The 130,300-nt window shown below is 53.2% G+C and overlaps 5 protein-coding genes across 13 annotated transcripts; 3 read left to right on the top strand and 2 right to left on the bottom strand.

The window, feature by feature from the left end:
• Window positions 1–49,857: 49,857 nt before the first annotated feature.
• On the top strand, window positions 49,858–61,184 carry Lsm14b (LSM family member 14B). 5 transcript variants are annotated; one of them, XM_063248070.1, is made up of 10 exons: window positions 49,862–50,238; window positions 51,994–52,157; window positions 53,464–53,599; window positions 54,344–54,460; window positions 56,261–56,428; window positions 56,696–56,773; window positions 56,976–57,137; window positions 57,414–57,564; window positions 59,302–59,475; window positions 60,043–61,184. In XM_063248070.1, exons 1-9 carry the CDS (start codon window positions 49,893–49,895, stop codon window positions 59,471–59,473), a joined length of 1,494 nt encoding a protein of 497 aa, XP_063104140.1. In that variant the 5' UTR covers window positions 49,862–49,892; the 3' UTR covers window positions 59,474–59,475; window positions 60,043–61,184. The 5 variants fall into 5 exon arrangements, with proteins under 5 accessions (XP_063104143.1, XP_063104140.1, XP_063104141.1 ...); XM_063248069.1 differs by having other exon boundaries at window positions 49,866–50,238; window positions 59,302–59,488; XM_063248071.1 differs by lacking the exon at window positions 56,696–56,773 and having other exon boundaries at window positions 59,302–59,488.
• Window positions 61,185–62,185: 1,001 nt separating this feature from the next.
• On the bottom strand, window positions 62,186–67,303 carry Psma7 (proteasome 20S subunit alpha 7). The gene is made up of 7 exons (XM_003462821.5): window positions 67,101–67,303; window positions 65,403–65,529; window positions 64,482–64,606; window positions 63,782–63,904; window positions 63,244–63,363; window positions 62,798–62,860; window positions 62,186–62,386 (listed from the first exon to the last, which is right to left on the bottom strand). Exons 1-7 carry the CDS (start codon window positions 67,194–67,196, stop codon window positions 62,294–62,296), a joined length of 747 nt encoding a protein of 248 aa, XP_003462869.2. The 5' UTR covers window positions 67,197–67,303; the 3' UTR covers window positions 62,186–62,293.
• Window positions 67,304–67,485: 182 nt separating this feature from the next.
• Ss18l1 (SS18L1 subunit of BAF chromatin remodeling complex) lies at window positions 67,486–103,326 on the top strand. 2 transcript variants are annotated; one of them, XM_063248074.1, is made up of 11 exons: window positions 67,486–67,751; window positions 83,682–83,758; window positions 84,529–84,613; window positions 85,960–86,104; window positions 86,707–86,904; window positions 87,799–87,963; window positions 88,364–88,465; window positions 89,520–89,706; window positions 94,712–94,831; window positions 97,495–97,622; window positions 100,105–103,326. In XM_063248074.1, the coding sequence occupies exons 1-10, from the start codon at window positions 67,683–67,685 to the stop codon at window positions 97,616–97,618; spliced, it is 1,272 nt and encodes a 423-aa protein (XP_063104144.1). In that variant the 5' UTR covers window positions 67,486–67,682; the 3' UTR covers window positions 97,619–97,622; window positions 100,105–103,326. The 2 variants fall into 2 exon arrangements, with proteins under 2 accessions (XP_063104144.1, XP_063104145.1); XM_063248075.1 differs by having other exon boundaries at window positions 67,494–67,751; window positions 89,520–89,612.
• Window positions 103,327–103,406: 80 nt separating this feature from the next.
• Mtg2 (mitochondrial ribosome associated GTPase 2) lies at window positions 103,407–116,645 on the top strand. Of its 3 annotated transcripts, none has more exons than XM_003462820.4 (7): window positions 103,407–103,505; window positions 109,730–109,938; window positions 111,756–111,903; window positions 112,912–113,027; window positions 113,344–113,562; window positions 113,676–113,814; window positions 114,537–116,645. In XM_003462820.4, exons 2-7 carry the CDS (start codon window positions 109,735–109,737, stop codon window positions 114,929–114,931), a joined length of 1,221 nt encoding a protein of 406 aa, XP_003462868.1. In that variant the 5' UTR covers window positions 103,407–103,505; window positions 109,730–109,734; the 3' UTR covers window positions 114,932–116,645. The 3 variants fall into 3 exon arrangements, with proteins under 3 accessions (XP_003462868.1, XP_005000453.1, XP_005000452.1); XM_005000395.4 differs by lacking the exon at window positions 103,407–103,505 and adding an exon at window positions 103,579–104,190; XM_005000396.3 differs by lacking the exon at window positions 113,344–113,562.
• An 8,479-nt stretch (window positions 116,646–125,124) lies between these two features.
• Window positions 125,125–130,051, bottom strand: Hrh3 (histamine receptor H3). 2 transcript variants are annotated; one of them, XM_063247900.1, is made up of 3 exons: window positions 129,474–130,051; window positions 128,332–128,498; window positions 125,125–127,043 (listed from the first exon to the last, which is right to left on the bottom strand). In XM_063247900.1, the coding sequence occupies exon 3, from the start codon at window positions 126,993–126,995 to the stop codon at window positions 126,126–126,128; it is 870 nt and encodes a 289-aa protein (XP_063103970.1). In that variant the 5' UTR covers window positions 126,996–127,043; window positions 128,332–128,498; window positions 129,474–130,051; the 3' UTR covers window positions 125,125–126,125.
• Window positions 130,052–130,300: the final 249 nt, after the last annotated feature.

Raw genomic sequence — 130,300 nt, 5'->3', positions numbered from 1 at the left:
AGTTATAGAGCTGGTTCCCCCCAGATGCATAGGGAGGGACAGTGGACACTCGGAGCCTGTCGTTTTCCTTCAGTAGCCCTATGCTGTACCGCTCAGATTTAACACCTCAAAACCAGAAAGTAAAACAGTATCTCCTGTGGTTCTACATGCAGGCAATTAGGACTTGTGGTTTGACATAAAGTAAAAATTATCTAGCATAAAAAAGGGGGGAGTAGATGTAAATTATTACCACCACGATTAAACATTAAGGAATTTGTGATTAGTAACAGTGCCAAACCCAAAACAGCGTGTCCTTGCTGCCCCACGCTGCAGTTAAGCAGGGCAGTGGCAGAGAACCAGGTCCTTCTAGGCTAGCAGTTCTGTGGGCCTTTTAAATTTATCAAGCAGTGTATTATCTTTTCCAATACAAGTAGAGCATCAGACACACTCACTGAGATACAAGAATAAATAACTGTGCCAGGCACGGTGGTGCACACCTGTAGTCCCAGCACTTAAGACGCTGAGGCAGGAGGATCCCCATGAGCGTAAGGCCAGCCTAGGCTACATAAGTGAATTCGAGGCCAGCCTGCACTACACCGACCTTGTCCTTAAAAAATAAATAAATAAACATTTAAAAAGAAATACTGAAATGCCAGGCACAGTGGTGCACACCTGTAATCCTAGTTCTCAGAGCTGAGGCAGGAGGATTGCTGCAAGTTGGAAGCCTGAGCTACAGAGTGAGTTCAAAGCCTGCCTGAATGACAGCAAGACTCTGTCTGGAACAAAAATAAACCACTGAAATAAACTGATTTCCATGTTGCACCAGCTGTGAACTATATGCAGGGCTAGTTTTGTCGTCTATGCTCTTGTCTACACGAAATCCTTCTCCAAAGGACAGAAGGAAAGAAAAGGGCAGCCACATGGCAGCTGGGGCCTCGGATAGCTACCAGAGCCCCATTTCCTAGGTGACCTCACCAGCCACTGGCAGCCTTCCCTAGCTGTGCACACAGTCAGAATGGACCCGCACGCTTCCAGCTCCTGAGCACACAGCTGCTGTGTAGATGGGACCTGCACACATTTCTTAAGGCCACCATAACCAATTGTCATAAACCTATATTCTAAAACCAACAGTTATGTATTCTCTTATGGTCCCAAAAGCCTGGAACCCAAGGTGTGGGCAGCATAGACACCGCAGCAGCGGGTCCTTCCTTGCCACCTCAGCTGGCAGCCGTGGGTAACTCTTGGCATTAGCATCACTCCACGCAAAACTGCCCCTCGTGGCCAGGAAGCAAATGAGGCCAAAGGACTGGGGTCCTATAGGCCTCTTGGAGGGGACACTTGCCCGTGCGCTTCTCCAGGGTGCACTGCCTCTCCGTGGGGCCAACCAGCCATGGACTAAACCGTGCAAATCTGTGAGACACAATAAATCTTTCCTCTGTAAGTTAACTGTCTCAGGTATTTTGTCATACACCAAACCAGCACTTCCACCATGCTGAAAACATTTTCACGGAAGGTGCTCCAAGCCACAGGTCTTGTCATTGGTAAAGTTGTTTTAGTTTTAGCTGTTAGGATAAGATTTATAAAGCTGTTAGATGCAGACCACCACTGTCAACAAAAATGTGTAGAAGAAAACTTAAAACCTCTTTTCCCCTGGTATTAGGGATTGAACTCAAGGCCTCCACACTGAATCGATTCCCCATCCCTATTTACTTATTTTTAGATGTTGACACAGGGACTCACCAGGTTGCTTACACTGGGCTCAAACATGCCATCCTCAGACCTCAGCCTTCCAGAGTGCTGAGATCACAGGCATATACCACCACACCTGGCTTAAAACAAAACCCATCCTTTACAAGGTGTGAGGATATAGCTGGGCGGCACAAGCGCCTGCCTGGCAAGTGCAAGGTCCCGAGTTCAAATCCCAATATCAAAAAGAAGTATGAAAAGCCTGTGGCTATGGCCAGCTGGGCGGCCCAGGGAGTCACCACAGCAGCTCACCTATCCCAATCCAGTGTCTTTAGAGCCACCTTGACCACTGTGGAAGACAGCGAAGAACCCCATGTGCCCTGCCTTTCCTCTCACTGAAGGAGCTCAAATTTGGAAGTAGCAAAATGTCGCTGAAGGGGTGGAACCCGTTGTCCTTTGGAGCTGGGACGTGGAGTGCTCCATGGGCACTGTTTCTGCGGGGGACTGAGTGTGGATCAAGCTAGAAACAAAAAGGAGGTGGTGGTGTGGTCCAGGAGAACTCAATCAGTCCTTCCGGGCCTGCTGCAGGGCCTGTGGGTGAGGCAGAGCGTTTGCCACCTCTGCCTGCAGGGCTGGGTGGTCCCGGAAGTTGGCGAATGCATGGCAAAGGCTTTCTGAGTGTGGCCGCTCACAGCCCTGGAGGATCTTGCTGTCAAGTGCCTGGCAAAGGCTCCAACGCTCCAGGGGACCACACTTTCACAGAAAATGGTGGCTCTGTGGGCCTTAGGGACAGATCAGAGGCATGGTTTAGCATTTTGTCAACTTAATTTTCAGGAATTCTCTACAGTTAAGGTAAATTATTAAAGATGGTCTTTCCTTAGAAGTCCTGTAAAAAAGGAAAGACATGGAAATCAAATGATCTTTATAATTTACCTATCACTGTACAAAAGGCTACAGAGCAAGTTCCATTCACACAAATGTTTTTTGTTTGTTCGTTTGAGACATGGTCTCACTGTGTAGTTCGTGCTGGCCTCACACTCTTGGCGGTCCTCCTGCCTCAGCCTCCTGAGTACTGGGATGACAGGTGCGCACCTCCGTGCCCAGCTCCACAGGAGAACTTTTTGTATGCTTAGGATTGATCAGATAAAAAGAGAGTGTTCGGACCAGGGATTTAGTTCAGTAGCATGAGCACCTGCCTTGCATGCGTGAGGTCTCCCCAGTACAAAAAAAGTGTTACAGTAACAAAGTACAGTTTAAAACCCAACTCATGCTCATTTTGTTCCTGATTTTTATTTTTGGCAAGAAGAGGGGAGGTTCCTTGACATCTTTATTGGATATATTGGGAATTTTAATTTGGACAAGTGAACGGGGTAAATAAAATTTAACTTTCAGGCAGATGAGATTTTGGTTGTTTGTGATGTTATTCTCTGTCTCATCAAGAAAATATCAATTGGTATTCATCTCACTGCGAAACCATTGTGTATTAAAGGACAGGTGTTTTCTAGTTCAGGAAAGATGATGTTGTGTGTTTTAGGCAAAATATTAATAGAGGGAAAATGTTTATGTGTAATATTAGATCAAATAGTTTACCGCATTGCCTTAATAAATGGCTTACTGTGTTTCACTTCTATATATACAGCTTTAAACTTAAACTAAATTTGGCTCATATTGAACCAAATACATTAATATGAAAACTGAAAAATACAAGGCCTACAGTCAAAAACTAAAACATGACTTAGAAAAATAAATACGCTAGCTGGGTGTGGTGCACACACCTGTGATCCCAGCGCGCGGGAGGCTGAGGCAGCAGGGTGGCTGCAAATTCAAAACCAGCCTGAACTGGTTTATTTGAAACACCAAATAAATAAATACATTGAGGTAAAGAAGTGCTGATGTTGAAAGAAAAAAATTACATGTATGTATATGTGTGTGTGTGTATATATAATATCACTCAAATAGAATGTGTACATTCAATATACAATGAATGCTTTTAGTGAGTTAGGGTCTAGCTGTGCAGTTCAGGCTGGCCTTGAATTATGTAGCCCTGGGCTGGCCTTGAGCTCTTGGCAATCCTGCCTCAGCCTCCTGAATGCTGAGATGACAAGCATGTGCCACCACACTTGGCCCCAGAAGGAAGTTTTAAATCCTAACTTGTCATTGTCATTCACGGAAGCTGGGCTTGGGAGTTCTGTAAAGATGGAACCAGCCCTCCCCACCTTGAACTCTAGGCGGAGTATAAGCCAGCCTGTAGTCAGTGGAGGTGAGCATGGGCACATCCCAGAGGGGGGTCCACGCCAGGGGACAGGCAAGCCTCTGGCCAGGGTCCAGGCCATGCTGGGCCAATCAGATTCCCATAAACACCTCAAGTCCTAATGGCCTGAGGAGCTGGAAGATGGAGCTGACAAGCTCTGCAAAGCGAGAAGTGCCCCCAGAAAGGAGAGACCTAGGGGGACAGATCCAAGCAGCACGGATAACTTCGCCCAAACCCGCAGCTGACTTCCAAATCACATGGGTGAGGCAGGGTCCAAGCAGCCTACAAGGAAAACAGCTGAACTGAGGCTGCAGCTGCCGCCCTGGGGCTTTGAGTCCCCCAGGTGGACTGCTCACCACCACGATCAGCACTTCAAACTTACTACCAACTGTCAGGGGCCGGATACAGCCAAAAGTAATCTAAAAGGTATAGCGTCCATTCTTAAAAAAAAGGCATGGAATTGACCCTGGTAGGACCCAGATACGGAATTAATAAAAATTTTAAAGCAAGTGTTAAACCTGTAATCATTGATAGCAAAGGGAAAAGTTGCCTTTAATAAGTGAAAAGATGTATAAAAACATATTTTTAAATGGAAATTTGGGGACCAAGAGCTAAAATACCTTAAAGTTAACTGGGAATAGCAGAGTGAAGATAACAGAGGGAAAAGTGAGTATCTGCAAATCAGCAGATCTTGATCCAGTCTGAAAAAGGGAAGGGTATGGAGGAGCCCAAGCCTGCGAGACAACGCCAGCATGCATATATGTGCAAAGTGAAATAGGAGAGGGGAGCCTGACAGTGATGGTTCGTTCTTGTAATCCAGCTGTTCAGCAGAATTGCACATCCATGCCTAGCCTGGCATCACGGTGCGCCCCTGTCTCAGTGTGTTAAAATGTTGAGCTGGGGAATGGGCTCAGTGCGAAGGCTCCAGTGCCATAAAAAGAATGAGAAAGAGAAGCAAAAGAGCAATAAGAAAAAGTAATGGCTGAAACTTTCTGTATTTGGTGAAAGACATAAACATTACATATTTAAGAAGTTCCATGACCACACACTGGGATAAACTCAAAACCATATAAATGCGTTGTGGTCAAGTTGCTAGAAAGCAAATATTAAAAGGGAAATCTTCACGATTCACCGTGGGGTGGGGAGCACTTTGCATGTAAGGGACACTGAGTCCAAGGTGCCGACTTCTCGTCAGAAACCAGGAGACAGTGGGAGAGCTGGAAGAAAGCCTGTCAGCCAGTTTGTAGAATGTCCACTTGTCCTTCAAGAATGAGGGTAATTAAAAAACAAGTGAGGGTAGAAAACAGAAACTCATGGAACTCAGCCGCAGCAGATTGTACTCTGAGTACCAAAGGAAGTTGTTCAGACTGAAAATGATTCCAGGTAGAAATGTGATCATCAGGGTAGAATAAAGAGCCCCACAAATGATAAATAAGAGTACATGTAAAAGGCCATTTTCCTCCTAATCTCTTTAAAATACATGTACTTTTTATTGTAAAGCAGAATTATAGAGACATGCCTGTAATGCACCCTGGAGGCTGAGACAGGAAGAGGCTGAGAGAGAGACCAGCCACACAGCAAAGCAAGAACCTAAGCCAAAGAAATAAGCAAAAATCGTAAGGTCACATTGCAGGGTTTTGCCATGTGTAGATGCTGTACACACAATATAACAAGTGGACCGTGAGGTGGATGGGTTTCTTCATCTTCTATGAAGTGCTACAGTATCACAGACCTAAAAGGCAAGGATTTATACTGTAATTCCTAAAGAATTCCACTAGAAAAATAATACAAAGACACTAACCTAAAAATCTAACAGATACACTAGGATGCAAAAATATTTCAAATAACCCAAAAGAAAGTAAGAAAATAAATTTTAGAAGAAATAAGATAGAAAAATAGAGCTAAGTCCCACTAGTTAGTCATTATATTAAAAATGCATTATGAGCCTAGTGTGGTAACTTATGCCTGTAATCCCAGCACTCGGGAGGCTGAGGCAGGATCGTCCCAAGTTCAAGACTAGCCTAGGCTACAAAGTGAGCTCAAGGCTAGCCTGAACTGCATAGTAAGACCTCGTCTCAAAAATATGCATTACAAATACCAAGTAAACACACAGAATGGCAAGATCCTACTGTTTTCAGTAGAAAAACTAAAAACCTGGGGGCCACATGAGCAGCAGGGCTGAGCAGGTGGGAGTGGCCATGTCAACACAAGGATCAGAGACAGGGAATCGCCACCTCATGATAAAACAGTGAACCCCTAAGAAGACAGAAATCGCATCACTGTGTGCCTCAAAACAGTTCAAATACATGAACAAAAACTAATAATTACAAAGAGAAATAGAGAATTTGGCTTTGGCTGGTGTGTGGGTTACTTTTCTCTCCTTGCTGGGACAAAATACCGGACATCCGAAATGAAGGAAGGAAGGTTCATTTAGCCCACTGTTTGTGGAGGGGTCAGTCCCTAATCAGCTGGCTCCAAGGCGGGGTGGCTCCTGGCACAGGGGCAGCAGTTCATGGCAGCAGAAAACAGCACAACTTGGGGCTGGGGAGTTAGCTAAGTGGCTTAAGTGCCTGCCTGGCAAGTGTGAGGTCATGAGTTCAAGTCCTGGCACCAAAAAAAAAAAAAAAAAAAAAACAGCACAAGCCACATGAGCGAAAGGGGAGGAGTGTGTGAGGAGATGCTTTCTGCCCCTCATGTTGTAGGCAGGGTGTGTGCACCCATCATCCCAGCACTGGAGCACCGGTCAGTTACACACTCCCCTGACCACACCAGGCTTTGGGAGGCATCCAGACTGGAGCCCTAACAGCTGAGGAGCCCTGACATCCATCGGTCAGGCACGAAGGGCAGGGCGGGGCCAGACCCCAGCGAGGCTGCCGAGGGCCTCAGTGAAGAGAGCCGGCTGCCCCCGGGCCGCTCACCAAACACCGTGCTCATCACATTCTTCGCTACTGTGTATGCAGCCAGATCCAAATCCCAGACCTTAAACAAGACCCAGCAAATCCAGATCAGACAAAATATGTTCTTTAATCACACAGGAATTAAAATTGACAGTAACAAGATAACCAGGAAAACCACAACTGTTTGGAAATAACCATAACCAATAATCCATGGGCCAAAGAGGTCACGAGATATAAAATAAAAAACAACTGGACTTACGAAACATTGGGAAACTCAGTGAAGGCATACATAGAGGGCAACTTTAAAATGCTTCTCCTCAGCCTCCAAAAACTGCCAAAATGGGGCCCAAGAGCCAAGTTTCTGAGTTCTCAGCCAGCCCTCTCCTCTCCTCTCCTCTCCTCTCCTCTCCTCTCCTCTCCTCTCCTGTTCTCTTCCTTCTCTTCTCTTCTTTTCCTTTTGTCTTTTTTATTTTTTGTGATTTGAAGGGAAAAAACCGAAAAAAAAAAAAAACATAAAATGGACCCAGGGTGTACAGCTGAGCGGTGTTAAGCGTGTTCACGGTGTGGGACAGAGCTGCAGAACTTTTCCGCCCCGCAGTGCAGCAATGCAGCGCCGGCTGGCACCAGCTCCTCCTGCCCCTCCTCTGTGCTGCCAACCGATGCTCTCCCTTCTGTTTGCAAACTCCGCCTCGTCAATGACTCCACCAGTGGCCTCCCACAGTGCAGGTCTCTGGGTGCTTTCACCAGTGCAGTATACACGGAGCTCCTCTGTGCAGGGAGTCCGGGTGAATCCCTCTCTCCCTTCAGGCTGTTTTCTGCTGGATGTGCCGAGCACACAGAGCGTGTCGTGTGGACGGCTCCGGCCTCGAGGCTGTCGCCGGTGACTGCAGGTGTAACCTGGGTGTGCAGCGTCTGTACCCTCTCCTCTTGGTGTCCTTGCATAAAGACCCAAAAGTGGTCTCTCCAGGCACGGTGGCACACAACTGTAATCCCAGCACTTAGGATGCTGAGGCCGGAGGGTCGTCGTGAGTTGGAGACCAGCTACAAAGTGAGGTCAAGGCCATTTTGAACTGCATGATGAGACCCTGTCTCAAAACAATTTTAAAAAGTGATCTCATCCATGCTTGTATTTCAACATGAGGAAGCTGAAGGTTGTTGAGTGTGGCTTAGGTTTAATCACCATTCTTCTTGGGGCAGCAGGGGCTCGGATTCCCTGCTTGTGCTGGTTTCCTGGGTGTGAGCGTGGCCTCCACGGCTGATCTCATACTGACCATGCAAAGCCATTGAATGGGAAGTCGGCAAGAGACGCACACACCTGGCTCCTGTAGGCCGGATGCAGTGTGCTCCACTAAACTTAGCACTTTGTCTCCAGGTGCTTGACTGGGAGTGCAGGCCCAGGAGGACACCTAGAGAGAGGTGGCTTCCTCCCATCATCGCTCCACACCCGGCTATCCAGGGGGTAGAAGCCAACCTGAACTACGCAGTGAGACCCTGTCTCAAAAACAAAAACAAAAAATGCTACAGAGAGAAAAAAGTCAAATGTTTGCACACCGTTGGGGAAATGTAAATTAGTTCAGCCATTTGAAAACTAGTAGGCACATTTTTCTCACTGCTGAGACAAAATACCTGACACCCACAGTTAAAGGAGAAAAGGTTCATTTGGCTCACAGCTCACAGAGGCTCAGTTCGTGGTTGCCAGGCAGAGGGGCACTGCAGAGCAGGCGGGCAGAAGGCAGCGAGCAGCCAGGCCTCTTCCTGCCTCAGTTTATCCAGGCTGCCCACCCTTAATTCTCCCCTGCTCCGTGAACCCTGCTTTAGTCCCAGGGTCACAGCCTCAGTCCCAGAATTGGACACCTTGCATCCAGCTACCTGTGAAAAGCCCCAGCTATGACCACATGAGGCTTGGGGGATCACCTAGTCACAGCCATGACAGGAATAGGCCTCGCACACGGATGGCCGCTGCCCCCCATTCACAACAGCCAAGATACAGGAGCAGCCTGAGCATGTGTCGTGGGCGTGCAGGTGTTAAAAATGTGATGCGTTTGTACACACGGGGTCCTCAGCCTCACAGAAGAATCTGGGCATTGGTGACAAGCGATGGGCCTGGGAGACATCACGTTGGGTAAAATAAGCCAGACACAGAAAGACAGCGACTGTGTGGCCTCTCCTAAGCATGCAGTCACACAGGTAGGAAGCAGAGCGATTTGCCAGGCATCAGCGTGCAGGACCAAATGAGGAAGGGAAGTGCTGGTCCAGATCCGAGCCCCCTCAGGCAGGAGGGACGAGCCCAGTGGCTTGCGCACTGCACATCTCAGAGCTGCCGAAGGGTGGACCCCAAATGCTCTCACCATCAAGACGCAGTGACCGCATGAGGTGACTGCACAAGGGTGTGTGATAAGGTGCCCGTTCATTTTGGCACAATTATTAAAATACATACTGAGTGCTGCAGCAAATTAAGACAGTCATAAAATGACAAACACTGTGTGATTCCACCTTCACAGCAGTTAAATTTACAGAAAGTAAATTTACCAGGAACGACGGGAAGGAGAAATGAGTTATTTTTAATGGGTGTATAGTTTCAGGGTTACAAGATTATATAATAAATATATTTATGTGCATATATTTACATATTTTTATATCTGCAAGTCCTACCTGTGAACACAACCTTATAGGCCCTAATCCAGCAGTGGGCGTCCTTATGGGGAAGGAGAAAAAACCTTGACAGAGAGACAAGAGGGAACCCACTGAAGACAGGGAGGGACCACAGATTCTCTCCGAGAACCTCCAAAAGAGTCAACACCTTGACTTCAGGCTCCTGGTCTCCGTGACCCTAAGGTTTTCTGGGCTGTTGGTGCTGTTATTTTGATTCTGGGGATGAACCCAGGACCTTCACACTGAGCTACTTCCCCTTTTTTTTTTTTTTTTTTAATGTTGAGACAGGGTCTTGCTGAGTTGCTGAATCCCCAGGCGGGGCTCAAACTTGCAATCTTCTTGCCTCAGCCTCCCAGAGAACAGCATCACTGTGCCTGGCTAAAATTCTTTTTCATTAGCGTTGACATTTTTATTACCAAATACCTAAGTACGATGAATGCATAAGCGTGTAAGTAAATGTCGTCTGCTCGCTGGGTATTTCCTGTGTGTCTCTTGGAAGCTCCTTGGCCACACCCTTGACTGCATTCAATGTCTGCCCACTCCATGTCCACGCTGTACCGCCGCAGCCTCGAGGCCCTGCACCCTCCACTCTCTGCCCTGTGATGCTCACACCGCCCACCCTGAGACCAGAAGGGACACAGTGCCCCGTAGGGGTAACCAGAATTCTTGGCAGTGGGAGCTGGGAGACGAAGAATGATGCTCCAGTCTGACCTCATCCTATAAGGTCCTCTCCGTGGCCCTGACACGTGGCACACTCCATGGTACATGCTAGTTACTGTGGGTGACCTGGCAAGCCCCTGGCCTCAGCTCTGCATCCCTCCCTGGTTCACTCCACCCCGCTTCACTAGCCAAGCCCCAGGCAAGTGTCTTGCTTGTAAACCCGGGCCGTGCTTTCCAAGGCGCCCAGGCTGATACAGCACAGAAAGCAATGATCATGACGGATCTGCTGCTCTAAAATATTTCAAAACATAGGCACGAGGTCAGTACATTAGTCAGACTCGGGCTCCCATCCCCGGTACAAAAACAAATAACACAGACAACACAGCACGCTGCCCCCGGGGACAGTGGAGAAGAAAACAACGCAAGATTAAATCAAGCACGAGAGAAACGGAATAGGAGTCACGGGCCACTGAATGGCAGGACCATACTCTCCGGTAATTCTGTCACATGTGACTCTCACAGCATGGACTGACACAAACCTGGAGGGCCTATCTGAAGACACACTGAGGCTGTTAATAATGATAAAGGCAGGGCACGGTAGCACACCTCCATAATCCCAGCCATCTGGGAGGCTGAGGCAGGAAGATTCCAGGTTTGAGGTCAACCTGCACAATTTGAAGACTTAGTGAAGACCTGCCTCAAAATTTTAAATTTTGAAAGGGCTGGAGATGCAGCTCAGAGCAAAAATCCTAGCTTCAGTCCCTGCTACTGCAAAACACACATGCACACACACACAGGCACACTACAGCACGCTGTCCGAGGGCAATGCTGAGCAGAACAACTCGAGATTAAATCAAGGACAACAGAACCGATGCAATCAAGAGAAGCGAGAAACACGAGGTGTGTAGAGCAGCCGCTGGCGCGGCACCGCACACTGTTCACAGTAAACCTCCAGGGAGCGGAGGGAGGCAGCCTACAGTGAAAATGTGTGCAGTCAACGCGGAAACTGCCGTGCTGCACACGGCACCCTAACCCTAACTTTATGAACTGATCTGTGGCACCATGGCGCGGCAGCCACCCCAGCGTGGAGCGCATCGTCCCGCCCTCACGAGGAGTGCGTCACCCAGTGCTGCTGCAGTGGCACAAAGTCACCAGGTGGTAGCGATCCTCAGCCCCACTGCACTCTTAGCTCGGGCCCTCCACGTCCAGCACATGGTGTGTGACACATGGCCACACACACGTGGGGAGCTGGTGGGCACAGTCACGGAGGCCGAGCCCCAGGGGCTGCCATCTGCAAGCAAGAAATGGGAGCACTGGGGTTCCACCTGAACCCCAGAGGCTGAGGCCTGAAGACAGGACCACCCATGCTCTAGTTCACTGTTCCAGGGCGGGGAAAGCTGAGATGAGATGAACTGGTTCAAGGGTTGAGATGGAAGAAAGGGGGGAATAACAGCTGTGTCTTCAGCCCCCCACTTTGTGGTGCTTTGTTACTGCAGCCCCAGACGCTGCCTCGGCCTCCTCACTGAGGCACCCAAAGACTTCTAGGTGGCCGCTGCAGATCCAAAGTAGAGCATGGCCCTGAGAAGCACAGGTCCTGGTGGACACAGGGCTCTGCCTGTGGGGCTGCAGACGGCATGGTCTCGGGCCAGAGTTGATCTCTGAAATGTTTAGGACTTCCGGGCATGAGAGCAGGTTCAAAGCACACAGGACAACTGTTTCAGGCTGATACGAGGAACCCCTGCAAGACACCCTGGCCAGATTGGGGGCCTCAGGCTGCGGAGGAGAGGGAGGAGACCGCTGCTGTCCCCAGCTAGTTTTTTGGTAACGCTTTTCAAGATGTGTTCCACTAGTTTCACTCCTTAGAGCGCCCAGTTTCAGCGGCAGGCCCCCGGAAGGCTGTCCTTTGCGTGCTGGCTGCATGGGCGTGGACAGCAGAAAGGCTCTGCAGTTTAAGATCAAGCAATGGCTGTTTCAAGTTGCCCCTCCAACCTCCTGCAGCAAACCCTGTCTCTGCACCCTTGGCTTTGACCCCACTTGTCTGAGAAGGAAGAGACTGTCAGATGGTACCTCCCACCTTGATGGGAGAGTCCATGTCCACTTTGTTCCTGTCTTTTTCTGCCTATCAGAAGGGAGGAGGTGGCCTTCTGGCCCCCCAAGATAAAGTCACACAAGACTGAGGTCATACAGGATTATTTTTGTCCCTGGCTCTTCTCCATTTCTTGGCTACCATTGGCTGAACACTTTTGCCCAGCTACACCCTTCCATACACAAAGCCTGAGGTTACAGAGGCAGGAGTCACCTGAGGTCAGGGATCACACAGAGCCTGGAATCTCATGGAGGCAGGGCAGGCTTCTGGGGAGCAGAAACTATGATTGCCACTGCATGCCCTATTTGCATCCTTGACCCACAGTAACAGGAGGAAGCAGTGGCTGTCCCCCGCTTGTTGGAGCTGGGGGGTTCTGTCATAGTCAGTAGGCGCCTCATGGTCACACACGTTCTGTGTGCCCTCTGCAGCCCTTGGGGCAAATCTGGGCCGCTCAATGTCAAGCACCCTCCACCAGGCACAGCAGCTTCTGGAAGTGAGTCTCTTGGGTTCCTGGGTAGCAAGGCTTTGTGAGACCTCAGGGACCATCCAGCATAGCCCGTAGGGTGAGGCACATGCCCAGCAGAGACTCGAGGTGGGTCTTCCTAGCAAAACTGCATGGGTGGGCAGGCACAGAGGAAAGGGTGTGGAGCCAAGGAGGTTTATTCTTTAAGCCTTAGTGTCTCGTGGAATTTTCTTCGCTAGGTTTTGGGCTTCTTTGGGGCCCACTGCCCTGTCTTCTTTACAGTCTCCCCCTTTCGTGATGGAAATGTCTACTCCATATCTGCTTCACCATTGCATTTTACAAGCATACAGCTTGTTTTATTTCACAGGTTCACCACTGGAAAGGAATCTGCCTTAGACTGAATTGTGTGTGAATGCCCACAACCCACAACTAAAGACGGACAGGTTCATTTTGGCTCAAGGTTTCAAAGGATTTATTCCGTGATAGGCTGGCTGCAAAGCAGAGCCTGACGAAGGAAAGTTGTTCAGTTTATGGCAACCAGGAGTCAGGGAAAGAACGAAAAAGGGGAGCGATAATAACATGCCTTCCAGGTCAAGATTCCAGTGTCCCGCCTCTCCCAGCCAACCCCACCTCCTAATAAAATATTCAGCCATCAAGTCATCAATGGATGCAATAACGAAAGCCCCACCTCTGAACACGTGAGACTTCTAGGGACCATTTTGGGTCTAAAATATAAAATTCTTCCCCAGGACCCCAGAAGGCTTGTGCGCATCTCATCATGCAAAATGCCTTTAGTCCAACTCTAAGCATTTCCAGTAATTTCACAGGTCCAGCATTACTCAAAAGTCCAAGTCCAGAGTTTCCCTGACAAGGTGGACTAAAGGTGTGAGACCCTGAAAAAGATCAAAAGGAAACGTAAATACTTCTAATATATACTGATGCAGGGTAAATGTTTCCAGTTCCAAAGACAGGGCTAGGGTAATAGTAAGGAACTGGACCAGGGCAAGGCCAAATCCCAGCATAGCAAATATTAAATCCTATAGCTCCATATCCAGCACCCAGGACAGTTCACACCAAAGCCCTACCCCTATGGCTTTGCTGGCTGCACACTTGACCTCTCTCTCAGGCTGGATCTCCTCAGTACCTGTGGCTTTCCCCAGTAGACAGTTGATATTCCTGGCACCTCTATTGTTCTGAAAACTCCAGGATAGCCTTTTTCACATGTGGCTCTCTTGGGGTACGCTGTCTGATCTCCCAGATCTTCCTCTGAAATTTGGGTGGAAGCCTCTATGACCCCCTCAACTGTTACATTCAGCATGCCTGAAAAACCAGAACATGTGGGTGAGCCTGAACAGCTCCATCAGCCTGAACAAAAGCTGGACCCCCTTGTATCATGGCTGCAACAGCCTCTCAGCACCCTCATGGCTTCTCTAGGTGGCCCTGAGTGAGCAAGTTACCTTGGGGCTCACTTCTCAAAGCAAATTTTTTTTAACCATTTACTCTTTCATATCCTGAGCCTGGGATAGTTGGGGCCTGGATAGTTCTAGAGATGTCCTCAAGGGGTGCTTTTTATTGTCCTCAGTGCACACTACTTGACTTCTTTTCAATGTTGCTAATTTTTTCAGAAACTACACTCTCTTTGGTCCCAACTTTACACATCTTTATTTTTTGGCAAAACTATAAAATGTTCAAATCTTTCCTCCTCGGGGGCTGGGGATTTAGCTCAGCGGCATAAGCGCCTGCCTTGCAAGCAGGCAGTCGTGAGTTCGATCCCTGGTACCGATAAAAATGAAAAAGACAAAAAAAAAATCTTTCCTCCTCATATTCACTATAGACCTAGATTAAAGCTCATAGGAGTATACATATCACAACTTGAATGTTGAGCTGCTTTGAAATTTCCTCTGCCAAATCAATTAGTTTCCCAACTTTAAATTCAGTGTCACACAAAGTCTTAGGACATGGGCAAAATATACTCAAATTCTTTGATTTAACACAAATCTCCTCCAGCCCAATTTCCAATAGAGTCTGCATTCCAATCTGAAACCTCCTATTTTTCCTTTACTGTCCACATTTCTATCACCATTTTGGTCTTGGAATTGTCAATCAAGCTCTGTGTACAGCACTCTAGGACTTCTCTGGCCCCCATCTTCAAACCTTTCCAAACTCCTCCCATAAACATGTTTAGAGGCCCCATGTTCAGGTACAGTCACAGCAATGTAGTCCAGGCTAGTCTTGAACTTGAAGCAATTCTCCTGCCTCAGGCTCCTGAGAGCTGGGATTACAGCCATGTGCTCCTATACTTGGTTAACAACCCTATTCCTGATACCAATTGTCTATACTGGTCATTGTTATGGTTTAGATCTAAAATGTCCCCACACGTCTCATGTGTTTGGAGGTGGGGCTTAATCAGAAAAGGCAGATCACTAGAGCATGACCTGGAAGGTTGTATTTTTGTCCCTGGCTCTTCTCTATTTCTTGGCTACCATTGGCTGAATAGTTTTCCCCAGCCACACCCTTCCAGCATCCCAGTTCTGCTTTTGAGCCAGCCAACCACAGACAGAGCCCACGGAAAACTGTGAGCCAAATTGATCTCTCTTCCTCCAACTCATAGGTATGGAGTATTCAATGCAATTGAACAAAATACCCAGCACCCCCAACTGAAAGGACAGTTTTATTCTGCCCCAGTTTTGGAAGTTGAGTGCACAGTAAGCTGACTTCAAGGCAGAAATGGCTTGGTGAAAATGCATGATGGAGGAAAGATGCTTGCCCATGCCAACCAGGGAGCAGAGACAGAGGGACCAGAGGGGAATGAGAATACAAGCACCGTGGGGGACAAGAACACACCTCTCCAGACCACCCCCCAGTAACCCACCTCATCCAACCAGGCCCCCCCTCCTAGAAGCACATTTAGCTGTGAACTCAACCAGGAATGTATTCACCCACGAGTACAGTGCCCTCACGATCCAATCAGCTTCCAAAAGGTCCACCTCTGAACACATGAGACTTTGGGGATATTTTAGATCTAAAATAAAATGAGGCCTCTAGGAGGTGACTGTGAGGGTAGAGTCATCATGAATGGGACTGGTACTCAGAAAGGCCACACTCCACTTTGCATCCCCTGGGAAAACCAGGCGTGTGCCACCAGAGGAGCGCCCTCACCAGAACCTCACCACACTGGCACCTTGGCCTCCAAGTTCTACCCTCCACAACTGAGAGAAACACATTTCTACTGTTTTTAAGATGCTTAATCTATGGTACTACATCACAGAAGCCCAAGTGGGCCAAGACAAAAATGAACGAGGTAAAGGTCTCTCCATCAAAGGGAAGCCACTGAAGAAGGTTTCCAAGGGTCAGAAGGGTTGGTCCAATCCTGTTTCTTAGGTTGGATATTGAGAACATGCGTGCTCAGTTTCTTACATTTTAAAAGATGTATGTGTGACGTATTCTCATTGACATGCATGACAAATTTAATGTTAGAAAGTAAAAACAATCACACGCAGACTCCCACATGTGTGTGTAGCTGTGCAGGTCTGCACTCAGCTTTGCTCTGGGACTTCCACCAGCCTCCTGCCACCCGAGAAGATCATCCAGCACTTCGAATGCCCACTGAGGTTCCAACTCACAAGGTACCTGTGTTCTAAATCTTTCCCCCAGGTTTCCAACTCTAGCGGAAGCTATGGTGGTGAGCACAGCTGCCTTCGAAAGCAGGGGAAGGGTCAGAATGAGTCCTTCACACCATCTTGAGAAGCCCAAGTGAGCAGCTCTGCAGCAGGAGGTAAAGGTCATGAACAAGCACTGGGCTGCACCCCTGGGGAGGTTAGAACTTCCCCAGATCCAAGCCAACGGGCATTGTTCCCATCAAGACGCACCATGTGGATCAAAAAGTTTTCAAGATGACCATCCCGTTTGAAGAGCCTGTGTGTTATTCTTTAAGGTTAGAAAGCAGCAGGGCAGCCAGGCTCCAGAATCCAAGTCTTCTGGCAGAAGCCAGCATTCGCTGACCTCTGTCCTGGACTTAGCACCATGAGAAAGGGCAAATGCACACACCGGAAACGCGCCACAGACAGCAACAGGACTTCAAAGGCTGCTGCCTCAGGCTCAGAGCCCTGGTCAGCAGGATGAAGTGGCCTTCACGCAGCAGAGGTGGCCAAGCCTTCCTCGTTCCCAATGCTTAGTCTGCCTCCCTACACCCCAGCTGCCCAGTGCTGGCCCCACTCCTGCTTCTCCAAGAACTCCAGACACAGGCCAGGATGGTGAGAGGGGAATGTCAAGTCGGCATGGGTGTGGGCTTTCCGTTCTCCTTTTGCAGTTTCCAAATTATCTTCAGTAAATATGTTATCTCTTTACAATTAAAGAAAGATGCTGGGTCTGGGGATATAGCTCAGCAGCAGAAACGCCTGCCTGGCAAGCGCAAGATCCTGAGTTTCATTACAAAAGAAAGAAAGAAAGAAAGAAAGAAAGAAGGAAGGAAGGAAGGAAGGAAGGAAGGAAGGAAGGAAGGAAAGAAGGAAAGAAAGAAAGAAAGAAAGAAAGAAAGAAAGAAAGAAAGAAAGAAAAAGATAGATAGATGTTAGGTATGGTGGCATATGCCTATAATCTCAGCACTTAGGAGGCTGAGGCAGGAATATCACCATGAGTTTGAGGCCAACTTGGGCTCCATGGTGAGTTCAAGGCCAGGCTGAACTGCATAGTGAGACCCTGCCTCAAAAAATTTTTCTTGGGACGGGGAGAACATGGCGGACAGACAACAGCAACTACTGAACGCTCTCTAAAGGCTCGGCTCAGAGGCCAGGAATGATGCGGACTAAGGAGATACGAACCAGTAGAGATATGCTCTGCTGACTCAGGAACGAACTGGGCTGAGAGAATCCAACTTGGAATACAGTCCTGGCGCTAAAATAGGAACAGAAAAATCTCGGTGTGGAGGCTCGACTCCGCGCCATTGGAAACCGCGGTTTGGATTTCCCGCCGCCCGGCGGCCGGCTGCCTCCATAGCGGCTCGGCAAGGAGAGACACGCAGAGGCTTGGAAACGGGAGTCTGCGAATGGAGTCGGAAACGCGACGGACAGGGAGGAAGGCTGACTGGTGGCGAGGTGAGCGAGGAACTGACTCCCTACCGCAGGTTGACTCCAGCGGAGGTTTTTCTGGGCGCGGGCAGTCCTGTAAGAGCAGGGCGCGGTGGCAACTGCAGCCGCACGTTTCCCTCTCGGACGGGATTGGTGAAAGGTGCCTGACCGGAGGGACGCTGCTGGCGGACTCCCTAGGCTGGCCTAACCCAGATCCCAGAGCCTGACGGTGGCCCGGAGGAGCGACCGACTCCCGCGTAGGCTGCCTCCTCCGCAACTCCCTGGGGCGCAGCAGTGAGCGGGAACAACTAGCCAGCGCAATTTGATCAAGCTGTGGCTGACAGGCAGGGAAGCCGGGCCTCCTGTGTAAGATTACATTTTATAAGGAACAGAAAATATGGGGAAGGGAAGCAACAAAAAAGGCTCCTCGACCCCCAATCCTGAGAATCAGGCAGTGGACACTGCACCAATATACATTAAGCGCCATTTAGAGAGCCTCATAGACCAATTCAGGAATGAAGTTATCAATGACCTGAAGCTAGAAGTATGCAGAATAGTTAGAGAAATGCTAAGCACCACCCAGGAAAAAGCAGATGGTGGAATGGAAGAACAGAAAAAGAGGGGAGAATTGCTTGATGGAGAAAACAGAGAAAGCATTGAGTATGTGAAGCAGGTGCAAAGGGACTATCAAGAAATTAAGAAGTCTACCCAAGACTGGCATAACAGCTTGAAAGAAACTAAGGACAGACTATCTGAATTGGAGGGCAGACTTGAAACATGGGAGAATGAAATGAAAAACTTCTTAAAAATAACAAAGAAACACACAGCAATAATACAAAGACAAGAAGATGATAAGAGGAGCCATAACTTAAGGATTAAGAACATAAAAGAAGAAGTAGGGACACAAACAAGTGAACTACAAAAGCTACTCACAGAAATAATCCAGGAGAATTTTCCTAATTTAGCAAAAGGTAAAGATACTCAAATGTATGAGGCATACAGGACCCCAGCTACCTACAACCCTAACAGAGAAACACCCAGGCATATAATAATAAAAATTCCAGAAATTCAATACAAGAACAGAATATTAAAAGCTGTAAGAGACAAGAAACAGATCACTTACAAGGGAAGACCCATCAGAATTACAGCAGATTTCTCTTCACAAACCATCAAATCACGAAGAGCATGGGGAGAAATAATTCAAGCTTTGAAAGATAATAATCTACAGCCAAGATTGAGATATCCTGCACAACTGTCCCTGGAAATTGATGGAAAAACGAGGTGCTTCCAGGATAAAGAGGAACTGGGGGAATTTGCAACCACCAATTCAACCCTACAGAAAGTATTGCAGGATATTCTAAAAAAAGAAAAATACAAAGAACCCAGAAATAGGGGCGGGGAGGCCACAACGAATGGAGCAGAGAACAAAATGAAGAAGACAAACTGACAGCTACTGACAGAAAAAGAGCTCAACAGAAATGAGGCAGAGAAGATTGGATGATAGGAACAGCTTTTTTGGAGAAAATGACATCTTAATAGGTAATGCTGATTTAGTACCATCTTGTTTTGAAGTCTCATCTAGCTTTTGTTCTTCTGTCTCCAATGGTCTAAACAGGTTGTATCTTATTGGATTTTGTTAAGTACGATAGTATAAGAAAAAACCTTTTAAAGACAAGGAGATTATACAGAGACCATTGTTCATTTTCTGTTAGTCGATTCTAAATACTCTATAATGCTGTCATTCTCTTAAATGGATTTACATTGTTTTGATATACTTAATGCTACAGTATATGAAGTTGTACTCAAGGACTTCAGGGAGGGAGTCAATATGGTAACTATTTTTGGGTCAGGATTATCTGGTGGTGAAACACTATTCTGCTTAAATGGTTATGTTTTGATCTGCCCTGTTTCGCTGTTATGCCCTCTTTTTTCTCAATCTCCACTCCATTATTTACTTTTTTATTTTTATCCATTTAATTAAAGGGAAAAATATAGCAGGATATAATATAGTAACCCACTTTGACTTTCTATTATCTCGATTTGAAGCCCTGTGTTACTCTCACCATCTTGTTTTTGACTGAGGTTCCTCTATTCTGTTTTGCTGGATAGTATCAGGTTCGAAAGTTTAGGCATCAGCTGAGAAGATAATGAGATTCATTATAACGCCCATTCTCGTTGACTTTTATCTACTTTTGAAGACCTACAATATCTCCAATGTTTTGGTTTTGTCGGTTTTATTCTTTACGGTTTTGTTCAATTGTATTACAACTAATGATATAGGCAATTCTATTAGAAATAGCGGGAGGCATTATGGTAACCATTGTTGATCACCTTGTATTATGTTTTTATATTATCTATTATGTCCACCCTTTTGACTTGACTGATTCTGTTCTGTTATGTCACATTTGGTTTTACTCTCTTCCAAAAAAGCAACAAGAACCGTGGGAGCAATGAAACCCAAAATGTGTAATAGTCACTGTACAAAAGAGAGGAAAAGAAAGTGCTCTAAACTATATAATTGCATGTATATTTAAATGTGTAAGATAGAAAATGATATCACAGAGTTTTATTGGATCATTGAACAGAACTGTCTGCAGTATCATTGTTGGAATGTCCACTCTACAAGCTTTAATTTTGTGACTTGAACAATTATTTCTAAGATGGCAATATGTAATCCATTAACTAGTGATTTCCTACTGCGCATTTTTTTATTCTGTAAATCTGTATAACTTGTACCCCTTCACTGTTTTTTTTTCTTTCTTTTCTTTTCTCCTTAAATAAAAATTAAAAAAAAATTTTTTTTTCTTACAGAGAAACATTGCTTGTGATTCATTAAGTGATTCATTAAGCAAAATGCATGTGCTGAGAAATACATCAACTAAGTGTACAGCTCTGTGAATTTCCAAAAACTAAATCCATCTGATGGCCGGACCAGATGAAGAAACAGAATGTGCCCAGCCCCCAGGAACCTTGGTACCCTCCGCATCACTGCCCTGGGGTAATCACCACCCTGATTTCTGACAGCGGAGATCCTGCTGCCAGGCGTTCAGTGGAATGATGCAGATCCGACTCTGTCTCTGTCTCTCTATTTCTCTCTCTCTTTTTCCAGTGATTTATTTTTCACATAGGGTTAATTTTTTAAATTGTAGTAAAATTCATGCAACAAGAATCCCCCCTTCACTATTGTCATGAGTGTAATTTAGTGCATGAGGAAGTCGCCAGTTGTACAACCACCGCCCGCTCTAGTTGCGGAACGTTTTAGCCCCCCAGGAGAGGGCGCGGGGCTCTCTGGCTGGCGTGGGTCCTCAGCCACACCTCAAATGGGAATCAGCACGGGCTCGTCCAGCCGTGGCTAGCGCGGAAGCGCAGATGCGTGGCCACTTGTCATCTGTGAGGCAAGTCTGCGGTGACTGTCGCCGCTGTAACCCTCCTCCTCAGACCCCTGTAAAGGCGGGGGATCCCATGGAGGCTCTGGGTCCTCTGAGGGTTCCTTTGCTCACTTTGTACAGGAATCACAGGCAACACGTAGCTCTCCCGGCACTGAGATCCGGAGTTCCGAAGGCCAGCAGCCACCGACTCCTAGGCTGGAGTTCTCCTAGTTCTTGGAACCGCCTGCTGCCAGCGGCCTCTGAAGCTCTCCCGCCTCTCAGTCTCCAGCGGTCTCCGGCCGCCGGCCTCCTTCGGTGTTACCGATGCTGGCTGCTTTCAGCACCAGCAGCCTGGGGTGTCCAGCTCAGCATGGGTTACTCAAGAGAGAAATCACAAGCAGGCCAACATGTGCGACCGGAAGAGTCCTCTGTAGGACTTGTGGTGAGAGGCGGTGAGGCACGGTGCACAGCCGCAGCAGCTGTTTATACCCCCGACAGCTCCCTGGGCTTCACCATCACTGACACCGGGGAATGGTACACAGACCGACCCGCCCAGGACGCACGGAATGCTGTTATATAGAAGGAAGGGGGCTTGCACATGGGTAGTGTCAGGCGTTCTGTTTAGACACGGGCAGAATGGGGGTGGCTGCAACCAAAGCAAGCTACACCCACCTTGGGGTGCTCGTGGGGTGCTCAGTACAATTGAGGCTGGCTGCAAGGCATTCAGGGCTGCAGAAGAGAAAAGACACAAAGGCACCTCAGGGAGCGGCAGCCCCTTCTCTGCTGTCGCCTGCAACCCTGCTCCTCCAGCCCCAGTGACCACTGACCACCTCTGTCCCCAGACAGCAGCTATCCATTCCATTCGGGGTCCTGAGAGGGGGACATGCCCACGTGTGGAGTGGCCTACGAGGAACCTCCTCTCCCTGTGAGGGGTGATACCAGGAAAGGTGGGAGGGTGGATTCCCCAGCAGGGGCTGATTGTGCTGGGCTGCAGCTGGGGCCACATGGAGTGGGGGCCCTCAGCGTGCTGGCCAGCACAAGGGAAAGCAGCAACCTGGACATCCTGACGTGAACACATCCAAAGTGAATGCTGGCATCTTAAAAGCCCGGCTTTGTGCTTCAGCGCCGTCCTCCGTGGGACCCTAGGATGGGATGTGGGCTTTGGGTGGAGCTGTGAGGACAGTTGTGCAGACCTCCAGGTGGCAGCCCAGCAGTGGCCTGTCACCCTGCAGCCCCCAGCCTTTGTACTCTGGCCGGAAGAGCACAAGGCTCCATGCGAAGGTGAGCTTGGACCCGGGGTGTCAGGGTGGTACTGGGCCGGGTCTGCCCGGAGGTCAGCTGTTGCCCAGTCTTGGGGTGTCCCACACTCTTTCCCTCCAGGAACTGAAAGGGGCAGAAGAGCCACAGGTGGGCCCCACGCCCTGGTGATTCCCACAGCGAGTGAAGCCCCAGCACCACACAGCGCACCTCCAGGAGCCGCAGAGGTGGTAGTGAAGGATTTCTCCACCAAGAATGGAGACGGGACAGAACCCAGTCAGGGCCAGGCTCTGAGCAGATGGCTTTGTCCACAGCCAGCACACTTTCTCCGGAAACGACCGACAGCAGTGTCCTGGTGGAGGGGATTCTCCTGGGCTGGACTCCGACCCCAGCACTCCCAGCCCAGGGAGAATTGTGAGGACTTTTCCCAGGTCACACCCAGCCTTCCAGGATCTAGCAGCCCAATGGAGGAGGCCCGAGGGACAGCCAGGACACCATCTGAGCCTGGGCTGTCTGATACCCAGCAGCCCATCAGGTGTCTGACAGCCCGCTGGCCTCTCTGCCAGCTGCCCACAGGCTGCTGTCCACTCTGTGCACTCCTCTGTCTTCCTCAAGCTCTCCCCTTTGCCCGGCCGTCCTCACCTCCCTTCAGATTCTCCTGGCTCCTCACACACCCTGCACAGTACCAGCTCACGTGTGTGCCCCCCCCCCCGCCACTTCCTCTGCACACACCCGGCACTGGGGCAGCTGCAGCTCCCGCTGGACCACAGCTTACAGCTAAAGCCTGTGAAGGCCCCACACCAGGCCAACCCAGGCCAGTTAAACCGGACTCCTGAAGGTGGCCTCTGGTCTCCCAGCTCCTGCGCCAAACCCCAGCTCCCCTCTGCTTCTCCCTTAGGGAAAGGTTCTGGGACACCTTCCTGCCTCAGGGGCTCCCTGGGAAACCCACTGGGCACAGCTGGCTGAGGCCTTGGAAGGGTGCCTGCTGGCACCTGTGTCCTGTGGCCACCTCCTCAGGTCACAGCCTGCTCTGGAAGCTTCGAGCCTTTGTGCCTCTGCTTTGGAGTTTCAGGGGACTGCACCGGAGCTGGACCTGTCGTCCCTTCAGCCTGGAGCCTGCGTCATTGTTTAAAGCTGTTTCTGGTGATCACTAGCTGGACAGCGTCCTCTGTGCCTCCTGGACTCACACTGCCTGCGGCTCACACCTCCCGGGCTGAGGCCTGAGCTTAGGGTTCCCTACCGCTTTTCACCTTGCTGCTCCTCCTGCATGAGAAATTTAACTTCAAGCCAGCGTTTCGTTTCTGCTATCTTCATTTATTTTTTAATTTCCTAGATCTCTTTCTTATTCTTTGTTCTTCTTCTAGACAATCTGTTCCTCTGCTGGGGATGTGATATTGTCTCTCCAAGGGTTCCCCGGATAGGGTTTCTACGTATGTGTATACACACGCACTATGTAGAGTGCGCCTCGGGGCCTGTTCCCCACCCCACCCCCACGCCTGTTGCAGCAGCCACAGGATCTATCTTGGCCTGAGATGTTTCTTCCGCAGGAGTCTGGTGACCTTGAGGCCCATACACCTTCCCAAGAGGCTCAGCTTGCAGATGCAAGGTGGCAGAGGTAGCTGGACAGTGTGGCTGGCTGCAGGGGCCTGTGACGCCACATGACCAGTCCCACCCGAAGCTCGAGGTGCCCCCGCGTCATGCGCCCTAGCCCCTCAGCCTCCTCAGATGCAGCATGAGTGGCTCCTGGCGAGGGCCAGCTCACAGCCTTGTCTTCTAGGTGTGACACCGGCCTTCTATATCAGAGCCTCCCGCAGCCCTGGGGACCCCGACCCCGGGTGTTGAGAGGCCAGGGAGGAAATGCCCACTGTCCCTCCTTGCAGGACCCACCCACAGCGAGCAGTCAGCCCTTCGTCTGGGGTCTGTGGCAGGAGCCCTTCAGGAGGGAGCTCCTGGACAAAGCAGCGGGGCTTCAGCTCTGTCTTGGTTACTTTTCTCCTGGCTGAGACCAAACACCCGACAAAGGTCCCTGCGACTCATGGGTTGTGGAGGTTTGGTCCATCCCTGGTTGGCTCCTGGGCAGGGCAGTGTGGCCAATGGGCACCACAGAGATTTTATGGCAGAAGTCACAAGTCGCCGGTCCAGGTGGCAGCAGCAGCTTCTTTCTGACCCTTTTAGCCTCTATGTAGGCAAATGGGACTCGGGGGTACCAACCAGTCAGTGGACTGACTTAGTAATCACCCTCCCTTAGTCCCAGTATCTCACACTTTGGATCCAGCCCCCTCTGAAAAAGCTCCTCCTGTGACTTAGGACCTCGTGAGGCTTTGGGGGACCCCTAGACACAAGCCATGGCATAGTCTCATTCCTTTCGCTCTGTGATAAGAAAGTTCACTTTTAATTTTTAAAGTGTCCCAAGGCAGCAATTGCCCCCACTGGGCAGGGTCCCTACTCTCCAAACTTGCAGACTGCAGGCTGCCACCCAGTAGTGAGGGCTGAGCCTGGGGCTCGCCTTCCCCAGGTGACAGCTCAGGTCACTCAGCAGGTCCCACAGCTGCACAAGCCACACTTCCCTAGAGCAGCTATGCCAGGGAAGGACAAAGGCGGGGTGGGGGTGCTCTGCCTGTGACAAGGGGCTGGCTCTCTGAGAAGGTGACCATGGGAGGGGCAGCCAGGCCCAAGGGTCTGGAGAGGGAGTGCCCAAGTGGCAAGACGGATGCAGGCAGGAGCAGGGACCAGAGCAGCCGAGCTCAGAACACGGGGACGGGGCAGAGCCAAGGCCCTATCCCCACCATGACCTGGATCTAGGGACAGGACCGTCAAGGGCCAGGTCAGAGGCTCCACCAGGGACACAGCAAAGGTGAGGCTTGGGCCAGGTGGCTGCGGGGCAGGCCTAGGTGGTCAGATTCTGTTGATAGGAAGAAAGTCAGCATGGCCCAGGGATCAGAGCCTGTGCTGAGGGTGCCCAAGGGCCTGGGTTCACCCTCAGCTCCAGAGAAGGGGGGAGGGCAATAGGAAGGGGGAGGGGAAAGGGGAGGGGAGGGGAAAAGGCAAGGAACTGGGGCCCTTGGCTTTTCAGCCTCCGGTGACTGGGAGCTGCGGGTATGGCCACCCCAGGGAGAAGCCCTCACACTGTGAGATCCCTCAGGCTAGAGTCACAGGGTCAGGTTGTGCTGGCCCTGCAGGGCTGCCAGTGCTCAGGCTCCCCAGGGAGGGTGGTGTGGCTGTTAACACCCTGAGGTCCCTGAGGACCTTGGCCACTGTGACAGCTGCCCTGTGACAGCCTGCGGGGCTGAGTGGAGCTGGACTGGTGAGGACTGGGAGAGAGGAGGGGACAGGAGGAGGGAGAGGACAGAGGCCGATGGGGAGGCAGAGCTCAGCCTCAGACAGTGCGGCAGACACAGCTATTCCCATCCTGCCTGGATCCAAACCCTTTGGAACAAAGCCAAAGCCACTGAACATGGAGAAGTCACCACTGCATGTGAGGGGGAGGGCAGGACCGGCATCCCCACAGAGCTCCCGAGACACACGGGCCACTGCGGGTGCCAGTCAGGGAGGGCTTCCTGGAAGAGGGGCCAAAGCAGCCCCGAGGGAGGAGTACAGGACATGGGCAGAGCTCAGGCCACCGGTGAGGAGCGGAGCAGCAGGCAGGCCAGCTGTGGGGGGACTTGGGTCTGCGGGTGGCCTGTGGGAGCTGCATTAAGGGCCCAGCTCCCTTAACGCAGGTGTGTTTCATCAGGCCCAGCGCTTGCAGGAAGAAGGGGGCCACTGACCATGCCCCCACGGGCTGAGTAAGTAGGACAAAGAGAACCCCAAAGACCTGCTGCTGCCTCTACAGGGCCCCCCACAGTTGTGGTACCCACAGGTGAGCACTGGGTCAGTTCAAACCGAGAGGTGCTTAGGGCCCACTCGTCAGCCCCTCGGACCTGCGGGTCAGACATTTGCCCTTCTCTCCTGCACTCTCTCTGGGCCTCCGCTGGACCAAAGGCAGGCTGCGGTCTAGAAGCTTCTGCAGGCTCCCCTCACTCATGTGCTGGGTGACTGGCCGTCAACGGGGAGGCCCCTCTGTGCCAGGATGGGCCCCTTGCTGCATGATGCCAGCTTCCCAAGGGTGAGTGTCCCCAGAGAGAGGCCGTCACCCCGCTCCTTCCTCAGGAAGCCGGGCTCACCTTTCCAGATGGTACACGGCCCCAGCCCACATCCACCATCAGCCCACATCCACCATCAGCCTTCAAGCAAGTGTCCCTCTCCTGCAGGTGCCGTCCAACTCTGCCACCCGCCGTGTGGACTCCACGAGCCACAGCCCCACCACGTCCTCCTCACTGTCGTACCCCAGCACCCAGCACCGTGCCTGGAACACAGCAGGCATGCAGCAGACCCCTGAATTCAGAGCAGAGGCATGAACACACATGAGTGAATGGCCGTGTGGGTGAATGGATGAGTGAGAGAATGGACAGATGGAGAGAACGGATGTCTAGATCAGGGACGAGGTGGGAGGATGAATGGGCGCACAGACAGATGGGCAGATGGAGGGGTAAATGACTGGGCAGGTGGGCGGGTGGGTGCTGGGATGCCCGGAGAGCAGGTGGGCAGACATCAGCTAGACCTTCTTTCCTAGGACACACTGTCTCCCACATTCCAAAAACTGTCTGTGTCTCCTCTTGTATTATTTTCTTCTTTCTCTTTGTCCTTAAGAAAGTTTTGTCTTTATTTTAGGTTGAATTTACAAGTAACCCTCTATTACTACTTAAATTCCTCACGTGTAAGCAGCGAGCTTGCAAGCGGCCCACTTCAGAGCGGGGACCCACTGCCCAAGGGCTCTGTGGTCCTCGCACTGCATCCCGATGGCCATGCAAGGTTGTTTGGCCCTCTGGACTATCAGGGTGGCCTGGTGCACTGACACAAACCGTCCCTGGATCCGGCCTTTACAGCTCAGGGGCCCAGCCTAGACGCCTTTAATGCTTCGCCCCTCCGCGGGTTTGCTTTGGCGTCTTGCAGTTCAGCCCCAGCCAAGAGCCCCAGCCTCCCCTGAATGCTCTGCTGCTCCCCGGCCAGCCCGGACTCGCTGGCCTCTCTTAGTTCTCTTGCAGGCCCCCTCCATGCAGTTCCGTGTCATCACCTGGTCAATCTCGGCAGACCCAACAGCTCGGGGCTCCAGGCCCTTCCCACTCAGGGCAGCCCCGATACTCGTTCACCGCCTTCTGTGTTCTCTCGCCTCACCCCTTGAGGGTCATCTGGTCCCCTCCTTCCCTCTCTGGAAGCTCATGAGGGCAGCGCCTTGATTGCCTTCACCACGTACTTTCCAGGGTTGGACAGGGCTTGCAGGGCCCTGAGAAGGGACTCCTGAGACGGCAGAAACGTGCAGGACTGGACCCTGCTGCTGTCTGACTGACCGCCTGGACTCAGGGCCAGGTGAGCTTCTGGCCCTTACTTGGCTGTCAGGGAGACAGTGCTCAGGCCTGGCCGCAGAACTGACCAGTACTGCAGAGACTCATGTCTTCAGAGCAACACCCGAGGGTGCTGTCACCTGTCTAGTGGTGTCATCGGTGACTGGGGACCTACCCTGCTGTGCGCACACAAGTGAGGGCCAGCCTCCACCACCGCAAGGCCATCGAAGTCAGGAAGGCTCCAAAGAGTCCTGCTGGGGAAGACAGAAACACTTACAGGCTTTCCTGTGGATGCCGCAGCATCCTGGGTCTTCCCATCCCCATGGCACGCTGAGCCGCAGGGCTGCAGAGTGAGGCTCAGGAGGGACAGCAGGAAGCCTCTGGTGGGAAAGGTAGCAGTGAGGGATGCCAGGCTGGCTGCACCCCGCGGGGCTCCGACTCCGGTCCGAATGCTGGTCTTCAAATGTACAATAGGCAAGTCGCCTTTGTGCTCTGAGCCCCACCCACAAAGAGAGCGGGAGCTGCCCGATGCGGGGTAGAGTCTGTAATCTCAGATTCTCAGGAGACTGAGGCAGGAGGACTGCATGTTTCAGGCCAGTCAGCAGTTTAGCAAGATCTTGTCTCAAAATAAAATTTAAGGAGGGCTGAGGATGTAGTTCAGTAGTAGGCCATCTGCCTACCTTGTGTGACCTCCCCGAGTAATTCCTGGTACCAACAGAAGAAGAGGGGAGAGAAGAGAAGTAAAACTATATTTGCAGATGACATGATCTCATGCATGATAAATCCTAAGATAATCGCTGAACAACTATTAGAATTAGTAAGAAAATGCAGCAAGTTTGCAAGATACAAGACCAAACGAAAATCAATTTTGCTTCTATACAGTTACAATGAACAAATCAAAACTGAAATTTAGGGAATTTCATAAAGTACTTAGATGTTGAGTGTGAAGGTCCTGGGTTTAATCTTCAGTACCACAAAAAGAAAAAAGAAGGAATGAACATATAGATTTATACAACAGAACAGAGATCCCGGAAAGAAACCTTTACATTCACAGTCAACTGATTTTTTTTCTTTTTCTTTTTCTTTTCTTTTCTTTTCTTTTTTTTTTTTTTTTTTTTTTTTGAGACAGGGTCTCACCGTAAGGTCCAGGCTGGCCTTGAACAAACACAAAGTCCAGGCCGGTCTCAGACTCATGGCAATCTTGTCTCAGCCTCCCAAGTACTGGGATTATCTTGGCATCATGTTAAGCGTAAATTTTTTTTTAACCTGCTGATGTCCAATTTATCTATTTTAGCTTTTCCTGCTTCTGCTTTGTTGTCATATTAGAAAAAGCATCACCTAACTGAACATCTATACCTATTTTTCTTCTAACAGCTTTACAGTTTTTGCTCTTAAGTCTAGATTTTTGTTTTTTGGGACCAGGAATCAAACTCCAGACCTTGTGCTTGCTGAGCAGCTGTGTGAGACACTGAGCTGTGTCCTGGGCCACATCTGGATTTTTATCAGTATAGTGTGAGGTAGGGTCTAAATCCATTCTTTTCTACATAGATATTTTAGTTTTGTCTCAGGACAAGTTTTTCCAAAGAATCTCCTTTTCCCATTGAATACTTTGATACCCATGTCAATAACAATTTGATCAGAAGCCAGGCGTGGTGGTGCATGCCTGTAATCCCAGCACTCGGGAGGCTGAGGTAGGAAGATCGTTGTAAGTTCAAGACCAGCTTGGGCTAAAAAGTGAGTTTTAGACCAGTCTGAATGGCATAGCAAGATCCTGTCTCAAAAAAAAAAAAAAAAAAAAAAAAACAGGGGCTGGGGATTTAGCTCAGTGGCATAAGCGCCTGCCTTGCAAGCACGTGGTCATGAGTTCGATCCCTGGTACCAAAAAAAAATCTGCTGATCAGGCAGTTCCCCTGAACCACACAGTGAGACCCATCATGTCAATTTGAGAAGCCTAGAAGCTTTATAGGTAACTTAGCACTTCTGCATCGTGGGGCGTAGAGGATATGGAGCATAGAGGATCTGCCTTTAGGACTCTAGGATGTTTGTTGTGTTAACCTGAGAAGTTCAGAAGTTTAACTAAGTGACCCAGCAGGTGGCCTAGGTCCTCACTAAGCCTGTACCACAGATGCCACGGAGATGTGTGAGTGCTACACCCACCCTAGGGCAGGTAGCCTGCTTACAATATGAGAGAGAAAGGGTCTTGCTTCTGCTCTGTGTCGCTCTTGCTGCTTTGCTGTCTTCTGATCTGCTGCCCTCACCAGGCCACCCTGCCTTGGAGCCAGCTGATTATGGACTGAAACCTCCACAAAGTGGGAGCTAAATAAACCTTTCCTCATTGATTTTGGGTATCAAGTATTTTGTTTCAGCAATGAGAAAACGTAACTAAGATAGAGATGCTGTCTAATAAATAATTAAAGAAAGAAAGAACAATATCAAGACAGTGAAAGGAGCCAGGCATGGTGGTGCATGCCTGTAATCTCAGTCCCTTGGAGTTTGAGGCAGGAGGATTGCTGTGAGCCCAAGGACTACACGGTGAGTGCAAGACTAGACAGGGCTAACGGGAAGACCCTATGTCAAAGAAAAAAGGAAAACCTATAAAACAGGAGAAAATATTCCTAAAGTTGATAATTCTTTTCAGAATATATGAAGAACTCTAATGACTCTAAAGCAACATGACAGGAGCTGGGTGCGGTGGCACACACTTGTAATCCCAGCACTGGGGAGGCTGCCACAGGAGGATTGCTATGAGTTCAAGGCCAGACTGGGCTATATATTGAATTCAAGATCAGGCTGAACTGCGTAGTGAGATCCGGTCTCAAGAAACCTAAATAAATAAATACATAAGAAATAAACTGGGCATGGTGCTGCACATCTGTAATCCCAGCACTCAGGAGGCTGAGGCAGGAGGATCCTTGCAAGTTTGAGACCAGCGTGGGCTACAAAGTGAGTTCAAGGCCAGCCTGAACTGCATAGCGAGACCCTGTCTCAAAAGACAAATAAAATAAAATGAAATATAGTAATATGACAATTTAAAAGTAAGCAAAAGGACTTCGGGAAGATGGCAGAGCGGTAAGCAGCAGAGAAAACAGTCTTTCTGAGAGATACCAGCCAGATACCGGAACACAGCATTGTAAGGAAGGCAGCCCAAATCGACACAACTATTCTTTTTTTTGGTACCGGGGACTGAACTCACAACCTTGTGCTCACCAAGCAAGCGCTTGAACCGTTGAGCTAAATCCCCAGCCCTGACATAATTGTTCTAAACAGCTTTTGATCCTGGTATTCCATGACTGAGACTGAATCACAGAAAACACAGTGGCACAGTGCGTAGAACTAGGGACCAGGCCAAACAAGCATCAGCTTCTCATCTCCAGCCAACTGAAGAGGTAAGATCTTCCAACAGACTCAAAACCCAAAAACCAGCTATACCTGGAAGATACCTCAGAGAAGCAATCATCACTTAAGGGTCCTAAATACAAGCAATAAAGCAACCCACGCTAGGCAACTTACAAGCATCACCCCACGAATTAAACTAAAAAAAGAAAGAAAAGAAAATGAGAAGATACCTAAGCAAAATGCAACCCCAGCATCCAGTTCACCAGAGGCAAACCCAGGGGGCAATGAGGAGGACAATCCAAGAGCACCCACCAGGTCTTTCTGAAGTGGAAACAACAAGCCAGTTGAATGAGGCTCTGGGAAACATGAAATCGGAAGTAATCTCTCAGATAACTACAGAAATTAGCAAAACACACCATGCTTAGCGATGACAAAAAACCTGATAAACTTAAGAACATTATGGAAGGTCAGCATAGGAAAGAAATGGAATCTGTAAAGCAGATTCAAGCAGATATCCCAGAGAATAAAATCTCCATTCAAAGTATACAAAACAGACTAAGCCACTGTGAGGACAGGATCTCAAATATTGAAGACAGGCTTGCAGTTAGTGACCAGGAAAAGAAAGATTTCTCAAAAGTATCAAGGGACCATGAGAAATCAATCCAGCTGCTAGATGAGACAAATAATAATAAATTAAGATTATTTGGAGTCAATGAACAAGCAAGAGATACCACAAATGACAGTAAAAAAAATGTTAACACCCTGGTATCAAAGAAATAAAATATTTACAGACATCGCGATAGAAAACTTTCCTGGTAGAGAAAAAAGAATTTGACATGCAGAAAAACAGATAGAACTCCAATTAGAAATGATTTTAAAAAAAAGCTACAAGGGATTTAGCTCAATGGTATAAGCACGTGCCTGGCAAGCATGAGGTCAGGAATTTGATCCCCAGTACCAAAAACCAACCAAACAAACAAACAAAATAAACTTACAGCCAGGCATATCATAGTCAAGATTCCAGAAATTCAGCACAAGAATACAATCCTAAAAGCTGTTACGAGAAAAGAAGCAAATCATCTATAAAAGAAAGCACATCAGAACTACAGCTGACTTCTCAGCACAAACTGTCAAGTCAAGGAGAACTTGAAGTACTCCAAATTCTAAAGGAAAACAACTTTCAACATACACTGATGTACCCCACAAAAGAATCTTTTATTTTAATCAGTTCCAGGGATGGAATTCACGACCACTTGCTTGTAAGGCAGGTGCTTATGCCACTGAGCTAAATCCTCAGTCCCTCCACAAAAGTATCTTTTACAATTGATGGAGCAATAAGATAAGTCCATGACAAGAACATCTGAGGGAATTTGTGACCACCAAATCAGCACTCCAAAATGTTCTGAAGGATACTCTACTCCATGAACCCCAACAGAAGGAATCCACCAGGGAAGGCAAACAGAGGAAGCCGGAAAAAAAGGGAAGGAGAACATACAACAGGAAAATCATATGACAAGGGTAAGTCAATACATTTCACTTATAATAACAGTGTTAATGGTCTTAATTCACCAGTCAAAAGACACAGACTGGCAGAATGAATCAAGAAGCAAGATGCAACAATATGCTGCATATAAGAAACACAGTTAATTCAAAAATAAATTCATGGACTGAAAGTCATAGGATGGAAAACAATACTTCATGTGACAGGAACTCAGGAAAAAGCAAGGGTAGCTATTCTATTTACAGACAAAGTGAACTGCAAGCCAAGACTCATTAAGAGAGATAAAAAAAAGTCACTACATCATCGTAAAGGGAACAATCCAAGAGGAAGGGATAACCATCATAAATACACATGCAACAAATACTAGTGTACCCAACTATATAAAATAATTACTAATGGACATAAAAAATGAAATAAGCCCTAATACAATTGTACTGGGAGACCTCAATGTCTCACTGTCACAAAAAGACAGATCAACTAGACAAACAAATGAAATATTAGAACTAAATCAAACTTTTGAACAAACAAACTTAGTAAATGTCTATAGAGTGTTCCACTCCACAACATCAGAATACACATTCTTCTCAGCAGCACACAGGACATTCCCCAAAACAGACCATATATTGGCTCATAAAACATGCTTAAGTAAATGCAAAAGAATTGATGTTACCCCATGCACACTGTCAGACCACAGTGCAATGCCAAAGAAACCACAAGAACTTCATAAACACATGGAAATTAAACAGAACTCTACTGAACAGCCAATGGGTCACAGATGAGATTAAAGAAGAAATTAGACTGTATTTACAGTTAAATGATAACAGCAATACAACATACCAGAACTCATGAGACACAGTGAAAGCAGACTTGAAAGAGAAATGTATAGCAGTAAATACCCATATCAGGAAAACAGAGCACGCACATATAAACAACTTAATGTTGAACCTCAGACTTCTAGAAAAAGAAAAGCAGGCTAAGTCAAATCTCATACAAGGGAGGAAATTATAAATATTGGAGAAATGAACACACTGGAGACTAAAAAATACAAAACATCAATGAATCAGAGTTGTTTCTTTGAAAGATTTAATAAAATTAACAAACTCTCAACCAACCTTATCAAAAAAAGGAAAGAAAAGACTCAAATCCATGCAGTTAAGAATGAAAAAGATGAAATCACAACACACTGCAAAATCCAGAAAATCATCTCTACCTACTTTGAAAACTTGTATTCTAATAAGATGGAAAATACAGAAGAAATGGACAGATTCCTAGGCATATATGAATTATCAAAGCTGAATCAAGAAAATATAAAAATCCTAAATAATAACCCAGTATCAATAAATGAAATTGAAGATGTAATTAAAAATCTATCAACACAGAAAAGCCCAGGCCCTAGTGTACCCACTGCTGAATTCTTTTTTTTTTTTTTTTCTTTCTCCTTTTTATCGGTACCGGGGATCGAATTCACGACTGCCTGCTTGCAAGGCTGGCGCCTATGCCGCTGAGCTAAATCCCCAGCCCCCCCACTGCTGAAGTCTACAAGAAATTTAGAGAAGACCTAATACTACTACTTCTCAGACTCTTTAACAAAATTGAAAGGGAAGCAATACTTCCAAATTCATTTCTGGAAGCAAGCATTACCCTGATACCAAAACCAGAGAAGGACCCAACTAAGAAAGAGAATTACAGGCCAATTTCCCTAATGAACATTGATACAAAAATCCTCAATAAGACACTGGCAAACAGAATGCAGCAAATCATCAAGAAGATTGTACACCATGATCAAGTGGAATTCATCCCAGGGATGCAGGGATGCTCAACATATATTAATCCATAAATGTAATATACCATATTAACAGTCAAGGACAAAAATCATATGATCATCTCAATAGATGCATAAAAAACTTTTGACAAAGTCCAGCACCCATTCATGATAAAAAAAAAACCCTACAGAAAATTGGAATAGATGGTCTTTATCTCAATCTGATAAAAACCACCTACAACAAACTAGCATCCAACATCATACTAAATGGACAAGAACTAAAAGTTTTCTCTCTAAAATCAGGAACAAGACAAGGATGTCCACTGTCTCTACTCTTATTCAACATAGTCCTGGAAACTTCACCTGGAGAAATTAGACAAGAGAGAGAAATAAAAGGAATAAAGATAGAAAAGGAAAAAGTTAAATTACTGATATTTGCAGATGGAATGATACCCTACTTAGAAGACCCCAAAAACTCCACCAAAGGACTATATTTAATAAGCAAATTCAGTAATGTAGCTCTTTACAAAGTTAGTACTCAAAAATCAATAGCCTTCCTGTACACAAATAACCAACTCACTGAGAGAGAAATCAGAGAAACAATACCTTTTACAATAGCGTCCAAAAAAATGAAATACCTAGGAATCACTCTAACAGAGGATGTAAAATACCTCTACATTGAAAACTTCAGTATTCTGAAAAAGGAGATTGAAGAGAATATTAGAAAATAGAGGGATATCCCACACTTTTGGGTAGGAAGAACCAATATAGTGAAAATGACCATATTTCCAAAACTGCTACATAGAGTTGATACAATCCCAATCAAAACTCCAAATGATTGATACATTGTGTCAATTTGAGAAGTTTAACTGAGAGGCTCAGCAGGGAGCCAGGATCCTTACTTTGTAAATATCCTCATCCTGTGCAAGAAGAGGGCACCCGGGGAGATTTTGTGAGAGCTACACCCACCATCCACCAGGGGTAGGGAGGAGCCTGTGTACAATATAAAGGAGGAAAAGAGGATTGTTCTTGCTCCTGCCTTTTGCTCTGGCTGCTGCCTTAAAGTGTTGTACCAGTGCCACACCACCCTGCCTTGCAGCCAGCTGATTATGGACTAAAACCTTCAAAAACTGTGTGCTAAATAAACCTTTTCTTCCCTAACTTTAGGCATCAGGTATTTTGTCTCAGCAAGGAGAGAAAAGTAACCAAGACAGAATTTGGTACCAGGAGTGGGGTCATTGCTATGATTCCACCTGACCATGTGGTTCAAGAGCCTTTGGGAATGGCTTGTGGGGAGAGTTTGGAAAGGTTTGGAGATGTCACCTGAATCTATAGAGCTGGAACACCTTAGGATGTTCTGCATGGGAGATTCTGGTCACAGCTCAGAAGACTAGAAGCTGATAGAAATCCTGCCAGTAGAAACCAGACTCAAGAGGTTTCTTTTAAAAAGGATTGCATTGATTTTTGGACTCCAAATGATGTGTTATGGCTTGACAGAAAGTTTGTATGCATTTTGCTTATGTCCAGAGACTTTGCCTGAGACTAAGATTAAGGGCAGCTGATTATTCTGGCAGAAGAAATCTCAAAGCATTCAAATGTCAAGGCAGTGGCATGGCTTTGTTGGGGGCTTTTAGCTAGATTTATGTTGTGAATCAAGAGCAAAGAGCCCAGCAGGATGGTTTAAAACATTGTGAGATGGGCCAGAAAGCTGTGAACTGGAAAGATAGAGCTGAGACCTCAATTTCTGAGAAGAAACAGAAAAATAAAAGAGATGGCTTAGGGGTATCATGGGCAGTAGCAGATCCCCCATGCTTTGCAGCCCCAAAACTGCAAAAATAAAAGAACGTTCTTGAGGGGCTGGGGATTTAGCTCAGCGGCATAAGCACCTGCCTTGCAAGCAGGCGATCATGAGTTCAATCCCTGGTACCAATAAAAATTTTAAAATTTTAAAAAAATAGTAAAAAAAAAAATAATGTTCTTGGAGGAGGAAGCCACAGAGCACCATGTTCTAGGATGGTGGTGGAGGCCACACAAAGCTCTAGAATAGCTCATAGAAAATTTGTTCCTTACAATCAAATTCAGTGTGTCCAGCAATCCAGGCACTCGACCCCTACAAGAGAGAGGAAAGCCTGGCTACTGCTCTAGCTGGAAGCAGAGCTTGACAGCATCCATGTAGCACTGGTTTTAAGGATGCGGAGAATGCACAAGTTTGGAGGTTATAAAGGCTTCCACCCTGATTTCAAAAGGCCTAGGTGGCCTGGGAGCGCCATGAGTGGGGAGTGTGTGAAGCTGTGAGTGTGAAGCCAAAGGTGCAGTGGAAACTGCAGAAGTTTGGAAACACCAGGAACATGGATCACCTAAGGAAACTCGAAAGTGGGGAGCAAAGCCAGCCCAAGAGAGAAGCCTTGGGATCGGTAACCACGAGAAGTACCATAGGGGTGGAGTTATACAAGCCCTTTGGTACTCACAATTTGCCACTGATGGCTTCAGATTGCTGGTTATGCAACTACAGGATTTCACATTTGCCCTGCTGGATTTTGGACATGTTTTGGTCCCAATCCTTTGTATCCCTCTATTTGTAACTTCTGGAATGGGACTGTCTGTCTTGTGCCATTGCATGTTGGAAGTGTTTAACTTTGTTTTCATTTGTACAGAGATATGCAGTTAACAGCTTGCCTTCCATCTCAGAAGACTTGGGTCTTGAACTTTTCAGCAGTGCTGAAACTGTTAGAACTTTGGCAACTCTTGCACATGGACTGAATGCCTTTTGCATAAAGAGATGTGTGTGAGTCTGTGGGGGTTCAAGAACAAAATGTTATGTTTCTAATGTAATCTAATGTTGATAGTGCTTGTTCTTAAGGATTATTAAGCTGTGTTATAATGCTTGAACTGCAAAGTGTTAAGAATAAGCATTTCTTTGTATCTGGAGGCTGACTTAAGGAAATATGTCTGGCTGACAAGTGGTAGATTGTTATGGTTGATACATTGTGTCAACTTGAGAAGTTTAAAAGTTTAACTAAGAGGCCTTGCAGGGAGCCAGGATCCTTTATAAATATCCTTATCCTGTGCAAGAGGAGGCCACAGAGATTTAGTGAATGATATACCCACCTTGGGGGTGGGTGGCCTGTGTACAATATAAAGGAGGAAAGAGGATTTCTCTTGCCATTGCTTTTTGCTCTGGCTGCTGCCTTGAAGCGTTGCCCTAGTGCTGTGCCACCCTGCCTTGAAGCCAGATGATTAGGGACTGAAACCTCCAAAAATTGTAAGCTAAATAAACCTTTTATTCCCCAACTTTGGGCATGAAGTATTTTGTCTCAGCAAGGAGAGAAAAGTAATCAAGACATAGAATTAGAGAAAACAATCCTAAAATTCATCTGGCCCAGAAGAGACCTAAAACAGCAAAGGCAAACCTGGGCAACAAAGGCAAGGCAGGGGGCATCACAATCTCTGACTTGAAATTATACTATAAAGCTACTGTGATAAAAACAGTTTGATGCTGGCAAAAAAAAAAACAGACCTGAAGATCAATGGAACAGATTAGAAGATGCAGAAACAACTCCAGACACATTAAACCATCTTATCTTTGACAAAGGTGCCAAACACATTCAGTGGAAGAGAGGTAGCCTCTTATTTAATGGTGCTGGAAAAACTGGCTCTGTACATGCCGACCCACATCTTTTACCATGTACCAAGCTAAAATCAGAATGGATCAAAGATGTTAATATTAAAACAGAAACATTACATCTGCTGGAAGATAGAGTACGTAAAACTCTTGAAGACATTGGTTTAGGTAAACAAAACCCAACTGCACAGGAACTATCACAAAGAATCAACAACTGAGATCTCACCCTATTGAAAGCTTTACACAGCAAAAGAAACCACCAACAAAAATGAAGAAACAACCCATAAAGTGGGAGAAAATGTTTACCAGATGTACTTTAGACAAAGGATTACTATCAAGAACATACAAAAAACTGAAAAACATCAGTCCTTCCAGATTTAAAGATCCAATCCAAAAATGGGCATCTGAGATGAATAAACACTTCTCAGAGGAAGAACTACAAACAGCAAATAAATATGTGAAAAAATGTTCAGCCTCACTGGTTATTTGAGAGATGCAAATTAAAACAACCCTGAGAGTCCATCTCCCCCTAGAAAGAATGGCTACTGTCAAGAAATCAACCACTAAAAAATGCCAAAGAGGCTGAGGGGGAAAAAGGAACCCTTCTCCACTGTTGGTGGGAGTGTAGACTGGGCAAGCACTGTGGAAATCAGTGTTCAGATTCCTCAAAAACTAGGACTAGGGGTCCCATTTGACCCAGCTATTCCCCTTCTGGGCATCTTCCCAAAAGAATTAAAACATCACACCACAGAGATATATGTGCACTCATGATTATAGCAGCAGAATTTGTCATAACCAGATCTTGGAAACAACCCAAGTTTCCATCACCTGAGGAATGGATAAAAAAGATGTGGTATTTTTAAACAAAGGAGTACTACTCAGCCTTAAAAAAGATAAACTGGAGACCTCTACAGATAACTGGATGCACCTGGAGACCACACTCATTAGTGAAGTAAGTCACACTCCGGTGTGCATATCACATCATCTCATTAGTGTGAGAAGCCGAGACAACGCATATTAAGATAGTTAAACTACTGATTTCTCTGCGCCCCCTGAAGACAAAGATCTGTGCTGGGATTGTTGGGACAACTGAATGCAGCTGTCCTGTGCTCTGGGTGAATGATTTGGGGGTGACAAAGCATAATGTATTGTTGTCCCCTGCTTGACGTGTTTTGCAATTTTATTTTTTCCCTTCTTTTTCTTTTCTCCTTGAAACAAAATAGATTTGGAAGAAAATAAATCATTGTGAGCAAAGGCTCTGGAATAGCCATTTCTCAAACAATAAATGCGAATGGCAGTGAGGGTTAAAAGCGCTCAGCATCACTAGGCAGCAGGAAACACAAACTGAAAGCACAAGTTAACTTCTCGCACCTGCAGCCTGGCTGTAGACTAAGCAGGTGTTGGTGAGGATTCAGACGAACGGAGCCTCCTGCACCCCTGGCGGGACTGTAAGATGGGGCAGCACTGCCCCCTGCGGTGGTACACCCCTGTGATCCCAGCACTCTGGAGGCTGAGGCAGGAGGATCATCATGAGTTTGAGGCCAACCTGGGCTACATCGTGAGTTCAAGGCTGTGCTGTGTAGTGAGACCGTGTCTCAAAAACAAAACAAAATAGAAAACCCCAAAAACGAAGGAGCAGCTCTTCGGGTCCGTGGTCCTCCCCTCCTCCGGCTGAGCTGCATGTGGGGGTACAGCAGCGGCCTTGTGGAAGGCAGGGAGGGTGCTGGCCCTTCACAAGGCTGAAGTCGCCATTCAGCCCCACAGTTCCACACCAGGCAGAAACCCGGGAGACAGGGAAACTTTTCCACACGAAAACGTTCCAAGTCCATAACAGCACTCTCCTTCACAGCTAATCCATGAAAACGTCCCGGGAGTCCATCAGCTGGAGGACCAAGACACACAGATTGTGTGCTGTGCTGCAATAACAAGGGATGAGTCTCTGTTATGTTAGAACACGGAGGCAGGTTTACTAGAGAAACAGATACAACACAAGGCATAAAAATACATAAGAAGTTAAGGGGCCGGGCCATAGCTCAGTGGTACACGCACCCGGACAGTGCAAGGACACGGGTTTGATCCCCACAGAGTCGGATGAGAGAGCAGATGGTGTCTGCATGCCAGAGGCTGAAGGACCATCCAAGGCCTGGAGCTCCCGCAGGGTCCCCTGACAGTCCACACCACCAGGCCCAGGGGCCTGCGCCAGAAGGCTGAAGAGTCTGTGCCGGAAGCCAGGAGGGGACGTTCACGCTGAAGACGAGGACTGGAGCTCATCTGGAGAATGGAACCTGCCCATCCTCCTCCTTCCCTTTTATAGAGTGTGGATTGCCAAGCTGATTTAGTTAAGCTTCTAAATGTCTCAAGTTGACGCAGTCAATCAACCACTACGGGGAGTAATCCTGAGAACAGTACGCTAAAGAGAGGAACCCAGGCCCCAGGACCCTGTGGACCCACGGTGTGTGATTCCACTCAGGGTAAATAAATCCAGAGGGGGCAAGGCCAGAAGAGGCAGGAAGTGGGTGAGCGGTCGCCTGGACTGTGCTGATGGTTTCACAACTTTACCAATATGGTAAAATCTACTGAATGTATGTTTTAAATAGATAAATTGTAGGCTATTTGAATTAAATGCCAATAAAGTTGTTATTTTCAAAACATGAAGAGCCAGCATTGGTCTTTAAGGGGATGCTGCTTACTGGGGGGCAGAAGTGGGCCAGTGGGGCTCCTCTTTCAGGTTCCAGAAGGCAGCGGCTGTGTGCAACTTGCCCATCACATCCCCAGAGCCAGCAGATCATCCATCGGGCCTGCCAGACAGCTATGCAGACTCTCATGGAGGTGTGCCATGGGACAGGCATGCCTGGGAAATGCAAATTTCCTGTCCTGGCAGCATTCTGGGCTGCAGGTGACCCTGGATGTGACGAGGGGTTGAAGGGCTTGAGGAGGTATCTCCAAACCGGAGGCACTGGCTCCTCCAGGCTGCTGGCCCTGGGGCTGGGCAGGGTCCTTGGAATAACCCTTGATTTAAACATGGCAGGGGCCACAGAGAATGTCCCCTGAGCCTCTTCAATGGCAACCTGTGGCAGAATTCAACCCAGGTCACCCGCTCTCTCCACTGGCCCCTGTGAATAGCATGCAACAAAGGCAAGGCTGGACAGGGCCGTCCAAATCGCTCCCGGAGATCTGTTGCTGTCCACTTGGTGGCTACATCCAGGCAGGACCTTCCCCCGCCCCAGCTGCACATGCCCAGGGGAGGACAGCAGCTGCATCCCAGCAGGGCACCGAATCCCAGGCACCTTCCCATTGGCCAGGCTGATGGCTGGAACTCGTTCTTTCCAGAATTGGAAGTGGGGGGAAGCAGGACGGAGTGTGCTGTCCCTTCACCATCCCCAGACAGGTGACAGAGACTATGGCCAAATTCCCGGGGCTGGGACAAGGAGGATGGTGATGCTGCAGGGAAACGCGGTCTCTCCTGTGTGGTCTTTGTTGCGGATGGAGAGTTAAGCCTCACCTCCACGGCCTCTTGAGCCAACTCCCAAGGGAGATTTGTCACAAGGTCCCAAATTCCCCTTGCAGCCCACTCCAGGCCGACAGCTGGCCACCAGTGGGGCTCCCTGGAGCTGGTGTCCACAACGCCCGTCCATCTCTCCTAGAGCTGCACCTTGAGAGAAACCCGCCTGCCCCTCTCCACTTCGGGGCACTCATGAGACTCTAACAGCGCCATCCAGGTGCTCTTCTGAGAGGCCTGTCCTGCCAGTCACAACACTCCGGGCCTCAAAACCCAAATTCCCAGATGACAGCTCATTGCCCCAGCCTAGGAAGCGGTTGCTGGTCAGGTGACCATCATGTCCAATCGGTGGCAACTGAGGGACCCATCTATGGGAGCCTTTTTCAGCAGGGGTGTTCTGCGCCCCTCCAAAGGAGGTCAGTGCTACCCACAAATTCCATGCAGTGATTCATGGAGGGCTCCCCAAAAGGTGGCAGATACAAAAAGGTGCTGCTTAGAGCCCCTCTGGAGGTCTGCTGCCTAGCTACTCGGAGTGGGCTGAGCCCGCAGCCCCAGCAGTCTTCAAGCCACGTCGGGCTCCTCTGAGGAGACCCTGGCCCCTGCAGAGCAAACCAGGGCCAGTGTGGCCCTTCTCACGCAGGCAGTCTGCTCTGAGCTCTGCACGGGTCTACACCACATCCCTGCTCATCCTGCTTCTTCCCTCTTTCTCTCAAACGTGTGAGAAGGTTCCTCCTTCCCAAGAAATCTTGGGCCATGTCCACACTGCTTTCAGCAGGGCCCGGTGAGCTGGGACTAGAGACGGAGCCATCCAAGAGAATATGCAGTGGGGCTGGGCGGCAAGCCCCCTGAGTCACCACCTCTTGGGGCACAGGTGCCTGGCCCTGGCCTGGCTGTTGGCGCTGTCGTTGGGGAAAGCCTGGGAGAACAGCCGGCTCAGGGGAAGGAGCTTACAGGAGGGGGTGGGGGGAGGCAGGGACCCGCTCCACTCCTGTGATGGGGCCCCCATGATGGCCCTGAGGGCTGGGGTTGTTAACCAAGTTGCATTGACTTGGAGATGGTTAAGGAGAAGCTGGGGGCAATTAGCAAACAATTGAAACCTGAGTATAGGAGGCAGCCAGCTTGTGCAGCTTCCTAAATCCTTTTGGGCAGGAAGGGGAGAAGCTCAAGTTCAAGCCCAGAACTGACAGCCAGATGGTTGGACCTGCAGCTGAGACTGTTGTTAGGTCAAAGTCAGGACGCCCCTATGGGGAAAGGAAGGGGCCTGCTTGTGAGACAAGGGTCCTGTGAGTGTGCACGTCCCTAGGAAACCGAAGGTCCCTCTGGGGCACCCCTTACATGGTCGTTTCTGGGAATAGAGCATGGTGTCCCCTACCCCAGCCCCAGGAGGCACAGCAGCCAGAGCCGAGATTGCACAGCCCTGAGCGTCAGCACCAGCAGAGGTGAAAGCTGAGGTGGGGCTGGGGACTGGAGAGCTCCAGGAACGGGCTACACCCCAGGCCCTTCAACGGCTGAGACAGCTGCATCCCTGGGACTCCTCTGCTTCCCTCCCTCCACCCTCAAGACTCAGAAGGGGGCTGGAGCTGGGGGAGCTGCCCTGAGCACACAGGGCAGAAGGGCTGCCAGGTGTTCCTTCCAAAAGGAATCCCAGCACTTGGGAGGCTGATGCAGGAGGATCGCCATACCTGAACTACATGAAGAGACTCTCTCTTAAAAAATAACCAAAGAACCAAGGATTGTAGGGGCTGCCAGTTGATGATCTCACATACTCTCATGACAGGCTGTAGCAAAAGGGAGCCCACTTCAGCAGCAGCACTGGCATGGCTCACTCCACGAAGACACTGCAAGTCCTGTCTGTTACCAAAAAAGCCTCCCTCTGCCTCGCTTGTCTGCACCCCTCGGGATCTCAGGGAGAGATGCATGGTTCTGAGTGTGGGAGAGCAGAGGCGCCACCTTGCAGTGGAGGAACAGCCCCTCTGTGGCGTGAATACCCTGTGCCCTGCCATCAGCCGGTGTTGTACAGAGCAAGGACTCCAGTCTCCCCACTGCTGCTGCCAGGGTGCTTAGTTCTCCCCAGGGAGCTGAGGCCGCGCTGGGGTGAAGCCCTCACTTCACCCCACAACCACTACTGCGTCCACAGCCCACGCTATGGCCTCGGTCTCCAAGCTCAACTGCACCTGCACCTGCATCCCATGGTGAGGGAGGGAAGATAAGAGCGACACCCTCCGTTAAAGCGCCGGCACCAGGGTCGAACCTCTTGTCTCGGCTCATCTGCGAAGACCCTGGTCCATGGCAGCACCGGCAGCCACGGCCACGGAGAGGCTGGCGGCCCCCATACAGGGCCAGCCTCCGCCTCCACCACTGTCCCAGGCCTCCTGAGGCAAGGAAGCGAAGCAAAGACAGAAGAGTCTGAGGAGTTTTTACTAAACATCATTTGTAACATGCTCAATAAAAAGTGAAGGGAGAAGCCCGCCTCACACAGCTGGTGGGAAGAAACCGCTCTGCCGTTTCTCCTGTTACACACACAGGCGGCAGCGCACACTGTAGGCCCAACCAATTAGGGGCTGAGGCAGCAAGGTCACAAGTTCAAAGCCAGCCAGGGCCACCTGCTGAGACCCTGTTTTAAAATCAGGTAAGTCTGGGGTGTACCCCGGGGGCAGAGCCTAGGTTTGAGTCCCAATACCGTTCTACCCCCCCACACACACACACCCCAAAACCTAGAATTACCATAAGAGCCAGGAACTATACACCTGGGTATGTACGCAGGATAATCGAAAACATACGTCCACACAAAAACTTGTGTACCAAGCTCACAGCAGCAGCGCTCATAACAAATAAAGAGAAATAACCCAAATGTCTATCGGCTGGTGGGCAGGTGAGCACATTACGGCTGCAATGCTACCCAGCTACAAAAGGGCATGAGGGGCCAACACAGGCAAGCCTTGAAGACAAACAAACTCGCTCAGTGAACGAAGCCATCACAAAAAGCCTTCTACTGTGTGACTCCACTGATACAAAATGTCCCCAAAAGACAAATACGTGAAGGCTGAAAGTGTTGGGGTACTCAGTGCTGGGGGCGGGGGACAGCAGGAAAACACTGCTGATGGGCGGGGGCTTTTGGAATGAGCTGGGATGGCTTCACGGTCCTGTGACGGCCGTGCCATCACTCAACTGTCTACTTTAACTGGGGGAGCACCATAGGATGTGGCTCAGTAAACCTCCAGAGAAATAAGGAAGGAGCTCAGATCTAAGCCAGCAGGCCAAGGAGCCAGACTCAAGCGTGCTGCCTGAGGCTCTTTGATGCTGCTGACTGCCACCTGATCCCTGCCTCTGGGAGACTGAGGCAAGACGATCACAAGTTCAAGCTCAGCCTGGGGAACTTAGTGATTTCACAAGAACTTATAAAGAGACTGGGGATTTAGCTCAGCAGCACAAGCACCTTCCCGCTAAGTGCAAGGTCATGAGTTCGACCCCTGGTACCGGGGGAGGGGAAAAAAAAAAAAAACTTATAAAGAGCTGGGGATGTAGGTTAGTATGAAGGCTCAGGTTCAAAGCCCAATACAGAAAGAAGAAGAGAAAGAAGGGGGAGAGAGAAGAGAGGAAAGAAGGAAGGGACAGAAGGACAGGAGCAGGGAGGGAGGGAGAAACCGAGCCGGCAGAACTCTCAAGGCAAATGGGGCTTCAGGTGTTGGTGCTTGGAAAAGACAAATACACCAGCGATTGCCGGTCTCACAGAATGAGCCCTGGGACTGTGTGTGAGGTGCCAGCCCGCTCAGGCTGGGACCGCCTGAGACAGCGGGGAGCAGCCCTGGGGTGCGAAACTGTCTCTGTCGGCCCTTTTCTCCTTCTGCTGTCGTCCCAGCCAGCCCTGTTGGGGCCTCGAAGCCAGAGTTTCTGCTGTGGGCTGAGGGGACTCCTGGAGTCCCTGACACCTGGAGCCTTAATGTAGCCTTTGCTCTCCCAGCGGTGAAGGCAGAGACAGAAGGAAAGCTTATGGCGCTGACCAGTTGGACCTGCACAACAGTAAAAACAACCATGCCGCTGGCAGAACCTTTCCAGTCCCCAGCACGCTGGCCTCAAACCAGCACCACGTCCTCCACTGGCTCAGAGGACTGCAGGGCGAGGACAGGCTTTGGGAGGCCTGGGCCGGCTTGTTATTTTCATGACCTCATTCTTGGGCCAGTGGCTCTGCCCAGCAGATGCCAAGACACCATCAAGCACGTGCGAAGAGAAGTGCCCTGCCTGGACAGATGCTCCTGGGGTAGGCTTGAGTGCCATGGCAACTCCCTAGGGCACATCCTGCTTCACTGCACCCAGTCAAGACAGTGAAATGCAGAGGAGACATCCTCGGAGAATAACTCCTTCCCCACTGCCCTGCCACAGCCTCAAGGCCGGCCTCCCTCTAGGCATCTGCAGAGCTTGAGATCCTCAAGTGCAGAAACACCTGGTTTCTGTTCCCCGGGGGTGAGGACAGAAGATCACAGAGCAAAATGTGCAGGGCTGGGAATGAAGGCCCAGCATCAGGCAGACTTCCATTGGGGCCACCCTGTCACTCCCAGGCTGTGTCCCCCCACCCAGGCTGAAAGCCTGGTTTCCCCATCTCTGAAAGCGAAGTGTCACACCTAGAGGAGGATACTATGCCACCAGGCTGGGCACCCGGTCGGCTAGCAGCAGGTTCTGTAAACAATGGCATTGTGAAATGGCTCAGAATCACCCTTATATTGCTTACTGTCTTGGTTACTTTTTTCTCTTTGCTGGGACAAAATACTCAACACCCAAAATTAAGGAAGGAAAAGTTTATTTAGCTCTCAGTTTGTGGAGGTTTCAGTCAGTAATCAGCTGGTTTCAAGGCACAGTGGCACAACACAGGGGCAACCGTTCAAGGATGCAAAAACAGCAAGAGCAGCCAGCAGAAAGAACAAGGCTCTTTTCCTCCTTTCTATCAGAGGCAGGCTTCTTGCCCTCACCAGCTGGGCCACCTCCCCTTGCACAGGCTCAGGATGTTTACAAAGTGAAGACCCTGGCCCCTGCTGAGTTGCCTAGTTGAACCTGTAAACTTCTCAAGTTGGCACAATGTATCAATCATTACCTGTACCTTTTGTTCCAGAATTTGCACCCACCCCAGCTATTCCTGAGCTCCCCAATATTCTCCAACCATTTCTTCTCTGTATTTCTGAGAGGGCAGCACCAAGGCTGGTCCATTCAGGTCTAACATTTAGGGATCCATTGTCTAGGTCTGCCCACACTCCACCCAGCAGCACCTGGAAAGAGGGCCAGGGCAGCTTATTTGGGTGTGCAGTTTTTACATCTCTGGCTTCCTGCAGTGCATGTTCGTCCATGCATCACTCATGGCATCAGAAGCCTTAGCTGTCAGGATGGCTGAGAAGGGAAAAACGAAAAGGGGCACAGAGGAGGGCAAGCAGGAGAGAAGGGTGGGCAGGAGGGGGTGATGACGAAAGGAACGATGGCAGGGAAGAGGAGAGGGAGACAGGGAGCAGGAAGAGAGGAGAGGAAAGGAGCACAGGTCCAAGAATATGGGAGCTTCAGCCCGCTGTTGCTTACACCTGAAAACAGCCCTGCGGAGCTCAGTGCAGAAAGGAATGGTTCCCAGCAGGCTGCGGAGAGAACAGGTGAGGCCTGGAGGAGGGCTTGCAGTTGTATGGGTCTGACTCTGTCATCTCTCCTCCTCCCTGTCCAGCCACGTAAGTGTCACTGTGCCCTGGACACAGCCCTTGGGCCTCCCTGCCACCTCTTCGGCCTGTTACAAAGCCAAGGTTGAGCCCACTAGCTTACTTTCTCCTGGCCGGCTGTGGTGGGAGGGCTCTTTCCAGGCAGGGCGATCACCTATGGGTCTGCCCTCAGCTCCTCCTCCGTACCAGATTCTGTCCCAGGGAAGCAAAGTGGGTAGACAAGGTCCCCTCTTCCTGGCAGGTTCCTCCACTTCAAGCCACCGGATTGCTTTTTACTTTACCTGTGGCCCATGAACCTAACCACGTTCTCTGATTCTGCTCCTGCTCTGTGTCCCTCCCACTGAGCAGTGATAACCGTGAGAGCAAGGGTCATTAGATTTCAGGTGGACATTTGACTCACAGGCTCTCACCTGCGGCAGGACCCTCGTCTCCCTGTGGCCACCTGTCCTTACCGGGAACTGCTTTACTCTCACATAGCAGGTGTCTTCATCATCAACTTGCATTACCACAGAAACCTGCCTCCCCAGTCTTTGTGAGCCTCAGGGGTGGGAGCCAGCCAACCTGGAAACCATTCACAACCACTATCTTCTGGTGGGGTGACCTGCAGCACCCCAGTGAGATGGGCAGGGTAGCTATAATCTCCACTTGGCAAGCAGGGAAACTGAGGCAGGAGCTCATCTCTACATCCCTTGGCTCACTGGTCATGATAGCCGAGTGGGTGGGGCCTCCAGACCTGCACACACAGGAAAAGGTGCCACAGCCGAGATACTGAACTAGACCAGTGGCCCAGCCTGGAAACACCCTGCTCATGCTCTTCTAGGTCGGGTTGCAATCCGGCACAATGAGCACCTTCTCAGGCAGGTGCTGGGCAGGAGACCAGGAGTGAAGGCAGGGCCTACATTCCTGAACCTGGACACTGCATATATTTTTAGCCACTAGCCCATTTGCACCTTGGCTGTTACCCTCAGGGAACCACCCCGCTGCATGCCCAGGCGCCTGGCAGGTGTTCGGAGGTTTCTGCTTGCTGTACTTCCTGTCTTGGGACCTGGGATTCAGGGTGCAGTTCTATCCTGCAACACAGAATCAGCTCCTGTCTGTGAAGAAGCCATCTGCACCCTCAACACACAAACCCCTGCCTCAGAAACCTGGAAAATGAGGTAAAAACAAACAAACAAAACCCTGCAGCTGGAATCTTAAGTTGAAAAGTGGGAGGAAAGAACCACCTCGCCCACAGCAGGTCACCGGGAGGCCACCGAGGTGCTTGCCAGGGGCATGATTGTACACTCGAGTGGGTCTACCAAGGTTGTGCTGCCCTAACGTAGAAGCTGACAGCAGGGATGCCCCAGACCTCTCTGCTCCAAGCAAGGCACAGGTCTGTGGGAAGGTATCACCATTCTCCTGAGCACAGAAGCCAGGAAGCAGTTTTGGTAATCACTGCAGATTAAACTGTAAGACTTTCTGGCCTTTTCTTCTGCTTTTTCAGTGGGTCCTTTTATGGCTCCGGAGCCAGATGTTGCTGGGCTGGGTGAGAGTGGGTGGATCTCACAGAGGGCAGGAGGCAGCAGAGAGGGTGGTGCATGGTCCCACTGGGGAGCTCTACGGCCACCTACCGCTTAACCTGCCTGCTGGGCCTGTTTCCTGCTTAGTGAACCAGTCACAGCGCTTATCTGGCATCGTGCTAAATTATTAGCACATTAAGACATACATTTTAGGGGCTGGGGATTTAGCTCAGCAGCATTAAGCACCTGCCTTGGAAGCAGGCAGTCATGAGTTCAATCCCCGGTACCGATTAAAAAAAAAAAAAAAAGACATACGTTTTATGTCCTGACCAAGTCCACACTTAAGTGAAACGCTTCGCAAAACTGCATCTATTTTCATTATGCGGGATGCGCAATTACTTTGTCTCATTCTATTCCACATTTTTGTACTGGGATTCAAACTCAGGACCTTGTACTTTCCAGGCAGGGAATATCCCTGGCTCCATGTCACTTTTATAAAATGCTGGTCACTACGTGTTGAGTATTTCCTAGGACCCGACGTGAGACCTTGATCTGACAATGATCACGGTAAAGAGACAAAACACATGTGCGTAATTACTCATCTTGCTGTGCACAACCGAAGAACAGATGTGGGGCGCTTTCCTCCACGACGGAGGGAGCAGCAAGGGCCCCGGGGCCACGGGCCTTGGAGAGCAAGCCAGGGTTTATTTTAAGCACGCGGAACTCACTGCGGATAGGGAGGGGGCAGGACCCCAGCAGGCCGCTCGGCTCGCTCTATTTACGGGTCGACTCTGCAGAAGAGCTGCCTGATCTTCGGCGCCGTCCCGCACACCCGCCCCTTGCCGGAGCGTCCAAGCCCCGCCTCCGCAGGAGGGGAAACCGCGGGCGCCAGCGCTCGGGAGCTCGAGAAGGCAAGACTGGCACGCGCGCAGGGAGAGGCTTGGCGCTCCTCCAGAGCCCGCCCCGGCCCCGCCCACGCCCACGAGTTTCTAAACGGGGCCCGCCCCCCCTGCGCACGCGCGCTCCGCCCAGTCGGTTAGGTGTTAGGCATCCAGCCGCTCGCGAGGTGCGCCGGGAGTGGGCTACGGAGGGGGCCTGGAAATACCCTATGCGCAGGCGCGGCGTGCGGGCCCGCCCCCTCCCTCCGGCGGCAGCACGGCCATATTTAAAGGGAGGCGGGTGCACCGAGCCAATGGGCAGCGAGCGTGCGGGGGCGGCGCGTGGCGGCTTTAGGTCCCGGATGTGGCTGCGGCGCTGCTCCTCCCCGATTCTCTCAGCCCGGCCGGCCGCGCGCCCCCGCTGCACTCCCTCGCTCGTAGCCCGAAGGCCCCTCGGGCGCGTCGGGAGGCGCCCCGGCGGCGCAGAGCGGCGCAGGAGCGGGTGGCCCGGCGGCCGCGCGGTGGCGGAGCGGGCGGGGCCCGGCGCTCGTCCTCCGACCCGGCGCGCCCCGGCCGCCGCCATGAGCGGCTCTTCGGGTACCCCGTATCTGGGCAGCAAGATCAGCCTCATTTCCAAGGCGCAGATCCGCTACGAGGGCATCCTCTACACCATCGACACCGACAACTCCACCGTGGCGCTCGCCAAAGGTAGCGACCTGCTGCCGCCGCCGCGCGCCCAACCGCCGACCACAGTCCCGTTCCGCCCCCGCCCCCACCCGAGGCCCCGGGCCTGGCCCCCACCCCCGGACGCCCCCAGGCCTGGCACCGGGACCCCTGCCCCCACCCTGGAAAACTCCGCCTCCCAAAACCTCGCCCCTAACCAGTGCTACCGCTAGACCGACTCGCGAGCTAGGCACCGAGACCCCCGCCCCCACCCCGGGGCGTCCCCCCCAGCCCGGCGACGCCGCAGATGGTCGGCTGGGCTGCGGCGGCGGGGAAACGCGCGGGAGCCCGCCTGGGACGCGCAGGAGGGCGGTCTGAACCCCGCCGCGCCGATCTCCTCGGAGCTGCCCACCCTGTAGGTGCTGGGGGCGGGGCAGCTCTAGAGAGCCGCGGTTCCTCCACCTGCGGGCGGTGTCCTTGCGGGGGCCAGAGTGGGAGTCCCCTGGCCTCCCCAGAAGGCAGAGTGGGGGCGGGGCAAAAAAATGGAAATCCTGTGCGTACTCCTGGAACCCATTAGGCAGCTGGGGCCCACCGTTTCGGGCGGAGCCTCTTTCCAAGCTGCACTGTCGATTGGAAGACAGACGGGTATCCTGGGTCTGACTATCTGGTGTCGACGGCCCTAATGCCCTGCTCTTTTGTGACAGTCATCAGTGAGCGCTGGCGGGCATCAGGGGATCCGTTTGTGACTGGAGAAGTCCAGAAGCAGTGATCTTGTGCAGGCAGCGCAGGGCCCCAGACCCCCTTTGTCTTCATTCTCAAGAAGATGCGGGGAGCGTGTTCCCGTCTTGTGCGAAGGCAGCAGCCAGCTTTGCAGCACCCCTGGTTGTGCCCTAGGGCCTCACGGGTCCTTGCCTGAAGCACCCCTAGATCTGAGCTGGCTCCACGGTTCAGTCCTGCCAAGCCCTCGAAATAGCTCCTTTTGAAGCTTCCTGTGCAAACTAAACAGACAGACTAGTACTGTAGGAGCTAGCTCAGCGTTCCAGGATTTTGCGATCACTTGAACTCTGGGTACTGCAGGATACTACTTTTGACATGCGACTCCGTCGATGGGGTGAGATCCAGACTAGGCCTGGGTCTTCAGTAGAAGTTGTGTTGCTGTTAGTTGGAGCCAAGTCCAGCGTGGCCTTGGAACCCTGTTTCGGTAGGGCTCTCTAGGCCTTTGCAGGTTGGAGACGCATAGCCTAAAGAGGTCCCTGAGACTCAGGATTTCCTTATCATCCGCAAGCTGGTTTTGGGGGGCCAAGTTCTGAGACCCCCTTTTCCCTTGGTTATTTGCGTAACTCTGCAAACTGGTTGTGTGAAGAAGGGTGAGAGTAACACAACTTGCTGGTTTCTTGCCTAAGAAAGCTGCCTCCTTAGCCGCAGGATGTGGTGCGGCTTCAGGCATAAAACCACTGATTCTTTCATCTGCAAAGTCACACGTGAACTGGGAGATTCTGCAAAGTAAGCTTTGTTTTGTCGGTGTTTGGCACTGGAGGATGTGGGGCTTCATGAGGCTTGCAGTCTGAAATTTTCCATCATCTTTATGACCAAAAATCTTTTTAGAGTGTCAGCCACTGATCCCTTGTGGATTTTTGTCCCCTGAAAAGGTGTCGGGGAGTGAATGCCTTTTGAATTGTAGACTTGGGCGAAGAGTTGGGACTGTGCTCAGGAACCCAGCAGCACTAGCATCAGAGGATGAATGGCATAGACATGCAATGGGTGGCAACAACTTAACCATTCTTTTTCTCAACCCCTAAGTGAGGTCCTTTGGTACTGAAGACCGCCCCACAGATAGGCCTGCTCCCCCCAGAGAGGAGATCTATGAGTACATCATCTTTCGGGGAAGCGATATCAAAGATATTACTGTATGTGAACCTCCAAAAGCTCAGCACACACTTCCTCAGGATCCTGCTATTGTTCAGGTAAATGTATTGATTTTTTCTCTGTGGGCATTTTTTTTTTGTTTTCGTTTTGTTTTGTTGAGACAGCATTTCAGTATGTAGCCCACGCTGGCCTTTACCTCTTGGAGATGCTGGTGCCTCAGCATCCCAAATGCCGGGATTACAGTCAAGTGCCACTATGCCCCTTGTGGGCATTGTTTCTAAGAAAGGTTGGTTTCTATGTGGAACTTGGTATCATTTGTTTACAAGGGATAATCCTTTAGTGAACAGTGGTAAAGTTTTCATCTAGTCCAGTGATGTTCTTTGGGCGATAACTCATGCACCATATAGGAGGAGGGAGTGTGTGTGGCAGGGCATAGCCCTTGGGTGGGTGCATGGGTGTGGGTGAAGGAGGGCTGCTTCTAATCTTGCCTGGATTTAGTGTGTCTAGAGTATAATATTTGGACAGGTCCAACCCTGAGAGAAGCCTGAAGTGCTTGGAGAGACAGAGGGGCTTGCTGTCTTCATATAGTATGCTTGTTAAATTCTAGTGTGCTAGGACACTAAATTTGCAAGTCTTAATAAGCCATATATTGTTTGCAGGATTGTATCACTGGATTACCAGTAGGTCCATATTAGTATGTTCTTAACTTATGAATTTAAATTTTGTAGGCTTCTCTGAGGTTCAGATTGTACCAAATTCTGAGATAGGGCTACAGAAGGAAGGTAGGAGCAGACAGGCTGGGCTTTAGGAGTACTTGGAGGAGTGTAAGCCAAACTTGAGAAAGCTTGGATCCAGGTCCTTAGGGGACTTCAAAGGAAGAAAGCTGAGGGGCACAGAGGAAGTAGCCGGGGAAGAACATGAGGAAAAGTCGGTTCCCAGACAGCTGCGGTGCTTTTGGAGGCTTGTGTAGCCCTATCTCAGAATTTGGTACAATCTGAACCTCAGAGGAGCCTACAAAATTCAAAGAGAGAAGATGAATAATGGGGTGTGTGTGTTGTTCGTTGGCCACACAGCTGTACGTCTGAAGGCAGGTCTGTCTCCAGCTGAGGGTGACATTTTCTATGGTAGAAGCTGACGATGTTGGTGGCAGAGGGGAGCTATTAGTTTCATGTTAGGAAGAATTCGTATTAGAGTTACATGAATCGGTGCAGCTGGGGTTAAAATGTTGGAGAAAAGACAGTTTGACCATACTGGAAATTTCCCTAGGACTGCTCAGTACATCAGCAGTAAAGGCTGACAGAGTGAGGACCAGCTTCCATCTGAGCAGATGTTCTTTCTGTGTGTGGACTTGGAAGGTGATGGGATGGCCCTGCACTGTTCTCACCCATGTGTCTCATTGTCTAGTCTTCCTTGGGCTCTGCCTCTGCCTCGCCCTTCCAGCCACATGTGCCTTATAGCCCCTTCAGAGGGATGCCGCCCTACGGCCAGCTGGCGGCCAGCTCCCTGCTCAGCCAGCAGTACGCTGCTTCCTTAGGTCTAGGTGAGTAACCTGTTTCTGTCTACACAGCTACACTTTCAAGAAGTGCAGTAATAAACCGCAAGGGAAGGGACATAGCTCCTACGCTATGTTGTATGGCATGTTTGATAGAGCTACTTTCCAGTGGTTAGTGTGTTTAGTAACTGTTGAGAGTAAGAAGCAGCAGCCTGAGTTTTGGCACTAAATGATCCAAATCAAAATCCATTTGCAATGTCAGCCTGGTATACTTGCCTCAGAGAAGAAACACTGGCATGTGTACTGAAACTCACCTTCGAGTTTTAGCTGTCTGCACATCTGTGAGCTGGTCAGCGTACCATTCTAACTTACTGATTATTCTGCTGGCAAGTACCTTAATCAAAAATGTTGTCAACCGAGGTTGACAAGCCCCAGAGTAGGAGTCGGTATTGAGAGTGAGCATAGCCTTGGCCTTGATGTAGCTCTGCAGCTGTTTGCAGAATGCGGGGGTTGGCCAGTGGGGCCACCTCGCCTGGCCTAGCCTAGCTTGGCCTGGCCTGGACTCCAGCCTAAGAGAGCTGGGGCAGGGCGAGAGTTGGGCTCTGAACAGTAGCGTGGGTCCCATGTTTGCCATGGTTGCTGTCCTGGTGTGCTGGGTGGGTTCTTAGCGTGACTCAGTGTTTCTAAACTGTGTTGATGCTTGGCTCTTCCCAAGCTCTCCAGACAGGAGTCCAGTATGTCCTGACTCACTTGTGTGCTTTCTCTGCTCTTTTCTCCTTTCTCCTCCTTTAGAGAAGTTGGTAAGCCCTCCAGCCTCAGCCGCTGCTTCCAGTCCTAGCTCTTCTCCATCTCCACAGCCCGTGTCAGAGCTTGACATGTCCTCAGAGCCACCTCAGCTTACTTCCAAGGGTAACAGCAGTTGGGAGGATAACTGCATGCGGTCTTGCAGACCAGTCTGAGAGAAGGGGTGAACAGCCAGGACAGGAACCGTAGCAGACTATTGGCCAGGCCCAGGGACTGCTGATGTGCTTCTGCTGGCTTAGCACACAGTTCTAAAGTTTTAAAGAAGGGGCTGGAGGGCTGGATGTGACTCGGTGGCACAGTGCCTGCTTGGTAAGTTTGAGGTCCTGAGTTTGATTCCCAGTATGAAGAAAAAAAAAAAGGACTGAAAAGAATCAGCAGAGTGCTCAGAGTTGTTTGTTCACTCCGCCTGATCCCAGGGTCTGTTTGGACCGTCAGCAGCCACCACCAGTGTGTGTCACTTTTGACACAGAGCCAATTCCCTGAGGGCTTGCTAGGTTTTTAGCTTGGCATAGTGGGACTTCACTGAGCAGTCGCACAACACATGGGCAACTGGTTCAAAACTGGGAGACAGGGCAATGATCCCCATCTGTTGGCCAGGTGAACTAGTCCTGCGGACTGGTTGTCAGTGCCAGTGTCATTCACCTGTCTGTTGAGATGGTGGCACCAGGCGTCTGACGTTGTCCTTTGCCCTGAGGTTAACGCTGATGCTTTTCCTGTGCATCTTACCTGTGGCACCTTGCTTGTTGCAGGCAGCAGCCTTCATTACCCGTGTCCCGCGGGCTGCCGGGCACGCTCAGTGTGTTTGCAGGTGTTGCTTTCTAAGTCCTGAGTAGACTCCAGTCCATCTGCCTTGGAGTGATCATGCTTGTTTCCATTTAAACCTGACACTCAGTACCTTCATTGTTCTTAGGACCATTTATGTAAAACTGCCCATAGGGCAAGATTGTTTGAACTGGTATAGTTTTATCAAAAGCAGATAAAGCTGTTCGTCTCTCGTGGGTGGTCGTGCTAAGTGAGATGATGGGCCCAGCAGTGTGCTCTGTGTTATCTGTTAGGAAAGCCCCTGCCACATACCTGCACTGTGAATGCTTCTGATGACAGGAAGTTTTCCACAGTGATCTCTAGTTTCTGTGCAGGGTACAAAAGCAGGTTGCGTCCACTCTTCATCTGCGTTGAGCTGCTTCTTTGGGGATAGTTACCCCGAGATTAGGGCTCCTGTTTCTGTCTCAGCCTCCACCAGCGCCCAAGCACCTGCTTTCACACACACACACACACACAGACCCTGGCCCTGGGAGAGGTGTGAGCAAGGCTCAGGACTGCCTCCGCCTGGGCTGCCCTGGCTTGGTTTGGTGGGTGTGTCTTAGTACCGTGTGCACAGCCCCATTCGAGGCCACCTGAGAGCACCTTTGTGCTCCACAGAGGTGCTTTGCTCTTAAGAGGCTGGGGCTGTTTTCTTCACTGTAGTCACCTGTTACTGCCTCACCCTGTTAATGCTGTAAGCAAAAGTGACTGTTTTAGGATTTGAAGTGACCAGTGCACGTTACAGATCTTCAGCGTGGACCAGAATGAAATACTCAGGCCCTGAACTCGTCGTCTTGTTGTAGAGCGCCTTTGGAGTGAGAGCAGGTCGGAGTCTGGGGCGATGCCTGTTTGTAGGCACGGATTCCCTGACTCATTTCTGGGCCCAAGTAGCCCAGCAGTGAGTGGCCTTTGTCCTGCCCTGTGACTTGACCTTTGTTCACAGGCTAACTGCAGAGGGAATGGCCCAGCTGGGGTTCTTGGCCGGGATTTAGACCCTCTCTAGACAGTTGCACTCTCCTACCTGATGTGCCAGCCAGAAGAGAAGTGGCAGGTGTAAGGCACTCTGCTCTGTATTTCTAACCCTTCCTCCCCTCCTCAATTCAGGAGCTGGTTTTCCATCTGCCCCAGTTGGCAAGAGCCCCATGGTGGAACAGGCTGTCCAGACTGGTTCTGTTGATAACCTGAATGCCAAAAAGCTGTTACCTGGCAAGGGCACCTCAGGGACACAGCTCAACGGTCGCCAGGCCCAGCCAAGCAGCAAGACCGCTGGTGGTACTTGAACACTTACTCCCTTGCAGTTTGCTTTCTGTTCTAAAAATGGCACGCAACTTACTCGGTTATTTTTCAAACATTACTCCAGCCCGTGTGCTTTGCAGGGCAGGTCGGTGTGGCAGCCTCCCTCCCCCAAGGCCCCGGGTGGTGGTGCAGGTGGTGGAGGTGGTGGAGGAGGTGGAGGAGGTGGAGGTGCCGGTGCCTGCTTCGGTGGCTGGGTTCAGGCTTCTGCAGCAGCTTTGCCTCACTCTTCCCTTTGCGCCTTAGATGTAGTCCAGCCAGCAGCTGCGCACACTCAAGGGCAGGTGAATGACGAGAACAGAAGACCTCAGAGGAGGCGGTCAGGTAACACCTGTTGCCACTTGAGTCCTGGGCGCTGTGAGCAGCAGGCTGTGCTTGGCTTGTAAGGGTGCCGGGACTAAGGTGCTACATCTGTGAGCTGTGCCCCCATGTTGCCTGTGGGGTGCCTGTAAGCTGCTTTTGAAGTCAGGCTTGGAACACAGGTTTGATGGCTGACATTAGTGGTGGCTGCTGCCTCTCCTCATAGGGAACCGGCGAACAAGGAATCGTTCCAGAGGGCAGAACCGTCCTACTAACGTCAAGGAAAACACAATCAAGTTTGAAGGAGACTTTGATTTTGAGAGTGCAAATGCCCAGTTCAACCGAGAGGAGCTTGACAAAGAATTCAAGAAGAAACTGAATTTTAAAGGTCTGTTTCCTGTGGCAGTGCATATCCCAGGGGTTTTCCTAGAGTATGCTAAGATGACTAGGGTGGAAGGGAAGCCCACAGGGTGCTCTCCAGTCTGGAGCATGGAAGTCAGTGGAGAGGTAGGTGAGGCACTGGGGGTTGGCTGGTCCTTGGTGTGGGACAGTCGTGACCATTAGTGAGAAGAGGTTGCTGCATAGCATGAGACACTCAGGCATTGTCTGGGCTGGGGAGGGCACAGTGTGGGGTGCAGTGTGCGGTATTTGTTTCTCTCTGTAGAGGACAAGGTTGAGAAAGGGGAAGAGAAGGACCAGGCTGTGGTCACTCAGAGTGATGAAGCTCCTGCTGAGGAAGACCTCCTGGGCCCCAACTGCTATTATGACAAATCCAAGTCATTCTTTGACAACATCTCTTCTGAACTCAAGACCAGGTGAGAGTCCTCACGGACTTGGGAAGGATGAGACTGAGACTTGAGCCTTTAAGTTCAAGATTTGTGGTTTAGAATCTTACCTTTTTCTGGTACCAAACTCAGGGCTTTGTGCTTTTTTTCTTTTGAGATAGGGTCTTGCTCTGTAGTCCAGATTGGCCTGAACTCAATTATGTAGCCCAGGCTGGCCTCAAACTCACCTGAGTTTGGTCTCCTGAGTGCTGAGATTCTAGGTGTGTGCCACCAGGTCCGTCAGATTTTGCATTCTGCACAGTAGATAAGAGTCCTGATTGCACCTACCTAGGTCTGCTTGGATGTGGTCCGGACAAGGGAGACTCGTTGAAGTCACGCCCCTGCAGGCCCTGCCAGACTCCATACCCACATTCAGTGTTCTTTCTCCTTGGCTTGCCATCCGGGAGGCCCTCTGCCCTGGACAGGCTGAGGACCTTGCTACCCAAAGGAGCTGGTAGAGCGTTCTGCCCAGTATGTTCCTTCCCTGGAATCCTGGCAGCCAGCAAGTGTGTCATGTTCAGAACCTGGACTGTGTGGAAGCCAGCAGGAGGGCATGGTGTGGGAGCGAGCTTGGGGCTGCACACAGTGAAGCAGTCATAGAAGTGTGTGCAGAGCATGAGTAGGGGAGGCCCAGCTGCAGAGGATGGGAGGGGGTGTAGTGAGCTGTGCAGGTGGGTGCAGGGCTGCCTCGGCACCACCAAAGCCTGTGTGTTGGGGCAGGCGGGAAAGGCCGGGATGGGAGGGGTTTGTGGAGCGTTTCGGGGTGCAGTATTGATGTTGGGTTTGTTCTGACCCTGTGGGCAGCCATGAGAAATAACTCACTGGGGCTGTTTCACCTCGGGAGAGGGGCTGTTTCACCTCGGGAGAGGGGCTGCAGGTGTGGCGGCTGGTCAGCACAGGTTATTTTAGAGGGGGCATTGGTATGGTTGCAGGAAGGGCTGGGTTTGAGTGTTCTGAAGAGGCGTTGGCAGGGGGTTGACAGGTTGTGGGACTCCAGAGTGACTCCAGGTAGCTTGGTTTGGACTGTTAAAGTACAAAGTCATTCTTTCCTCTCCAGGCCTCTGGGTACAGCGGGTATCAGGCTGAAAGGCAAGCACTGGATGGCTGCCTGAGGGCACCCTGGGGTCCGTGTTCCTTCTGCTCTGGGCTCAGGTCTGCACCAGGCCCAGGCTGCCTAGCACTCCTCCCGTGTGCAGCGCATTTTTTGTCATCTTTTGGTGTTACTTTCTCATACTTTCGCTTCCCAGGGATAAGGGCGCTTGTTTTGTTGTGTTTTGTTTTGTCTGAGACAAGGTCTTGGGCATGTAGTTCAGGTGGGCCTCAAACTCATGGCAGTCTTCCTGCTTCAGCCTCTGCGTGCTAGGATTACAGTTGTGTCCCACTACCTGCAGCTTTATTTTATCTTTTTTGGTACCAGGGATTGAACTTTCCACCTCACGCTCGCCACCAGGTGCTTATGTAACTGAGCTAAATCCTAGGCCCCTACCCCAGCTCTATAGGTGCGTCTTAAGCAGCCCAGTGCACAAGGAGAAACAGCCCTGATCTGAAATGTGTCTGGAAAGGCAGCAGTGTTAACAGTTTCCAGCTCCAGGCCTTCCTGGCGCCCCTGCCTCGGTGATGGCCACAGGAGCAGCCCATCCTTCCTATTCCTGGCCTTTCTGAGGGCGAGACCTGGCTTAGAAACTTCAGCTGGTGCCCACTGCACTTAGAACCTACCTCATCTTTCAGTTCTAGGCGGACAACATGGGCTGAAGAGAGGAAGCTGAATACGGAGACCTTTGGGGTATCAGGGAGGTTCCTTCGAGGCCGCACTGCCCGAGGTGGATTCCGAGGGGGCAGGGGCAACGGAGCCGCTCGGCGTAACCCGACTTCGCACAGAGCGGGGACTGGCAGGGTGTAAAGGTGCAGCCTCTGAGTGAGTGTGGGCCCTTCTGGTCCTTGGGAGGGAGGCCCCGGGACACGTGAACCCAGGCAGAGCTGGGGCCAGGGAGCAGGCTGCGTGTCTGGCATCCCCGAGAAGGGAAGCCGTCACACTCAGAATCTACTTTGTGTGCCCTTAGGAGTGGCGAGAGCCAGGCAAAGCCAGGCCAGCTCCATCAAGGCCTCTTAAGGGGGACCCTGGCCACTGCCTCAGCCGAGAGAGGTTCTGGGAGTGGGAAGGCAAGGGCTGAGTAGTGCTTGCTGTTGAGTAGTTGACGAGTGAGTTTGCCCAGCATGGCTCTGCACTGCCAGTGCCAGTGTGGGCAAGGGCAGGTGATTTGTGCACTCCTGGGCCTGGGCAGGAGGACCCTGTGCAGAGCCTGTTCCTGACCCGTCCTCAGTGTGGCTGATAACAGGAAGCCCAGCTTTGACTGGGGAGAGAGGTGGGGCAGTTGAGGGGTCTGGTCTTCATCAGACAGCAAGGGCTGGTGATACTAGGCTGCTGATTACAAAACATATGGACCGCTCACTTCCTGTCCTGTTTTCCAGGTTCCCACTGAAGTGGTCCAGGTGGTGCTACGTAGAGGAGGACACAGGAAACGCTGCACGCACGGGAAGTGGGTGGCATTGTTTACTGCGTTGGGCAGACTCCCACATTGCTACTTATGTTTGGACTTAATTGAACTTGGACACGGTCTGAGTTAGAACCACTTGTTTTGGGGAAAGTATTCATGGGTAACCTCTTTGAGGTATGTTGACCTATGTTCCTTTTTGGTTGTGCATAGCCTAACTGTAAGGTTTTGGTATTTTGCAAAAATGTTTATAGCAAAGGCTTGATCCTCACTTTGTGACTGTTTCTTTTCTATGACAGCTTTGACTTTTAAAACAGAACCAAATCTCATTGGCACATGTGGCAGCCAAGTGCATCTCTAACCCATCTGGTCCCTGGTGCTGCTGGCCTGGCACCCTCATTACCAAGGGTGGGATCTCAGGAGCCAGGCAAGGGCAGCACAGGATGAGCTGGGTGTGTGGGGTGGGTGGGCAGAGGGCAGGGAAGGAGGGTGTTCCCATGGATCATGTTGTGTAAGGGACATAAGGGTGAGGGCTGGCAGAGGGTGGGTGCACTGGGGAAGGGACCCCTGAGCAGTAGCTACTAAGTGTTATGTGGAGCCTGGCTCCTGTAGGCACCGAAGCTGTGGGTGAGCCCATGCTGTGCCCCCTGCTCTCCTGTCCCTGCCAAGCCTCTGGCCCAAGTCACTCAGCTGGACTCTGCCCGAGTGCTTCAGTGTTCTCATCCACTTGGAAATGAGCTAGCCTGGGGTTGCAGGGGGGCTGGGGTGGCAGCATGGTCAGTTGACCTTATTTCCTCTTGATTGTAAATAGTTCTTGTGTTTTTGTTTTAAAGTGAGTGGAGGGAGGGTGGGGAATATAAATTCGTTGCATGTAAATGGGTCAGACTTTGAAGTACAAGCATGCATCCTCTGACAGGGCATTTTGTTTAAAATAAGCACCTTGGTAACTAAATTCCTTTAATAGCTAAAAGCGCTTTGGTTCTGTACTGATTAAGTTACTGTAAAAGCTTGGGTTTATTTTTGTAGGCCTTCTGGGCTGAGAACTAGAACATTAGCATTGGGGTTGCTCTGTTGGAGAAGTGTAAATTATAACTATAAATAAATATGCAAACCTTTCAACTGTTGTCTCTGCTGCCCAGATCACCTCTGTCATGTTCAGGGTCCAGTCAGGAGCAGGTGCTGCTAAGACCTGACACACACTTGGGCTGGTAGGATTTGAGGGACTGGTTCACGGTGTCCACAGGAGAGACCCAGTAGCTGTGGGTGGAGGAGGAGACAGCTCTGGACTCACTGTGGGCAGTCTTCTGGGGAGTGGCTCTGCTGCCTGGAATCTGGCCACAAGCAGGCTACAGGCAGCCCCCTCTCCTCAGCACAGAAGGCGCCAGTCAGCTCGATGGGCTTCCCTTCAGTACTGGGCTGTGAGCAAGCAGCCTCCCATGGGGGAGGGTACCGGCAGTGCCCACAACCAAGGGAAAACCTTCCTCCGCATGAGCATCCTAGGCAGGTGGCCACAGCACTGATTCTAAACACAGGGACCTGACAGTGGAATAGGTATTTATTCCTCTGCTAGAATCCAGTTTACCACTTGTGACAAGCCTTGGTGTTAAAATTTCAAGCTTACAGTCATGTTGACAGTTGGTGTATGCTGAGCTCAAACTACATGGGTCTCTGCTTTTCAAAGATGTTGCCTGCTTGTATGACAAGAACCAGGGCATAGGGATCTGAGCCAAGTGGCAAGGTAGGTGTAAGGCTTAAGAGCACAAAGGCCAAGACCTGACAACACAACTGTGGAGTGCAAGCAAGAGGCAGAGAAAGAGAATTGAAGACACCGGCCCGAAAGCAGCTAACAGGAGCGCTATCATAAGAGCAGTTAAAACCAGAACTACAAGCCCGAGGCCTCCACAGCGCTGTCTGCGCTGTCCTCCCTCTTCCATGCTCCCTAAGACCCCATGTGTGAGGTGCCAGGTGCTCTGCGGAGACCCCAACTCACAACTGGCCAATGTAACAGCTTGGTAACAAGGGCCATGTTAACAAATGCCTGCAGTCATTTGAAAAATGAAGGGAGATTCGCATTTTTTAGTTACACCTAAAAGATAACATGTTCTCTTTACAAGGAAAGGTTAAAAAATACGGAAGTTTATTGTTCCCTCAGTGTGACAGATGGAAAACCATCACTGAGACTCATCCATGATTGAGTTTAAAGTAAAACCACTCCAAGAAAGTTTCCTTCACGATGCTTTCTTTTGCTTTTTCTTTTCATTTTCTTCTTTTTCTTTTTCAATTTCAGCAACGTATTTCTCAATTTCTTCAGGATTTAGGATCTTAAAAAAAAAGACATGTTTATAGTGAACCCCCTGCTACGTAATGTGCAAAACACCGGAGTGAATTTTGCACAGCAGCAGCTCCTCCAGCAGCCACTTGGAAAAAGACCTCGTGGGAAATAAGGCAGGTTGGCCTGATCTCGTTCACAGCCAGTGCCACAGCAGAGCTGCAGCTGACATCTCCCGGCATGCCAAGAACACCCCAGCCACACCCTGAGCCACGGGAAGCAAAGTGGAAACATGACAGCAGCAAGGGGCCCTGGATGGGCATGGAGCTGGGGCCGCAGTGGACCGGCACGAGGGACACTACCCCTTCAGAAGGAGAGGGCAGGGTCACTCTAGGGTTTCAGCACAAGGGGGAGCGTCTTTTTCAAGGCTCCCACACAGAGGTGACACACATCCAGCAGTTACCTTGAGGGGCTGATCTCGCCGCATAACAGCAAGTTCAATGTTTTTGCCGCCCGACTGGACCACCTTCAAGGGGAAGACAGAAGTGTACAGCATTGCCCAAGGGGAGGCCCAAACATACTTGCTGTGTGTGAGGCCTGCTCAGGATGCCTGCACCCCGTCCTGGCCCTCCCTGGCCAGGCACCGGTGGCCACTCCTGACCTTGTAGCTACCCCTTTGGCTTTACCCACTTCCATCTTCGAGGTGCTAATAAAGGAGAGGCCAGCCACCAGCCCTGTTTCCTCCTAGTTCCCTGCAGTGGCCAGTGCCTGAAAGGTTGAGTCCACATCCGACCTCTTTCTCATGCTCTGTGTCCCTGGCTAGGCATCAAGTACCCTGGCTATCCCCGGCAGCAAGGGAGCACAGCCAGTACATCTCTGCCACCCCGCCCAAGTTCTCCCCAAGCTCACTTCCAGGAGTGCCTTGATCACCAGCTTGATAGTCAGATCGTCGGTCTCAATGGCCTCATCGGTGTAATTCTTCTCCAGGAACTCGCGAACCGACTTGGCGCCCCTGCCTATGGCGTTGGCCTGAGAATGACAAGCGAGTGTTTGTGTGGCCAACAGCATGACAGCCCAGATACAGCCTGTGGAGGCCACGGCCTTCCCCCAAGGTCACACTCTGCTCTCCAGTGTGTGAGGTGACAGCCCCAGCCGCAGCCTGTGTGTCCCCTACCCCCTTCTTAGTAACAGGCTGGGCATCCTGCTGATTCTTACCAAGAGTGAAATCAGACTTCTGACTTTATGCCAGACAGTAATGCTGAATGAATCTTTTGCTCTCCAACCAGTAACTGCCATGGAACAAACAGGCTGTTCACGTAGGACTAAGACAACTTATGCTGTCATCTGTTCCTAAAGGAGACCTCAAGCAAGTGGCTCAGCCCCTGCATATGGCCTGGCCCTAGAGCCTCCCAGCAGCTAAGGTACCTTGGTCCTGTCACAGACTCACCTTCCAGGCGTGGTATGTGCCAGAGGGGTCGGTCTGATAGAGCCGGGGGGTGCCATCGAAGTCGAACCCCACAATAAGGGCAGAGATGCCAAACGGCCTGCGCCCATTGCTCTGTGTGTAACGCTGGAGGGGAAAAAGGTCAATCACATCAAGCCTAAAAAAAATCCATGTAACATCAAAACAACTGCACTTAGTAAAGAATGAACATCTTTACGCCTCTCCCAGATTACCCACAATGCAACGATAAACTAGCTAATAAGCTTCCAGCACCCTCCTTTCCTCTGTGCACTTTAATTCTTGGACTCTGCTAGGACAAGGACTGCAGTGCTGTGACACTGAGGCGATGGAAAATATTCTGACAGGCACACTTCCTAGCTCTGCACTAGTTTTAAAGATAAACATCTCCTCATAGTGTAGATATTCAGTCCTCTCCAAACTAACTGGCAAGTGGTCCTTTAGCATGGCAAGATGAAATTTCATCCCCTTTCATGGAGAACATGAATCTGGAGTGTTTCAACTGTGCTACGCAAGGAAATGACATCAGAACAGTGTCACTAATGGGAGAAGGCAGATTAGACCAACATGCCCACTCCTAAGAAGAGATGGGGATAAGGCCAGGGACTAAATTCATACACACAAGCTGTGGAAAGTACTGAGACCCGCCTGGGAGAGCAGTGCCGGGCCCAGCACCAGGGCCCACCTGCTTCAGACTGGCAATGTAGCGGGTGATGTACTCCACAGTGACCGGGTCCTCCACCGTCAGCCGGTGGCTCTGGCACTCCACCCGGGCCCTGTTGATGACGATCCTCGCGTCAGCAGTGAGCCCTGCAGAGAGAACAGAGGTGTCTGTCATAGCCATGCCTCAGTACTCCACTGAGGACAGGAATTACACAGGTGGGACAGCAGATTCCCACATGCTGAGGTGGCTGGAAGTGACCCAGTCGGCCTCCGGAAACTTGTATGTGAAACACTTTGTCAGACCCATTAAACATGCTGAGTCCTCCTGGAACCTTTTTCTGTGGCACTGGATGTAACCCAGGGTGACAAATCCCAGGCAAGTACTATACCGAGCTGTTTCTCCAGCCCAGCCTTGAACACATAGTCCTCTTTCCTCAGCCTCTCAAGTAGCTGGGGTTACAGGTGTGTGCCCAGCTCTCCTGGGGGCACCTTGGAGTTCAGTCAACTCCTGATTTTGTGTACACGATTTGTTTGAGATGCTCTTAAATTTGATCTGCTACGGGAAGACATGGATAAAACCGGGGGATACCAAGGCCAGCATTTCACACATGCTCCCCAAGGCAAAGCACTGTCCCACTCTACACCACAGGCGCAGGCCTGGTGCCCAGCTGGCAATCACTGAAACAGGGATAATGGCGCAGATGAAACACAGCAGCAGCTTCCACTGGAAGTGTTTGCATTCACTTAGCCCGTGTGTTTCCCACACTGGCGGGGAGCAGCCCAAGGAAACTGGGGCTACCCTTTCCTCAAAGTCAAATGCACTGCTTTTAAATCACTTTCCATTGCTGGTTTATACATGGCACAACCACCCACCCACCAACTGATCTCTACAGCGCTGTTCCTCACCAAGACTCAAGGCAGGGCCCTGACCACAGACTTGTACCTGCAAAGGCCATGCAGACGTTGTCATCCAAAGCACAGATCTTCCGTACTGTTCTTTCATCTTGTAGTTTAGCCACTGACTTTTTCTCCACACCAAGAACAACAATGTCCCTTCCTCGAACCCCAACCTGCAATAAAAATCCACAAGCCACATGCGGGTGACATAACAGCACAGGCACAGGCCACGAGAACAGAGGTTAACATGGATCCTGGCGAGACAGGGCAGCAGTCCACTGGAAAGTGAAAGTATGCTCACCCATGCTCTCCCTTCACTCCGCCACACCCTGCAACCCAGGGAATAAATTCGCCCTTTGTGGAGCCAGTGCAGGTATCGTTTCGCAGGTGCCCAACCTCATGTTTCCAAAATACTGACAGGTAGTTTACTTGTATTTCATTGCCACCCCATTCTGGGGCCATGAAGTCTTTATTTAAGGACCACTTCACCACCCCTATATTGTCATTCGTGTGCACAGCAGTGGGCCTGGTTTGCAACAGGGGAACAACTACCTGCTGTAACTTATGCATCACTCCTTGGTTATGGCTGGCACTGTGAAGGAGACCATGTTGCCACTGTTCACACATGGAAAAATCACTGACCCTCCTCTGGTCAAGACATGTGCAGAAACACCATCACCCAGCCAAACTGCCTGCCCAGTATAAAGGCACTGGAGCAGGTGTTAGCACCTCAGTTCTCCACAGGTGTACCTCTGCAAAGTTCTGGACGACAGCTAGGTTCTGCACAGGCACTCAACAGATCACAGTGTGGGAGCTTTCTCCCGCTGACTCACATAACCCACGTGACCCTCGAGCCCAGAGCACCCAGCCGGATGCAGCAAGCAGCTGGCTGCAGGAAGCACTGGATGCTGGGGCGGGTATCCGGAGCCGCCTCTTCCAGAGCTCTTTGGGCCGAGTTAGGGCATCAGACAGACCTGGGGCATTCCTTTACTTCAAAATCGTAAAGACTCAGAAATGAAAACACTTCGAATTTCAAAACCCCCCACGCTGGCTTCCTCTGCCCAGGTGATGAAAGGGGAGCGGTCCTCTGGTTTGACAAGTCACAGGAGTCATGAAGACGTCAGGACTTCACCTGTACAACAGCTTCCGCTAGGTCCCCAACACAAGCCCTGGCGGCAGAAGCGAGCAGGGATCAGACCCCAGCACCGGCGGAGCCGCCACACCCGGAAGCAGCTTGTCACCAGCGCAAGCCGACGAGGTGCCCTTTGTTCTCGACGCCCACCTGGGCCTCGCCTGTGCGGTCCCGCGCTCTTGCTGCCGGCGGGCGCCCTAGCCGGCCCTCGAGCCGCAGGCGCGCACCTGCAGCCTCCGCTGGGGCGCCATGAAGCGGGACAAGATGGCTCCGGCCCGCCAGTCGGAGGCGGCCGGCCGCGCGATCTCGGGGCCGAGCAAGTAGCATCCCGCAAAGCCGCCAGTGCCAGGGCGCCTGTCCTGGGAAGGGGCCACGAACGGCGGCGTGACAGCCCCGGAACACGGCGCCAGCGCCGCCTTGCAATGCCCGCGATCCACAGGGTGGGAGCGCGACGGCGGCCCGGCTCCCTCCCCGGCGCCTGCTCCAGGCCCCGCAGCGCGCCGTTCCCCACCGCAAAGCAGCGCGCTCCGCCGGGAAGACCCGGCCCGCGCCCTGGACAGACCCCGCGCGCTCCCCCCACGCCTCGGTCCGCGCAGGCCCGGGCCGGCTCACCGCGGTCGAGCCCTTCTTGACGGCTTCCTGCGCGTACTCCACTTGGAAGAGGTGGCCGTCGGGCGAGAAGACGGTGATGGCGCGGTCGTAGCTCATGCCGGCGACACGGCCGGGCCCTGAGCTCTCGTCGCCGCCACCGCCGCTCAAAAGCGCTCACTCACCGCCGCCGAGCCGACGCCCCGCCCGCGCGCGGCCACGCTGCCGGCGTCGCGGCGTCAGGCGTCAGGCGTCAGGTGGACGTGCGGGCGCCGGGGCGGGGCGCCGGGCCAGCGGGGGCGGGGCGGGGCGGGCGGAACCACCAGCGGCGGACCCGGGGGGCGGCGCAGCGCCGGCGGGCGGGCGTGTGCGGGGAGCTTGGCGGGCGCCCAGGTGCCTCGCGCGGGCTCGGCCCGGGGCGGCGGGGGCGCGCGTGGCGGCGGCGCGGCGGGCACGGGCGCTTGACAACGGCGGCGGGGCGGGCGAGCCCACCGCGCGTCGCCCCCCGCCCCCACCCCCGTGCTGCGGAGAATGGGCACCCGGAGCTGTCGGGCGCAACCGGAGAATAAACCCCGATGATCACGGGCTGAGCCCCGCGCCGCCACCATGTCTGTGGCCTTCGCGTCCGCGCGGCCGAGAGGCAAAGGGGAGGTCACGCAGCAGACCATTCAGAAGGTAGGCCGGGCGCGGGGTCGGCCAGTGCGAGGGGGCAGGCGTGGGGCCCGGCGCGAACAAAGCCGGGCGCAGTCTCGCGGCCGCGAACCCCCACGACGACCCCCCCCCCCACTGCCCGCGACGGCGCAGCGGCGGGCCGCGCGGGCCTGGGAGCGCTCCCCGGAGAGCCTGCGCCAACTTTGTTGCGGGCGCGCGTGCCTTCGGCGAGGTGGCGGGCCGGTCCCCGAGCGCGCCTCCCTGGGGTGCGCAGAGCGCGCAGCCGGGAGCAGACGCAGCCGTGCGGAGCTCCCCGGGGCCCGCCTCCCCTCGGGGCTGGCCGGAGGCTCGTCGCGCTCCGCTGACAGCTGTGGGGACGAAGGAGGCAGCGCTCCAGGCTGGCCGCCTACTCTGGAGCGCAACTTGACGAGTAGTCGGGGGAGTCCGGGGGCCTCGGGGCGCGTGGCGGAGGGTCGGCTAGCAGCCGGGCACAAAAGGATGCGTCCTTAATTGAGTGCCGTTGAGCGGCCTGCAGCCGTGTACCGAACGTGCAGCACGGAATGGACCGGCATCCCTCCCGCCCAACCCACCCGAAACGACCCTGTCGTTCGCAGCTTTCCTGTCACTTGGTTAGTTTGTCCATGGTTCTCTAGAGGTGGGGTTTTCATGGGTTGGGGACACCTTAACAAAAGCTTTAAGTTTTTACATGGAGACTAATTTCTACTGTTTTGTCTTAGAAGACCAGTGTAGAGGAAAAGCGATGTTAAGCCCTGCCTATTTCTGGACATCTATATCTACGTTGGTTTCTTTTCTCAACTCTGACTCCTCTGAAGCGGTGGCATTCCTGGATTTCTATGAGCCTGTCAGGTCTCCAGGGAGTTCCCTTTGATGACCATAACTCTTTACATAAGGACCTGCCAGTCTGTCCTAGGAACTGTGTTTAGTGCAGGACCTGCCAGTCTGTCCTAGGAACTGTCTTTAGTGCAGTACGATTCTCACTGTTGCTGTCTTAGAAAAGTAACAGTTTTAAAGAAATGAGGAAGCTCTGCCAGCTCAGAGTAGGAAAAAGTTTCAAGAAGAGTAGAAATACAAGCTTGCAAGCGTGGTGATTCTGTTTACCTCTAAGAGCTGGCACCTTGCCTAGATGGAGCTCCAGGTTGCTCCCTAACTGCAAGGTGGCTGGGTAGGGGGTCAGGTACCAGGTTCAGAGACCCACAGCAGCATTCCCAGGGGTCTCCTGGGGCCCTGGATTTGGAGCTGAAAGGTCACTCGTTCTGAAGCCAGGTTTGCTGAGTAGTTTGTGTTTCACACCCACTCCCCACAGAAGCTTCCCACAGTCTTCAGGCAAAAGTGTGCACTGAGGGCTTATTGGAACCTCAGTTGAGGAAGAGGAAACCTGCTGACTGCAAGCCTGTGCTGGTGACGGACCCTCAGCTGGGGGTCTTGTGTTGAGGGTGTAAACTGAGGTGACCTAGTACAGTCAGGAACTCCTCATGGGCCTTGGTGATTTGATGGTGTGTGTGTGTGTGTGTGTACATGGGAACTTTTTACTGTAGGTTTTCCACTGTGGTTTGGAAAGGGTATGAGAGGTATGTGTCCTACACTAAGTGCCCCACTGTGTGTGCTAATAGGCTCATGCTGACAGCCCTGGGAAAAGCCCAGGGCTCCTTAGAAGCCAGCTTGGTTCAGGAGGAAAGGGAAGCAGCTGTCTGTACTTAGAGCATACCTTCAGGTAGAACTCTGCCAGACCAAGTCCCATGCACACTTCACAGCCCACTGGGCTGCCCTGCCTCCTATTTCCTTGGCAGTCTTGTGGCCACAGTAGTCTGTTGAGCCACTGGTTGGCTCCAGAGTCCGGCTTACCCCTTGCTGATCCCTTGACAAGGGCCAGGGCACAGTTCATGCTCAGTGTATTCTGCAGGATCTTTGTCACTGGTTCACCCATGGATGTTTTGGAATCAGCAAACCCATTAGTGACCTGTATTCACTACAGTGCTCAAGGTGTCAAGGCCCCCTGAGATGCTGATGGGGAATCTGTTTCACGCTCTCCTCTTAGACAGTGGCCTTGTGTGTTCTTTGGTTTGTAGTTGGATCACTCCAGTCTCTGTGTTTCTGTGTTCCGATCTCCTGCTTCTTAGGAGAACACTGTGTATGACCTTGTCTTAACTTGACTACGTTTGCGAGTGTTGTGACCTGTTTCCCAGCTCAACCCACCACAGTGCAGTCTGGCCTATGGGGTAGGGTGGGAGGGTTGCATGCATGTGTGAAGTTTCAGAGAAGATCAGCCAGGAGTCAGAGGAAGGAGACTTGCAAGCTTGAAAGAGTCCTCCGTGGGCCCACATAAGGCTCACATGGAGTAGATACCTGGGGCCCAGGGAGGAAGGGCTAGATAGCCAGCCTGACCAGGGGAGGCTGAGCTTGTGGTGAGTGAGCAAATGCATGAATAAAATGCAAAACTGGCCAGATTCCAGAGGCCCAGGAGCAGCCCAACTCTCATGGCCAGGACCATGGTGTCCCTAAAGTCCAGCACTGTGCCCCTGTCAGTGCTGGCAACTGTGAGGTACAGTGGCTGCCATGGCAGTGTGGCTAGATAGGGTACATCTTAGGGACCATCTGGGTGCCCCTTGCTATGTGGCATGCAGTAATTGCTCAATAAATGGAAGAGCTGTCTTACTTCCTGTCTGTTTTGTTCTCCTTATTTGTGTCTGTGGCTGGAGAAGGAGGGGGCAGAGGGAAACAGCCCTGTGGGAGCAGGCCAGAGCCGATCGGGTAGATCTGCCAGGGTGGGTATAGTATGAGAAGACAGGCCAGCAAGGGCAGTGCCTTGCCCAGGGTCCAAGAGCCAGGGAGTGGTCAAGGCCAGACAGCCCAGCCCTGGGGTGGCGGAGGCCGGGTGCAAGGGTAAAGGGGGCATGGGGAAGAGGTGGCTCTCTGCGTAGGGGATGCGTGCCTTGAAGAGCCTGGCTCTCCTCAGCCCAAGAACTGCTGTCTCAGAGAACACTGGCAGATGCAGCTGGGGAAGAAGACTGGCCACCGTAAAGTTAAGAGCTGTCCCCACAGCTGTAAATGGCTTGGACATGTGAGCCTGCCATGGTGAAATGACGTTTAGGCAGCTGTTACTAGTGGCACTTTCTACCACGTGGGCAGAGGTTCCCCACCCTCAGGAACCCCGAGAAGCCCTTTGGTTTCCTTGCCATCCCACCTGGGCTGGGTTAGTCATTCTGCAAGGCCCCGGACCTGAGTGCTCTGACCGCCTAGGGTGGCAACGAGGCAGGAAAGTGCTTTTCTCCATGAAACAGCAGTCACAGCCAGAGCTGTCCCTCTGCCTCCTGCTGGGTGCCCCAAAGGTAACTCTGGGGCTACTGCCCAGCCTCCGAGAACCCCTTGGCTGGGTGGGTGACACTGCATTTAGGTAGAGACACAGCACCGCCTGGCTTCCTGTGCCTCTCCTTTCTACACTGGATGAGCCAGGCTTGTTGAGGTAGGGACAGCAGGTGTGGGCAGCTGCTGCTCCTGGCTCACTCTGTGGTAGCCCTTGGTGCCCCCTTGATGTGGCAGCTCCGGCCTGCTGTCCCTAGGCCTGGGCCCCTGCCTCTGTTGGGAGTCACAGGTCAGCCTCCCTGGCATCCCCAGGCTGCAGGCGATGTACCTGCCGTGCTCCCCTCCAGTAGGTGCAGGGATAAAGGGTGGATGCCACCACCGAGGACCAGGCTGCAAGGCAGGTAGGGCCAGGTGGATGCTGAGGTCTTGTAAGTCCTGGGGAGCCGAGGGGAGGCAGAGCTGGCCTGCAGTGCCTCGTCCCTGGCCTGTGAGCAGGAGGGACCCAGAAGGGTTAGGAAGAAGCTGCCGTGGGTGTGCATGGGAAGAGGGCTCCTATGATGCGCTTCCTGTACAGAACTTCACTTTGCACGTCGGGAGAGGCGTGGGAGGCAGTAGACCTCTAGTGTTAAGGGTTGCAGGGGGGTACACTTCCCAGTACGGGGGTACCTTCCCGGCCTCAGCTGCCTCCTGCTTAGAATGAAGCTGATGTTGTGACCCTGTTCTAAGCCGTCTTCGTAGTTAAGGTGATGACCTGGCATGTGCTGGAATTGATTATCTTTGCCCTTTTGATCCAGCGCTTGATCAGTAGGCAACAGACCAGAACGTAACAGCAGCGTTTAGTATGGGAAGTGAGGACTCCTCGCAAACCACAAGAAACCATCGCCAGTCTAGGGTCTTGTAAAAAAGACATAGCTCCTGGCATATGGGTGGGACAAGCCAACCACCATATGCTTTTAATGCAGCACGCTCGTCTTCTCTAGCATGGAGGTGGATGCAGGGGGCGTGGTTGGTGCAGTAAGCATGGAGCAGCCTAAGACAGGGAGCCACTCCTGTGTAGTGAGAGGCAGGTAGAAATACGTCTGCTGTTATGTGCCTGTGGTGTCATCTGCCCTGTTCTTAGGCTCACCGGAAACTGTATGTGTGTCAGACACGTGGTACCTGGCACCATGGAGGACGAGCCCTTCATTGCCTTGCAGGGTGTCAGTTTGGGGCTGTTTTGAAGCCCACACACCTAACTCACATCTTGAGCAGTTGGGTAAATGTTCAGTAGAACTGCAGAACTCTCCTTGGGTTGGTTAGGTCATTGTTTGTGAGACGTGTCCTCAGGATGGGGCATTGTCATTGCCCAAGAAATGGGGGAAGGGTAAAGGGGATGAAAAAATGGTATGTCCAGGAGGAGTATAATCCTTGCGTATTGCAAACAGGAACTAATGGGAATTGAAAAGGAAACAGAGTGTCAGGTGGGTCATCACTCGCCTGAAGGTCTCTTAGGTCAGTGCTGCTCTAGAACACTCCACAGGGTGAGGTCCTCTCTCCAGAAGTCTGCTCAGCTCAGGCTGTCGCTGCGTCAGTGGTGTACAGCACTCAGGCTTAGGGTACCTCTCGTCAGAAATCCCTCCTCTTGGTGTCTCCCAGTTGGGTCATTGTTTCTCCAGGTGTGTCTGAAAGTTTCGGGTAAGACTGTGTGTCTCTTGAAGTCTCCTCAGACCCGGATCACGGCTGTTCCTAGAGGTCTCCTCAGGTTAGGTAATCTTCTAGAGGTCTCTTCTGGGTGCTCTTTTGGAAGTCTCCTCCATTAGGTCATGAACGCTCCAGCGTCTCCCTCATGTTTGTTCACATCAATGCTCCTCCAGAAGTCTTGTCAGGGTTAAGTGATGGCTTCTCTAGGAGTCTCCCCGGGATGAGGTCATTCCTACTGCGTAGCTCATCACCCCTCTGGAAACTTCCCCCCAGAAGCTCTCAGGGTAGGTTTATCTGTTCTCTAGAAGTGTTTGTAAATCATTGCTCCTTTGGAAGGCTCAGCACTCCAGAAGGCTCCACCCTTGGAAAGACTCCCTCAGGATGAGGCTCTTTCCTTCCAGAGTTAATTTACTCCTTGGAGTCTTCGGGTAGATCAGCGTACCTCCAAATGTCTCCTGGGCTAGCTCAGTCCTTGGCTTTGGAATGAAGTGTAGTCCTCCAGAAGTCTTCCTCAGGCTAGGTCATTGACCCTTCAGAACTCTCAGCCGTAGGTCTTCACGTCTCTGAAATTCTCCTCAGGAGTAGATTTTCACTTTTCCAGAAGTTCCTCGGGGTTCAGTCATTGTACCTCCATACTCTCCTAGATTCAGTCAGTCTTCCCAATCATCAGGATTGGGTCATAATTTCTCTGGAAGTCATTTTAAGTCGTCATTCCTCCAGAAAGTCTCATTCAGGATTGGTCATTGTTTCTTCCTGCGTTTCCTCAGAGTTAAATCATAACTTCTCTGTCAGTTTTAGCTCATGGATCCTCCGGAAGTCTCTTAAGTTTCATTATTGATCCTTCAGAAGTTCCCCCAGAGTTTAGTTACTGCTCCTCTAGAACTCTCTTTGGGATGAGGTTTTGTTCCTCTCAAGTCTCAGCCTTCGATGGTTGATCCTGGCAGATTCTCCTCTGCTTCGTTCTTCCCCCTCAGGAAGACTCCTTAGGAGTAGGTGGTCGCTGCTCTCCGGTTTCCTCAGGGTTCAGTCCCTGCTGTTTGGAAGTCTTCTCTGGGATAGGTCACTGTCCCATCAAAAGTCTCATGAATTCGATCGTCACTCTTCTGAAGTTCCCTCAAGGTTAAGTCATTGCTTCTCCTGACATCTCCCCAGCGTTAGGTCACTACTCTTCCTGAGGTCTCCCCAGGGTGTGTCATAATTCCTCAAGAAATTTCCAGATGGGGATCATTACTTCTCTAGAAGTATCTTCTGGGTTAGGCCGTTAATCCTCTTATCTCTCCATAGGTAAATTCTCTTCCGGAATTTCTTCACGTTTCATCATTGCCCCCTGAAATTCTCCAGGTTAGGTCAGCCCCGAAGTCTCCTCATGATTAAGTTTACCACTTCTCCTGAGGCCTCAGGGTCAGGTCCTGGCTTCCCTGGAAGTCTCCCCAGTTAGGCATCAACCTTCTGGAAGTCTCTTCAGGGTTAGATCATTGATATTCTAGGAGTCTGCTTGGGGTGAGGCCCTTCCAGGAGTCTCCGCAGTGAGGTCATGGGTTTTAGAGAAGTTGCAGGTTGTACTGTATGGACATGGTAGGGGAGATGCCTTGACCACGAAGCTGGTTTTTCCAGGGCCAGGCTTATCCATTGCACTCAGGTTATTGTTCTTCTAGAAGTGTCCCTCCTGGTCAAGTCACTGCTCTTTAGGAAGTCTCCTGAAGATTAGGTCATTGCTTCTTCAAAAGCTTCAAAAGCTGGGCATCATGCATGCCTGTACCCAGCACTGGGGAGCCTGAGGCAGGAGGATTGCCAGGAGTTTAATGCCAGCTGGGGCCACACAGTGAGTTCATGGCAGCCTGAATTGTACAGCGAGGCACTGTCTCCATAAGTGAATGAATAAACAAACAAACTACCATTGCTAAACTGAGTGTTTTACATGCCTGTAATCCCATCACCTGGGAGGCTGAGGCAGGAGAGCTGTTGCAAGTTTGAGGCCAGCTAAGACCACATAGCAAGACCCTGTTTCAAAACAAAACAAAGTCTCCCTCAGGGTTGTGTCATCTGTTCTCTAGAAGCTTCCTCAGAGTTTGGTCATCATCTCGCCAAGCGTCTTCTCAGATCATTGTTTCTCCAAAAGTCTCTTTAGTTAAGTCATCATCTCTATGGAAGTCTCTGGGTTGGATTCATCATGACCGAAAGTCTCATTGCACTGGGGTGCCATTCTCTCCCCAACTTTGGCTGGTTGGGTTTGCTCTGTAGTTAGTCCAGGGTGGCCTTGAACTCAGTAACCCGGGCAGGCCTCCAGCACTCAGTGATTCTCCTGCCTCAGCCTCCCAGGTGCTAGGACTACATGCGTGCGCCACCACTGCTGGCTAGGGCACTGTCTCTACAAAAGTCTGCCAGTGTATCCTGCAGAGGTCCCCTCAGGTGTAGGTCCTAACTCCTCTGGAAGTCTCCAGGTTGAATCATTGCCCCTGCAGAGATCTCAGTGTGAGGTCATTGCTTCCAGAAGGTTGCCCAGCTGAGTCCTGGCTCTTCCAGAACTCTCCCTTGGGGAGATTCCCCGAAGACTCCAGGTCCTCCCTCTCTGGAAAGCTCCTGGGGGTCAGTCATCAGTCCTGCACTCTCCTCAGGGCTGAGGACATCTCCTGGGGCACCCCTTCTCCAGGGGCTTCCTCAGGTCCAGGCTGGCGCAGCCCCCAGCACCCCCAGACCCTGCTCCCGTGGGAAGCCAGGCGCCATCACCTTCCCTCCGGAAAACCTGGCTGCTCTCTCCCGGCCTTTTGAGTGTTTCCTCCAGGGCTCTAGGCCGGGCCATTGTCCTGCTGGGAAACGTGGCCTTGGGCGCCGACACCTTTGGTTTTGGGTCTCTTCTCTGGGTGCTGTATCTGCTGTGCTGGAGGGTTGATTGCTGTGCACTTGGATCACGTTTTAAGTTTCGTTGTCGTGTCTGCTCTCGGACTGCCTCCCTTTCTACTTCCAGGAGTCTCCCTCAGCTTCACGCTCTAGTCTACCCTTGTGTGCAGATTTTGCATCTTTGTTTTATAGATTTAATTTCCAAGAGCACTTTTTCTGCTTCTCCTGTTGTTCTTACATAGTGTCCCATTCTTTCCGTGGCTGAAGCTGTTGCTTTCTCTCTCTGTGGTTTGTATATTAATCATTATTTTTGCTTGTTCGTCGCTTCCTTCTTTAACTTTGGCCTCCAGGTGTTGGCCAGTGGCAGAGTCACTCTGGGGACCGGCCCTGCGCAGCCACCATTCCTGTTGGGGCTGGAGCTGGGGCTCGGGTGCGGGGTGCTGCGCATCCTTGAGGCTTGCAGTTGTGGGGTTCCCTGTGAGGTGCTGGCGCTGCTTCTCTCCGGGACAACCCGCCCCCCCCCCAGCCCCGGCCGCTGTACCCGCATCCCTCCAGCAAGGCCCAGGTGTCCCGGGTGTGTGCCCCTGGGGCTCCCCTGGCTCAGCAGGATTTCCGTGCAGCAGCAGCCCGGCATCTGCCGCTCAGTTCTTCGCACCCTGTGCTGCTGTTCCCCGCCGTCTGTCTGCAGGGCTGTGGAGGTCAGCCTATGCTGTCCTGGTCCCACGAAGGCGTTTAATTTAAATCAGCCGGCACTGCACGTGCCGCTTTCCCGTCAGACGTGGTAAGAGCCAGCCTGTCCTTGTTCTCCACCAGCCTGCAAAGCAGTGTGGGCCGGGTGATGACAGGTCCACCCGGTGCCGTCACGGGCCGCTTAACGTTCCTCCTGTGTGGCATGCTGGGGGGACGTTGGCACCACCACCACGTCCACACCTGCTGTGTTTGGGGTGTTTGCTCTGTGAGCTGGGAGAGAATCCCTCCCGGGGTACCAGGGAGCCTTCGGGTGGCATCAGAGCCTCTCGGAGTTGTTTCCCGCAGGGAAACAGTCACAGTTGAGGCCATCATTTCAGGGGCCCGGCTGTCTGGGTGGCTTCAACCACCAGCACTGCATGTTAGTGACATCTTTGTCAGTGACAGGATGGTAAAAGTGATGGGATCCATTTGTACCCCTTCTGCTACAAGCCGCCCAATGGGACAGTCAGATAGGCAGCTGGGGCGCAGCCCTAGGTAATAAATAGCCTGGAGGAGTCCAGCGCCCCTGCCTGGATGTTGGACACACACACAGACACACACACACACACACACACACACACACACACACACACACACACACACAGACACACACACACACACACACACACACACACACACACACACACACACACACAGACACACACACACACACACACACACACACACACACACCCCCCGTGCAGACTGGCTCTCAGTCAGCGGTTGGCTGGCAGCGCCCCCTGGTGGTTACCTGTTTCAGAACACCCCAGTCCAGCTGTGCAAGTCTTGTCAAATAGTGAAAAGTGGCAGGGCAGAAATGCTGGGGTCCTGTGAGCTGGACCCCAGCGGTAGACGGCATGATGGGGGCCCGTGCTGCAGGGTGGAGAGAAGGGAAGGGAAGGGCCAGTGGCCCTCGGGCCAGCTCAGGTAGGCGGGCCCTTGTTACCTGGCCACCAAGACCCCACTGTGTCCAGGGGCCTGCGGTCTGTGCTGTAGGAGAGCTCCGGGAACCTAGAGTATTTTGGTGGAGATGGCCATCAGCGTTTCCTTCATGAGAGTGGACAGTTGAAGAGGGCTCCAGGCCCCTTAGGGTCAGCCTGCCTCCTACGGGCTTGGAGGTCGTACCTGCCAGCCAGGACTAGGACCAGCGGCAGCTGGCACACTCAGTACTTGAGGGCCAGTCAGCTGGGTTGTGGGCTTGGGACCAGGGCCTGTCCCTAAGGATTACGGGGGTCTGTGCTGGGTGCCAAGGAGCAGCTCTGAGGGACAGTGACCTGGGAGGAGTAAGGAGGCCCCCATTTGGGCTCAGGGGTCCAACAGGCTGCTGCTCTAAGAGGGAAGTGCCCAGGCTGGACAGGAAGGGAGTGTCCTTCAGTTATCCAACCCAGGTTACCCTCAGCCACTGCAGTCACTGAGGCAGCCACAGTGCCCAGGATCCCCTGTCGATGTCCGCTCCCGGCCGGCAGGAAGGACACACGACAAAGTCTGGCAGTGGACAACCTTTTCTTTTTATTTTTCTTCTCCGTACAGCCTGCCCTGGGATCGCTCCCAGCCGAAGCCTCCTTTGGTCCGCTCCCCGCGGCTCCTTCTGGGCTTCTACTTCCGGGCTTCTTCTTCCCCCCCAGGGGTGGCACCAGTATATATACGGATACAGTGTCCAATCATGTTAAAGTAAGCAAGGCAAGCTGATTGGCTAACATCATCAGTTGCCAGGCAGACTATATTGTTGAGCGGGTTGCTTACGCGGTAAGCAGGAAACTAACGTGCTCGATGGGAGGGGTAATCTACCTCAGGCTTTACTCTTTACTACAGGCCTCACGTCCGCCAAGTGAGGCGACCGGGCTCGGGGCTGCGGCTCCCAACATCTCCCCCTTTTTTATTTTTTTATGAATGTGCGCATCGTAGCCCTTCCTGGACTGGGTGCAGAGGCTTATGCCCTATGTGTAGGCCCACCGTAGGTCCTTGGCTTAGACCCTGGTCGGCCGTCCCATGGTCTGCCAAGGCCCTGAGGCCCTCGTCCTTTTTTTAGGGCCAGGCACAAACTGGACGGAACCTGGATGCACACAAGCTTGCACTCATCTTCTCTCCGTAAAGAAATCCCCTCGGAGAGAAATTTAGACCTGGGCAGCATCTAACAGTCCAGCGGCTTACGTGCAGAATGGGGTAGGGCCTGGCTTAGGTTGAGTCGCACCGGGGGAGTACGCTCTTACCCGTCATTGACTCTCCTACCCAGCTATGTCATAATTTTTTAGAGGAGGAGTGTGGGAAGCTCACCGTCCCTAGACTCGGTCGTAGGCTAGGCAAGCGAGCCATGCATATGCCTGAGGATCTTCTTGTCCATTTCGGGCTACCGCTATTTCTATTCATCTTGTTGGTTGGTCTGTGATGGATCTCTGGTAGGGCAGGTCTGATCTTTAGTCGAGGGCTTTGTCGCCCGTGTCAGTCTCTCCGGTACCCACAGTGGTTCTCGTCCCGATTCCTGTGGGAAAACACAAACCGCGCCTCGGTTCCAGCTGACCACTGGATCCGGGCCCATCCATTGTCCTGTCAGGACATCTTTCCACTTCACCCACCCTTTATGGTTGGGGGAAGGGTTGCAGTGCTCCACGGCTGGGGAGCAATTATCATTATTTAAATTTAAAAAATTGTGTGTGAATAGTGCCATGGATAATCGTGCCTTTGGGGCCAGGCCTTGGCCTACTCCCCCTTTTTGTTTTTGTAAAATTTCTTTGAGGCTTCTATGAGCCCTCTCAATGATTCCTTGACCTTGGGGATTGTATGGGATACCATGTTTTAATTGAACCTCCATCATTTTGCAGAACTCATTGAAGGCTCTGCCTATATAGGCTGGTCCATTATCAGTTTTTAATATTTTTGGTTTGCCCCATGCGGCCCAAGCCGCCAGGCAATGATTGATCACATTAGACACTTTTTCACCTGTTTCTGCTGTTGCGAATATGACGTGAGAACAGGTGTCTGTGGAAACATGAACATATTTAAGAGTCCCAAACTCCTGTATATGTGTGATGTCCATCTGCCAAACATCACCAGGGATCAAACCTCGAGGGTTTACTCCCATCGGTATGGCAGGTTTGTATGTGGCACAGGAGCCACATAGTCGCACGATATCTCGTGCATCTGCTCTGGAAACATGGAAATGGTTTGCTAGTGTCCTGGCATTGACATGAAACTTATCATGGAAGGCACGGGCTCGCTCGATTGGTGTTAGTAAGGTAAAAATCCATAACGGGCGAGTGGCAGTATCAGCAGCCGCATTCCCCTGTGCCATAGGCCCTGGCAGGGATGTATGTGCTCTTATGTGGGTGGTGAAGACCTTATGGTGTCTGTTCTGAAGCAATGTCTGGATAGACAGGAACAGCCCAGCCACTGTGGAAGTGGATCTAATTAAACCGGCAGTCTCAAGCACTTGCATAGCATTGACCACATACCTAGAATCGGAGACAATATTAATGGCTTCTGAGAACCGTTCAAGAATCATTTTAACGATCTGTAGTTCTACCACCTGAGGCTGATCAGGTTTAAATTGTATGGTAACCGGGGGCTTGCCTAGGATCACATAGGCGCCTATCCCCGTCTTGGATCCATCTGTGTATATTGTAGTTGCTGGGACTAATGGCTCAGAGGCAGTAACCTTTGGAAAAATTATAGGGTGCTGAGTGACAAATGACAAGATAGGGTCTTTAGGGTATTGATTGTTTATATCCCCATGGAAAACACATCTCAGAATGGCCCACGTATCTATGCAGGCAGCCAGGGTCTTGATCTGGCTGGCGGTATAGGGTACTCGGATGGCTTGTGGTCCTGAGCCAAAATGTTGGACAGCTCTATCATGCGCTTCAAGGGCCAATGAAGCAACTGCCTCCGGGTAATGCTCTATGACTTTTGCAGGTGAGACCTTAGGGTGTATCCACAGTAATGGTCCTTTCTGCCAAATCACCGCTGTGGGCTGTAGACTAGTCTGTAGCAAACAGACATCAAAGGGTCGCCCTGGTTCAATTCTGTGTAAGGTAGCCCCACCTAAGGCTTTTTCCACTCTCTGTAAGGCAGCTCTTGCCTCAGGAGTGAGCCTCCTGTGGGAGGCTATATCTGGGTCTCCCTTTAGAAGGTCGAACAGGGGTTTGAGATCTGAATTTGGTATATGTAAATATGGCCTAATCCAATTAATGTCTCCCAATAGCTTTTGCATGTCATTTAGGGTCCTAACGCCATCCGTCCTAATGGTGACCTTCTGTGGAGAGACTAGCATAGGGGAGATTCTCGCGCCTAAGTAGGTCACCATTTCTCCTCCCTGAATCTTGTCGGGGGCAACATGTAGATTAGCTTGTCTCAGGGCCTCGACCAACTGGCCGAGCATATTATTTAGCATGTCTGGGTCCCTGCCGCTGAGCAAAAGGTCGTCCATGTAATGCACACATCTTATCTTGGGAAAGGATTTCCGTAGGGGGGCCAATAGGGAATCAAGGTAAATCTGACACATAGTGGGACTGTTGGCCATACCTTGGGGCAGCGTTATCCACTCGTATCTGAGATCAGGGCTTTCTTGGTTAATGGTGGGTAAAGTAAAGGCGAACCTATGAGTGTCCTCTGGATGCAGGGGGATTGAGAAGAAACAGTCTCTAAGATCTATAACATAAACTGGCCAGGACTGAGGGATGGCTGAGAGAGCTGGCAGCCCCCTCTGGACCGCCCCCAGGGACTGCATCTGCGCGTTGACCGTCCTTAGATCATGGAGCAGCCTCCACTTGCCAGACTTTTTCTTAATTATAAAAATGGGGGTGTTCCATGGGGAGGTTGACGGCTTAATGTGTCCTAATCTAAGTTGTGTACTGACTATTTCTGACAAGGCTAATAGCTTCTCCTTAGGCAGGGGCCACTGAGGTACCCAAACCGGATCATTTGACCTCCAGGTGATTTTGATCGAAGTGGGTAGGAGAGCTTCTTCAGCGGCCCCTAAGAAAAACCCAGCCCTTGCCTACCTTTTTTGTTCTCTACTGGTATTGGGGATGTCCGACCCTGTAGGGCATTGCCCAAGCCTTTGCCGGGGGTATATCCCTGGTTCCTGAGTATATCCTTAGCCTGGGGGGAGCAGTTTGACGTAAGCGTGACATCCATCTGAGTGAGGATGTCCCTTCCCCATAGAGACACTGGCAACTGCAACACAAATGGTTGGAAATGGCCCTGATGACCCTCCTCATCACACCAGAGCAGGGTTGAAGCACTAACCTGAGGAGCTGACACCATCCCCAGGCCCTGCAGCGTGTTATCTGCAGTGTTGGTGGGCCAGTTGGAGGGCCAATCCTTTCTAGAGATAATGGAACGGTCAGCTCCTGTGTCTAGGAGCCCTGTTATATTCTTGCCATTGACCTTAAGTGAGAGCATGGGCCTTTTATCAAGTATTATATGGAGTCCCTCGAAGACTTCCCCTGAGGAACCGAAACCTTGACTTCCTCTAATTTTCTGCTTTGAGGGAAATCTCTTGTGGAGACTGGGGAGCAGCAAGAGCTGCGCTATCTTGTCTCCTTTATTGATTACCATAGTACCCACAAGAGATTGAACCATAATTTTAATGTGTCCTGTGTAGTCTGAGTCTATGACCCCCGGGACTACTATGAGACCCCGAAGGGCCGTGGAGGATCTCCCGATCACCAGACCCACGGAATTTTCGGGTAACGGTCCCTTAAAGGTGGTTTCAACCACTTGAACACCCATATCAGGCACTAATATAAGTCTGGAGGCGACACTGAGGTCCACACCTGCTGACCCAGGGGTGGCCCTTGTTGAAGGCTGCCATCCTGAGCTGTCCTGTCTCTGGGGCGGGGGCCCGCCTGTGAAGGGGGCCCCCTCTGGCCGTTTTTTGGCTCTCTAGCATCTCGTCCACAAATACGGTTGCCCTGAGCATCAAAGACCGACCTACACTCCTCAGCTTTGTGTGATCCCCTCTTGCATCGCCCACAAACATATGGTTCTTCATTCCTAGGGCGAGGCCTAGCATCTGCATTGTTTGGGCAATGACGTTTAATGTGTCCTGGCTCCCCGCAGGCAAAACACCCTTTAGCCTTACATTCCCCTTCTAACCCTCGAGGTCCCCTCTGCTGTACAGCCGCGGCCAGGAGAGCAGCCACTCCCGAGTTGGAGAGCGGCCCCCCTATCTCTCTGCATATCCTAATCCAGGTGTTGAGGTCCTTGTTCTTATGAGGAGCTATCGCTGCCTTGCACTCCTTTGTACATTGCTCAAAAATCAGCTGCCTTACCAGCGGTCGAGCCACTCCCGGATCAGAAAATATCTTATCGGCAGCATCTTGCATTCGGGCCACAAAGTCAACAAATGGCTCTGTGGTACCCTGAATTACTGGGAAAGAACCCTGCGACTCCTTATCGAGCGACTTAGGCTCCTGACAGCTGGTCTCTTTGGCCTCCTTGCCATTCAACTTTCCCTCGTCCTCGGAGTCAGACGACTCCGAGGCTAGAGCCCCATCCTTCTCCTTAGCATCTTTGTTCCCCTTGACGGGCCCCTCTCGGGAGCTCCCCGACTGGGCCTGCTCAAATACCCTGCGTACTTTTGTAAGCTCTTGAGAGCTTTCTCCACAACCACCCTCGCTCTTAGTGTTGCTACCTAGCATGTTTCCCATTTTTTAATATGTTACTCACCGCGTGAGGCCCAAGGAATCCGCCACTTACGCGTGAGCCTGAGGGGAGTCTAAAAGCCCTGTAGGTGCGCGCCACCCAGAGCCCAGGCTTATCCCCAACTCACCTGTCTCTCAGCTCTGTACTGGAGCGTTGTCCGCTGTCACGTCTCGGGGGTGATCAGTCCCCGTGCGGGCCTCCAAATGTCGATGTCCGCTCCCGGCCGGCAGGAAGGACACACGACAAAGTCTGGCAGTGGACAACCTTTTCTTTTATTTTCCTTCTCCGTACAGCCTGCCCTGGGATCGCTCCCAGCCGAAGCCTCCTTTGGTCCGCTCCCCGCGGCTCCTTCTGGGCTTCTACTTCCGGGCTTCTTCTTCCCCCCAAGGGGTGGCACCAGTATATATACGGATACAGTGTCCAATCATGTTAAAGTAAGCAAGGCAAGCTGATTGGCTAACATCATCAGTTGCCAGGCAGACTATATTGTTGAGCGGGTTGCTTACGCGGTAAGCAGGAAACTAACGTGCTCGATGGGAGGGGTAATCTACCTCAGGCTTTACTCTTTACTACAGGCCTCACGTCCGCCAAGTGAGGCGACCGGGCTCGGGGCTGCGGCTCCCAACAATCCCCCTGTCCTTTCTGTGAACCAGCTGAATCTCCAGGCAGCTGCACTGTGGCTGTGTTGGAGAAGCTGTTGAATGACCACGTGTATGCTCTGCTGTGTGGTCACTCCTGCAGATGCTGGACGAGAACCACCACCTGATCCAGTGTATCCTGGACTACCAGAGCAAGGGCAAGACGGCCGAGTGCACCCAGTAAGTCCGCCACGTCTGCCCCGAGGGAGTGTCCCTGTTGGGGAACCCAGATGTGTCTTTGAGCAGCTCCCCCGCCCCCACAGCGCGCAGAGGGAATGGGGGAGTGGAAAGAGGCAGAGAGCTGTGCCCAGCACAGCCCACAGTTGTATAGCCAGCTCCCCTGGGGCTCCCAGGGCCTGACACAGGGCATAGAGTAGGCTGTGCTGACCATCAGCCGTGCTTGGGGGTAGGACGTGTGGAGCGCCTTCAAAGCTGCCCCTGCCGGGTGTGACCTGTGTGAGAGGCTTTGAACCCCATCCTCATGGTTCCGTGTGTTTACGCGGCCTGGGACCCAGGGGTGATGTGTGCAAGGCTCCCTGGATTCCCCAGATTGTCTCCGTTTCCTTCCTGTGCTTCTCAGGGAGTCGGCACCATCAAGTTAGCCTGATGTCCTGCTCGGCAGGAGCAAGGCCCTGGCCCTGGCCTCTCCTCTGCCACCTGCGGGCCCCGCCTCCCCGCAGCCTTCTCCCAGCCTCCATTCTCTGAACGGGCCCAGCACCACCTCCCTTCCAGCCCCATCGCAGTATCTTTCTAGAATTGTCACGGGTAGGAGCATACAGGGAATTTGGCTGGACCTACTGCCCACTGTCCCTTCCTGGACTACTGTGTGCTGCCCTGTGCTGTTTCCAGCTGGGTAGCCAGGCCAGTGCCTGGCTGGTTGTCTTCCGGGGCCACTGTCCTGCAGCCCCTTGGCTGGAGGTCCCTGTCTCATGGATGCACCCTCACCACAGGTACCAGCAGATCCTGCACCGGAACCTGGTCTACCTGGCCACCATAGCAGACTCCAACCAGAACATGCAGTCCCTCCTCCCCGCTGTGAGTACCCACCAGCTGGAGAAGTGGACCTCCCCCTTACCAGCAAGGATCAGACTGCTGCAGAGCAGGTTCTGAGCGTGGCACCTCAAGTCGGAAAGTGACCCACAGGACCCCAACACCAGGGGAGGTTCAGGACCTGGGGGTGTGGGGACAGTGACAGGGTCCTTCCTGGGATGCACGGGTGAGGCACGGTGTCTGAAGTGGATGAGTAGTGGGGCCGCGAGCTTTTTAATGGGGGGAGGTGACTCCATTAGGAGTGACAGACAACAGGTGTCTTGACAGGCAGAGCGGAGTGGGGGTCTCGCTGGCCATTGTTCCCCCCTTTTTCTTGTGCTGGGGGTCAGTCCCAGGGCTGGCACACTGTAACTCTGAGTCCTTCTGTGCGGTGTGAGCAGTTGTAGCCCGGACACATGCACTGCTGTGATCAAAAGCAGATCTGAAAGGGAAAAATCTCAGCGCCATCAGATGTCGATATAAATGTTTTATTTCCTGTTTGATTTTTTTTTAAGTGCATTTTCTTCAAATTAAATTTTGACTATGAAGCGAGATCCTATGGCTGCAGCCTTGGCCTCCTTGTGCTGAGAAGGAGAGCACAGAGCAGAGCAGGACCAGCCCAGCTTGGGCGGGGCCGGCAGCGAGGTGTCAGGACACGTGTGTCCAGGGACGGCTCACCCTCCAGTGCCCCTGTTCTCCTGTAAATGGGGACGTTCATGAACACAGACTGTGAAGCCCGCCTTGACTGGCCTCTCGGATCCAGTCCTCGAGGGCAGAGACCAGAAGATCCCGCTAGACGCTTTCTTTTTATGGCCAGGGGCAGACAGCACCCATGTCCGAACCTTGGGAGCCAGTGTTAGATAAGAGCTAGAAGCACGGGCCGGGGTCACCGGTGCTGTCTTCCTCCCTGCCAGGCCCCGTGGTCAGAGGTGGGCTGGGGGAATGGAGCCTGGGGCGGGGCGGGGAGTAGACACAGGAATACAGGAAGCGGCAGGAAGCCAGCTGTGCAAAGGCCTAAGACACCGCGAGTGTGGATGCTGAGTGCCAGGACGGCAGGGAGGCTGCAGGCTGGGGCCAGGGAAGGAGCTCCCTTCCCCAGCAGGGACCCCGGCTTTCAGCATCTGAAGCCGTGTGTATAAACACAGCTCCCACCTGTGTCCTGAATGCTGCTATGGGCCATATTACGTCTCATCTTGGCCTGAAGTGCTCTGGCCTGGTGACCTTGACTGTCCTGCTGAGTGTGATGGTGGCTGTAGGTTTAGGACCTCCAGCAGATGGCTGTGAATCCCTGGGGTGGCTTGTGGTGGTTCTCTGACCTCACTGTCCTCCCCTAACCGTGCCATTACCTGCAGCCACCAACCCAGAACATGAACCTGGGCCCTGGAGGGCTGAGTCAGAGCGGTTCCAGCCAAGGCCTCCACCCCCAGGGCAGCCTCAGCGATGCCATCAGCACTGGCCTCCCCCCAGCCTCCCTCATGCAGAGCCAGATCGGCAATGGTGAGTGCAGCTCTTCACCGAGGGGAGAGCCCAGGGCCTAAGTCAGCAGGAGGTGAGCGTCCACGGCTGGGCACAGTGCCCAGTGGTGCAGCTCCAGCCCCACTCTGGTCGGACACTGTCAGGCGGGGCCGCTTCAGAGGCAACCTGTGTGAATTTCTAGTAAGAAAGGGTCGTTCCCGTCTTCAGATTGGGAAGTCCTCGCCCTCATTGAGGGCCTCAGCTAAATTCCTGGCCTGTTTATTATCATCACTATTATTATTACTAATTTGAGACAGGTCTCACCAGATCACTAAGTCACTCAAGCTGTGCTCCATGATCTCCTGCCTCAGCCTCCAAGAGTGCTGGCATTACAGCTGTGTGCACCACGCCTCATAGACTGGAAACTTGCAGCAGTTTCCCAGGGGCGTACGGCCCGCCTGGTATCGCACCAGGGTGCTAACGCATCTCCTCGCTCCACCCCAAACCCTTCGCTCCATCCGTGCATGTGGATCTTGGGTTAGCAGCCTGCTGCAAGTGACCTGCAGGAGACCAATGTGTCCTCATCTTGAGGGGCTGACCTGGCCTCCGGCACCTGATGCCCCTTCCCACCCTACTCCCGGCAGGTCCAAACCACGTGTCCATGCAGCAGACAGCACAGAGCACGCTGCCTACCACCTCCATGAGCATGTCCGGGAGCGGCCACGGTACTGCGCCTGGCTACAGCCACTCGGGACCTGCCTCACAGAGCGTCCCCATGCAGGGCCAGGGTGCCATCGGCAACTACGTGTCTCGGACCAACATCAACATGCAGTCCAACCCAGGTACCCGCTCTGCCTGGCTTCAGGAACGTCCTCACAGGGCTGCCCTTGTGAGGGGCACTGGTGCAGAGGGGAGCATGGCACGGTGTGGTGGCCTCTCCTGAGACGCAGGTGCCTCCCTCGCTGTCTCTCTGAGAGACTTAAGGAAGACTCCAAGGAAAGGGCCATGGGCCTGAGGGACAGCACTGGCTCAGAGCAGGGCAGAGTCCAGCCTCGCACAGGGTCACCTGTCAGGGCCACAGCAGTAGGTGGATGAAGATCATCAGCACCAGGCTGGAGCCCCCGAGCGGGTATTCCCAAAGTACTAAAGCCACGAGATTTTAGGGAGTCATTTACTCCAAAAAATATGAAATATCTCCTTAATATTTTTCTTAATAATTCCTTGCTAATAATTTATTTTGGAGAAGTATTAACTCCAGTAAAATATATTGTTAAAACCAGTTTCACCTGTGTTTTTCACATTTTCAGTATGGTTAGAGAAACCTTCCTGACTCCTGTCCTGTTGCTGCTGAACACTGCTGCCAGGGGGTTGGAGCAGATGGCATGTGGATAGCGTGACCCCCCAAAGCCCAGCTCTAGGGACAGAAGGAGCAGGACTGAATTCCCACAGTCCCAGATTGGTGGGGAGCTGCTGGTGTTGCCCCCACGTCAGTACATTTGAGACAGGTGGTGCCCAGGGCTCACATCTGACCTGTGCACCGGAACGTGGGCACAGCTGTGTTGTGGGAGGCGTGGCTTGGAGTCAAGGGTGGTGTTCTCCCGGGGAACCTGAGAAGATGCTAAAGGATCAGCCTGACGAGGAGTCAGGTTTGCAGCAGGAGAGAAAGGAACAGTGCTAAGGCTTCCCCGCCCCAGAGCCCCTCAGAACTCTGAGTGGGGTTCTGTCCTATCTTGTAGTTTCCATGATGCACCAGCAGGCGGCTACGTCCCACTACAATTCCACGCAGGGTGGAAGCCAGCACTACCAGGGCCAGTCATCCATCGCCATGATGGGCCAGGGTGGCCAGGGGGGCAGCATGATGGGGCAGCGGCCTATGGCACCCTACCGGCCCTCCCAGCAAGGTAAGGCCTGTGCCTGCCCCCACAGCTGTGCCCTTGGACAGCAGTCTGCTGCAGAGGGCCGGTGTGTACAGGTTTCTCATGTGAGACTGGGGGGTTGTGAAGTTTACGAGCTCATGTGAACCGGGGTGCTGGGAGGATCTTGCTGTTAGAGGTTGTCACAGGGATGGGCATGGGTCTGATGCCCTGGGTAGTGGGTGCTGGGGGCACCAGAGGCTGGTGCTTGTTCCTGGTGCCGTGTGTGCTGTTTCAGGGCTGGGCATTGGAAAGGAGGAGGCCCAGGGGCCGGGTGGGTGCTTTCATGTGCATGAGGTCTCTGGCAGGTCCTGCCACTGAACTGTCTCAGGTGCAGGGAGCCCTGGCCCGGCTGCCCGCTGGTCCTGAGCGTCGCTTCTGTCCGCAGGCTCTTCTCAGCAGTACCTGGGCCAGGAGGAGTACTACAGCGAGCAGTACAGCCACAGCCAGGGCGCCTCGGAGCCCATGAGCCAGCAGTACTACCCGGACGGTGAGGGCACCACATGCATCAGCCACTCAGCTCACTGTTCCTCAGGCATTCAGAGCTGTCGCCCCGACATTCCTCCATCGAACATCCCGAGTCCCGTGCTCATGCAGATGGGGGTTGGCATGAGGCTGGGTTCTGCAGAGGGCTTCTCCCTTTCCTGAAAGGCTGGAGGGCCACACCATCCCTGCAGTGCACAGAGGTCATCTGTGCAGGATGGGCCAGACCCCCAGAAGAGTGTGTGGAAAGCAGGCAGACCCAGCCTGGCCCTGCAGTCCACAAGCCACTCTCACTTCTGCAGATTGCTCTCTGTTGTCACCGTGGCGGCATCTTTAAATTTCTAGATTTGTGGATGCAGTATTTACAGTGGTCTCAAAGGCAGGCAATTTCAGGAAACAAAGATGGAGCTTCCAAGCTGGGCATGGTAGCACAGGCCTATAAGGCTGAGGCAGAAGGATCCAAGTTCAAGTCCTACCTGGGCAACTTTACAAGGCCCTGTCTTAGAACAAGAACTTTAAAAAGGCTGGGGTCAGAGCTCAGTGTGGAGGATCTGGGTGAAAGAAAGATGGGGCTCCCTGGAGGACACAGTCCATTGGCATCAGCAGATGTGAAGTAGGGGTGCACAGCCAGGCTGGGTGACGGGAGGTGGCAGAGGCCAGCTGCAGGGCAAGCCGTGGGTGTCCCTGGGCTGTGATGGTGCCACACATTGGGGGCCCCTGGGGATCATGGCATGCCCTTCCTGGAACTCCCAGAAGAAGCCAGGCAGGGACGAGAAGGGAGCAGCTGGTGCTGTCACGAAGCAGGCTGTGAATAGACTTGATCCTCTCTGTGAGCTGTAACTTCACCTCGTATAACTCAGGGACAGGAAGTGACATCTGCATCTGAAAGTGAGAGCACTGAGCTTGGCGAGGTTAGGGACACAGCCGCTTGCGGGACCGCTCCTGTCCAGCTCTGCTGCTCTCCCTGCCTGACCTCCTGCCCTGACCCATGGCTCAGCTGACTGTACCTGGAGAGGGCAATGAGAGGCCCCCGCCAGCCGCTGGCCCCCTGTGTCTTGCAGGCCACGGTGATTACGCCTACCAGCAGTCGTCCTACACAGAGCAGAGCTACGACCGCTCGTTTGAGGAGTCCACGCAGCACTACTACGAGGGGGGTAAGAGCACGAGGGCCGCGCGCTGTGCTCCATGCATCAGGCACGCACAGCAGTTAGGACATCGCACTCTTAGCAGCACGCGTGGCCACTTCTCGTAAGTTTGCCTGAATCACTGACGGGAGCAGATGCGGGCACAGCAGGCGGCAGAGCTCCGTGAAAAAGCTGGAAGTGCCAGGCTGGGCGTCAGGGCCACTTGCCTTGTGGGTGTTTGGGAAGCAGAAGGCAGTTCAGCACCCACGTGGGAGGAGAGGGGAGTGACCTGCCCTCTGCCCTGGCCTACCTGCCTGCAGCCGTCCAGGCTTTGCCTCTCAGTGGGCATAGGGCATCCCCAAAGCCCTGCTGAGGCAGACAGAATATTTGTGGGTGGCGTGGCTGCACCGAGGGGGCCTGGCATTTCTGCAGACTGACACTGGCCTGGTGATGCACATCTTTGGCCTGGAGACTTCTGCCCCTGTGGGGAGACCCTGGTATCCTTGTGGGGCGGGGGTGAGGCAGCAGGTGCTGGCAAGCTGACTCTCCAAGCCAAAGCCTGATCCGTGGTGCCTGCTGCAGACACTGGGAACCCCCTGCACCTCTCAGGATGTGGATGCCAAGGGGGTGGCATCTGCTCTCTGGGCCCTGGTATGAGCTCAGCTGCCTCGGGCCAGGTTCCCTGGTCTGCGCATGGTGGTGGGGAGATGCAAAGGCTGCTGAGAGTCTGCATGAGCAGAGACAACACACAGTAAACGTGAGGCAAGTGGCTGGGGAATGCAGTATTTTTGATGACTTTTTGTAATTATTTGTGGTGAACACGTTTCTGCCATTTGTACCACCACATGTATGACTGTCCTGGGGCAGCGTGTACCACCTGAAGGGACCAGCCCATGTCCAGACATACAAGTGACAGTCCTGCTGTGAACGTGTTTAAAAAGCCCGTGTGACGGAGTCACCGTCCGAGAGTTGGGGTGGCTGTCATGTGCAGTGTTGTCAGAGCTGAAACCATCTTGACTCGGCCCCAACTCCCTTTCCTCTCCCCGGCCCCCGGCTCCCACCATTCTGCTCTGCGCCCCCCCCCCCCGAGCCCCCTGGGAGTGGGATCGGTGTGCTTTGATGAGTGTGTTGTCTCAGCATATCGTCCTCAGGGCCCGCCCATTTGTAGCCGGTCTCAGAATGTCCTTCCTTTGAGACTGAATATGCTCACCTGTTCATCTGTCTGTACACCCCTGGCTTGCGTCAGCGTTTTAGCCAATACTTGGACTCACTGGATCCTGCGGTGAGCCTGCTTGCCTTTTGAAGGAACTGTCACCCCGTTTCCACACGGCAGGTTCAGTGTTCTTTTCTCAGGTTCTCTCACGGAGACACCCCTCGGCCTGCGGAGGTGGGGCGTCACCCCTCACACACTTGGCCCCACACAGTCCCCACCTGCAGACCGCAGTCCCTGGCCTGTGGGATGCTTCACTGTTGGCCCCGCCTGTCCCAGAAGTAAGCACAGTAACCTGGCCACCACCCTGGCGGGGTTAGGAACCTGTGGCCGAATTTTAAATGAGAACAGAAACATCCAAGGGGTCTGAAAGTGAAATGACGCACAGGTACTTGACACTCCTCAGTCCCAAGTGTTAGCTTGTCTCTACGCCGCTGTGACACAGGCACCCCAGCCTTCTTGTTGGTTCCTACCAGAGCGGGCTGTGGCTGTGATCCCGCTGCAGAGATGGGAGGACAAAGCAGGCCTCTTCGCAGCCCTCCCGAGCTCGCCGTCTCAGCAGGCACAGCCTTGCTGCAGTGAGACTTAGGCTAAACTGCAGTTTTCGCTACTGAAAACAGTCACTGGGCCTGGCATCCCAACACCCACCCAGCCCAGCCGGCTCCTTGCAGGCCCCTTCTGGTCAGCAGGAGGAGCTGCCGTGGAACTGGCCAGGTGTGCAGCACTGGCCCGCTCTAGATGGCCACCAAGCTTGTTCAGGTGATTTCTTAAATAACTGTATCTATGGGCTGGGGATTTAGCTCAGCAGTGTAAGCGCCTGCCTGGCAAGTGCAAGGTCATGAGTTTGATCCCCAGTACCACAAAAAACAAACAAACACACAGCAACAACAACAACAAAACTGAACTGTATCTGTAAAGTTTTTGCTTTTAAAAGCTAACAAGTCCCAGCCTCTGGGAAGAAATGGACCACCTCAGGTGTCTGCTCATCAGACTATTGCACTGTGTATACACCAGACGTGTACATCATTTTCCTCGGTTATGCCTCAGTAAAGCCAGGGGAAAAGTAAAAATAACTAACAAGTGTTTAAGAGAGAAAGAAACCACCAGGGCTGGTTGCACAGAGCCTCTTCAGCTTATTTATGTAACAGCACAAAGCCCAGGTCAGCAAACTGGACAGGTCTCCCTTTCTGCCCTGGAAAGCGTCAGAGCTTGGCCTCTGCACACGTGGCGTCCCGAACAGCAGCTGCCAAGGCCAGTTCTGCTCCTGGTGACCTGCGATGCGCTGCTCAGCCTTTCAGCGTCTGAAGTGCGTATTTTTGTGCTGGCGTTTTCAGTTGCGTGTTCTCGCCTTCCATAATTGATGAGTCTGCTAAAAAATTCAGCAACCCTCTGACAAGTGGCAGATGGCTCAGTTTCCTTCTGGAAGTATTTTGTCCTGTCGTTTTGTTAATTAGACCCCAGCACAGGGAACCCGTGTGCATATGGAACACAGGCCCGATGCCTGGTGTGCACCACGAGGTCCTCTGCTGAGTGAGAGGGCTGGGAATGCCGTGTTTCGAGGAGACTGAGGGGCCGGCTCATCTGTCTGCAGTGCCGTGCAGAGGGCTGAGCGGAGGCTGAGGGGCGAGACCACAGTGGATCCAGCAGCCAGTGGGACACTGGCGCTGGGTTGTGTGGCTTGTGGGCCATGGCATCTGTCAAGAGCCTGGGGAGTCCTATAGCATGAGAGGGTGCTGATCCCAGAGGACCACTGGCAGGAAGGGCCCAGGCTGGGGCTGGGTGAGCCAGGCAGGAGTACAGGGCACTGGCCAGGTGTGCTGGCCACTCTCGTAAGTCACAGCACAGAAGCAGGAGGTCCACGTCTGATGGCAGCAAGCTTATGGCCCTGGACAGACCTGAGCCCTTGCTGAGGTGGCCACAGGACAGGCGCTGCCGATCCCAGTGTGGAGCAGGGTGACTAGATATGCATTCCGTGTAAAATGGAGAAAGTCAGCTGGGTTCATGGGTGCCCACACACGTGGCACTGCACACCCAAGAGAAAATACCCAAGAGATCAAGTCAGACAGATAGTTGGGCAGGGGTCAGGACTGGACAGGGCAGGGCAGCGATGGCCCGGCCTCTTTGTTTCTTTAGGGTGTGTGTTTGTTTTTACGCCTGTGAATTATGGGATATATTGGCCTGTTCAGGAGTCATGGTTAAAAGTACTCACCATGAAGCTGGGCTGGGCGGTACACGCCCCACGGCCCCAGCATGTGGGACGCTGAAGGAGGAGGAGTACAGGTTTGTGCCCAGCCTGGGCCACTTAGTGATTTAGAGCCCTTGTCCTAAACTCGAGAGAAAGGGAGGGGGAGGGAAGGTAGAGAGAGACAGACAGCAGACGGTGAGGCTCCGTGCAAAGGCTCGGAGTTCAAGCCTCAATACTCCAAGAAAAAAAAGTGTTAAGTGTTACTGGGTGCAGCTGAGGCTGGAAGGATCTGATTCCTGGCTGTTGTGCCCATCATGCTCCTGGGGACTTCAGTCACCAGACAGCTTCTGACTTCTTGCTCAGTGTCACCTCATTCATCCGCTGGTTGCTGGAGCTGGTGGAGCAGGTGAGAAAGGAGCGTAAGTTAGGGAGTCGAGGTCATGTCTTAGATGGGGGCAGAGGGAAAGAGTCAGTGTTCCCAGCCGGGGGAGGAATTCAGCCAGAATGAGTGTGCGGGTCAGCCTCGCTATCCCTGAAACACAGGTTGGGTCCCCGGCAGGCTGTTCGCCTTCCCACGTGAACTGTCTCGGCGATGCCCTGGTTTTTGTCGTGCATTTCTGGGACCCAGCTTAGGGCAGGAAAGTTCTTTGCAGAACAGTGAAGAAGGAAAGTGGGCTCTCAGGAGTCCAGTGCCATCCCCCGGCCTCCCGAGGCCTCTGGGTTCCTACCGCTGGGCACATTTGGGAACACAACCAGAAAAGTGCTGTGAGTGTCCCACCCCAGCCACGTGCCTTTCCGGCCCGGCATGGGTCCCTGCAGATGTGGACCCAACAGCGTGCAATCTGCAGTTTGAAAGCACAAGGGCCGGCTTGGGAGGCGGGGTGGGAAGAGACTTGGGGTGACTGTCTAAAGACGCCTCGGAATTTCCCAGATGTTGACCTCTGTTCTGACCCTGAGTGGGTTCCCGTGGGCATTCCAGGAGGTCCAGAGGCAGATGTCAGAATAACCAGTGCCCCTTGGAAAGCTTGGTGGTTATATGGCTTTCTTAAATTAACATTTTCCAGCGGGCACGATGGAGCACAAGAGCGGGTGTGTTAAGGGAGATCACGGCAGGGCACCTTTTCCTGTAACAAAGCTGTTTTAAGTAACGAGCGTTCCCGGTGTCTTCCCACCAGAACGTGTGTGTACGCGTCAGCTCTTCACAGCCAGTCTGCCTCACTGTGTGCCCGTGGGCTCACAGGCCTTTAACTGAGCATCTTCCCATAACGGGAATTCGTTCCCCCGAGGTCGGGGAACCAGCAGGGCTGCTCCCGGCCGTGGGCTGAGAGGGAGACTGTGTCTAAGCCTCTCCAGCCTTTGGGGTCACTGTGGTCCTTGGCTTGGAATGGCAGCTGTCCTGTCCACCCCCGCCAGGGCCTCTGTGTCCACGCTGCCCTCTTCAGGTGACCTTGGATGACCATATGTGGTCACACCTGTGGGGACCCTGTTTCCGTGTCAGGTCACAGTGCCCTTCTGGGTACTCAGTAATACGCTTAGCCTTAATTGCATTAATCGCTTCATTTGTATTTTTGTAAAATCATGAGAAAATGTACCATTTTGCGTTATGAAGAAGAAAACCTGCTGCCCCTCTGAGGCAGCAGGCGTGGCCCAGGGATGCCGGTACTACTGGTCCTGGTGTTGGCAGCAGGCCACCTTCACTGGTCAGCTGGTGAGCTGTGTTCCCTCTTTCCACAGGGAACCCCCAGTACAGCCAGCAGCAGGCTGGGTACCAGCAGGGTGCGGCCCAGCAGCAGACGTACCCCCAGCAGCAGTACCCCAGCCAGCAGAGCTACCCTGGGCAGCAGCAGGGCTACGGTAAGAGAAGGGGCATGTTCCCACGGGGCTCTCGGGGTCCCCTGCCTGCCACACTGTGGGCTGTGCAAGTTGTGCACTCCCGCGCAGGTGGGGGTTAGAAAATGTCTTATTTGGGACAAGCAAGGTTCAGGTTTCCGGAACAGTTGCCAGAATAACGCAGAGAGTTGTGTACTTAGCACCCCATTCCCCCATGAGGAACCTTGCATGTTCCTGGGGTTCAGTTGTCTCAGCTAAGACACCGGCATGACTGATTGCTGAGACCAAATTCCATGTTTCACTCTGGCCTCAAGTTCTCCCTTGGGTCCTTTTCTGTCCCTGACCCAACCCGGGGTACGTCTGTCTCCTTGGGCTTCCCTTGCCTGAGTGTCTCCAGTCACGTGACCTTGACGGTGGGAGTGGGGGTCAGGCACTCCGTAGCGTGCCCTTCAGTGGGTTTGCCTGGTGTGTTTCTCCACCTGGGGCCCGGTCCCAGGTTCAGAGAGAAGAGTGGGGGGCTTCCCAACCCAGGGCCTTGCTCCCCTGGCCAGGTGCCCCGCCCTCTCGGGGTGCAGTGTAGCTGTGTTCCTTGGACTTCTGTGAGGAGACTGTTTTCTCTCCCCCTACTGGCTCACTCAGCCACTTGTTTGTTGTGGTATGTATTTACAGATAATTAATTTTACATGTGGGATTGTAATTTGTTAAGCTAAATTGCGCCCATGTTGGCCCTGGGAGCTCATCTCTTCAAATTGGCACCTGCGTCCCTTTGGTTTTTCTGTTGTGTTTTAGTCCTTGTGTATTTTCTGGCCAGAGTATTTTCCTGCCCCAGCCCTAGGAGCAGCTCTTCTTTCTATTGGAAACAGCAGTGGGCTCTGGGGTCAGGAATCTTCTACACCTGATTTTGTGTCCCCGTCGCTTGAGCCACCCGCAGGCAGCTCAGCCAGGAGCAGCTTCGCAGGTGCTCCCCTGTCAGCTCCCACCCACCCTGCAGGGGTCCCTGCTGCGCCCCAGCCGGTGAGCCTGCCGCAGGCACACGGAGCCTTGGAGTGAGCAGAAGCAGGGAGAGGGGCCACTGCCCCCGCCTCAGTAAGAGCAGAGGCAGAAATGCAGCTCACCAGAAGATGAGAAGAGAAAGCCCAGCCTCGCTGGGACCAGGTTCACCAGAGTCCTGTGCTCCTGTGCACCCCTCTTCCTGGGCTTGTCCACTGACAGGGCCGCGGCCTCACCCCTTGGCTGCAGGAGGCTCCCTGTGCTCTGGAACCCAAGGCCTGTATGCGTGTCCCACCACAGCCACGCAGGGCTGCTTCAGTGCACAGTGCACGGCTGACTGAGAGCACACCCTGGGAGGCTGAGGCAGGAGGCTCAAGGGTGCCAGGCCAGCCTCAGCTATCGATCGAGACTCAGTCTCAGCACACAGTGAAAGCCAGGTGTGATGGCACACGCCTGTAACCGTGTCCTCAGAACCCTGAGGCGCTGGTTGCCGGGGCCAGGGCCAGCCTGAACCACACAGCAAGACACTCAAAGCACAGTGAAGAGCTCCTGCCCCGTAGGTGAGCATGAGCAGGTGAGGAGCTTGTCGCAGGGACCCAGCAGGTCCTCAGCACCCATGCAGGCGAGATGGGATGTCTTAATGAGTGGTTGGTGCTGGTGGTCAAACCCAGGCCTCCCTGCGCTGGGCACACGTCCTACCCTGAGCCACACACACAGCTCCTAAAAGTGTTCCGAGACGGGCTTTCGCCATGTAGTCCTGCAGCTCTCAGTCCTCCTGCCTCAGCCTTCCAGGTGGGCACTGCCACACCCAGCTGGAACGCCTTTTTTTTTTTTTTTTTTTTTTTTTTTGGTACCAGAGAGCGAACTCAAGACCTCACACTTGCCAGGCAGGCGTTCATGCTGCTGAGCTAAATCCTCGGCCCTGAAACATCTGTTTCTATAGAAAATAAACAGGTGCCCACTGGCCAGGGGGTCTCCTGACTAGAGCTTGCTTCCTCTTCTGGTAAACCCAAGGTCCAGGGGCTCATCCTTTATGGCCACTTCGACCCTGAGCAAGGAGGCTGGGCCTTAGCCCGACCTTCATAGCGCCTGAGAATTGTGTTTGAAAAGTGAGGAGCTGGGGCAGCCAAACCAGCGGGAAGAGCTCTGGGGCAGGTTCCCTGCGTGGGGAGGAGGGAGCCGGAGGGAGCCGCAGTTAGGCTGCTGGGCCTCACACTGGGGCTACCACCTGGGTGAGGCTTAGGGAGGGAGCCTCGACTTGTGCGCGGCCTGGGTTCCAGCCCTGGTGCTGGAAAGAACCACGATACACTGACTTGGGCCTTGCTGGGCCTTTTTTTCTTTTTTGAACCAGGGAGCGAATTCACACCCTCCACCAGGCAAGCCCTGTGACAAAAGCTAAATCCCGGCCCGTGCTAGTTCTTTCCAACCCCTTCAGTTTAGTTTCCACTAAAGCTGTTCCCTTCCTCCCTGGGGTTTTCCTCTGTTCTGGGGGATTCCAAGGCACGGGTGACAGAATCCACTGTGACTGATACAGGTTGCTTCCAGAACAGCCACCACCTGCTTCTAGGGGGCCGCAGGCCTAGGTGTGATAGGGAGAGGCCTCAGTCCCCACGGCGTGGGGAGGCATGGGACTGTCCTGCCGTGTGGACAGGTGTCATGGTGGTGCCCTCGCGGCCCGGCTCGGGATGTTTCCACAGGGCCTGCCCAGGGAGCCCCCTCGCAGTACTCCAGCTACCAGCAAGGACAAGGCCAGCAGTACGGAAGCTACAGAACCTCACAGACGGGACCCTCGGCCCAGCAGCAGCGCCCCTACGGCTATGAGCAGGCAAGCTTTCTGCATGTTTCCAGACGTGCCCGTCCACTGTGTCTGTCGAGACATAATGAAGATTTCTCGTATGGTCACAAGGACCAATGGAATGGAACTAATTGGCTTCCAGGGCTCCTTCCAGAATGTTAATCTCTGAGCCTGTAAGGTTTTTTAAAATTACCTCTGTATATATATCTCACCTCAGGCAGGTGGCTTTTTACACCCCAGACGTAATGCTAGGTTCACATGTATAATTCTCTGCATGAGTCATTCCATAAATATTTACTGTGTGCGTGGCACACCGGGTATCTGCTGGGCTGTGGGGCGTGGGCTGTGGTAGTGACATGGCCCCGAGCTATTAGGGCTGACATCTCGGTGAGGAGGTGGTGGCTTACCTGATGGGGCCAGATTCTCTTCTGGGGACTGAGCATCGGGCATGGACCCTGAGGTCTCAGAAGGGAAGCAGGACAGCGAGTGCTGACGTGCTGAGTGTTCAGGAAGAAGCTGGAGCAAGGGCTGAGATGATGGGGCGGGGGGATGGCGCCTGTCTGCCACACTGGCAGTGCAGCAGTGTCCTGAAGGAACCCACAGAGGACAGTCCTTGGTGGACAGAGAGTTCAGTCTCTTGTGTCAGTGAGAAGCAGAGCAGGCAAGCAGTGGGAGGTGACAGGGACGGGTAGGAGGGCACAGGGCTTCAGGGTCTCTCCCAAAGTTGTACTCTCCTCTGAAAGGGCCAGGGCCCCCCGGGCACACTTGGGGCCTGGAGCCCTGAGCAGGTGAGAATGAGCCACGCTCAGGAAGGGGGCTGCCAAGGTCCTGAGACAGGAGAGCAGGAGGAGGTGGGTGACGGCTTGGCTGTGAGCAGTGAGCTTCTCCTGGGTGTTGACGGGAAGTCTCCGCTAGAGTGTCTCAGCATGAGGTGGCTGTCCAGGGTCACTGTGCCAGGTGGAAGGCACTGAGGAGGCTCAGCACTAACGACAGGTCAGGGCGCTGTGTTGAACATGGCCGTTTGCCTGGGTAGCTGAGTACTCCGTGTTTCTCAGCCTGCTCCTGTGGGGGAAGGAGGAGCCCAAGAGAAGGCTGCCTGGGTCTGGGCAGGGCAGTGAGAGGAGCAGGCCTGTTTGGCATGGAGGAAAACAGCTCAGCAGTGCCCCTCATGAGCATGCTGGCTGCAGGGCTGCGCTGCCCAGCGTGTGGACAGGTCACAGTGGGCCTAGGGTTGGCACTGGGAGCATCACCTGCCCAGGATCAGGGTGCAGAACACAGGAGGGCACAGTCTGCAGCTGACCCAACACTGGAAGTACCAACACAGTTTTAACAAGGTATGAGGCCTCCATCACAGGGTGCAGATAAGAGGCCCTCAGGGTTTATGAAATGACACGTGAAGTTCCTGGCTGAATGACAGAACCAGAGGACATGCAAGTGTATGCCTGCCTCTAAAAGGGAGACCAAAACTCCAGAATAGGAACCTCACGCAGTCTTGAGGGGTTTAAGTGTGGCTGAGACCATGGGTCTCTGCCTGGCACTCATGGGCCTCTCAGACCTGCCCCTGCCCCTGCCCAGCTGGGTGAACTAGAAGAGACCTTCTGGAACCTCCAGCTGCCCAAACAACAGGCAGTGCCAGTGCTTGAGCATGGTCAGCCCAGCCCAGTGCTTCTCACGTGGGGCAGTGCTGCCCCTAGGGGACACTGGCAGCGTCCAGAGATGTGTCCGTGTGTCAGAGGTGGGTGGGTGCTGCTAGCACCTGCACTGTGTGTGACAGTCCCACCACAGATGCTTGCCAAACCCCCAGCTCTGCCCACGGATGCCAGCAGCCAGCTCTGAGGGTGAGGATGGCGGGCCACGAGGCACTGTCACACCCATCACAACTGCTGCACATGTGGGCTTCCTGGTCAGACCGATGCCTCTCCCTCCTCCCTGCCCCCTTGCATGGGCTCCCACACTCCTGGCGAATGGAGAAAGGGGCAGTGAGACGGGGGACCGGTCATCTCAGCCTCTGGCGCTGTTCACCCGGCTCCAGTTGTCCACTCAGCCTCCTGTCTTGCAGCCAGGCTGGACGCTGGCTCTGATTTTCTTCTTCAGATTCCGTATTGACTAGTCCTGTTACCCTGCTCACCCCGCGCCCCTGCTTCCTACTTGGACATGCTGGGAGGCCTGGACTGGCCCTGCCGCCCATCAGTCACCCATGAGCGTTCACACTTGGGGTCTGCCTGGGCAGCCTGCCTTCCTGGCAGGCCATGCAGCAGGCTGTGACAAGGCATCTGTCGAGGCCCAGTCTGCAGGAACCCAGTGCATGACTGAGCAATCTAAGTCATCAGCTGCAGGCGTGGTGAGCACTTCTAGAGTGGCGGGCGCACTCTGCCTCACTCTCACCTGCTGGCCGTGCTCCTTCTTCCATCACTTACCCAGGATGTTGGCTGGCAGTGGTGGTCCGTTCTGCCTTGTGTGGACCTTCTGCTCAGGACTACAGAGGTATAATCTATGTCTTAATCTCTTTTAGGGCCAGTATGGAAATTACCAGCAGTGATGGACAAGCGTTCCCAGTGGAGCCTTTGTGTCCCGTGTCCGCCCGGGGATAGATGGCCGTGGCAGTCCAGAGGAGTTGTGCCGTGTCGGTTACCCTTTGCCCTTTGCCACGCCTGCATGTGAAGCGTGCTCATTTCCTGCTGGGTATGATGTTGAGCCTGCACCACTGGCGCGAGACCGCGCTGTGGTGGCGTGACATATTTGGTGCTGTACATAGTATTATATGTCGATACAATGGAGAGGTGGCCCCTTTTTGTCCCCCTCCCCCATCTCGATGTCCTAGCTAGCTTTGGGGGGTCACGTTATCAGTGTTCCGTGTCCAGAAATGGGACGTATCTAAAGGACTCCATAATCCATGTGTTCCCATCAACAGACCTGGGTCTTCCCTCTCCTCATGCCAGTGTCACACACCGTGGTTGTAAGTGTTTGTGTAACTAGCGACACCACCACTGCTTGTAGCCCGGGGTGGCCATGTGTGCCGGGCCTCGAGGGCACTGGAACACAGCCTGTGCTGTGGGCAGTGCTTGCTGTGTGGCGATGAGGATGCACATGCTTCGCCTGGAGAGGCTCGGAGCATCGTGTCCAGAATTTGGCCATTGCTCGTGTGCTTGCTAACTCTGTCTATCCAAAAGGGTGTCTGTCTCTGTTAGCAAATGAAGACGGGTCAGTGATGGGTTCCAAGTAAACAGGCCTACATGAGGGCAGTGTGCGATTAACCCAGTGGTGGCGATCGGGACGCACGTGCTGCTGCAGGCTGTGTGTATCATTGAAAGCTCTGGAATGTTCGCCATCCAGGGGACGCAGTGTTGCTGAGCACTGACAGCAGCTCTCTGTCAGCGGGGCCGTCGGAAACTGCTTTGGCTTTGGGCTCAGCATATCTGGCATCTTTTTTAGGATTTGACTGTTTGACATGCCCAGTCCTAAACAGAGATAGCTTATAGTATTGACACCAGACTTTCCAAACAGTGAGCAAGTTTTTTATTTCATATTATTTCTTCTAGGACCTACTTGTTCAGATCTCCAAGCAAGTGTTCCTTTTCTTTTAGGGATGTCTGAAATCCACATCCTATTTTTAAAATTACTCCAATAACTTCACTATATTCTTTTGAATGAAAACTAAAGCTTTATACAGTGAAATCTGAATAATTTTCACACCCTTAGATATTCAGTCCCATGTCAGTTCTGTGCAGCACAATTGAGAAATAGATGAAAACTCCCGTATTTCCACTAATAAGCAGCTTGGACACTTGATGAACTTTGAATAATAAAACCATATTTACTATGACTCTTTAAAAAGAAAAACTTCAGATAAATACTGATGTATTTCCAAGAGCTACCAGGAAAATACAAAATATATCCAATGCTTGATACATCAGGGCTACTGAAGATGTTTTTCTTTAAGTGATAATTGTTATGTTTTAAAAATTAATTTTTATCCAGAGTTGAGCGTTTAATATTTTGTGGAATTTTTTTCTCTCTCTTTTTTTTTCTTTTTGGCTTGAATTAATTCTGAGAGATCATGCTGGGAAATACAGAGCAGATACCATTCCCATTTACAAATGAGGAACTGAGGCGTAGATTAAGTTTTGTCTGTGTTATTACCAGTCCTGTCCTCGGATGGTCTCCCCTCTTCTGTGGGCTAGATACCAACAAACAAGGGCATAGCAGTGTTTATTTTGTATGCATAGGGTCTAAAAACCCTTTAACACTAGTAAAGGCTTGAAAAATACATGTGTCCATATTAAATAACAAAAATGAGAATTTTTAATTGTTAAACAACAAATTACCAATTTCATTTAGAGAGCCTTTTTTGAGAATCAATTTTGTTTTCCTTTTTTTTTTTTGTTTTTGTTTTGAGACAGGGTCTCACTGTATAGTTCAGGCTAGCTTCGAACTCATGCAGCACAGGGCTGGCCTTGAATTTGAGGTGATCGTCCTGCTTTAGCCTCCCAAGTGCTGGGACTACAGGCATATACCACCATGCCCGGCTTTTTCCTTAGCTTTTTTTTTTTTATCATCCGTACGGGGGATCAAACTCACAACCGAGCACTTGCATGGCAGGCGCTTATGCCGTTCAACTAAATCCCCAGCCTTCCTTAGTTTTTATAGAGCTGATTTACAAACTTAACTGGGGACTAAAGTTGCCCATTGAAAGCGTTAAACATTTTACGTAACTGTGAAGGTAGTCTTTATTCCTTGCCAATCTGGGAATATGCCTTTTATGTGTGTATATGTTGATTTTTTTAAGTGCTGTATTAATGCTTTTTGAAAGAAAAAAGTCACTTAAAAATCTTGTCACCCCAAAACTTCAATCTGGAATGTCTTACATTAAGAATTTATTGAATGTTGTGTATATATTTTTAAAAGCACTTTGTGAAATAGCTTGTACATTTATTTCCTAATTTATACATGATTTTTGGTGTTAATATATTTAATAACAGAATGATTATTTAATGTTTTTTCCACTTGTATGTAATTTTGTGGGGGAAAGTGATGCCAACAGTTGTTTCTCATTGCCTGTATTATATCTTCTCTTCTGTAACACGAATGTTTGGGAAAAGCTTAGGCTAGACGAGTTGTTCATTCAATTTGGTTGTGTTTCATGTTTTTTCATGATTCTGTCTACTGAAGGCCAGAAACTGCGCAACGTATTTCTGGATTGCCGCTCATTCTTCCTCCTGTTCCTTTCTGACTTCGTCCAGTCTGTCAGATTTGGGAAGTGATGCCCACCATCCTCAGATGTGCTCACATGCTTGAGCCCCCGCGGAGCTGCGGCTCATCAGCCCCGCACTGATTAGGCTTGGTTAGCGCGTGAAAAGTGCATGGGCCCTCGGACCTTGCGCTGGACCGCCTGCATGTTAACATAGTAAGGTGGACAAGAGCTCCGGGACCCTAAAGGACGCCTTGGTACGCTCATACAGTGGGAGTCCAGGCGAGCTGCTCGTTTGGCTGGTGTTTTTATACACAAGCTTGAATGTTGGGCACCCGTTCAAAATTGTAGAAAAAGACTTCGATTTCCATTTAAAAATTTTAAGCCATCCCTTCATTTCCAATTATGTCCAATCCGTTTTGTTGTGAGTACAGTACCTTTAAAAAAAAAAAAAAAGACATTATTGGTTAATTTTTTTTCGCAGTTTGGGGTCTGAATTGTTTATGCTTTTGGTGTACTCTTAATAAACTGGTTCTTCAAAACGCATCCTGCCTGCCCCTCTATGCAGCGTGTTCCGCGGACCAAGTGCACACACGCACGCGCCACGCTGCCGGGTCAGAGGTCAAGGTCTGCCTTCCACACATGCGCGTTGGTTGCACTGGCGGAGTCCGGTGCCTGCCCCGGAAGCAGTCGCATGCCCCGGAAATGGTGATTCGGCGGAGCCGGTGGGTGCGGCGTGGGAAGCGAGGGTTGTCAGCCGGCTTTGGACTGTGGGGAGGCTGAGGGTCGGGGCGGCGGGGAGCCCCTGGGGCAGCAGCAGGCTTGGCTGTCGCCTTCAGCGCGGTGGGGGCTTCGGGGACGCGCTTCGGCCCGGCGCTGGCCACTCGCTTGGCTGCCGCCCGGGTGGGGACGCGGCGGGCGGGGACCGACCTGGCCTGGGGCGGCTGGAACGGGCCGAGCGAGGCGGGCGTGCCGTCACTCTGCCTTTTCCGCGTCTGCGGCCGAGACGCTGCGGACTCGGGGTCGCACGCCTCTTCAGAGCGGGTGAAAGAATCTTGTTTCTGCGCTGTCCCTGGAAAGTGGTTTCTTTCATAAGGGAGAGGACTCAGCGCGTTCATCGCAGTGCGGGGAACTCGTCAAAAGTCGCGGAGCAAGCCAAGCAGTGTGACCACACCCACAGTCCCGCGCGGTGATCACAAGTTCGGGGCCAGCTGGGACAGTTTAGCGAGCTCCTGCTTAAGGGGAGAAACAAAACAAAAGTGGAGATACAGCTCAGTGCAGAGGTCCTGGGGTCAGGCCTCTAGGAGTGGGAAAGGCTGAGGAGCAGAAAACTAGTTCTTCAGAATCCATCTTGCCCTAGTTCCCTGGAGAGTCTTCGTGGATGCCCAAAGCAGTGTGAGGATTCCTGTTGTAAGTTGCGTTGCCAGAGGACACTGTCTTGGGAACGTGACTTAACCTCCCTGAGGCAGTCTCCACTGCTTTGTAGGGGAAATCATAATAGTAATAAGAGTTTAGAAGCAGACAGGACACTGGTGTGGGAGTGGCATGCTGGCGTCTTGGCCCGGAGCAGGCAGCGGACCGGTGGCTTCTACCTCTGGACTCCAAGCCTAGAGGAGAGCAGTCAGTCACTGGAACCAAGACAGGCCTGGAGAGGCTTCTCCTGTTGCAGATGTGACTTTCAGTCTGGGGACTTGACTGAAGCAGGAAGCTCCTGTCCACACTGCCAAAGCGTAAGGTCATAGCAGATCTATAGACTGGAACAGAGTGGAGACAGCCAGGGGTGTTATAAGGAACGCACTTCAAAATCTGTAAATGGTTTAAAGAGGTTCCTGGCAGTAATTTCTGTGGACCAGTAGACACGGAGCCTAACATTTTCCAGAACAACTGTACCAGTGTCCACAGCGGGCCCTGGACAGCAGTGGGTGCCTTTCCTGGCTTTTGTCAGAGCCCTGACATGTAATCGTGAAACAGCACATTCTCTGACGAACTCTGCATCCTGGGTTTTCATCACAGCCTCATTTCTGTTCATGCCGTAACTGGACCGAGCAGATGGCTGCAGTGTGGAGCGTGCAGTGGGTTTCCTCTGTGGAGCGTAGCCAGGTGGTGTCTGAGGGACTGCGATGGTGGAAGTGTTCTCATCCGTGCTGCCCTGCACAGCATCTGCAGGCTGTATGTGGCTTTAACACAAGATGAGGCCTGTGGGACTGAGGAACTGAGTTCTTACATTTTATTTAATGTCAATTAAATTTAATAGCCCCATGTGGCTGGTGATTATTCCACAGTACAAGAACAGCCCTATTAGAAGAACAGAGACCATCCAACAGCAGTAGAGAACAATGTTGCATTTGTTCCCTTGCTAGGAGGGAGCCCTGTTTCTCAGTGGCACCCACACAGATCTCAAGGGTGTAGAGGAGGAAGTTGCTGAGCGAGGCCCAGGTCAGGGTTCAGCCCTCTGGGTGATTTCGCAGTCATTGCCAGGGTTCAGGCATTGGCAGGCCTGTTTTCCAGCATGTACCCCACGGGTATTGCTGTGTGCTGCTGTGAAGGAGCGGGAGGCCCTTTGCTTTTAGCCTCTGATAAAAGGCTCTGATAGCTCTGTGCCCTTCCACCTGGCTTTGCCTCTGTTCTCATTGGTAAAGTAGGTACTTTCTCACAGTTTTTATAAGGACTTAAATGAGTTTATCCCTGAAAAACACTTAAAACAGTACTTTGGAAGTAAGGAGGCAGAGGACTTGAATGTTTACTGTTAACTTTATTTCTAGGTGCCTTTTGATTTGGTATTCCTATACATGGATTTGGTTTCGTTTTTGGGGCGGTGGGTACCGGGAATCGAATTCAGGGCCTTGTGCTTGCCAGACAGGTCCTGTGTCCCTCAGCTATATCCCTGGCCCTGGTTTCTGACTTTTCATTTCTGATTGTTTGTTGCTAGGATGTAACAGTACAATTGACTTCTACACTTTTTACTTTGTTGCCTGCAGCCTTGCCCAGTGTATTCTAATTGTTGCGTTAGGTTTCCCTGGGGTTTTCTGTGGGACAGGGACAGTGTTATTCCTCCACTTTCCCTTCATTACTGCATGTCTAAAGGAGCCAGATGGCCTACAGGTTCGGACTGGGCCTCCAGCCTTCTCAAGTGCAGGGATTACACCAGTCTTCTGCAGTACCTGTTAGCTGGAGGCCTCAGACAGGCTCTTTCCCGGTGTCGGGGTGGAGAGGGTCCTCGTCCTAGCATGCTGGTGTGCTCTTTTCCTGGTCCTGCATGGGTGTGGAGGTGGCCACAGGGTCAGTTAGTACTGGCTGCTGAAGTAGCCGGGCATCCTGGGTAGCCAGTATCCTGGGATGTCCTCGGGGTTGGTGTCTGATCTGTCTGTACTTCTGGGTTTGGTTGAGTACTGTTGGTCAGAGGGTTTTTGGTGGGTTTTTTTTTTTTTTTTTTTTTTTTTTTTTTTTTTTTTTTGGTACTGGGGATCAAACTCAGGACTGCACACTTGCCAGGCAGGTGCTTACGCAGAGCTAAATCCCTGGCCCTGTCAGAGGATTTTGATGTCTATAGCGATGAGGAATACTGGCCTGTTTGTTGTTGTAAAATCAAGTTTTATGGTGGAGTTATGGTGGCCTTAAAAGTTGAGTTCAATGGTGTTTTTTGTCTTTTCCTAAAAAGCCTAAGATTGCCTCTTTTTTTTTTTTTTTTTTTTTTTTAATATTTGGTGGAATTTACCAAGACAACATTCTGAATCTAGAATCTGCTTTTGACAATATTCTTTTCTAGCAAATCCAGTTTTTTTTAGTGGATATGGTTTTGGTGTATTCCTTTAGGGCTTGTCTGTTGTTGTTTTGGTCCTGGGGATCGAACTCATGACCTCAAGCTTGCCAGGTAAGCGCTCGAGCCACTGAGCTAAATCCCTGGCCCCTTGTTTTTGATTTTTTGAGACAGGATCTCTCTGTGTTGTTCAGGTTGTCCTTGAACGCACTGCCCAGGCTGGTCTTAAACTATGGCAATCCTACTGCCTCAGCCTCCCAAGTGCTGTGATCCCAGGGTGGGCCATCATGCTGGAAGTTGGTCTCTTCCTGGGTTTGTTTGGTAAAATGCATCTTAGTTGTGTGCCCATTTGCTGTAAATCATTGAGTTTGTCCCAAATTGTAAACAAAGAGCAAAATAAGTGATAGACAGTAGGAAGTAGGACAGTAGACCTTTCTCAGTGGGAAGGAGACCTAAAGATGGAGAGGGGAAGGGAAAGGCGGGAGGGGCAGGGGAGAGCAGGAAGCTCCACACAGCCAGTGTAACCTTGCACACTACAAACACTTACTAATAAAAATTTTTAAACATTTCTAAGTTTGTGAGAGCACAGCATAAGAAAATGGGAATAGCTTTGCCACTTTTTCAGTAACTCTAAAGCCAACTGCAGATTGGAAGGTTTAGGTTTTAGAATATTTTTGCAGCCTCTAACAGGGAACAGCAGAGGAGAGACCTGTGTGAAGGCCTGGGGTGAGGCCTGATGACGAGGGCAAATGAAGAGAGGGAAGAGGTGGAGGCCTGGGTGCTGGGCGTGGGAGACAGAGCTGCAGAGAGCGGAGGAGACCGGGAGAAATGTCCTGCGCTGAACTGGACACGCTGGCTTTTGAGCGGCGGCGGCGTATGTGAATGCAGATCGTGTCAGCCTGACTGTAGGAGTAAATGCGTGTGTGTATGCGTGTGGCAGTGTGGACATGTGTGTGCTCCCCAGCTCTGTCCAGCGGATCTGGGAACAGGAGCTCCTCAGTAGCAACGAGCAGACCCAGCGTTAGAGTTAGATTCCAGATGCTGTCTCTGGTAAAGTGAGCCCGGCCCCAGCGGGGGCAGCAGGTTTCAGGATGGGGCAGAGACAGGACAGATAGTCCTGGGCATTTGTGCAGGAGCAGGAAGGTGCTCAGAGTGGTGGCACGTGTCCAAGGACAGGAAGCCTCATGATGGTCCCTACTGGCCAAACTAGAAACAGTTTGACCCTTAAAACAAATGACAGTACCAGTGTAGTTGTTTGCTAAACTAGGAGACACGACTTATGTATTTTATTACATAAAAATAAGTCAGTTCCCACACAGATTCATACTGCTCCCCACCAGGTGCTGATTGCTCTGGCTGTGCTTGGGTGCACAGCAGGGACAGGCCCGCCTGCTGGAGGGGCAGGGAGGTAGCCAGAACAGGGCGCCCCCCAGACAGCTGCCCCCGTAGCCCTCAGATGTCAGGGAGTGTCAAGGAGGAGACAAAGGGGCCTCCCACTGAGGACGTTCCGGCATGCTGGCTGGAACAAGGCCAGTCTGGACTCTGCGCCGGGCCTTCTCTTTCGGGCCCCTCATCCTGGAGGACAGGACTCGGCCCGGGGCAGCGGAGTCGGGTGCGCTCTTCCTGTGCCATCCTCGTGCCCAGAGTAGCACTGTTGGGTGCCATGCTAAGGAACAGCAGGTGTGAGGACAGGGTTCCCTCTCAGGGCCAAGGGTGTCATGGTGGGTGGCACCCTGCAGGGGCTCCTAGGAGGACAGACTGTGTCCTCTCCTGGTGTGCTTACCCGTGCTGGCTCTGTAGCAACTTTCTAAATGATGCATAAACATTCCCGTCTCCTGCTGTACCTACATCTCGTTCTGCACCATGGGGAGCACTGCATGGTTTTCCTGTGCAGAGTTCCCAGGTTGGGGACGGTCCTCTCCTGGCAGGTGGGGTCAGCGTCTTCCACACCTCACCAGAAGATGCATGCTCCTACGAGCAGCCTGACCCTGGGCTGGCACTGCTGTTGCTGCTGCCACTACACATGGAGGTGTCCCCAGTTCAAGTTCCTTCTGAAAGTGGCCCATTGACTGCAGCCCCACAAATTAAGTGCTCAGTCCTGGAAAACCATCTTCAGCTCAGAGGCAGCAGCAGGGGGCGGGTCCCGGGGCTCAGGGCCCCACAATCTGGTGGACACACCTGGAGTGCCATAAAGCACACCACAAACGCTGCCGGGAGCAACCAGGTGGGGGTGCTGCGGTGAGGGCCGGGGTCTGGGCACCTCTGTATCCAGGGAGTGGAGGTGAGGCTCACCCCCCTGGCTGAAGGGCTTCACAGAGGCCTCCTCACATGTGGGCTCGGTCTCCAGCCTCATCTCCTGCTCACAACCAAGTGTTGAAAATTGCTGGTGACCGGCCCCAGCCGAAAGCTGTGAAGGGACCACCATGAGTCACTGTGTCAGAGCAAGGGAAATTCCAAGGGCCCTGGTGGCTGCAGGGCAGACACTGTCACTCCCCTCTCAGAGAGTTACAAGGGTTGTGAGCTCCATGTAGGAGTGGGGACAGAGACCCGGTGGACACTGCTGGTCACCTCTCAGGATGACCGCCCACCACCACTGCTGTGCGTCCAGCTTGCCTGCACCCAGCTCTGCACCAGCAGACTGAGGCAGCAGGAGCGAGACCCTCCTGGGTCACCCGATGACCAGCCGAGGAGGGCTTTGTTTCCATGGTTAGCATTTTCATACTGCAGTTTACACAGTGTGGGCTGCACAAGAAAGCACAGTCACATCTGAACAGATGGGCCTTCGCACTAGAACTTTTGACTTGAGACTCACATTGCCTTTCATATTTTCAGTGAGCAGATTCTCGATATTCCCCCGGAGGTGTGTCTAGTGTTCAATGCATGTGCACAGAACCTGCCCAGCATACACTGTAATCCCAGCGCTCAGGAGTCTGAGGCCAGCTGGGTTACTGAGTTCAGGGCCAGCCTGACTACAAAGCAAGGCCCTGTCTCAAAAAATAAACAGAAAAGTAGGTTTTGCCCCAAGTCCCAATACACTGATGGGTGCCAGGGGGAGCATGAGCCTCAGCGGGGGGGGACAGCGGGAATCTCCGGATGTGCTGGCCTGGAACACACCCAGACGCCTGTCTTCAGCTTCCTTTGGACGCTCAGGGTTAGCCCAGGTGCCTTACTGTCCTGTCCCGCTTTCCCTAGGGGACATGATACCTGGGAGGCTCTCCTCGGCCAGACCCTGGACCATGTTGGAGGGAATAATGCGGGGTGCTGTGCGCACACCAGCCGGCCTCAGGCTCAGCAGGCTCCTCCCACAGCAAGGCCACCCCAGGCCACTCTCCATGGGCTGTGTGGACTGCACCAAGCATCGAGAGCCCCCTGGAAAGAAGCCCCTGTCTGAGAAGAAGCTGGTGAGCTCCCTTGGGAGGCGGCTGCATGCCTTGTGGGGCCTTGGGTTGATCTGCGCTTTGGTTCTTTGCTCAAGGGACACAGGGAGATTCTTTCAGGGGACCTTCCTGCAGTGGCCAGCAGCAGCCAGGGTGGTGGAGTGCTCCCGGTCAGGCTGCTCGCTGGTCATTCATCCTCGCAGAACAGCACTTTACTCACCAGGTGTCAGGGCATGGTTCCTCACCCAGGACCTCTGGGTGGGCGGAGTAGGCCCCTGAGGTTGCAGCCTACAAGTTTCCTTGTTCTGTTCACCAGAACCTTCTATTTAAAACACGAATGGTCATTGACTAAATTCAAGAAAATACGCATTTATCATGCACTTTTAATTTCCTCCTAAGTGGAGGGCCCAGGTGAGCGTTGCGCAAGCCAACAGAAACACTTGCTAGTGGCCGAGACCTCGTAGCGCCGCCTCCCCTGGAGCACAGCACCTGGGCTTTATTTCCATGTGGTGCTTTCTGAGTGTGCCTTTTCCTATCAGGTGGATCTGGGTTTGGTGGCATGGAATGAAATCACACACTGAACTTTTGATGTGGTAGTTTGTGGTTTTCCCATGTGGTGGTGCCAAAGAATCCTAAAATATTTTTGTATTTTCTTTTGAAAACTGTTACGACCATTGGATGGAAACCCATATCTCCCTCCTCCAGAGAAGGGCTGTGGGGGCTGTCAGGCACTGTCGGGCAGGGGGAGCTTGTCCACACACACAGCTGAGCAGCCCCGCACCTGAGCCACGAGCGGTCCTTGTGGACAGCGGTTCGTGTGCGTTGATTATTAACCTAATCAGCTGGTTATTCTGATTCTTTAGCTTAGGGGCCTCAGAGGGACACTGTGTGTCCCCGAGTGGTGCACAGATAGGCCCACATGTAGGCAGGACACAGGAAGGTTCCTTCTCCCTAGCTAAAAGCCTAGTACTTATCCAAGAAGAACTCTGCCTCTCCTTGTTATGTCCTGCTGAACTAAAATTTTTCATAGCAAAGATTTGTTACAGTAACATGTTTAAGAGAAGCTTTCTTAGAAAGACACTTTGTTCAAAGACAGTTTCTTAGACAAGTCATGTTCTCTTAAGGTTAGAAAGACTAAGTGGTATTTTTAAAATGTAAATAGCTTTAGTAAATTGAGATATAATTCATACACTATGAAGCCTACTCTTTTAAAAGGTACCCTTCTTAAAAAAAAAAAAAAAAAGGTACTCTTCTGCCAGGTGTGGTGAACACCTGTAATTCCAGCACTTAAGAGGCTGAGGCAGGAGAATTGCCACAAATTCAAGGTCGGCCTGGGCTACACAGTGAGTTCAAGGTTAGCCTGAGCTACAATGCAAGGCCCTGTCTCCAAAACCAAGGTACTCTTCCACAGTGATGGTTTGTTTTGTTCTGTTTTTAAACTTCTTTTATTTAGTACATGCTTGCAGTGTGTAATGGTTGGATTTATCGTGGGGAGCTGGTACATGGACGTAATACATCCTAGTTAAAAGCGTGCTTTCTCTTTTGTCCGTCTTTACATCTGCATTGATTCACCTTGGCTTGCAAATTCTTGTGACCTGTGGAACTCATTTTTTTTTTTTTTTTGGTGCTGGTGATCAAACTCACGACATTGATTTTGCTAAGCAGGCACTTACGCTGCTGAGCTAAACCCCCGGCCCCTGGAACTGACTTTTATCTTATCTTTGGATTTTTTTTAGTAATTACCTAGCTTTAAGCAGTTAAGGCATACTGTGGTTCGGGTGGTAGTTAGTCTCCTTGGAGGGTTTAAGGTGTCACTGACATGTGTCTGGTGTTCTCCGTAGAAAAAGCACTTTGTGGACTGTCGGAGAGTGCTTGTCCGTGGAGGAGGCGGAGGCTCCGGCATGAGCTGCTTCCACAGTGAGCCCCGAAAGGAGTTCGGGGGCCCCGATGGCGGGGACGGTGGCAGTGGTGGTCACGTCATCCTGCGAGGTACGTGTCTGGGAGCAGCTGGGGGAGTCCAGGCTTCTTAGCCTGTGACCTTTCGCATTAAAATCTGGGTGTGCAGAGAGTGTTTTTATGCATTGTGTGGAGACAAAGTAAGGTCACGTGGGTGTTTGGAGTTGTTCTGAATCACAGGAGCACCGGTGAGTTTCCCTCCCAGGGCAGCACGATGGTACGGGGTCAAAGGCTAAGCCTATGTCACTGTCTCAGGAAGCGCTGAGGCCGTGTGCAGCACGTGCTTGGCGTAAACATGTGGTTTAGCAGGCCAGCTGCAGAAATGCTCACAGAACAGGAAGGATAGCTCAAGCTCAAGACTTCACACTCGCCCGCAGCGCCAGGCGGACACTTAGGGTGCTGAGCTAAATCCCCGGCCAGGAGAGCTTTTTCTTTTTTTTAGTTGATGATTGCATTATAATTAACTTTCATGTTTTTAAGAGATGGCAGTGTGTTTTTGTGTTTGCTTTTGTTTTTGTCTCTTTTTGAGATGGGGTTTCACAATGCAGTTCAGACTGGCCTTGAACTCACTTTGTAGCCCAGGCTGGTTTGAACTTGCAGATATCCTGTTGCCTCAGCCTCCCGAGTGCTGGGACAGGCGTGCATCATCACACCCAGCCTGGTAAAGTTTTTGAAGGGAAATTCGAGCTCAGTTTTTTGAAATCATGTTGCTAGTCAGTAATCTCTGCTCCCTTTCATTCTGTGAATCCCTTCTGTTGTCTGTTTTTCTGTTTCGGAGGAGAGGTTTTCTTGGGATTGAACCCAGGGCCTTGTACTGAGCTGTATCACTCACCCTTTTGCCTTTTTTTTTTTTAAAGTTTCGAGACAAGGTCTCACTAACTTGCCGAGGCTTCCTACCTCGGCCTCCCAGAGCAATCAGGTTACAGCCGTGCACCACTGCGCTCAGCTTTCTAAGGTTCTTAAACTGGGCAAAGCAATGTTAGCCAGGCACCGGTTCCGTCTTAACACGGAGGAGGATGCAGGTTCTTGCTCTCGCTCTAGTTGACCGGCAAGTCAAGTCCCTGTCGTCAGTGCGGTCCCAGTATCAGGGCTTCAGTGGAGAAGATGGCGGCAGCAAGAACTGCTCCGGCCGAGGTGGCGCTGCCCTCTACATCCGGGTGAGCTGAAGGCCCTGGGTCGGTGAGTGGAAAGCCTCCGTGCCAGTGCTGCCCGATAGGGTATGAGGTGATCGCCTGGACAAAGACATCCACCGGCCACCTCTGGCCTAGGCCTGTGCCCAGGGCCCCCAGGAGGTGTCCCCTCCAGACACTGGCCACGCAGAGTTCTAAGGGCATGTGCCCATCCCCATAGGCCGCTGGGGAGCCCAGGTCATGTCTTGGTGCTTGGTGGCCATGAAGGGAGGACCTGGCAGTCCCTGTCCTGCATTGCCGCTTCTTATGTGGAACACGGCTGTGCCACCATGCTGCCTTGCAGGTCCCAGTGGGCACCTTGGTGAAGGAGGGAGATAAAGTCATTGCAGACCTGAGCTGCCCGGGTGATGAGTACATCGCTGCACATGGTGGCGCCGGAGGAAAAGGCAACCGCTTTTTCCTGGCCAACGACAACCGCGCGCCTGTGACCTGCACCCCTGGAGAGCCGGGTCAGGAGCGCGTTCTCCACCTGGAGCTCAAGACAGTGGCCCACGCAGGGATGGTGGGTTCCGGGGCTGGTTCCTGGCCCCACCACCTTACTGGCCTGGGCTGCGGCTGTGGCCGCAGCAGCAAAGACCTCCGCGGGGTCAGCAGCCTCCTATGCTTGTTTTCCAGGTTGGGTTCCCCAACGCTGGGAAGTCTTCGCTCCTCCGGGTCATCTCCAACGCGAAGCCTGCTGTGGCCTCCTACCCGTTCACCACCCTGAAGCCCCACGTGGGCATCGTGCACTACGCCGACCACCAGCAGCTCGCAGGTGGGCTCAGCCAGCCAAGTGGTGCAGGGAGCCGGTTATGTAACGCCTAAATTTAGCTTCCTGTTTAATTGTTGCATTGTTTTCCCTAATTGAAAGAATTTCAGTGAGTCTGTTCTGTGTCAGAATTAGGATCCCACCGTTGAGAAATGGGAGTTTAACTTTCCAGCCTGAGGAGAGGTTTCCTTCTCATTGCATTTGTTTGCTGTGCTCTGTGGGACTCGGCAGCAGCAGCCACTGTGTAGACAACATGTGATTTTAAAAGCTTTCTCTGTACCATTTTGAGAGAAGAAAACTTTCTTTCCAGCATATAATGTACCCATTAAAAATAGTAAGCCTGCTGGCAAGGTTATTTGTATAGCACTTTATGTTTGCAAAGTACTCTATAATGATTCCTATCAGTAATCAAATTATTAATAGAGTGCAGGAAACCATTTTTCCCTTTTTTGAATCATGTTCCAAGCCAGAGAGACAGGACTGTGCTCAGTATTTCCCACCCGACTGCTGTATCTTCCTGCCTGTCACCCAAACATCAAGGAGCACTTTGCAAACTGGAAGGCAGGGGTTCCTCGGTGTCGGGCGGCCCGCTCCCATGAGGGTACAGGGTAGCTCTGGCTTTGGGTGTCCCTTGAAAGAAAATCTCGGAAGGGGAGGAGTCGGGTCCCAGGGGAGGGCTCCTGGTGCCCACCCAGGCCCGAGGCTGACACTGTGCTTTCCTCTCCTAGTGGCCGACATCCCAGGGATCATCCAGGGCGCCCACCAGAACAGGGGCCTGGGGCTCAGCTTCCTCCGGCACCTGGAGCGCTGCCGTTTCCTCTTGTTCGTGGTGGACCTCGCACTGCCCGAGCCGTGGACTCAGCTTGAGCATTTAAAATACGAACTGGAGAAGTACAAAGAAGGCCTGTCTTCAAGGCCCCATGTGGTCATCGGAAACAAGATCGATCTGCCGCAGGCCAGGGCCCATCTGGCCCCACTGCAGGCCCACCTGGGACAGGAGGTCATAGCCCTGTCGGCGCTGACCGGGGAGAACCTGGAGCAGCTTTTGCTCCACCTGAAAGTTCTGTACGACGCCTACGTGGAGGCCGAGTTGGGGCAGGGCTGCCAGCCGCTCAGGTGGTAGTGGGCACAGCGGCTCTGGCCCCGAGGCAGAGGCCGCATGCCCCCCTCCCCCGCCCCGCTGTAAAACACGGGGCTTTCGATGCCTAGGAGAACGTGCTTGTGAGAGTTCAAGAGCTGGTGCCTCTCCTCCCTGCCCTGTTGGGGTTCTGCCACTGAGGTGCCCCTCCAGCCGAGGACGCCATGGGTGGCGGAACACTGTGTACCTGACACTGGTCTGCGCTCCAGCTCTGCACACCGGCAGCCCCGTTGACTGACTCGCGGAGGTTGACTCATTGTGCTAATTAACACCCGTAATTAGGAGGAGGACCACACTGCTGGCTTCTGTCACTTGTGCTGCTCTGTACATGTACTGCGGGGCGAGCTCTGCAGAGCAGCACAGCCAGCACCCAGCCACCTCCCCTGCACGTTAGCACCATGACCAAGGGGCTCCTCTGCCTGCACCCTGATCCCTCTGCGGTAGAGCCATGGGGTCACCGTGGGGTCTCCATGGGGTCTCTGCCCCGCAAGAGGCATCCTGGTATCGGGGCCAGCCATCCAAGGGGAGTGGGCCGGCCAGCGCCTTCCCTCTCCCTCCCGAACACAGCGCTCTGCTCTGTGGGAGCCCAGTGCCAAGGCAGACTCAGCTTCACGACTGAGTGCACTCAATATCCGACTCCGGCGTGCTCGGCCTCTGGCTCGACTTCAGAATGCACAAGCGAGCTGTGAACTAAAGGTGATGTGAGCCGTGAATGCCAGCATTGTCTCCAGTAGGTAAGCACAGCCCGACAGGGCAGAGTAGGAGAACGGCAGGGGCCATGTCCCCATTAACTTGGGCTGAGCTTCCACGCAGCTCTGCTCCATGGAAACCCTTGCCTGGGGCCAGGTCCTCACCGCGACCTAGCAGGGGCCAAGCCCGGCCACCTTCTCCAGCTCAGCCTGCAGCTCCTGCATGCCTTGTCCAGGCAGGAGACTCCTGCTCCACGGTGAGGCTGGGTCTCTGCCCCCGCACCTCGCCAACTGGACAGCCCGCCCGAGGAGCCCAGCGCCTCTGCCTGAGATGGAGGGACGGAAGAAAGCAGAGAAGGTGCCATCGGTCACTGGCTTATCCAGAAGGGTCCCAGACAGGCGACACCGCAGGCGCGCCCAAGGCAGACATCCTTGCTGCGTGTCGGGGTTTGGCTGCTGCACATAATAAGCCAGCGCCTCGGCTCTCAGGAGCAATTCAGCTTCGATCTAGCATCAAATCTGCAGGCAGAACACGAGGTCCTTTCCCGGAGGCTTTATTTTAATGTCTTATAATTTCAAAGGTCCTTATGTCCTGGAAGCCAGGGATGGGCCTTGCATCTGTTTGCTTTCTCTTTCAGGTCACCATAAAGGGTTTCATAGAGTCAAGCCCACCCTGAGAGCATTAATTATCTGTGGCTTTCATCTTGTGCTGGGCCCTGCGCTCTCTAGGGGTGGGGGAGCCCTTGCCCATCCTCCCTGGGCCTCCAAGACCTTGCCCATGGCTAAGCTTCGGAATAGTGGGCATCTCCCAGGACCCAGCCGTCCTGTACTGGGACTTCGTTGGCGGATGCATCACAGATGGTGCCCAGGCTCCCCACACCTGCGGGTCAGCCAGATCCATGGCTGCTTTCTCCCTGAGGCTCGGTCTCCCCACACAGTTACCTGCTCCTGGCCAGTTTTGTAGTTTTTGGGTCAAGCTGTAACTCAGTAAAGTTGTTTTTATGCTGTGCTGTGGAGGGCCTGTTAGTAGCCTTAGGGTTACCACTTCCAAAACTGTACCCCGCAAAGAAACCTGTCCCTCACCCCAGCTCTAGAGTCCGCTTTCTGACCATTCCAGACTCTTCCTGCTTTATACGTCAGCCTTTTCTGAAGCCATCACTCCAAGTCAGGAGGGGGCCACAAGTGCACGTGTGGGGGCAGAAGCTGCATTCAGGCAGGCAAGGCTCTTGTCTGGTACTCACTGAGCCCAGATAGTGCCAGCATTAGTGCATTCAGATGAGTGGGACTAGAGGACCCCACAGTAGTGTTGCCTTTGTGCACACTGACACACACACACATGCACACAACTCGTACACACCCAGGCTGTTTCCACAAGAGCTAACCCGTTTCTAGAACCCACTGGTTTTGCCAGGTCATGTGGGGACATTGCTGGCAGTCTTACAGCAGCCCTCTAGCACTTCAGTTCAGGGTCCTGTCCAGAGCCTGCGTCTGGTTCTCTGTGCCTCTCAATGTCCCCTGTCTTCCAGTATCTGTCCCCGCCAGCTGGTGCTGTTTCCCAGGTACGCTGCCGGCCCCCTTCCCTTCGTGTCCTTCCAGGTTCAGGCTCACTGCAGAGCTGGCACTGGCTCGGTGCCCTTCAGGGATGCATCCTGGACCTCGGGTCTGGCTTGCCCATTCTAGGTGCCTCCTCCCGGATGTCACAATCACCACCCTCTGGTAGCTCCACATGGGTGTCTGTCATGGGTTGCAGTCTGGCCACTCCCTGACCTTCCTGGGAGCAGATCTTAGGATGGAGGCCTAACCTTCGGGATTCAGAGGCTCCCAAGTGCCCAGTTTCCAGCCCACTGCTTCACCCTTTGGCCTGGAGCTCCCGTCCGCTGGCTCCAGAGGCCAAGTTTGCAGCTCCCACAGGGCCTTGAGGGTGTATGAGCAAGGCCCCCCAACCCCGGGCTCCCAGCCACTGCCAGCGTGACCTCAGCTCTCCTGCCTGTGTGTAGGGTTCCCACCCACGCGTCTGTTCCCTCATCCTTAGCAGACACACGCCATATGGGTGGCTGATTGTCTTGATGGCAAATGCCCGAGGCTCTCTGCTGCTCGTGGGAAGTGGCGTCCACCTCTGGCCTCCCTGACTTCCGAGGCCCCAACTCCCGCTGCTGTGCTGACCCGCAGCATCCAACACATGGCCTAGCCCGGGCTGGCCTTGCAGGTCCCTTGTGGGTCAAAAGTCACTGAGACGTCCTCCCCAGCTGGAGGTTAGGAGGCTGGCACTGGGCTGTGGAGGCACCAGGCTCCCTCTTGGGGCTCTTGGGAAAGTGCCTTCCGGCCTCCACTGGCATCCACTGGCTCCTGGTGCCCTTTGGTTGTGGCCACTTCACTCTGATTCCTGTGCATGCCTCCATGTGACCTCTGTGTCCCTCCATCCTTAAGGATGGCAGTCCTTGGACTCGGGCCCACTGTAGGATGTGGGCCCCACCTGCCCTCCTCCTGGGACAGGAGGCTTCCTCCCAAACAAGGTTGGGTCCTAAGGTTCTGTGCAGTTTAAAGGCTGGGGCCGTCATCTGGCCCAGGACGCCATGCCTTCCAGTGGGTGCCATGCCTCCTTGCTTAAGGGTTCGATGCATCGGGCTGGGCATCTGCAGCCCACCCTTCTCACGCTGGCCACCAGCTCCACCTCGTCCCCCCTCCCCCCAGGGGACCTCCATAGCCAAGCAGCACGGGCCCTCAAGGGACAGCCAAGTGCTCCAGACAATGCCCTCTCCTGCTGCCCTGTGAACTGTTCTCCAGCCACAGAGGGCCTCTTGTTGCTGATTCCTTGACACCCAGTGAAACCTCTAGAGTCAGGACCCAGAACCCCTCACTCTCCCACACACAGAGCCCTGGGGATGGGAGCCTCACTGGTGCTGTGCCCAAGGCCTAGGACAGTGCTAGTACCATGTCGGGGCAGGAAGAGCATGTGCTGAGGAAGCCAGTTTTATTTTTACTTACTTATTTTTTTTGTACCAGAAATTGAACTCAGGACCTCACACTTTTTTTTTTTTTTGTCTTTTTCCTTTTTATCGGTACTGGGGATCAAACTCACCACTGCCTGCTTGCAAGGCAGGTGCTTATGCCGCTGAGCTAAATCCCCAGCCCAGAAGCCTGTTTTCAGCATCCTCCTGCTGTAACTTTATGTTGAGATGTTTGTGGTTTGGGGGTGGGGGTCAGGAACCCCATGTGGGGGCTACTGCCCACAAGTGATGGGTAATTAAGCTCTGCATGGAGCACCCCAAGACGGGAAGGCTGGAACCCGAGCTGGAGGTGAGGAGCTGCGGCTGGGCAAGGGCATTGGGGGTTCCTCGGCAGGGCGCTCCGATCTGCACATGCGGAGTGCAGCCGTGCCGAGCTGGGGTGCACAGGCGCGGCGCACTGCCTCGTGTGCCCGAGGCCCTGGGTTCCATCTGTAGCTCTGCAAAAAGAAAAATGCTAAGGAAACCACAATTCAGTGTTGAGTGGAGGGACAAGTCCCTCTTTTTGAGACAGTTTCCCTACATAGTTCAGGCTAGCCTTGAACTCACTAGGCAGCCCAGGCTGGCCTTGAACTTGCAGCCATTCTCCTGCCTCAGCCTTCCAAGTGCTGGGATCAGAGGTGTACGCCTCCACCCTCAACAAACTCTGAAAGGAAGAGGAAAGTGCTCCCCCTGGGCAGAGGTGACAGGAGCAAAACGGTGGCTGTGGCCTCGTGCCACTGAGCTGTTCACCTAAAAATAGCTTAGTGGAGCTGAGCATGATGGCATGTGCCTAATCCAGGGAGGCTGAGGCAGAAGGGCTCCAAATAAAAGCCCAGCCTGGGCAACTTAGTGAGACTTCATCTCAAAAAAAATTTTTTTTAGGGGCCAGGGATTTAGCTCCTCAGCACCAGTACCTGCCTGGCAAGAGCAAGGTTGTGAGTTCAATCGTTGGTGCCACAAAAAAAAAAAAGAAAAAAAAAATGTTTTTAAAGGGCTGGGGATGTAGTTCAGTGAGAAGGCCCTAGGTTAAATTCCCAATATTGAAAAATGAGTAAATGACAAGTTTTGTCTTGTGTATATTTCACCACCATAAAAACAGTTTAGAGCTAAACACATAGCAGGACCACGTGCACTCCTGGGTCAGGACTGAGTGGGCAGAGCAGAGCTATGCTGGATGCTGCCATCACCTGCAACTCCCCACAGCTCTGCCCTGGGCTCCACTGGCAGAAACCCGGGAGGGCACCCGAGGGCCACAACTGTCCTGGCCCCAGCATGCACGTCCGCAGTCTCTCACGGTGCCCTTGTGCACCATGGAAGGACCAGGCTGCAGTGCCGTGCCCGGGCTCTGTCCCCTGCCTGGCACTGTTTGCTAGGCTGGTGCCATGCCCACCTGGCACCTCTGCCAGTGTTTGTTGAGGCGTCAAGCGTCCCAGGCTGTGTGAACACACGGACGTCCGGGAGTAGCATACATACCTTGGGCAGGAGGCTGGGGGGACATGTCCCTCTCAGCTCTAGGGCTGCAGTTCGATAAGGACTCCCCTGCCCAGACACCGCCACTTTCCCAGTGAGCTGTGACAGTTGTCTGGAGCGGGGCCACTGTTAAATTCACTGGGCTGCTGTCGAGGAAAGCCCAAGAGCCCACGCACAGAGGACCAGGTGGCCTCCTGCACGTGGCCTGGGGCCTCACCTTGTGGGGCAGGGCCTGGACTTCCAGGGCCCTGTTCTGGTTGGCACCTCGGGGAAATCAGCAAAATAGCAGTGGGAGCCCATAGATGTGAGGCTTTCTTCAGAGCCTGAGTCACCCACCTTCCACTGGGTCCCCCAGGGGGCAGGGCCAGTTGTGGCCCGGGAAGCTGCTCAGCCCCGTGGCTGAGCTATTTCCACACTGCGAGGGTTGGCACGGGGCAGGGTGAGCTCTGTCTGCGCTGCAGCCCCCTGTTGGCTCCCTCATCGGTGCCATGGGGACTACAAGAGCACACACTGCAGCAATGTGGGGCGCATGTGTGGTCCTCGCCTGTGGTGCTTTTTTGCACACGCACTTTAGCCACCCCAGCATGGGTGGGACAGGGCTCTCCAGGGTCACAGGGCCTGGGGGTCATCTGAGACATACACCCAAGGCCAGAACAAAGCTTGAGTCCTGAGGGCTGCATCCCTTTTTGGTTGGGCAGGGCCGTGCCCCCAGGGGCAGAAGTGAAGAGTTTTCTATGCTGGCAGCCAGCCAGGAAGCAGGGATTGGGAAAGGAGACACCCACTGCCCAGCTCAGCCTCTGCTGATCCCGACCCCGCCCAGCTGTGGGGCAGCAAGGCTCCCTAGGACACCTCTGCCCAGCAGCTCCCACTGAAAGTCCCTGGGCCCAGGGCCAGGCCAGATCCCTAACCCTAACCTCACCCCTCCATGGGGTGGCCCTGCTGAAGACAGCACGGAGGCCCTGGGTCAGCCTCTGCAGCTGGACACTACTGGCCTTTCCCTGGCCTGGCTGCAGTCCCAGGACTGCAGCTGGCTGCTGGGGTCACGTCATGCACCTGGAACACCTTGGACACTGACTGCTGGGACCACAACCTATCCTCTTAGTCCAGGCGGCCCTGAGCCTGCTGCCGTGAGGGGAGATGGGTATCCCCAGAAAAAGGGGGCCTTCTGAGGCAGGCCCGGCACACTGCGCTTAGGAGAGGAACAAGAAGGTGGCTCCAGGGCGGGGCCGCTGGGAAGTGGTGCCAGAAGGAGGCAGCCCAGCGCAGGCTGTCATTAGCTGTAAGACGTGGAACAACTCCTCAGCCTCTCTGTGCCCGAGTCTCCTCATGTATACAATGAGAATCATAGTGCACACTATCCTGAGGACCAGATGGGGTAAGAAAGGGCCATTTGGGTTTGGCAGTCCCCACTTGTAATCCCAGCACCGTGGACGTTGAGCCAGAGGGTCAAAAGTTAGAGCCCAGCCCGGGCAGTTTAGCAAAGTGAAGGGTATAAAAGAGGGCTGGAGGTGTGGTTCCATGCAGAGGGCCTGGGTTCAATCCCCAGTACCACACATGCACACTCAACACACATAAAAAAAGGACAGAAAAGAAAGAGAGACGGAAGGATGGAGGGAGGGAGAGGGGGACACGGGGGAGGGATGGAGGCTGGACCATGGTGTCCTGACCTCAGCCGCCTTCGGCACTGCAGGCTAAACACCTTCCTCGGGACGAGGTGCCCACCTCCTTCCCAGGCAGGCGGGGAGGGACGCCTCTCAGCCAGGGCACTTCCCCTTCCCTGACCCTGTGTGTCCACAAGAGGAGACTCAGGTGCTTCTGGAGCTTGACCTCTGACCCTTGACCTTGACTTCTGTAGGGTCCGCAGACCCTGATGTCTCCACCCCAGCATGGATCACTGAGGTCCCCCAAAGCCTAGAGAGCGGGAACAAGATGTCCCTCTGTCCTCCCCAGGCCCCAGTGAGGGAGAACTGTTGGAGGGGCCCAGGTGGGGAACCTTGCCAGCCTGCTCAAGGTCTCAGCCTGGAGTCCTCCTGTTCATACAGAACTTCCTGTCCAGCTGCCTCAGGCCTCACGCTCACGCCCACACCCCGGAGAGGGAGGAGAGGCTGTGGAGGAGGAGACGCTCCAGGTCTGGGCAGCCCCACCAGCTTTCTGTCTCCACCCGTGGAGAGCCGGGACCCGAGCCCTAATGACAGGTTAGCAGGTGCGGCTGCTGGGCTGGCGGCAGGCACAAGCACTGCCAACAGTGAAGGACTTGGGCAGTGCGGGAGGGCCACTTCCTGCGTGGGCAGGAGAGCTGGGGCGCTGGGCCTGGCCGTCCCCTCGGCTGGCAAGGCTTGGCCTGTCCTGTGAGGAAGGAGCTGGGGCCCAGCAGCCACTGCCTGGTCCCCGAGACCCACTGGGAGGAAGAGGTGAGGTGCCAGACACCCCCTCAAAGTGCTTGAGCCTCACGGCCAGGCTGCAGACTGGCTGGCCGGGCTGGGGCAAGCTCCAGCCTGGCCTCAGTTTCCCTTCCCAGCACACTTCCTGTGACCAGGACAGCTGGGTTGTGTGACGCCTTTGCCACCCTGCCACGTCCCCGTTGGTTTCCAGGGGATGCACAGTGGGCGCCCCTTGGTGCTGCAGGTTCAGATCCACAGAGCTCCTGGAGACTCTTCTGGGTGCCCTGCTTGGCTCCCCATCCCGGGGACACCCCTCCCTAGCACCATGCACACAGAGACAGGGCCTTGGGCCCTGTGCCCAGGAAGATATGGCCTGCAGAGGGGACCAGCTTGCCCACCCGCACCCCATGGTACCCGGCACACAGTCCGTGCTAAGGAGGATGGAGCGGAGAGAGCTTGGGCCTTGGAGTCAGGCTTGGCATCGGGCGCTGGCTCCTGCCGGCCCCGTGGGTGCGATGTGGGGACAACTCCCGCCTGGCCTGGCTCTCAGCGCAGAATGGAGGGCGTAACTGCCCCTCAGGGTCCCTGAAAGGACACAGGGGCCTAGGCTGTGCCAAGGCCAATGCGGAGTGCCAATAACGGTCAGCAGGAGGCTCACTGCACCTACACACCTGGCAACAAGGTCGGGCAGTGCAGAGGTGGTGGCGCTGGGAGCTCCCTCCCTGCTGCTCAGACCTCTGGCTCCATCCTTCGGCCTTTTGCAGAAGCAGGGGACAGGCCTGCCAGTGGGGAGTCTGGGACTCCACCCTGGGCTGGGAAGGACCCTGACACGGCAGATGTCCAGAACTTGTCCCTGGGAGTCAGCCTCAGAGCCAGTGCCAGGGTAGGCAAAGTGCCCATACATGCAGCCCCGAGGGTCCTGTGAGGGGGACCCAGCGGGGCCCCGTTGCCTGCCCTCGGCCTGCTGTGTCCTGCCTGCTGCTCCAGGTTGGCTCCTCTGTCAGCTCTCCGAGGCTCCAGGACCACAGCTGCGCGGTCTCCCTCCTGCCATTCCCGGTACACAAGCAGGCACACAGTAAACAAGAGCAGAGCTGGGGACCCGGGCAGCAGCTCTGTCTCCTCCAGCGCTGGCTTGCAGGGCCCGCGGGTGGCCCCTCTGTGTGTGTGTTTGCTGCCCACTTGGACCCAATAGGCTCTGTGTCTTTCTTCTCTCCTCCTCTGTCCCCACACTGAAGCTCCAGGAGCAGCAGTTTCCAGAGATTGAAGGCAAAATTGCTTGAAAGCCTGTGCTTTTATCCTCCAATTTGTAGCCATTTAGCAGGGCCAGGCAGAGGGGCAGCCAGGGCTCTGGCTGTGCTGTTGTGTGGAGGCGCCCACTGCTGCAGAGAACCGTTATTGTCCTTTCCCAGACAGCTCTGGCTGCAGGACAGACGGGCACCGGGGGCCAAGCAGGCTGCGCAGGGCAGAAAGCCTGGGGAGGGGGAGGGGCACGGAGCCTCCGGAGACAGGGCAGAGGCTCCCCGCCCCCCCTGCTCCCAGCCACTCAGGACAGGGTCCAGCCCTGGACACAGTGTCCTCAGAGCCCCCTCCCTCTGGTCACTACAGAAGGGGGCTCGCGTGGCTTCTGCCAAGGAGAAGCTCCTGCCTTTACCCGAGGGTGGCAGGTCTGGAATCCAGGAGAGGAACAGAGCCAGGGAGGGGAGCGGGCAAGGGTCCACTTGAAATCTGGGGGAGTTTTCCAGGGAGCTTAAAGAATGGAAGTGCAGGTGCAGCTGTGGGGTGCGAGGGAGTCTGGAGAAGGAAGGTTTCTGTGGGCTGAGGATCAGAGCGCAAGTTCTGCCTGAGGGGTACTGCTCATCTTGGGGACAGTGGCCATGAGGTGGTAGGGAAGGAAAATGGGAGCCCGGCAGAGTGAGGTCAGGCGGGGATCCGGGTCAGAGGGTCGAGGCTCCCAGCTTGTCCGCTTCCCAGCGCCAGGTTGCCAGCCTGAGACAGCCTTTCACCACCAGACAGCTCTGGGCTGAACTGGCTCAGGAGGACAGCACCCATGATCCCGCTGCTTGTCCTCCTCCTACCTTGCACCTTCAGGGTCACCTCTGGGCCTCTGTCTTGGGCATCTCCTCTAGGAAAGATGCCACCTGCTGCAGGCTCACCCCTCCCGGCCGGGTACCCCCTCAAGCTGTGAAGCCCACTTGGTCACCACAGCCCCTTTGCCGCCCCTTCCCAGGCCCCCCCAGTGTGTGAGACAAGGCCAAGACCACCCCTGCACCCCAGGTCTCACTGGCACGCAGCCCCGCTCCCCAGGGAAGGCTGTGAGTGGGGACACAGCTCCCGCCTAGGGTGGCCTGGCTGTACTGGGGCGGGGGTCTTAGGCTTCATTCTTCAGGCTGATGGGGGGTGTCCCAGGCTCCGGCCCGATAGGGGCACTAGTCTCTCACTGAGGTTAAGCACCAGGATGGTGGCCACAGCCTTTCTTCTACCGAGCCTTCTGTGCCTCTTGTCTGCCTCTTGGGGGTCTTTGACTCTCACCGCCACAAAGCACTCTGGAATCAGCACTGATAAAAACATACACTTTAGGCATGGATATAGCTTGGTGACACAGTGCCTGCCCAGCAAGCACAAGGTCCTGAATTCAATTTCCGGTACCAAAAAAAAAAAAAAATACACTTTATTGTGACTTCACGTTGGCAAGGGCAGCAGCGGAGCATGCGGAGCACCTGCGGTGGGTGTACAGGACATGGCAAAGTGTTCCGGGGCATTCCCTCACCTGATCTCCCGCTGACAGCCCCTGTGCAAGGCTCAGCAGCCTGAGACACGGCCAGGTCCCTTCCTACCCAATAGCGCCCAAGCGATGGGGCTGGTGGGACAGGCTGGGCCATCTGAGCAGGCATCGTATGGCTCTGGCCACGCTCAGGAACGGCCAGTAGGACCACCCCACTGTCCCAAGCCAGGGGGCAGGGCGGGCAGAAGCAGCTGGCACAGCTCAACGAGAAGCCGCAGCACAGAGGGAGGAGGGCGTGGGAGCCCACACCTGCCAATCCAGCCCTGAGCACCTCAGCAATTTTGTCTCTCTTGATTAAACACCCAAGGAACATCAGACTCACAGACGTGTTTTCTTCTTCTTTGTCTTCCTGAGAACACTCAGAATGGAAGAGTGGGAAACGGCCCCAAGATTCCTGGGCACTTGGCACTTGGTGGGGCAGTGAGTCGGAGGGAAGAGGGATAAAGCTGGGCCCTGGGCTTAAGCAAGTTACAGGCAGCAGCGACAGCAGCGTCCGGGCTCGTTGGAGCCATGGAGGTGCACGGGTGTGCGCACGTGCAGAAGCACACTGCCGGGTCGGGAGCCTGGAGCACACAACAACTGTGAGAACACCAACCACTAAGTGTGCAAAAGATGGACACCACTGGGCACTGCACTGTCCGTGGGGGTGGACAACATGCCTGGGACTCGTGGGTTGTCCCTCTGGGATAGAAGCCGGGTCTGAGAGGCACAGCCCACCACCCACACTGCAGTTCAGCTAGCGAGGGCCCCAGTCAGCCCACCAGGCTGCCCGAGATGCAGGCCGAATGGTCAAAGAGCAGCTGCCGTGGCATCCAGGGTGGGCCACAGGCAACGTGCAGCTCACACCTGGGGGCCGTGGGGCGGCCGTGCTCACTTCCAGCACTGCTCCAGAGAGCCGTGGGGCTGGACCTTGAGCTTCTGTGGGCAGAGCAGCTTGGTGAAGGCTCGGCGGAAGCTGTAGTGGCACAGCGGGTAGAGGACAGGGTTGACAGCCGAGTTAGCCCACAGAAGCCAGAAGGATGTCTCGTACCAGTAGTCAGGGACACAGTGGCCATGGCAGGCCGCTCGGATGATCATCAGCAGGGTGTATGGGGCCCAGCAGAGCCCAAAGATGCTCACAATGATGGCCAACGACTTGGCCACCTTCTTGTCCCGTGACAGGCGGAAGCGCTGAGTGATGCTCTGGGAAACCATCTTCATGCGCTTCTCCAGAGATGCCGAGGATGCGGAGGGCTTGGAGCCCCTCTTGAGGGAGCGTGGCCTCTCCGTGCCCCTCGAGGAGCTGCCGGAGCTGGAGGTAGGTGAGGCTGCCGCGCCGCTGCCACCCCCGAGGGCTGCCTCTCCAGCCTCAGCGCCAGGGCCGGCCTCGCCCACCCCGTACCTGTGCAGTGGCATGGACTCCCCTTGCCCTTTCGGCCAGCAGCCCCAGCAGCCGGGGGGTGGTTGGGGCGGGGAGGACTGGGCCTCTGGCAGGGGGTCTGGGCCAGCCTCACGGGCTCCTCCGTCTAGGCGAAGGCGGGTGCGCCGCTGGATGTTCAGGTAGATGCTGAGATTGAAGAACGTGACGCTGAGGAAGGGCGTGAAGAACTCCAGGGTGGAGGCTGTGATGAGGAAGTACCAGTTGTAGAAGAACTCAGCATAGCAGTGGCCTTCGGGGATAGAGCTGCCCCCGGACAGGTACTCCCAGCTCAGGATGGCGGGCCCGTACAGCAGGAAGGCCAGCACCCACACCAGCACCATCTTCCGCACCGCCCGCCGCGTGTCGCCCTGCTGGGCCCGGTAGGACACCTGCAGTGGGACACGCAGGCAGGAGGGAGGTCACGCCAGAGGGCCCCTGGCCTGCAGCGCTGTTCCTTGTTCTCTGCTCTCCCAGGGAGTGGGCAGAGGCCTCCCGGTGAATCCTGGCTGGCTGCTGTCTGGCCACAGTTAAGCCAGACCTTGCTTCCTTGCCAACCCCACCACCAGTGAGCTCTCCCAGTGCCCCATCTTTGGCCCATCTCCCTGGTGCCAGACTTAGAATCAGCCACCTCCCAGAGCCAAGCACAACTGATTCTGATGTGCGGCATCTTGCAGAAGCCTGAGCCAAGCTGGATGGCCAGCTGTGCAGAAGGTAGGTCCAACTCCGCCCCCGCGCAGGTGCTCCTGCCCCTGGGAGCTGGAGATGCAGGAACGAAGCCATGTGCTGGCCCACAACAAACCGCACGCACATGCACACGCACGCACACACACGCAGTAACCCAGCATCCAAATTGTGCATCTGGAAGGTACAGGCAGAGAGGGTGGGCCAGTAAGTCCTTGCTGAGAGTCTCCAACCTCTAAATCCAAAGAGCAACCACCAGCAGGGGGCAGGGGGGCAGGAGGGCCAAAGATCCAGCTGGGGGTGTTGGGGGAAATCCAGAGAAAGTGAGGAGGACCTGTAACTCGCCATCACTTGGCCCGATGGCCTTTATCTTGGGGACACAGGAGCAGTGACCAGAGCGACAGCTATCCGTGGATCTACGGTGCCGTGTTGTGGGCGTATTGGGACATTAGCTTATTTAAGACCGCTCCATTTCCCTGGTGGCTCAGGGAGGACCGGAGGGACTCTGGAGGACCTCAGGATTGTTCCTTTTGTATTCTGCTCCTCAATCTTTCTAGGCTCAAAGAAGCCTGCTCCTCTGATCAGGCCTGCGCGGTCAGGGCTGAGGAGGGGTGCAGTGCCGTGGCCCCGCCTCACGCTGGCATCCACACAGTTTCTACTCAACTGGGCAGGTCCAGGCTAACTTCCCACTGAGGAGAACGGGCAAAGCCAAGGGCAGCAACCTGTCCTCCTATAGCTCTTGTGCAGCTCAAGGAAGGGACACAGACCCCCTCTCAGCTCTGGGCACTTTGGGCCCACCCCAGGCCCGAGGCTGCTCAGTGACCCCCTTCCTCAGGAGCAGCTGATTCCTGGGCAGACCCCTGCTTTTATCCATGCCAGGACCAGCCAGTGGCCTCTGAGTGGGCACATGGCCAAGTAGTGCCCACAAGTCAGGTCTGAGGCCAGCAGGGATCACGCCCAAGGAGTGAGACTCAGTACTTGCAGCCCAGGACTCACCGCTCTGGTGACAGACAGGAAGCGGTCATAGCTGATAAGCACAATATTGAAGACCGAAGAGGTGCACAGCAGGTAGTCCACCACCAGCCACAGCTTGCAGAGGCCCCGGCCGAAGGTCCAGCGGCCAGTCAGCACATAGGGCACATACAGTGGGATGCAGAAGGCCCCTGAGCGAGAGGAGGGGTGCGATGAAACCACGGGTGACAGGCGCTTGGGATCAGACCCAGCAGGCCTGGGATTCCCAGGGCGGGCACTGCCTGTGGCTGGTATCTCTTATCTTATTCTCTTGTCCCCCAGGCTGCAGCTCCCAGACCCACTGAGCCCCTGGACTGGGAGCAGGCGAGGGGATCGGATCAGGTGCAGAGACCCCTGGACTTCTGTCTGGTCCTTGGAGCCCCCAAGAGGAAAAAGGAAGGGCACCTCCTTTCTCCTCAGCTCCCACGCTGGATTAGACCCTACCCTGGCTGTGGACAGCTCCATCCTCAGTTCAAAAATTGAAAAAGCTTTTTTTTTTTTCTTGGCTTAAAGGGCTCTTGGCCCCAGCCCCCGCCAAACACTCCCACAGCCAAAACTGCCTTGCAGCGTCTGGGAGAAGCATCTGGCAGCCCCAACAGGTGTCTGGCGCTCCGGCCCCCTCTGCGCGCCCCGCCCCCCGCCCTCCAGCCGGCAGCAGCGCATGGACACGTGAGCGCACGCTCCTGGAGCATCGCCCACACCCCACCCCCGCCTTCCCCGCGGTCCCCTTCCCCAACACGGCTCCAAAACCCCCTTCGCTGTCCTCTCCACCAACCTCCCTAGCCTCCCCGCAGCACCCTCCGCATGTCCTGAGCCCACCGCAGCCTTTGTTTGGCTACGGCGCAGAAGCCGGCGCTGCACCCGCGGCCGCTGCGCCTTGCGCTGCGCCGAGCACCCGCCGGCTCAAGGCCCTTCCTAGGGAGGTCTCTCCGCAGCCCCTGTCTGGCCTGAGAGGCGGGCAACTTCGCCCGCGCCCACTGCCCCGAAGGCTCTGATGCCCCTTCCCCAGCCCGGGCCCCGGAGGTCTGTGTGCTGCCCCAGCTCCCCGGGCCTCCAAGCTCGGATGGTCCGGTGGGCTCAGCTCCCCCGGGCTCGGGCAGCGGGCGGGGTCTGGGGGCTTTACCCACGAGGAAGTCGGAGATGGCGAGGTTGAGCAGAAAGAAGTTGTTCTGGGTGCGGAGGCTCGAGTCGGCCACGAAGGCGAGCATGACCAGCGCGTTGCCTAGCACCGTGGCCACGATGAGCAGCGCCATGAGCGCGGCCAGCACCGCGGTCCAGGCGGCGGAGAAGCTGCGCGCCCCGCCCGCAGCCGCCGCCGCCTCTCCCGCCAGCGCCCCCGACGCGTTCACCAGCCCGTCGGGCGGCGCGCGCTCCATGGCCCCGCAGGCTCACGCGGCGCCGGGGCGCGGAACAGGGCGCCGGCTGCAAGCTGGGCGTCCGGGTGGAGCCCCGGCCCGGGAACCTCGTCTTTGCCGGCAATCGGCCCAGCCCGGTTTTCCGGGGGGCGCCCCGTGCATGGTCCGCGGGGCAGGGGTCGGAGCCAGGAGGCTGGGGTCGGAATCCGAGACGAACAGGGCGGGAGGCGAGACCGCTGCAGAGCAGAGAAGCTGAAGCGGAGTCGGAGTCCCGGCCACGGCCGGCTCGTCCGTGCACCCGGAGCGCAGCGCGCCACGGAGTGCGCCCAAGCCCAGCCCGCCGCCCCCCGCGCCCAGAGCCCCGCGCCCGGCACAGAGCCCCCGCCATTGGCTGGCGCCCTCGCCCCGCCCCCGCCCCGCCCCCGCCCCGCCCGGCGCGGGCAGCACCATGGACAGCGCCGCGTGCCCGCCGGGCCGGCTGGAGCCCCAACCTGGGTGCGCACGCGGCTGGCGGGGTACGCGGTCCGGGCACGGCCGGGCCGCGGAGCGGGGGTCTGATATCAGTGGCAACTGGGGGGTCTGATATCCGCCTCTGGGCT

Source organism: Cavia porcellus, unplaced genomic scaffold (assembly GCF_034190915.1).
Source record: "Cavia porcellus strain 051 isolate PalLab524CR breed Dunkin Hartley unplaced genomic scaffold, mCavPor4.1 scaffold_5, whole genome shotgun sequence".
Classification (NCBI taxonomy): domain Eukaryota; kingdom Metazoa; phylum Chordata; class Mammalia; order Rodentia; family Caviidae; genus Cavia; species Cavia porcellus.
The sequence above is the reverse complement of the archived record's forward strand: the minus strand, read 5'-3'. Positions and strand labels throughout refer to the sequence as shown.

Coding starts and splice junctions, on each gene's coding strand:
- Lsm14b (XM_063248070.1), top strand. CDS start 49,893: ATGTGGCTGCGGCGCTGCTCCTCCCCGATTCTCTCAGCCCGGCCGGCC. Junction 52,158..53,463: donor AGGATCCTGCTATTGTTCAG/GTAAATGTATTG, acceptor CTCATTGTCTAG/TCTTCCTTGGGCTCTGCCTC. Junction 54,461..56,260: donor ACCTCAGCTTACTTCCAAGG/GTAACAGCAGTT, acceptor TCCTCAATTCAG/GAGCTGGTTTTCCATCTGCC.
- Psma7 (XM_003462821.5), bottom strand. CDS start 67,196: ATGAGCTACGACCGCGCCATCACCGTCTTCTCGCCCGACGGCCACCTC. Junction 64,607..65,402: donor CGTCTGCATGGCCTTTGCAG/GTACAAGTCTGT, acceptor TTCTCTCTGCAG/GGCTCACTGCTGACGCGAGG. Junction 63,905..64,481: donor ACATTGCCAGTCTGAAGCAG/GTGGGCCCTGGT, acceptor TTTCCCCTCCAG/CGTTACACACAGAGCAATGG.
- Ss18l1 (XM_063248074.1), top strand. CDS start 67,683: ATGTCTGTGGCCTTCGCGTCCGCGCGGCCGAGAGGCAAAGGGGAGGTC. Junction 67,752..83,681: donor CGCAGCAGACCATTCAGAAG/GTAGGCCGGGCG, acceptor TCACTCCTGCAG/ATGCTGGACGAGAACCACCA. Junction 86,105..86,706: donor GCAGAGCCAGATCGGCAATG/GTGAGTGCAGCT, acceptor TACTCCCGGCAG/GTCCAAACCACGTGTCCATG.
- Mtg2 (XM_003462820.4), top strand. CDS start 109,735: ATGATACCTGGGAGGCTCTCCTCGGCCAGACCCTGGACCATGTTGGAG. Junction 109,939..111,755: donor CCCTGTCTGAGAAGAAGCTG/GTGAGCTCCCTT, acceptor TGTTCTCCGTAG/AAAAAGCACTTTGTGGACTG. Junction 111,904..112,911: donor TGGTCACGTCATCCTGCGAG/GTACGTGTCTGG, acceptor CTCTCGCTCTAG/TTGACCGGCAAGTCAAGTCC.
- Hrh3 (XM_063247900.1), bottom strand. CDS start 126,995: ATGGTGCTGGTGTGGGTGCTGGCCTTCCTGCTGTACGGGCCCGCCATC.